The 144,179-nt window shown below is 40.8% G+C and overlaps 2 protein-coding genes across 2 annotated transcripts; both read left to right on the top strand.

Moving 5' to 3' along the window:
- Positions 1–64,092: 64,092 nt before the first annotated feature.
- On the top strand, positions 64,093–107,726 carry TOPAZ1 (testis and ovary specific TOPAZ 1). The gene is made up of 21 exons (XM_059819046.1): positions 64,093–65,266; positions 66,773–69,236; positions 74,387–74,454; positions 76,899–77,029; positions 79,028–79,089; positions 81,413–81,525; positions 83,838–83,920; positions 84,639–84,776; positions 89,185–89,248; positions 90,386–90,537; positions 90,749–90,841; positions 91,112–91,227; positions 92,709–92,775; positions 93,805–93,979; positions 95,519–95,619; positions 99,624–99,789; positions 100,661–100,825; positions 101,966–102,169; positions 103,283–103,466; positions 104,758–104,953; positions 107,664–107,726. The coding sequence occupies exons 1-21, from the start codon at positions 64,093–64,095 to the stop codon at positions 107,724–107,726; spliced, it is 5,979 nt and encodes a 1,992-aa protein (XP_059675029.1).
- Positions 107,727–110,596: 2,870 nt separating this feature from the next.
- Positions 110,597–133,323, top strand: TCAIM (T cell activation inhibitor, mitochondrial). Its single transcript, XM_059818462.1, has 11 exons — positions 110,597–110,635; positions 112,966–113,041; positions 116,345–116,480; positions 117,052–117,205; positions 118,406–118,652; positions 120,278–120,400; positions 123,063–123,160; positions 124,780–124,871; positions 127,155–127,387; positions 127,925–128,056; positions 131,509–133,323. The coding sequence occupies exons 2-11, from the start codon at positions 113,013–113,015 to the stop codon at positions 131,732–131,734; spliced, it is 1,470 nt and encodes a 489-aa protein (XP_059674445.1). The 5' UTR covers positions 110,597–110,635; positions 112,966–113,012; the 3' UTR covers positions 131,735–133,323.
- The last annotated feature ends 10,856 nt before the right edge of the window (positions 133,324–144,179 follow it).

Raw genomic sequence — 144,179 nt, 5'->3', positions numbered from 1 at the left:
AGTCTTAGTCTGCACTATTTCTCCTAAATTATTTAAAGGTATTAAAAATGCATAGCACATACACTGTACCAAGTTTAATGAAAGAAAAGATTGGTCCTGACTTTACATGGAATTACACATTAGCCATTATTTATTGTTGCACTTTATTTCATTTGGGAAACAGAATTAACTCAGATGAATATTTTCTGATGGACATTACTCAGTAATAACCCCTATGTTATTTAACATATTTTGTAGATCTGTGCATTATGTTTCCAAAGAAAGCTCATTTCCATTCAAATTGAAATGGGCAAAGTCACCTCTTTTAAATTGCAAGAATTTACCATTTTACAATCTAGTGGGTTTTTTAAGTCGTGTGTCTATGTCTGTCTCCAGTCAGGCTGGAGGGAGTCATAAAAATTTAAGATGAATCCCTTCTTCTTTCTCACCTCTCTCTGCCAGTTTCCTCTGCAATGTATTTATGTTTTAAAGATCCGGGGGTTTTGCCTTGAAACTAAAAGAATGTCATCGGCAACCTTGTTAAAATACTGTGAAGTTAAATATGAGTCTCATGTAAATGGTTGTCTAGATTTCTCTGATACTCGGCATCTTCCTTTGACTGGACGGTCTAATAGGTTGGTAAATAGTAAAGCAATTCCACTGGTAATTGGACATGTATTAGCCTGGCTTGGTACTGGAATATGTTCTTGGAAGAGCACATATATCAGTTACAGAAAGATGGAATACTTCTCTCCTGATGTCACCCATGCAGGTGTAGGCAAAAGCTGGCAATGCTGGGGACTGTGGCTGAAGACCTCGGAGTCATGGCTGAGCTCTGGGGTTGTGCATCATGTTTACGGGAGGAGTATTTGCATGGGCAGATGAACCCCATTTGATTCGGCTCATATTCCCTCTGTCACGTACCAGCAAGGCTCATGAGCTGGTTGCAATCTTCTAAATCCAGCACTTCCTCAAGAAAAAAATAGGTCATTTAAACAACTGTTCACAGCAAGGCTGTAGTTTTGTTGCTTAGGAGAAAGGCACTGTATGAGGTTGTAGTTGTCCAGATCTGTCTTTCCGGCTTGCAAGATGCGATTTGTCAAGGGGTGTCTTACAGGAAGTTTTTCTTAAAACCTGTGACCAGGAGCGGGACGGTCCCTTTGCCAGCCCAGTCAGTCCCCGCATCTCTCATTCAGCATTCTCTGGTGGTTGCTTGACTTGGGGGCTGATCTCCCCGTTCACTGGGGGATTCGTCTCCTGCCTCCCTGCCGAGGTATCGCCCTCTCAGGCAGCTGAATCCCTGGCATAAGAAGTGGTATGTCTTGTGGCAAGACATCCCCAGCCAACACTGACGGTCTCCGCCAAGAAAATCTTGGCCAAAACAAGGAGTGACCTTGTCAGTTATGCCGGGTGCAGTAATTATGCATGTTTGCATAAATGTTGCTAACATGTGCTATTGCTTCTGGGTGAGCTGGTCCTCACTTAACAGCAGCACAGTACTAAGCCATTAATTATAGGAGTCAGAGGAGAGGTACAGCTGCAGATCTGCCCCGTCAGGATTTATCAGGCTCCATTTTGTAATCAATGGTTTATTTATTAAACCATCACAAATGGTGCATGCGCTCTAGCGACGGCCGGCCGCAGCTCTGCTCGGATATTTCATCTGAATCAATGGAAGCAATGATCTGCTTTGCATCAGGTATTGAACCTGTGCAGGTCCTCAAGTGATAAATGACTTTATTGTCTGGGTGGAATTGACCAGAGCTGATGCCTGGAGCTGGGGGTGTGGCAGTGAAAACACTGAATTCCTCTGTAACTGGTGCTTTTGTGCCTTTTTTCTTTTTTATTTCCTTCCCCCCCCCGCCCCATCTTGGTCTAGCCTCTGCAAAGCAAATCAGAGTCTTTATCTCTGTGCAGCTGAATGTGATGCGATGAGGGGAGAGGCTCGTGAGCCGGGTGAGAGGGAACATGCTGGAACGTTAAAGGGAAGGGGGTTTGTCATGCGTTGGATGTGGTAGAAGTCAAGGTGGCCACTGCACTGGTCTCTGCTTCAGCCTCCCTGGAGCAGACATCATGCACAAACGGTCTCACTGGGCTTTGGGGATGCCATGGGGCCCTTTGGCTTTTGGGAGCTGCTGCCAAAAAAAAAGCAAAGCGAACAAAAATGCAGCTGAAGCAAAGCAGTCCCCGAACCCCTGGAAATACCTCCTCAGCCCTTCTCACTAATGTTGACGAGGCAGGGAGTTGATGCTAAGGTCAACAGTTCATAAGATTTCAAAGCACGATAGCAGTATCCTTTTTATTTGTCAATTAAAAAAATCTGCATAGTGTTTCTCTGCATGTTTGTGGCAGTTGATTCATTTTGGGAGATGGCAGGGCATTGTCTTAGGTTCCCTTCTGTGCACGGGGCTCAGTTTTTAACGGGGACAGCATGTCCCCTTATATCCCTCTGAAACATGGGGCTTTGGAGCTCACAAGTTTTGTGTTCTCGTAGCCTTTATTTTTCTCTTACCTCTGGCTAGAGGTCTGACGAAGAAGTCAGAGTTGCTACAACTCTCATTGCTTGCTGGGTGTAGACCCTATGCCATAGAAGGACACTACTCGCCTGAGGACGTTTTGGTTGGAAACTCACTCCAAGGTCGTAATTCTTGCACCATGTAATCATTTCTGTTATTACAGCAGCAGAGGCTCTTCCTTGCTGGTTAATAGGATACGGTGAATAACTTTGGCTGCGTGGCCTGAGACTGGAAAGAAGCCCCATTTAGGGTGCTTCTCATGGGGCCTGTTGAGGTCCATAGAGGGTGTCCTGTTGTCTGCAGTGAGCTGCTCGTGGATGTTGTAAGAGAGAAATCTGACTCTCTGTGAATCCCTCGTCTTTGCACTGGGGATAATTTCAGCCCAGACCTGCCTGCGTTCTTGACAGCCAATTCCTCCTCACGTGGGCTGCTTTACAGGACTGTACGATTTGCATCTTGCGTGAGGTCTGTTATTGACATAATGAGGCTTTATTGGATTAAAGGGCTTGCCACCAGAACTAATTGTCCAAAAGAATATATAGGTTTTTATAAGCCTGCAAAAGTAGCCTTTATAAGATCTGCATTAATATATTTCACACCCATGCTAACAGTAATTCTGGCATACTGTTCCTCCCTTATGACCGGTACATACAGGAAGGTAGAGGATTGACAGGGAGACATGTCTCCCTGTAAGACCTTGGTATCCAATAGTGTTATTAAAAAAAAAATGCTTGGGCCAGTGTATTATGAAAATACGGCGTTAAATAAATATTTACAACCTGCATTTGCTAAACCATATCCATGATGCTCTTTACTCAGCCCGCTGTCCTGGACACAGAAAGGGGTGGAGAGGTAATGTTGTTTTCTCCTGGGAATAACGTGATCTTTTGTCTTTCCAAAATAGTTAAGTCTGAGTAGACTTCCGTATCGGCTGCTGTTGGTGGTGTTAGACAGCAAAAAACCAAGGCATTGAATACTCAGGTGATTCCTCACCACGCACTCACTTTCAGAAGCATATGCAAAACTTTAAACTAGCAAATGTAGCTGCTAAAGAGCAAATCTGACATGGCTCCACCTCTGCCAGGAGTGCCTTACTGTTCTGTGGCGTTACTGACCTCAGCATGGGCAGTGCAAACCCGCTCCCCGACTTCCAACGCCTGCGGGTGCTGCTGCCGCTCGCAGCCCGCTCCATGCGGGACCCGGGGTCGTATTCCTGGCTCTGCTGCCGGCTGCGTTTGACGTTGAGCAAGTCACTTAACATCAGCGTGGCTGTCGTCCCCCTTCTCGGGGCTTATGTGGCGATGCATAGCTGTAAACTTACAACGCGGAGTGGAAACTTCCCTGAGTAGAAGCAAGAGAATTAATTTCCCACCGGAGCTCACAGTTGATGCTGCGTGATGGGGTAGCACCAGGGAACGGGATGTAGATAGACAGATAGATAGATAGATGCATCGCCATCTGGCAGCCACAGCCCGCTCCCTGCGTTTCTCTAACAGCTTCCTCGGAAGAGCTGCCTGGACCGTATGAACTCGACCTGCAGGGTGGGAGACGAGGACAGTTACACACCTAAACCACACAGATCTATAAATATTCACCTGTCATCTTGGGTAGCTTTTACAAAAACCTGCTCCCAAAGGGCAGCTCTGAGTAGGTACCAAAGTAGCATTTTCAAGGATTTGCACAGATAAAGGAAAAAAAACCACCTGAGCATTTGATTCAAGACATCCACGCAGTAAGTGTCAGCATAGAAATGGAAAAAGCACAAATATACCTAGTCTTAAAGACCTGCTCCTGCCCGTTACTGAGTGGTCTGTTCTGGGGGGGAGCACCAGTGCAGCGTGTGGGGGAAGAGGTCGGTTCCCAGGATTTTGGGGTGTATCCCTGAGAGCTGCAGCCTGACCAGACGCTGGCTCCTGCCTGGGCTGTCCCCTGGGAGCAGGTGGGGACCACATCAGTGATTCGAATGATGCCAGTGGTGCCCCAGCAGTTGACGTACACCGAGGAAGCTTTTTCACAGTGACCCCAGTCATCGTGATGCTTACCGCCGTTGCACTTGCAAAAATGTTCGTAGCTGAAATTCAGCTTGGAGTAGGTGAAGCTGTCTGATTTACAGAAGGTAGAGCTGCTATTTTCCACTCTAAACATACATCCTAGTCATTTTTGGTGCGATATTAATAGTAGGAATTTACGTACAAGATGGAGTTCCTGACTGGTGATCAACACAGTGATACCTTTCACCTCTGTGTTTACTCTTAATGTTTTCCCTTCCAGCACTGCTAGTAATAAAAACTTATTGAATATAAGAAATGTGTAAATCTGCAGATGTTGTATCTTCTTTCCATTGACCCATTTTCTGTATAAAAGAGGCCAAATCACATCAGGTTTTTACTATTGAGATCCCATGGCTTTAAACAGAGCCGTGTGAATCTGTTCAGTGGAAAATTAAACTAATGGGTGCTTATATTAACTCATTAAAACCTGCACTGATTTTTTTTTCTTTTTTGGCATTAGAGAAGTTAATTATCTGACCTTAAAAGTGTATGGTAAAAAATCATGAATGGAAAATGATTACTCTTTTAAACATTTTGTTGGACAGTAAGTTACACAAAAAAGCAGAGGTTGTTGCTTCAGAGTTACTGTCTTGCTCCTCACTTGGGTATGAAATGCGTTCAGATTTATACTAGCCAGTTCTTTGGTGTGCAATTTGTGTGCATGTTGATAGGGTTTCAAAAAGTGTTGTTTTGTTTTAACCCTCTGGGGATTTTTTTATGTGCAAGCCAAGTGCTTCTGCACGCATGATAGAGCAATGTCTTCATTGTGGAAAGTGGTGCTAGATAGAAATACGATAGCAGAGCAAACATTGACTTCCTCAGAATTGTTACTTGTTCAAATAAGAATACCATAACAAAATCTTATGCGGGGTCAAAAGCACTCGCCTCTGTACTGATGAGATCTCTCAATAATTTTTGGTAGGTTTCCAAACAAAGGGCATAGTTTAGAGAATAAGCTTATATACACTCCTGATCTGGAAAATCACTTAATTTAAACCTTAAATCTATTGCTAAGTATTTGTCTAATGATTTAGGGCTTGTTCCATAGCTAGAATAGATTGGCAGGTTTTTATTCTGGTCAAAGGACTCATACTGATTTACCCTCTTGGAAAATCTGAAGCTTGATGGAGATGTTTTTGGGGTTTTTTGAAAGTTTAGCGCTTCATCTCATTGGAATTGTTTAATGCAGTGCCAATGGAGCCTGGAGTGTAAAGGCATATATATAATCTTTATAAATTATTTTAGTTTTTTAGTTCCCTTTGTAAGAGGAAGAGTGGATTACTCATACTGTATACTATTATACAAAAATAATACATATCCAAGATACATAGCAGCAATGTGGGTTTGGAAATGGAGGAAACTTTAGTGGAAGGTGGAGGCTCTGTCCACACTGAAAATGGACTCATTGGGGCAGATCTTCTAATGGTGCAAACCAGCACAAGGTCTTTCGGCTTTGGAAAAGGGATATAAATAGCATATAAGTAACAATTTCATACTTGCATTTTAAACTATTACTCCCTTCTTAAACTGTATGCTAATTTTCTTAAAGAGAAGCCTAATTGCTCTCTTCATATGCAGCTCCAAGTCAAAAGCTTAATTTATCCCTCCAGTTGGATAATTGAATCATACAATGTTCATCTCTTGTGACTCTTCCTGTCCCAGAAATCTTAAATTCTTCTTCTCTAGCTGTCTTCCGCAGAGTGCAGCTCCTGACAAAGCCTTCACCTTTAATTTGCTTGTGCCAGTAAGACAGCAGTTTGTCTCAGCTCAGAAGCGAGGCTTCATTTTCCTTTCCTTGAGTTTCACTGCGTATTTCTTTTCCTAGAAAAGAAACCCTGTCTCTCCCACATGTACCTTCTTCAGGCATTACAAAACAGGATTTGTTTTTTTTTTCTTCTTCCCTGTGACCTGATTTTGCAAACCTGCAAATACTCCTGTTTAAATCAGCAGCCTGGCTTGCATGGGTATGACTTGGGGAATGGATCAACTTGAAAATCAAAAAATGCAATTTGAGTTCCTGCGTAGTGCAGTATGAGTGTTACAGCTTTGGGCAGTTAGAGCTGCAAGGGTGAAGTTGCTGCACGGCAGCAGATGACGATGCCCTGCTGCAGGGAACTCCTGGGAGTCACTGATGCGTAGCACCCCGCAGCAGCAGGCTGCAGAAGTATAGACTTGTATTGGAAAATAAATTGAAGGTCTAGAAGAGTTCACGCTTGGTGAGGCATTTCTATTAGAATTCCGTCCTTCGTAAGGTTCAACCTCCTTGCTTCGTTTCTTTTCTTCAAAATAAGTTGTTTTTGAAAGCTCAGCTGTGGATCAAGTAGACCTGGGCATGAGCGGTCCTGCTAAAGTCAGGAGGACTGTGCACATGCCAAAAATGAAGACCACCTAGTCAACCTTGCTCAGAGATTTTGCAGGATTGCATCCAATAAGAGGGATCTCTGAAGGACCTTCCTGTGGTATGCTTGTGGGGTTATAAGAGATGCTACAACAGTTAGTTTGCAAAGTGGCAATTCTGTTGTTGAAACGTTGATTCTGATATTATTTCTTGTGTCTAACGGTGCCTATACCCGCAATCGCGTTAGCTTTGCTTGGCCACGATGCTCTCAGTGGAACTGCTGTGTTGGTGCACGTTAAGGCAAGGGTTTGGTGAAGCAGGAGAAGCTGACCCTAAAAAAGCCAGCTAAGGACTGGCTTTGTGCTTTGCTTTGTGTTAGGGTACTGGCTGGCTTCTGAGGTTTCACAGCGTAGCGTGTCTACTAGCAATGCTGACTTCTCTTTACTGGAATTGCAGATCAGCATCTCGTACTTTCCCCATTGATTTTTAAATGCTTCATGTTTTCCAGTACATTTCATTCATGTCACTATTCAACATCGGTATTTAAACATGGTTTAAAATGCCTACGCTGGCTTAGCAGGTGCTGAACCGCTGCTCGCCCATCTTCCCCAGCATCAACCCTGTAGGATCTGCTGTCTCTGCTGTCCCCCTCCCGGCTGACTCAGGGTGACCCCACAGGAATTCCTGTTGGAAAAGCCAGGACATTCCTAGTATTTAAGTTAAATGTGCATTGCCTTGCCGTGTGTCTGGTTTGGGTCACACAGCAGTCTATCTTGCGGTGCAGTACCTTGTTGAAAAAAGACATCAGTGCTCCTGATGGCGTTTGTAGTGTTGGCTTTGCTGATAAAGCCCTGGCTGCTTTGGGCTTAAATGGAACCACAGAAGTCCTCGAAATTTCACTCTCCCTGCAAGTGGCCGGACTGCAGAGGTGGGAGGCATCACAACTACGGATTTTTTCCCTTCTCTTTGATTTTGAAATAGCTCATTTGTCAGATTTCAGGTAACAGTCTTTGCTTTTGCAGAGGCTGTGAGCGGGTTTGAGTGCAAATGTGCTGCTGCTTAGTTTGCAGGAAGGTAGACTCTTGCTTGTTTTGCGGTCGGGTGGCCTGATAACCTGTGTGGGCTTTCTTTAAGTGCTGTTTTATTTAAAACTTGTAGAAGAGTGATGCTTAAAGAATAGAGTGTAGTTGAAAGAAGGGGCTGAATTGCCTGAACTAGTTTCCAGACTAGTGCGCTACATGCTGTGGGTCAGCTTTAGCATCTTCAAGTAGCTATTTTTTGTGTGTGTGCACGTTAGCCTTGAGACAGCAAGCAGCCACGCGGGAGGAAGCACTGTGGTATCAGGGCACCGATTTTGTCAGAGGTCTTGCGTGCATCTTGAAAGGTCTGCTCCTGAGATTACCCAGACTGCTGAAGTTGCGCAGAGATGCGGACAAGGAATCCCTTTGAACACCGACCTTTCGCTTTTCCCTTTTTAGTGATAAAATATTCAAGGGAGCAGAAAGTGACCCATTTTGAGAGCTGCCTGTCAAAGCGAGCAGGGGAAGGAGAGTGCAGTGAGGGCCCAGGTGGAACCCAGTGAATGCAAATGATTTATGCAGTAGCTGCTTTAAGCATTTCCAATTACTTCTATCATCATCCAGTAGCGCCTATTTATGGGTATGAGCTTAAATACATTGCCTAGAAGAAATGGATGGCACAGGCAGCTGCGGGACTGATGTGCGCTCCAGCATCTCTCTTTGTTCCTCTGCTAACCGGGTATTTCCTAATGATTTTCACAGGGAAGAGAAGCCCTGCCAGGCAACCCCTTCGCTTCAGCTTGGCTTTTCCTCGCTGCATCACAGCTAAGTAAGCAAAGTTGGGTACTTGGTGCATCCTGAGCTCAGAAACGCCTTGCCAGCCTTAATGGGGTTTTTTTCCTGTAGGCTGGAAAGAAAGGCGGTAACCTGACTGAGCTGCACATGAGCAGGGAAGATGCTTGATGTGGCGGCTGGTTACACAAGCGTGTGCTCTTCGCGTCCACCCCAGAAGCACCCCTGGGCTCTGCCTAGCTGAGGAGTGTCTGAGCACCTTTGCGAACCACAGCCACACCACCCCGTCGGTGCGGAGAAGTGGCAATCGGCGGGCTCAGCGGAGGAGAGGAGGATAACTGTCCTAGGCACGGCCTTTTATTTCAGAAAAGGTGCCAGGGTATGTCTGGTGGTACACATTCTCCCAGGGACTGTTTTAGAGTAACCTTAGGTAAAAATGAATGTTTCATTCCTCCTAGGTGTCAGAGGTTTCATCTGTGGTTAAAACAAACAACAACAAAAAACCCCACAAAACAAACCAAAAGGGGGGGGGGGTGGAAATAACATCATCTTGAAACAGAAGTGAGTGTGCAAAAGGAGGAGGTTAGGTCGAGCTGACAGAGTCTGAAGTTACCAAAAAACACCCAAGCCAAAGGAATCGGCCATCAAACCGCCCATCAGCCCCACATTTTATGCTATTTAAGGGGGGCTTGGGCAGATAGTTTGTGAAGTTGAACAGCTTGGCGCGTGGTGGAGCTTTTATAGGGCTTCAGCATCGGTAAGCAGCACGCTTCACAGTCCCGAGAGGCTTGAAATGCTTTTTTGCTTCCACAGTAACAAAAGTATGGCCATACGAAGAACATATGTAATTACAAGTGGTAGCAATAGATTAGCTAAAGATAGGACCTTTAGATCTGACTTAAAGGATGTTAGAGGTATTCTGCCTTTATGCCAGAATTCCTGTCCTTTTTCAGGAGTGAGAGCTATTTCAGGGCATCTTCATCTTCCCTGCTGCTTTTTACCTTTTTTTCTTTTTCTTACCAAACTGCTGTTTAATGCACCAAAGAGTAAGCATTACACTGATGTCATAGCTCTGATTCATTAGCGGCATCTTTAGAAAAGGCAAAGTGATCAAATTCCCTTGTCAAGGAGGGCGCTGATTTAGAGATCCCTCTTTTCTTAAAAATATAACCTAGAGGTAAAATTTTAAAACCCCAGATAGTAATGATATGCCTTTACAATTTACGTTGGGACAGTTGGTTATGCAAAACTGTTCACAAGCAAATAGCCTCTGAAAGACCACTGTACTATCTTTTCTTCATGGGCACTTAGGTCCTATATAGTAACCGATTTTATGAAATACAGTATGGCTGTTAACCAACAGAACTGAACTCGTCAGTTGCTTAGTAACTAATCCAATCCAAGGAGGAAATAAAAATAGCATACATAATTTTAGAACCTTTAGGACCTTTGCCAAGCAAAATATTCTCACTAGCAGCAGTCAGGTTTGTGATTTGAATGGGTTAGCTTAATAGAATAGATTCTATTTGTTTTATGTAGATAAATGGTCCTTGCTTTTTGAATCTGATTAATTACATATCCAGGACATTAGGTCTTGTAGCTTCTGTACTCTTCCACAAGTTTATTTAACTAAAAATATAACATAACTAAATATAACATAAATAAAAATGGAAAAATGTTTTAGTTGCCGGCTTCTTTTCAGCCATAATCTGGTTAAAAAGCTGAAGACTGCAATATAACTCAATAAATCACATTATATTGCCAGGAGGAATGTCATAAGTATCTGCTTAATTCAAGTGTGGTTTTTTCCTATACTCATCTGTAAAGCTTGTTGAGAGGAAAAAGGATATTATTTAAAAAAGGATTATATCGCCACCATTGCTGGGAATTGCCATATGGTACCATAGCACCGCTTACTCAAGCAAAGTTGGAACCTGATACGTTTAGTTTCTCTAAAAATAATTCTCTAGCTGACAAAATATGCCTCCTGTTTTAAAATAAGTCTTCAAAAATTTAGAGTTCGTCTGCATTTTTAGAGGCTTGCTCTGTTTATGCACATTGCCCGTGTGTTTGACCAGTTTCATACAAAAGACTCTTACAAATGACGGCAAGGATCTGCATTTTTTCCCCACAATTTTACCAGCATTGCCACCGGATGAAGGATTTGCAGGACTAAATCCTAACGTGTGTGAATAGCATCACCAAAATCAGCTCTCTTGCCCTTATTCCTGAATAAGGTAGGCGGTACGGGATCCGATATTCGTGTAATGCATGTATTCTGAAGCGGTCACGGTGCATTGGGTTATCAAAACAGATAGAGCGCTCCTTTCGCCAAACAATTTGAATACCAACTTCCGAGTACATGAGTTCTGATTTAATTCCCCGCTCCTCTGAACCATGCATTCGGGAAGGTCTCAGGTATTCCTTAATCTCTTTTCAGTTGAATAAGTATTTTAATGTAGGGCGAAAAGCACTTAGATTCAGTTTTACGTGGCTGGTACATTTTGCTTGAAGAAGAATATAATTTTTTAGATGTAGTGATTCAGCACATTTTTCGTTCCACTTTAGGATTATCATCCTGTAGGGTGAAAAGCTAAATATAGCAAATACATGCCTTGCGTGGTAGTTTTAATACTTTTTGCTTAATGCTTTTTTTGCTGGTGGAGTTTCAGGTGCTGCTATTCTTATTTTCAGCCTTGTAATTTATTAATACAGCCAACAGGTTCGTCTGAAGCAAATTAAGATTTTTCATCATCTTGTGCTGAAAGAATAGCATGCCAAATCGAAGAGGAGGTTTCCACTGGAACGTCATCGTAATTAGTTTACATGCCTGAAACCAGGAGAGATGTAGTAGGTATGTCCGTGACTGAGAAATAGCTCCGCAGGAGTTACCCTGCAAGCCCATCGCGTGGCCCGTGGAGATGCCCGGGGTGAAATTTCTGGGCGCGGCAGCAGAAGACATGGTGTGGTCCTCCGTGTTGGCGTTCGGGGTGATACCAGTGGGGAGGGAGCTCTTGCACAGAGCCAGTGCTCGTTTTCTGCCTGGAGCTCCTGGTCTTTGCCACCCTGGCAGCTTGCCTGACCTCAGGGGTCTGCCTGAACGTTTGTATTTTATTGAGGATAAAAAAAATGCAAGAGCCATGGCAAAATGCAACTTGATACGCTACTAATTTTTTTTCTCTAAAGAAGTTCAGAAAACACTCCGTTAATACAAGGATTTGTGGCCAAAATGTATTATGCAGTTAATGCAAGTAAATTGCAGTTACTCTGTAGCAAATAATTACCACCTGTTTCACATCTGCCTCGAATCCACTCAAAATACAGCAATCTAGTCATCATTCTTGTATTATTTATGTAGTTTTATTATTTGCAGTTAGATTTCTATTTACTTACCCGATGCACAACAATTTTTTCATGCCTTCTGTACACAGAATGGCGAATTTAATAACCTCCTCTGGATTTGTTTATAAAACCTTTCAAAATATGTTTGTAATGCATGACAGGGCTCCCGATACGCCGCAGACACTCAGTGGCCTTTTCCATCGTGAACCGTGGTTGGGAGGGTGCCACTGCTGCCCTCCGATCTCAACGCCTCCTTTTCACCATCAAAAGTGGTTCACATTAACCTGTCAGGCGCGCGGTCTCCCGAGCTTTGTCAGGGTCACATTTTGCTTGGTTAAGATGGGAGCTCCTGGGTGGCTTGTTCAAAGCATTGGGATGCTTTGATGTTGGGATGGACAGTGAGGTACATGCGGGATTTTAGCAAGAACGATCACCTCCTGCAAGGGTGGCCAGGTGTGATGGAAATGCAAAGGGAAGACAGGGAGAAAAGCCGAATGTACGCTGCTTTAAAATACTCAAAACGGGGCTTGGGCTTTTTGTGCTTTGTGCCGATCGTTCTCTCTCACAGCAAGATGTGTCATCGTAGGGGTTTCTCTCGATATTACACTTCACAACAAAACGGCGAGGGCGGAAAGGAGGGCGAGGGGTTAATTCCTTGCAGCACATCTGGGCCATCCCCTGAAATCACAGGAGCAAAACCAGCTGATCAGTGAATCAGGCCACCCTGTCTCTCCTCCAGGACAGGAATAGCAAGAATCAGAAACCTTGCCCTCAGCTGTGCTGGCATGCGGGGATGCAGAGGAAAGGCATGGGGAAATACGGACAGTTACTCGCCTCTGAGTTTCAGGTCTTCTCCATTACACCCAACTGGTATGTATGGTTTTGCAGCTCCGATATTGAGAGCAAAACATGGTTCTCCATACTTTCAGTCTGAGTTAGGGTGATTGGCCCCCTAAGATGTATTTCTGTGGCAACACCCCATGTCCCCTTAAATTTTCCACCTTAGGTAGAAATTGGTTTTCCATATGGGCAACTCCATTTAATTTCTATAGTGCCCTCTCTGCGTTAACCTGTTTCACAACAGGAACGACGTTCCCCTCCACTAGAAGCATCTCTGCTCGGTTGTGATGCAGCACTTGTGCCCAGTGCATGCAGACGAGGGAAATCTGGATGCACGTTCCTGTTCTGACATGCTTCTTTGGGAGGGGAGGGCAGCAATGGGCTGGGACCACAAAATATTTGTTGAAGGTGGAAAAAAAAAAAATTATAGCTAATAAAAGTTAAGCTTGGAGGATTCCAGTGGAATGAGTTGCAAACTCAGCAGCACTATTGCATGTCTTTGTGATACCTCTCAAAACTGCTTGTCAAAATCTGCCATTAAGGAGCATCAAAGATTAGTAATTATGCGCATCTATTAGCTAAGTATCCATTCTTTCTTTCTTTCTTTCAAATGCTTTGTGGCAATATCTCTCCAAAGAAGCGCGTATCTCATCTAGGTGTCTGCTAGATGGCCATAACACCTCCCCAAGGGAGATGCTTCTGATAACACTATATTAAAGACAGGGCTTGGTGTTGTCATTTAAACCACTATCACGCAAGCCAGTGCACAAGGAAAGACACCTATTATAATTTTGTAGACAAATGCTAACAAAAGCTGCCTGCACACGTGCACATGCAGAGAAAAATTCAACGTTAACATTGCAGGAGGCTGTGATGATGACAGGAGTACTTTTATTGTCAGCTCTGTTGGGGAAGGAAAAAAAAAAAGCCTTATTTGTGCAAATAATCCAAGCTTAGCTTCATTCCTGAGCGTCCTGTTTGCACATGTGAGTATGTTTTGTCAGCTATGTCTTTATGTACAGATTCTCATCTTCAGATACTTGCGCTTGTTTGTGTTAAACAGATTAGTCCCATAATAACACACACACACATAGAGACATGAATATTGTATAGTAAGAATCCCAAATACATGGTGGTTTTGGTGTGGGTTGTTTTTTTTTTTTTCAAAAAATGATTGAACTCTCTTATGCTTAGTTTTCCTGATTATATTCTGTTCATTAATGGAGAGCAAGTCTGAAAAAGAACTAAGAGCGAAACGGGAGGCAGAGGATAATAAAATCCATTGCTATTAATTAAGCTGAAATCCTCGAACGTGCCTCCTTCCAACTTGTTATCTTCCAGATCCTAAATTACTGAATTCTTTTGGTGACTACTGCTAGACAGACGCATCCTGTTGTGATAAAGGAGACCAGCTGGTTTTAGGACTGTGACTTCACGTTTGTGGTACAACTGACCATATGTGATTCTCTGTCAAGTTTGCAGCTTTAATGGGAAATCTCTGAAGCGTTTACACTTTGATTCATGTTTTTTCACTGGTTTGGTAACAAAAGAGGGGCTGGCTTTGTGCAGCTGGCTTGCACTAACATAGGTTGCAGCGTGGTCTCTGCAAACGAAAGGGAAGCTCTTGCATACTTAAGAGTTGCTTTGGGCTGGTTTTTTGTTTCGGTTTGTTCGGTGATGTTTTGATTTGGGGGGGGTTGTTTGGGGGTTTTTAGGAAAAAAATAGCTGGGACCAGAAACTACATTTCATTGGGGATATAATTGTGAATTCTTATGCTGATTGTGGGTTTTATCTGGCTTCAACAGAACTGAGTAATTCTGTTAATTGTTACTGTCTTCCTGCCTGCTTTGAGAAATGTGCGTCTCCAACCTCTGTAGGTCTGGGAACAGAAGGGTAGCTACTTGTGAAAGAAGCGTAACAAACAGCAGATAGAATTTGGAGGAGTTCGGGGTCTTTTATTCCTGAGAAGGAGCACTGTCAGACCCCTGGTCAACTTTTCTGATATTTCTGATCTCGGCGTAATTTGATTTGAAAGTGCGTATAGAATGTGCTTCTCATCCTTTTATCCATGTAAGACTCTACTGTGTCCACCAAGTCTAACCCCCTTCGCTAAAAAAATCGAAGCCTGTGTATTTGTATAAGGTCACAGACCCGAATTTCTCATTGAAGTCTTTTGATGCATATATGTTGTTCTCTTGCGCATACGGTAATGGCCAGCTGGTATCTCTGGCTGGAGGGAGAAATGGTACGTTGTGCAAACGTCAAACGTTGCCCACTAAACTCTGCTGGTGCATCTCCATCCTGACCTACGATATCCTTGCTGATCTCTGAGGTCCTGTGCCGAATGCTGAATATCCTTCCCATCCACTGAAGACTGTAGCAGTGTTCCCTTAGAAGAGACACCATGCCACAACACGGAAGAAAGTCTCAAATTCCTACAGCCTTATTAGACCTTCTGTTAACCTGGCCATCATGTTATGCTAGCTCTCCCTATCCCCGCACTATGACTTGGCTGTTAAAGGTATAAAGGTACCCGTGGCATTTGGCTGAGAGCAGGAGGCAAGAGCTAGCATTAATATTAGTCTTTAATTTTATTAAAGCAGAGAGACAAGGAGAAGGACTGTCTCTTCAGTCATCAAGATGGAGAAATTAATTGCAGCCTCCAGAAGGGTTTGCATTTATTGGTCTTCCAGACTTGAGAGCAGCACACATAGGAGCAAAGGGCGGTGATGGTCACACAAATATGGAGGAAACATGAGTGAGAAAATTCCCTTCCTTTTGCACTCTACGCAAATTTTACTCTGAACGTGCAGTGAGTGTGTTACCACTTTTAATGGGTTACTTTCACCTCCATTCTGTCTGCTCCTCTGAGCTCCCTGGGTTTCAGCCAGAAAAGTCAAATGCCACAGGAAAATCTCATCTTCTAAGATTTACAGCCTGAAGGCAATTGGAGAGGCATCAAAACTTCCAAGTCAGCCAAGTGGCTTGAAGTCCCCTGTTAAACAGGCACAGAGAGAAAGTGTAGGTTAACACTCAATACCCAGCCCTGGGCTTACCATTTGCCCTTTAGTTGAATACTTACCAGGTACGTATTTTATGTTGCCAGTGGCTTGTGTCTTCTCTGCACCTTATCAAACGCTGAACGTTTGAGCAGCGCCTTAATTTTAACCATCAGTGTTTGCAAACAGCATCTTTTAAGAGAGGGTGGCAGAAAGGGAGCAATTCAGGTTTTTTTCACCCTGGACTGTCAAAACCCAGGAACTGAGCAAAGCAGGACAAGCAGGGAGCAGCTCCCTCCTCCATCGGTGAGAATGATGCTCAGTAGCGCTGAGTTACGAAAGACAGGGGAGGTGAGATGCTTCTTACTGAATTGCTGCACCTTTACGTTGTTCATCCAGGAGTTTCACGGTAAAGGAGGAGCACAGAGGAGGCATCCCCAGAGCGATGCAGGCATGTGAGCCTCTGCCCACCTCACAGCTGCAAAAATCTCCGTGCCGGTGGTGAGAGGTGCACAAGTGCTTGATGGCCTTGCATCTTTTCGGGCGAATTCCTGTCCCTCCGCTGCACCCCAGTGTTGCGGGGAGGAGTGAGGAAGAGGCGAGGAGCTGGGCACCCGGATGCTGTTCGTGAAGCCTCCATCATTTCGGGTTAGGTGCCAGCACCATCGGGTCTGGGGGCTGTGCCTCTGTCGCACAGGGAGTGGGTGAATAGAGGTAGAAGGATTCAGACTAGTGATTTGTCACTTGGTTTTGCCGGTAATTCCTCTAAACAATGAACAGGCTATCTGGTAATGGGCCAGGATTTCCTAGATGAAAGCCAGCTCGTTATCACGTAGACGTGAGTATTTTCCAATAAAGGGTTTCTAAAATGGAGGTGTTGGCATTCAGTCCTTTATTAAAATCATATATATAGCTAAGTGAAGGTTGCATTATTTAAGTATACTGAAAGAAAATGGTACACAAGTATTTTGTGTTTATTTGAGATCCTTTTTCCTTTGAGGCAAAACTTAATTTTTCTAGAGCTAAAAGATGTTCAAATTAAAAAGGAACAGTATAAAATGAAAACGATCAGTCTCTGTCCCCAAAGAGGCCGTACCGCAGCAGAGCATTTAGCAAGGACCACATCATTACATGCTCCCACGGTGGGATGCTGGTGGCCAGAAGGACTTTTCCAGGTCTTCACAGGCCCGGCTGATACGGCTGTAGTGTTGGCAATCAGGTAGATAATACCACGCATGCATTTTATTTTAAAGTGCTGTTTTACTTGCGCTGTTCTCTATTGTTGTAAATCAGTTTCCTGAAATGTATGGGGTTTTTTTTCCTCCTCTCAGACATGTACCGTTCAATACTTCTGAATATTTGATCATATAAGCATTAGACCCTAATCTCCAAGCCTGTAAAGCAGGTTGTGTGAAGTACCACAGAGTGAGCTCTGTAATGAATTGTTGCAGCTCTGTCCTGCTGCTACTTGGATAATGGGGAAAAGGCTCTGACTTGTCTCAGTATTGCATTCGGCAAGCAAATCTTTGTATTATTCCTTTAAATCAAAATGGGCAGTGACACCCTAGACTAGTATGGTGCCTATCAGAAGTGTACATGTTATCTAAACATGTCTCGGAGACTATTTATTTTCTCATTATAAAGGATATGCTGGCCCAGTGTAAATGTCAGTGAGCTCAATGCCTTTTGTGCACTGAAACGGATAGATCTACAGCAGTAGCAAGAGGCAGGCCTGCGTCCTAGGAACTGCTGAAGAGCACTTGCTTTCCCTTTTTTTTAAGGACTCTGCGTTTGAGTCCCTCTGCCCACTAGTTTGAGTCTCGGTTGGCCTCAAAAGGGCAGTAACTCTGTGCATACCTCTTTCCCTGAGAGGGCAAGAAATTACTCTTCATTAAGTAGATGGTCTAGCAGGTTGTGGTGTGGGGGTTTTGGTTTGTTTTTTAACAAATACTTCCTTAGTCTGGATTTTAAACATTTCCATACATAGTAAGGAAAATGTGAACGAGACATCCTTCATGAACAGATGTGTTGGTGGGAAGGAGTCTCCTATGTGCAAACAGGTCAGTGTACAAACCGTGCGGTATTCAGTTTTTATTTGTCCGCAATTTGGTAACACTTAGCAAGAGACAGCAAAGCATCTGGAAGATTATTTTGAAGTACACATATATTGTTTTGGTGAAAACATTAGAAAAAAGCCAAAAAATCCTTCTGAATTTCACCGTGATGAAACAAAGTCCCTCTATCAGGACATCTAAAAGCAATCCTGATGTCCCCAGTGTTAATGATCAACATTGATTACACGGTGATTTTTCCAGCAGAGAATCAGCTCACTAAAAAAGCATCATGCTGTGCATATATATGGCACCTAGTAGCCTTTATTAAGGAATCAGCTGATTATTATTCTGCTACCGGCTTTTATTTTCTTCTTCTACTCCCTCTCTTGCAGGAAGGCTGCATACAAATACAGCAATCGATTGAGAGGAGATGTTCTTCCTTTACAGGATTAATTACGAACATAGGGATGCTGTATCTAGCCTGTGTGTATGATTGATCTTGTAGGAGGAAATGCAATAGGAAACGAATGCTTCCTTTTATCCAGTAAGCAAAGTTCAGAGACGTTTACATTCTGCTAGGTAAGCACAGCTGTCTAAAGACGTGAAGACGGATGGACTGTCCTGTCAGCACAAATTCACGCCGAGGTAACAGGCTACGCCGTCTCTGCGGACCTCCCTCCGGCCAGGAGGCTGTAGGGCCAGAATCGCTAATCTAGCAAACATCTTAATTGTTTCACACTTTAATTAGCGGGGACATTCAGGCAGAGCCGATGCGCTACAAGGGGCAGCAAGGGGAAGGAGTTGGTGGACCGCGCTGGCGGGGCCGTGGGGCGAGGAGGAAGGCTGCTGGTGATGCCGAGCGTGGGGCGGCCGTCTCAGGGCAGCTTTTCAGAAGTTACCAGGGTTTTTTGTTTAAAACCTGGCTGGCATGAGGAGCGATCTATCTGCGTATTCGCCCTCAGTGGCTTACAGCGTGTAGTTGTGGAAGCATCTGCAAAAAATGCAGCGCTTAGCTGCCCTTGTTTCTATTTGTATATAAATATAATCTTACAAACTCTGCATTTGGCTCAGGGTCCTTCTGAAAAGGTTCGTTTCATTCTTGGGCACAGGCTGGCACTTGTATTTAGGCTGAGAAACAGCGTCAAAGGTGACGGATCCAGCTTAGTGACTCAGCCGTCTTCCTCACGGTATTTTAAATAATAGATGTGCTGCTGCTGATGTGTAACTCCTGCCAGAGCTGCTGAAATATACGGTGTCTTTAAAATACTGATATAACGTTGAATCTCTGCTTGGGCAGAGGAGGAGATCTCCACCTGGGATCGGTTTTCTGAAAAGGAAAAAGAAATCGGAGGAGGAGGAGGGGGGAGGCCAAGCCATAATATCCTGTAACAGTGTAAAAATGCCCTTCACCTGAGGCAGTAAAGCAGTCAGCTCTAGCAGCGTGTTGACGGAGAATCCTGAAATCGATGCTGCAGTCTGTGTTACGTTTATACAAGCGTATGCACTGCGCTGATGACGAGGGAGAGAAAGGGCTGTTCCCTGAGTTAAAATAATTAGTGTAATAAATACAGCCTGGCGAGCGCCTGAGGAAGTGGGGATCCCTTTGTTCACATCTCGCCACTTAGAGCCACTTAGAGGGTAAGCAAGTCTTGTGGAGTTAAGCTCAGAATTTACTTACCCTCTCATTCTCTGTCTGGAGGTCTTCAGCAGGACGCTCTGCTGATGCCAGAATTAACAAGCGACGCTGTATCTCTGCTGCCTTAGAGCAACTTCCAGGATTTCGGGGGTCTTGTCTTTTTCTTCTTTCCGTCCATGCAAATCCTGCCTGATAAACATGGAGCCACTTGCTGTTTAGCAGTCAGTTTGCGAGGCTTGACAAAGGTTATTGCAATAATTGATGTTCCTCTTCTAATAATTAATGTTAATGAGTCCACTAAACAGTAAACAAGACAACAAAGAACTGTTAATGAGACAGTCTTTGCTCATTTGTTTAATCTTTTAGTAAGATAATGGGCGATAAATATATCGCTATTCAGCCATCTTCAAGTCCTTAATGCATGGAGAGTGTTTTAAAAAGAGATTTGAGCTGATTTTTTACACTTGCATTTAGTAAATTCAGCTGACTGGGTAGGTGGGGCGCCTGAAAGAATTGGGAGACCTATATAATTAAGTGCCTTGCCATTCTGCTTCTGAAGGACATTGGCGGATATCCAAATGCTATGTTCTGCTCTCAAACCATTTAATTGAAACCATACAGAAGGGGGGGGGGGGGGGGGGGGGGGGGCGGGGGGAGGCAAAAGAGAAGGAGATCTTGGCAAAACCTTATGTGCAGTTTTTCGCTATTGGATTGACCAGACAGGGCGACAAAGCTGATAAAACAGGATTAGCAAAATTGCATTGTTGGATATTATATGCTGTGTGACATGTACTACAGCAAAGGAATTTGGCAGGATTAACCTGCAGAGGATAAAGATATACCAGACAAGAGGGCTGAATTAATAGACTGCTGTGACCAAAGCAAGGAAATCTATTTGCATGGGATATTAAGGGTGGTAATAACCTTGCGGGGTGGGGTTGCAGTTGATGTCCCAAGTCCTGCGCTGACCCCACGCCCGAGTCCTGCTCACCACCCAGAAACTTGGCATACAAAAATCAGCTCGTTGGCACGGTTTCTCGTTACACTTTCCTGTTTCGAAATATAAAAAAAATGCTAATTCCTAGGCAGGATTATCTGCATTATTGGGGTTTTTTTGTGTTGGTGGTTTTCCCCCCAAACTGAGAAGTTTATTGTCCTATTTATAGGAGTTGAGATTTTGCTCCTAATGCACTAGTGTCATCCTAAAGTAAATACTTTGTTCTGGTGGTTTTCCTCAGGGTTTATAGACCTGGCCGGCTGGAAGGAAGGCATGGGGGAATGCAGTTCCCTAGCTGCTGGTTACTCAGCTGTTGAGGAGATTGTACGCTTACATACGCGTAACCTAGCCGAAATCGTAAGAAAGCTTTCAAACCACGTAGTGTTAAAGGATATGAAACCTATTGCCAGTAGATAACTGAATAAAATCATACTAAGTAAAAATGGGAAAATATTAAAATTCTAGCTCAGACGTGTACTCTAAGACTACGTCGGACTATTTGACTGAGGGGGTAAAGAAGCAGAAAACCAACCTCCATCTCTGGTACATTAAAGGGAGAGAAAGTAGATTAAGTGTTAATTTCTCACTTGTACAACATATAATATTGGTTTTTACTTGAAAAGACTTTTAAGTTGGAGCAAACAATGCATATACAGTAGCATGCCTTTTTTAAGTAGTCTGATACGCTTCAGCACAGCTTGCGTGAAAGGTTTCAGAAGGATTTAAACAACCTTGAAAAAGGCTCATATAATTCGTTTTTCTTTTCCCACCCACAGCACTAGTGGCAGACTTCAGTGTTCCCAGGGAACAGAGAACGTACAAAAAGTATTTGGCGTTACTTTGTGTGTGACACAATGTGCTTCGTCAAGTGTGCTCGGTGCCACCACACGTGGTGAAAGATCTGCTCAGGGGAGATGTTTCACCTTCATCTGGCATTATCGTGTCAGCATTGATCAGCACCAGCCACAACACAAGTTCAGCGTTCAGCCTCTTCCTGTCAGGGTTGAAGGCTGAATAATAGATATACATAAAATATAAATACACTGGGGTTTTTTTCAACATGTTAAAATTCCAGAAACTGCTCTTTAAATAAAAGCTCTGTAAGTACAACATGACTGAGACTTCACAAGTGTGCGCACATGCATGGGTGTCAAGAAATTTAGCTCCATTTCCTACAGCGACTAAATTGTGTAACCTGTCTCTTCAGGATATCTTCTGTTAGTGCGTATGTTAATTGCTCTTCTGCCCAGGGACTAAACACGACCACGTCTCCCTTCTCTGCAGGGGAAAGACAACGCGTGAAGTTTCCTTTGGATTAAATTGAGTGGTGGGCGTGGATGGGGGGGACACTTCCTTCGTCAGCAGGGTCGAAAGTTTTGTCTCCGCATCTAACCCATTTCAGGGGAACTATTACAAACCAGCGGTTCCTCCTTGGAGGTTTGCTAGGCTTCGCATTGCTTGCTTTCTGTTTGCTTTGCTTAAGGACTCCTGCAACAGGTCATCATCCCAGGGATAGTCCCAAGCTGATTGACAGAAACTCTGCTTTCTGTTGGGTTTCGGTTGCTGAGGAAAGTCTGTATTACACAGGATGAAGTTTATTACTTATTTTTCACATGTGCCTAGATGAATTAGCCCAATAAGGAGTTGTTGGCAACGCCTTAAAAACAACCCAACCATGTGAAGCGAGTCATTGTGCCACCCGTGCAGCATTTTGCTGGGAATCGGGGAGAAGCGTGTGTCTGTTTCTACATTTTTTTTCTGCTTGAAAAGCTGCAGGACCGTGTAGACCCGTGCTCTCCCCAAGGCCATTCCTGTAGTGCTGCAGCATTGCAGCGCTGAACTCCCTTGCTGCCCGAGATGCACGCTGCCTGCAGGCTACGATGGTCAGCCCGCTCACCAGCGTCAGCCCTGCGCAGGCAAGGCAGACTTTTTCCCCTTGAGCAATATGAAAGCCCCAGAATCTGTAACTCCCTGTGTGGTTTTAAGAGAAGATCAACTTCCCTGGTCAGCAGCGGGTTGTGTCCCTCAGCATCTGTGAGCTCCTGAGGGATGGGCGTTGGAGGGGCATGGAGGGCTGCCTACTGGGAAATTCACAGGTCCCAGCAGGACTTCTGTGGGGTGGGGGCACCTTCCTGAATGCCAAGATGCTGGGCGACTTCTGGGAACAGACTGTGCACGTGCTTTTGTCTCACCCACCTCGGAGGAGGGAACAGGGTGCAGGCGTGAGGGTTAATGGTGTCGTCATGCTCGGGAAGCCACGCGGTCCCCGGGGCACCGCTCTCATTCTGACAACGCCCTGGGATCTGTGAAAAAGCAGCCTGTTTCTCCTGGGTCTCTGAGGGCTTGGCTGACTTTCTAGGTTGCTTCCCCCACCTGCAAGCCTCCGTTCCTCCTGAGATGAGCGCAGGAAATGAATAGCAGGAGCGCAGCTCTACGTGTTAATGGCATCGTGCTGCAGTGTCCCCACCTCTGCGAAGCAGTAGATCTTGAGTGCAGAGCCGGTTTGCCGTTTTCTTTTTTTTTTTTTCTTGGAGACATACACCCTTCACACTTTTCATCTTTTAAACAGGCAGGGGTATATAACCCATGGCACTGATGGACCTAACCCTGTCACTTTGCTTTCCAGCACGCGGCGGGATGGAAGATGGACCCTGGAGGAGGGCAGAGCGTGGAGGAGCCCAGCAGCGGGGAGCCCCCTCGGGTGCCGTGCAGCAGCTGGTGTTGTGAATCAGGCCGTCACCAGTCGGAGAACGGCTACTTCACAACACCAGGGTCGCACCGCACCACGGTTCGACTGCCGGCCGGAGAGGAGCGGAGGTTCCCGCGGGCGGACAGGGGACGTGGAGCACCTCCTGGCTGCTGCTTCTGCCTGAGCCCAGACCTGCAAAGGTAATCAGGTGCTCAACTCCTATTTAGGCACCAGCCTCCCACTGAAGTCTGAAATAGAAGTTAGGCCCCTAAATATCTCTGTGGGTCTGGCCCCGAGACCCTGCCTTGCTGTGCAGTGCAGAGCAGTGCTTCAGCAGGCACAGGCCAGTGCTGTCAGCAGCGCGGTCACTGCCTGTTTGCATGCCGTGTGAACGTTAAGGAACGCATAACTTTTATTAAGCTGTGGCAAATAGCGGGGCGGGGCGGGGGGGAAAGCCTCTGCATACTCCATGTGTAGTTCTCCCTGACAGTCATGCCTGTGGTCCTTGCCTACGACTAGTCCTGATCCCTTCCCCATCTAGACACCTAATCGCACGTTCTCTGTAAGAAAAGATGCTGTGTATACCAGGAAGGAAGCCAGACTCCTTGGAAATTATACTAAAACAGCCCTAGGTGTGTTGTAGTGAATGAAACAGCACCAAAAATAGAGAGTGGGGTTGTCTAGAAGTGGTACCAATAGCTGCTGTCATTATAATAGAGAAAACATTTGATTTTGCATTTAAGAAACCCCTCCTAAATTATTAGGCATAGAGGGGCAGCGAAGCACACTCAAGCCCACCCTGCCCAGAGTGGCCCTGTAACGCGTGCCATGTGGTTTAGGTCTGAAATGCAGGCTCTTGCCTGCCTCCTCCCTTGTACCGCAGCGCCAGCATGATGTTAGTTTGAGGGGAGCGGGTTACAGCAGAGTGCTTTCTACCCGAAACCAGGCCATGTTCATGGAGGTCAGTACAAAGCTGATGGCCATATACAATCCCTTAAGTCAAACTGAAATGCTGTTCAGTTTTGATCTCTGAAAGCATCCATCTGTTCTCAGACTCACAGAATCATTAAGGTTGGAAAAGACCTGTAAGATCAAGTCCAACCATTAACCCAACACCACCATGCCCACTAAACCATGTCCCGAAGTGCCACGTCCACACGTTCCTTGAACACCTCCAGTGATGGTGACTCCACCACTTCCCTGGGCAGCTTATTCCAGTGCTTCACCACTCTCTCAGTAACGAAGTTTTTCCTAATACAGCCTGAACCTCCCCTGTCACAACTTGAGGCCATTCCCTCTTGTCCTGTCGCCAGTTGCTTGGGAGAAGAGACCAACACTCACCTCTCTGCAACCCCCTTTCAGGTAATTGTAGCGAGTGATAAGGTCTCCCCCGAGCCTTCTCCAGACTGAACAACCCCAGTTCCCTCAGCCACTCCTCATAAGACTTGTGCTCCAGACCCCTCACCAGCTTCATTGCCCTTCTCAGGATGGTGTTTTCTCTGGCAGGTTTTCCCAATTCTGGTGGGTTTTCCCTTGCTCCCACCCTGCAAGACAGACTGGTTGTATGTTCTTAGGTGTTGGCTGGCTGTTCTCTTGTATGACATGAAACACTGGATATATCTAAAGCAAAGAGCGGAGAAATGCAGAGAGCAAACAATCAATGTAACATAGAACTGATGAGGGTTTTTTTGAAAGTTTTCTTTGTTATCCTAACTCATCTGATTGAAGCTGGTAGTAAAAATGACTTAAATCCCACCCTGGATGTTTGATTGCTGGCAGGGAGATAGACATAGGGGAGAGTCAGTATATACACAAGATCAGAAATAGCATGGGACAGCTGGAATTGCACATGAAAAGAGAGAAAGGTGGTTACATTAGACCCATCCTAATCTTTCTGTTGAGGTGGGCTTCCTACAGAAGTAACCCTGAATTCCTTTCATAGCGAAACGCCCACAACCAACGCCATGAACAACATAAGAGATGTATGGGAGGCTCACTCGTATATTAGGAGAAGGCAACCTGTTGATGCAGGCTAGCGTTGGTTTTTTTTCACTGATAAGAGGAAAACCAAGATCGTGTTTCTAGTTCAGACGCTATGGCAAGGAGGAGTATGAATTCGTCAACCCAACATGCAAGAAGTCTGTTTTATTAAACTTGTTCTCTGCTAACACAAACCGTGTGCTCTGTGTGGTAGTCTCATTGTTCATTATAATGTCGTTTTAAAGTTTGATACCTTTTACTCCAGGGTTTGTATCATGGGGTAAAATACACAGGTGTTTAGAAACAGGAGGCAACAATGAAATAGCCCCAATAAACCTTGCAGACACACACTGACTTAGATGAGCAGTTATTCATACATAGAACAAAACACCATTTCATCTTTTATTGTGAACCAGAAACCCATTTGACCTATTCAGTTTCTGTCAGTAAATATGCATAACATTTGAAATAGGTTAATGCTTGATATCTGCTGGCAGGTGATCCAATAGACTATCTCCGTACTTCTCTGAGTGTGGTATGCGGAGACAGGCCATTTTCAGTTCCCTTTGTTAAAGAATTTCTCGGGAACCTCACACTTCAGAGGTATCTTTGGGGTATTGTACTCCCTGTTTCTGACTTGAATCCATCGCACTTTATGCTCTCCTGAAGTGATTTCCTAGCAAATTAATGCATGCCATAATGTAGCACTGCTGCTGAAAATCAAGCACTCTTGCTTGTCGTTAAGGAGCCTGATCGTGTCATCTCGTGGGACGGATCGCAAGCTGAACAGCCAACCGCCAGCTTCAGGCGATGGAAGCAATTTCTGTTTGCTCCCTTCAGCAGTTGGAAGTACTTGATGTTAGCGTGTGCTACAGTGAAAGGTGAATGCACAAAATAAATAGTTCAATATGGGTTTTAAATTTGCATGAGTGATATTCTTAAATAAGCACCTACAGTCCGTGTTCATGTCAACCCCAGTTCTGGCTGCTGAGCTGGAAAAACAGGGGCTTGCCGGGTTTCTCCCCAAAACGGGAGGCCCTTGCAGTCGGTGGGTAGGCCTGGAGAGCTTTCTGGTGCTTTCTAGATCCTTTCCCTGCTTGTGTACTATTATAAAAAATGGTCGTTTACCCCCCCAAGAATACCCCGTTAGAATTGTTGAAAGGCCTAATTTTATCATCTTAATAAAACACTTGTGTTCAGTGGTGGGGAAAAAAAAGAGCAAAGTCTATCAAAGCTGAAATGCTGGGCTGTAATCTCTTGTGAGATTCTTTTATTTTTAAGGAGTTGTTATTCTGAAAGTGCTTTTTGTATTTAAGCAAATAATATTTCATTTCACCCTTGAACCCTTTAAAATCTAAATCTGATGGGTTTATTTTCTCAGCACATCCACTTAATACTACAGCTGTTCTTCAATTATTTTGAATGGCTGTCTTTGTTTCCTTCTCGGGCTCACCAGCAGTGCACGTAGCACTTCAGAGAGTAGCATCCTAGTAAATTTTGTTCTCTTTCCCCTGCATGCAAAAGCCAAGCTGACAGGCACAGTAGGGCTCAGCATCTCTCACTTTCTGTGTTCGCACGCACGCTGCTTTGTTATCATGGGGTTCCTCATGAAAAGTGCCATTAATAGATTTCCTTTTTGTCTCTTTAATTGGGCTTCCTCTTTGGCAAACAACTAATATGAAATTAGAATGATATTTCAGGCAGCATTGCAAAGCAAACAGTAGGTGGGACTGAATTTTGGTACCCACAAACCTGAACCAGGTTTTATTTCAGTGCTATAACAGCATCTCAATAGGAGGGAGAAAATACAGAAACGGTCTTCAAGCATAACACAGTGAGCAAGAGGTGATGCTAAGGAGGAAGAAAAGGGGCTTGTTTTTAAAGAAACAAAGTAGAATTTTGATAGGAAGGCTGATCAGATTAAATAACCTATGAAACGCCCATCTGTTTATTCTGTGCTTGGTACTTTGAAATCATTTCTGTGGGAGTTGTGCTTTATCCAGCACACGGCAAAAAGACAGCCGGTGGCAAAGAAAGCGGGAAAACAGAAAAAAAGGCAAAATGAACAAACAAAAAGGAGCTGGGAGGGAAGGGGACAGCGTCCCTGCAGCAGACATTGAGGCCGTGAGGCCGGTCTGCCTCACCACAGCTGCCCACACCACCAGCAGCAGCAGCAGCAGGCGGCAAGGCAATGCCAAAGCCGTGAGCCGGAGAGCAAGTGCCGCTCGGCTGACGGCACTGAGCGGACGACTGTCTCGCTGCGGTTGAGGCAGATGTGAAAGGCAGGTCTTGGGCAGCAGACAGGATGTGCTACTTCAGCACTTGATTTCCATAGCCCTGGGTGCATTGCTGTAGGGTGATGGCTCTGCAGTGCAGTGTGTTTGGTGATGCCCAGCTTTGTCGCCCTGTAGTAAATGATTGACATCAATTTTTACAGTTCAAAAATGCAAGTATATATATTAGATACGTATTTTTAAAAGAAACAGAATCCTCCCAGTATATAGTCAGGCCTCAAGCATGCATGTAAAGTGGGGCTGAAACATCTCCATTGTGCAATGAAGTGGCGCCACAAAGAGCATAAAAATCACGCAGTAAGACTAAATAACCATTTCACTCAAAGGTTGATGTAAATAACAGAAAAGGGTAAACAGTGTCCGAAGATCACATAAACTACTCAGAGAGGTTTTATAACCCATCCTCTGAGGAGACTCTCCCTGCTTAAAAGCCAAAGAGATAGAGACTTTGCTGTGTCATACTCCTTGTCTTTATTTATATGGGAAATTCCAAAAAGTATGATGCTTCTTTGACAAACAGTTGCTTCTGTTCTTTAACAAGACTAACTACATGTACCTCAATAAATGAGTTTTTACGTTGCATTTGATTAGACCGAGTCCTCCAACCATGCATTAGCAGGAAGGAGCTGCCTACACGTGCAAGCTCAGTGCAGCGCTCACCACCACAGAGACCATTTTGAAAAAGATGTGCAAAACAGCCCCGTCAGCGGTTCTCCGATGCCCGCTTCACGCCAGGAAAACTCCTCTGCTCCCAGGGAGCACAGGCACTGTGCCAGGTGCCGGGAGGGAGGCTGAGACCAGGCTCCCACCCCTGTGCCGCTGCAGCTTTGTCCCCCACGCTGACTGCTCTGTCCGCAGAGCCCAGGGCAGAGGGCATGGGGATGGGCTGGTTTGCTTCTGGGCTGGGAGAGCACAGAAAAGCAGAACGGGGAAGAGACCTGAGGTGCGTATTAGTATTTTGAGTAAGTGGCGTCTCAATGATTCAGCTAAAAATTTCAGCGGTTTGGGAAGAAAAGCCCAAGTCTGGAGGAAAATTCTTCGGCATATATCAAAACTCAACATCCGAATACATTGTTCCCTGTATGCCTTTAGTGAAGTGGTTATTAAGAGGATTAAACCTGTATTTTAATTCCTTTCTCGGCACAGCGGTCTCATGCCCTCAACTCTTTCCACCCTGGTCTCCTTGTCATTTGGGATGTGTAGCAGCAGTAGCACACCGTGTCCCTGGGCTCTCTGGAAGAGCCGGCAGCTCCTCCGTGTGAATAGCAGCCGTGTACTGAAGCGGCTGATAACACTGCAAATTACATTTCGCTTCCAAAGCTCCAGCTGAATTTCGTAGCCACAGAGACACCAGATTAGGTAGAGTTTTGAGGAGGCAGCACTTTGTGCTGTTTTTACCCCTCCCTGTTGAAGCACATTTCTGCAGGAGAAGCTGAGAAATTCCTGTAGCTCACACCCATTAGGATAGTGAGGAGCGCTTGGATCGTGTCAGAAAATAAGCTGGTGTAAAAAGTCCTGGGGCGGGCCAGGAAGGGCAGCGGGGCGGCAGCCGGGGCCCTGCCGGGAGGAGGGCAGTGATGGGCACCCACCCTGCGTCTCCCCTCTCCAAAGCCGCCCCTGATGGCTGAAACACGCGTAGGTGCCCACCACCCTCAGCCGATGAAGAGCGGGATGGTCTTCTGGAAAAGATCACTCTCTCCGCACGCCTGATAGCTGGCCGTATTCCTTGCCAAATGGCAAAAGGCTTTAGCGCTGACAACCTACAGGGGTTTTACGTGACTATTTTTTATGATGTAAAAACACTGGTTTCCATAGGAACAGCCACATGGGCCAGCACGTACCCCAACTCTGGAGATACGCTGCAGAAGACTCTTGGAGAATAAAAATCCCCGTGTGCCCCGGGAACGGCTGCATATCCACAGGGTGTTTCCAGGGAAAATACTCCTGCACTCTATAACCTCTCCCTTCGCTAGATTTCAACATATCTAGCTTATTATTTTATTGTTCCAAATAAACTTCTGTTGTTGTTCTACCGTAGAGACCTCCAGAGAGACCTGTCACACAATGGCAGCATCTCCCACGTCAGCTGCAGTGTGTGATAACTCTCTGGTGAGAAGCAGCAGCTCTTTTCCTCCAGGAATGGTTTTTGATCTCTTCCCACTTTCAGCTAGTCTAAACCCAAAAGTATTGAATCGCATTCCGGTGGCTGCATTGCTGAAAAAGCCCTTCTAGTTTTATTACTTGAATTAAAAGCATACTGTCTTCAAGCCTTGAATTCAAAATGGCAATGTCTTTGCTGCTTAACGACAAGGTAAGGGAAGCGGAGCTGGTGACTGCTCCCAACAGCACGTGCCAAGGGAACAGCATCGCTCATCCTGTCATGAGGGAGAAGTGTCCGCTGTCAGGGAAAAGTAGCCTAGAATTGCCCCCCGCTCCCGGCAATGCGGCGGTGAGCGTGCAGGCGGCTGCCTGCAGTGGGAGGTGGTGCGTGCCCTGCTGCCAAGGCAAGAATAACCCGAGCGCCGGGGCAGCCAAAATGAGCTTTCCATGTTCCGGACTGCAACACGCAGCTCAGTTGCGGGCAGCTTTGGGTGGAGTTGGCTTGTTTTAGCCCATGTGAGAGAAAGCCCACCTTGGGGGGCAGGGTTTGCCTTTGTAAACAAAGTAGTTGTATCTGGGGAGAAGGGAGACATTCACCAAAAAGCATCCCTGTCCCTGCCAGGATGAGCAAGCAGCTTTCCAACCTTAAGAGAGATGCCTCTGGCACAGTGCAGCCGAGCTCCCCGCTCGGCCCCTGCCCTTGGCTGCCCGTGTCCCAGGCACATCACAAATTCAGGCACCTTCACCGGGTCTGCAGCTTCAGTCACAGGAGCTGAAGACTTACTCCCTCAAAGCCAAGACCCAGAAAAATACCAGATTGCAAAATACAGATGTTTCGTAGTGACTGAAGCACTCGGTGACCAAGAAAACCCTCACATGAGCTTTCGTTTTTAATAAAGCCTTGTCATGTGAATTAATATCCCCGCAGCATGGCTTTGTGTATTTATTCCTTGCTGATGTTACTTTTGATCACTACTAGATGAAAATGAAATCTTGGATGCTTCAGGGCTGCTGTTAGGACAGATTCAGTGAGATGAAAATGCATTTCAGGAAATACCACTGAAGCCAGATTTTGTTTCAATTTCCAGGAATATGGAGGGCTCCAATTCCCCAGAGACAGAAGGAATTGCAGGCAAAGAAAGGCACTCTGAAAACACACATCAAAAGTCTGTCCTTCCAACCTGCACAAACAAATGTCATTCAGAGGCATTGCTGTTATCCCCCTCAATGACAAGACTCCTCCTTTTGAGGGCTGTATTTGGGGAATCCAAGTCCCTTTCTTCACAGGCTTTTTGAAGATGACGTGGTGCCCGAGCACAGACTGCAGCCAGGGCTGTAGCACCCTGGCACGCTCGCTACGTGCTGGTCCCACAGCCTCTGTCCATCAGTCTGGCCCATCAATCCTGTCTCCAGGTTACTGAAAACCTCACTTTGGTGACTGACTTTCTGCCTGGCTTGTGGCCTCGCAGGCAGGTCCCCAGTTGAAGGCATCACCCCTTTCTTGGGGAACATGGGGAGCTTATCCCCAGCTAAGGCCCTCTTCTCACTCTAACATGGGATAACCTCCTTTCTCTTCTTGAGTTTATATCCCCATGTCCCCGTTTGGGAGTGCACCTCGTTGAGGAGATGGTATGAACATCAGATAAGGCAGAGGTGCTCCTGTCACTCAACACTTGTAATTACACAACCCGCCTAAGGCAAATAGTGCCAGACCAGATGATTTATGCTGTGTAAATCGCCGCTTTTCGTGATCTGCTTGGTTCAAACCCAATATCAATCAGTTTAACCTACATCTGAAGAATTGTGTCTCTCCTTCTAATTTAAGCATATAAATGGAATCCACCAAGCCTCATAGTTAGATCTGGTCAGGAAAAAAAATTGACTTTTCCCCGTATGTTCATAGAAGGAAAAATCCGTATTTTGAAACAGTTTAATTTAAAAAGTCGGACACTCTGTTATTGAACATAACCCAGATTAACAAACTCCAGGATTTTCTCAAAGAGGGGGAAAAAAAAAAAATCCAAGCCACTACAAAATGAAATTTTTCCTATAAAAATTAGCATTAAGTGGGGGAGAGCAAAACTTCTGCCCACACCAGCCTCCCCCCACAGTGCAGTGGCAAGGGTCTGGGTGCCCTGTGTGTCTCCTGAAAGTGGGTGGGCAGGCACAGCTCTCTCCTGCCATTCCTGCTGTGCCAAGGAGGCTTTCTCTGTATATGCATCACACATAATGCAGTGGGGTTATGACACATAGGATCATAGAATCATTTAGGTTGGAAAAGACCTTTAAGATCATCAAGTCCAACCAGTAACCTAACACTGCCAAGTCCACCACTAAACCATGTCCCTCAGCACCTCATCCACACATCTTTAAATACCTCCAGGGACGGTGACTCAACCACCTCCCTGGGCAGCCGGTTCCAATGTCTGACAACCCATTAGGTGAAGACGTTTTTTCTAATATCCAATCCAACCCCCCCCCGGCGCAACCGGAGTCCATTTCCTCTTGTCTTGTCACTTGGGAGAAGAGACCAACACCCACCTCTCTACAACCCCCTTTCAGGTAGTTGTAGAGAGCGATAAGGTCTCCCCTGAGCCTCCTCTTCTCCAGGCTAAACAACCCCAGTTCCCTCAGCCACTCCTCATAAGACTTGTGCTCCAGACCCCTCACCAGCTTCGTCGCCCTTCTCTGGACACGCTCCAGCACCTCAAAGTCCTTCTTGTAGTGAGGGGCCCAAAACTGAACACAGTATTCGAGGTGCGGCCTCACCAGTGCCGAGTACAGGGCCACGATCACCTCCCTGCTCCTGCTGACCACCCTATTTCTGATACAGGCCAGGATGCCGTTGGCCTTCTTGGCCACCTGGGCACACTGCTGGCTCATATTCAGCCGGCTGTCAATCAACACCCCCAGGTCCTTTTCCACCAGGCAGCTTTCCAGCCACTCGTCCCCAAGTCTGTAGTGTTGCATGGGGTTGTTGTGGCCAAAGTGCAGGACCCGGCACTTGGCCTTGTTGAATCTCATACAATTGGCCTCGGCCCATCGATCCAGCCTGTCCAGATCCCTCTAAAGAGCCTTCCAACCCTCAAGCAGATCAACACTCCCACCCAACTTGGTGTTCCTTGCAAACTTACTGAGGGTGCATTCGATCCCCTTGTCCAGATCATTGCTAAAGTTATTAAACAAGACCAGCCCCAGTACCGAGCTTTGGGGAACACCACTTGTGACCGGCTGCCAACTGGATTTAACTTCATTCACCACAACCCTTTGGGCTCGGCCATCCAGCCAGTTTTTTACCCAGTGAAGAGTGCGCCCGTCCAAGCCATGAGCAGCCAGTTTCTCCAGGAGAATGCTGTGGGAAATGGTGTCAAAGGCTTTACTAAAGTCTAGGTAGTCTATATCCACAGCCTTTCCCTCATCCACTAAGCAGGGTTTTCTAAACACTCGTAATAATAAAAAGTAATAATAAAAAGGCCCAACCATCTCCATCTGTGTGTCTCACACAAACAAATGTAAAGAATTCAGGGTATACAGACAGCAACAGAACTTACAAAGATGCTGACAAAATCCCACCACCCTGTTGCAAGGTGGGGTGGAGACCTCTGATGCTCTACAGCCCCTAAGTGGGTCTCAGCCACCCGCATTGCCATTTTGGCCCAGTTTCAATCTCTATATCCACACCTCTCCAAAGACTTCCAGATTAGAGAAGTGAACAAATTATGTTTGCTGCCACATCGGCCCAAAAACCTCATAGCAAGGAAACAGACCTTGGACCTGACAATCTTAGCAAGACCGAATGAACCCCCCTGCCATGTGTGAGGCTCACTGGGGCCGTGTTTATATGCACAGACCAGCATCAGTCATCTGCAGTATGAATAAAATAATACAAATACACTGGTGAAGTGATTCAAGAATTAAGGAATAAAAAAACTTTGTACCTTCCTCCCGTTCAAAACTAGGTTGGCAGGGGAGGAGATAGCTGAAAAGAGCCCCAGTGCCTTTGGGAAGCAAAAAAAGTTATATCATGTTCATTTTAATTACCCTGTGAGGGAGCACAGCAGCCTGGGTGAGTCTCCTGCTATCCCATGGACGGGTGTTGTTTCAGCGTAGTAAAATACAGCAGAACAAATACCAACCCAGATGGGAGTTTATGAAACTCTCCATCCAGTCTTTCCTCTTTCCCCAGATAACCCGAGCTCTCTCATATGGCCATGACACAGTAATTTCACCTTCGTTTAGAGCAGAAGATACTGAAATGGAAACTTGGGGGGGTGGGGGGGTGGAAAAACCCTTCCACATTGAAATCAAAATGAATCACATTTTGCATATTAATAAGGCTCCTGATTGAAAGTGTTCTAGCTGTTCACAGAGGAATATCAACAGTAGATGCTGCTAATTTAATCCTGGCTAATTAAAAGCAAAAAGAAAAAAATCACTCCCCTAGAAACAGCTGCACACAAGACACACTCACCCAGCACATTTCATCAAGCTCTGCTTATTATATCTGGGTTTAGGGAAACAACCCCATGGCTTTTTTTTCTCTCTTACTGGTGGGGTTTTCCCACTGTGCGTTGCCTCCGGCACCCTGCCCCTCTGCAGAGCAGGCAGCAGTGACTGGTGGGACCTGCAGGGACACCCGTGGCTGTGACCAGCTTGGGGCTTCGGCGAGGCATCACCAACAGCGCAGGGTATCAGAGGTGGCTGAGCTGGGACCGTCCCTGTGGCACAGCCTGTAAAGATTGACAGCTGCCAGAGTGCCATCGGGAACGTCTCGCTGGTGGTCTCTGTCCCCTTGCCCAGCTCACTGGGAAAAACATTAAACTGCGCCAGGCCGAGAACTGACCCCCTAAGAACCAAAGCACATCTCACCAGTTTGCCTACAAGGATACTATGGGATACTGTGGCAAAAACCCTGCTAAAGTAGGGACAAACAGCATCCACAGCCATTTGACCAGCCACCAAGGAGGTCATCTTACTGCAGCAAGCAATCTGGTCAGGCACGATCCTGCTTCCCCCTGCCCTTACTGATTACAGATCAGTAATTTCATTTGACAAGGGCACACACAAATGATGCAAAACCTCAGGGAAACAATTAATGCAGGCACAGTGTAGGAGGAAGGAGGGCCGTATCCTTGACTGCAGAGCCCTGGCGGTGTCCAGCGGGAGTCGGGAGAGTGGGTGGCAGCGAGATGCCACTTTCCCCAAGCAGCAGTTTTGAAGCAGAGCTATTGTAGAAAAAGCTGCTGATGGGCTCTCAAAAAGCCACCGAGAGCTTTGTGTTAATGGCTCGGAGGCGTATGGCTCAGGCAACCCGGACGCTTTTATGTTCACTGGTTCAAAAGGGATGGGGAGAAAAGAGCCAGATCTGTAACCATCGGTTCTGCACAGACTGAGGGTACCTGCTGTCGGGCAGTGCCCGTCCATGGCTGCTCTGTCAGGGGGCGACTGGCCAGACCCATTTTCTTGCTACCCCTCCAGCAAGCATCCCTCTTCTCCCTGCTCTGGGTCTGGGCTCTGCAGCCCAAGTGGGGAGGAGAAATGTCTCCGCAAGTCCACTGTCAATCAGCACATTCACGCTGGAAATGGGAAGAGGGATTTTGTTCTCCTTCTTTTTCTCTTTTTTTTTTTATTTTATGGTTATTTATTATGCCTCTTTGAATTTGCATCCCAAGGGCTTCAGTATGACAGAATGTAATAGTATTAGTCACCGTTTTACACATTAGGGAACATAATATTTAGCACTCATAACAATTTCTAGCTTCAAAGTGCCACACAAACATTAAAAATACACTGTTATTTTTCCCTGGTTTTTTTCAGGGATAGCTTGTTCTTGCCTGAAGCTGTACAAGTTCTCTTTGTATTATCCCTCATGAGAAATGGGGCTTTTCTGTCACCACCTCTGACATGCCAGAGAATGCCAGTTTTCTGGCCTCTCACTCAGAGCAGCTCTGAACAAGAGGGACTTCCCTGGCTCCCCCTTTTCCCCGTTCATCCACAGCTCTCACACACCTACCATATTCCTGGCTACTGAAGTCCAAGTCCAGCATTAGACAGCATCAGCAGTGGTCAATCAATCCTTCCTTCGGCAGCCTCTCCCATTGCCTGTAGGATAAAAGCTACAAGCTGTTAAATTTCTTTCTTCTTTTCCACTGATGCTTCACTCATGCTGCCAATAAGCTCGTTCTCTGTCCTTGATTAGAGACGTGCCTTGTAACCCACCTCATGGTCCTGTGGTTTGAGTGGTGACAGTGACCCAGGTGACTTGCAACAGGCACGTTTGAACAGTGGAGGTCTGCAGAGCTCATTGAGGTAATGGTAAGGCTGCCCTGCGTCATTCTGGGAATCAAAAAGACCTTGTCTAGTAAATCTGTGCCCTGAGAAGAATGCTGAATGCATCTCACAGAGAAGTAATATCTATCATGTTTATGTGGGAATACCCAACTTGTGATATATTCTCATAACTTTCACTTGTATATTTGTTAGACCGGAAGAAATGCAATTTATATAATCAGTGAGATAACGTTTTACATGCTATGACATATTATGACTTCTTGGTCCCATACAGCAGCACATGAAAAGTGGTTAAGAGTTTAAAATCTGTTCTCTTAACACCAGTGATTTTTACACCTACAAGAGTCTGAAGCTTTTGCAACATCGTCTTGGGTTGATGGTTGGACTTGATGATCTTATAGGTCTTTTCCGACCTTAATGATTCTGTGATTCTGTGTGTGATCTATGAAGTTCCTCCAAGTGTCCTGCAAAAGAGGACTAAGATAAATGAGCTTGTCTGTTATTTAGTACATGTCTGCATATATTACATTTCCAAAAGGCTCTGCACCTCTTCTGGAAAACATTTGGGATCCCCAAATCAAAAGACACCTCTTCACGTTATGTCTCGAGAAACATTTTTTGATCCTTTGCAAAACAGGTCTTAATCTTGCCTTCAGTTTTACTGCGTTTAGATAACTGAGAAAGGAGGATTAAAAATACTGTCTCAGTTGGAGACATCACACAGGATTTGTATTCATTCCCCAACTGTGATTTGTAGTGCAATGAATTCTCAAGAAATATCTTGCTTGGCAAGTGTATTCCTGGAAAAGAATGGTTCAGGCTGGATGGGCTCTCTCTTGGGTCATCTAGCCTACCGCCCAGTAGTCATTTCTTTAAAAACCAGTGCTACAACATTGGCTGCATTGAAAGGTCTTCAGTGAAAGAAAAGCGAAGTCTGTCGTGGTATGTATGTCACACACGCTAGATTTGACAAACAGAAAATCCCAAATCTAAGAACAATGAAGCATATAAATATGCCAATTCAGGAGTCATAACAATCCACAGTTTCCACAAATCGTGTGCATTTTTCTTCCACCAGCCCCAGTGTTACATGCCTTATGCATTTTAATGCACACTTGCAATGCAAATGAGTTTCAAGTAACTCCTGTTTGTCAGCTGAACAAAACCCAAAAGTCTCAACCACAAAAAGTTTCTGCAGACTCAACAGATGATCGTCTGCGTTTCCACCCTCAGCCTCTGCGGACGGGTCGGTGCCTGAGCTTTGGGTAGAGAGGGCTGGGACACTGGCCCTCAAGCATGCTGCTTTGGGAGGGGGGAAAATAACTCATGACCGGGAGTTTGTTCTCTCAGATTAAATTCCCTGCCTATGCACAATTGCCAGGTAAGAGTGAATTCCGTAGCCCATTTTCAGAGAGGAATAAAACATGCTGCCTAGCGAACCACCACAGAAGTATCCGTAGTTTCTACAGTACTCAACTGCAAGCCTTTAGACATCTCAGCTGAGCAGGACCCAGGGACCAGTGCTTCTATAAGCCCATGCCGCCCCGGCCCCTTGTCTTGTTCCTTAGTGCAGGCAGCCAGTGGCCATGTCTTTTCTATGGTATTTCAGCTGGGGTCTTCTGCCACTTCCTTAATTTTATTACATGATGAGTGGGGAAAAAAAGTCAGGGCCTATATTTCACCCAGTGCTTCGTACAGTCACTCATTTGCAACAGATGTAAGCATGGATGGATTCAGTACAACTTCTTAGCCACAGATCCCTGTGAAAAACTCCCCAGCCTGATTATGGAGGCACCGAGTTTCATGTGTCCATGTGCACATCCCTTCTCTTTTCCTGGTTGTCTGCAGGGATGGAGCCCTACAGTGTGTCATCATAACCCTCCTGCAGTCTCCAGGGCTCAGCCACAGACCAGAAGCTGCCTGTAACTTGCCCCAGTAACGCTGGTATCCGCTCTCAAACTCTCTTCTCTCCTGTCAGATTTAAGCAGTGTCTTGTCAAATGAATACGTGTATTTGATCACCTAAGGGGAGCATAAGGGTACAGGAAGAAAAAGACACCTCTAGGTTACTTTTCATAGACAACCATGAAGTGCATGTCAGTGTGCACTGGTGTAACACATGGCGGGACCAAGGTGCAAACCAGCTGTATTCTGGGTCTTCATGGGGCTCTGCTTCTGAACCTGCAAAGTTGGAAGCTGTTTTGCAGGATGATTGAGCCTACTATCATAGGAAATTAAAATTTTTTGGTGCAAATTATGCCCTGTGTTCTCCCTGTTTAAATTGGTTTTTTTAGCACAACTCCTACCACAGAGCTGCCTCCAGCCTAACTAGCCAGTGGTCTTTGTTCCCAGGCTGGAGGAGATGTGGCAAAGTCAAGTGTCTGTGTGAGCATCATTTCTAAACTCCTCCCAAGCCTTGCTTTTTGCTTCAGTCACCCAGGAAGCTCCCAGGAGGCAACGCAATCACCTCAGCTCTGATTCACAACTTCTTCAGCAAAAGGCAAAAGAATTATATGGAGTATAGCCACATCCTGTCGGTGTAAGAGTACAGAGGCTTTCTGTGGAGAGGACCATGGGAGCTTTGATGTATGGGATCAGGTCCATTCATACGTGGGCCATGAAAAGATCAGCTATATGAACAGTCCTCATCTTCAGTTACATCTACCAAGCCTGTGTGGTACGGACTTGACCCAGGGAACCGGAGGCCCATCACAAGGTCACAGTTTTGAACACTCTTACCAGCTGGGCTTGCACAGTCCTTCCCCAAACCAGTCATGGAGTCCCTACGAGTTTGCAGGGCTAGGCGTAACTTGCTGATATTTAGCTGGAGATCTTTAATGTATTTATTTATTTGCAACAGGTCAGAAATTAAATAGGGCAGATAGACACTAAAACACAAATCTGAGACTTCTCCACTTTTGGGACAGGCATTTTCTAAAGACTTATCTGGATGCCTGCACCTGCTCGGCACCCAGCATTCTCAATATTAACATTTGCAAATGATGCTTGGAAGTGTTCCAGTTCCTTTAGGGCAGAGAGATTTCTCTGAAAGTAAAACCAAGTCAGCTATGATACATTGCTCTGCCTCTTCCCTTAGCAGCTCCCTGCCGAATCTGGATGTCGCACTGACAGGCAGCTGGTGAACTGCAGGCAGAAGTAACAGCCAGTTTTTAAGTAGCATAGGTTGCTGATTCTCATAGGCAAAAAGTGGGTGCATGGAGGCACCCAGGATCTAATATGAAGTTAAATTGGGGTCCTAACCTTGCCCAGGCTCACAGCAGAAGCAGGTAATTCAAGGGTTACTGTCAAGAGGCTTTGCTCCAAGCACACACACCCTTACAGAGTAGCTGGGAGGGGGTTAATCTTACCCGCTGCTGGCTCCTCTGCATAACACAGCATCAGGGTTGTCCAGGTTTACACTGCACTTCTTAAAGACATGGTAGAAACCGCTCAATTTCTGTTTCTCCGCCCAACCCACAAACCTGAAATAGACTCTGGATAAAGCCATGGCCTCATGACCCCCTCTTGTGCAGACTGAATTAAAGCTATCGCTGAAGGCGCCCTACTGGCAAAGCTAAATGCCTATATGTACTGCGTTTGGACGATGCAAAGAACTGATAAAAGGCACTGAACAGCTTTAGAACTATTAGAAGATGTCACCTTCTTCTCCACCTGAAGAAGGAGGCATTCAAACAGAGCGTGTTCCTTCTCTGTGACCCAAAAACCAGATGCAGGGCCGCTAACTGAGCAAACCAAGCAGGAGAAGTAGGCAGCACAAAGAATTTGGAGCGACTGAAGATCAGAATGGGTAAAGAGGTCATAAAATAAATAACGAGATAAGGAGCCAGATGTGAAGCAGAGACATCATGCAGAGCATCAAAATGAGCAATTGCCAGTGGGCAGTGCATCCATCACAAAGACATAGTACGTTGGAGGAATCTCACAGGTGACCAGGGGAAGTGGAAAAAAGCCCTGTGCTGCTACAGGACCCGGTCCAAGCAGGGGGCTGTCACTCCTCCAGCAGAAAACAGGAGTACAGGTGAGCACAGGCAGTCTCAGCTTTTTTTCTTGGAGTCAGTTAATTTAATGCTGCTCACAGCATAACTGCAGCAAGAATGCAGAATTTCAAGTGTCAAGTAAGTAAATTTGTATTAAAGTAACTGCAATTATACACAGCCTGCACTCACTCCCACAGGAAGCTGTGGCAGGTTTGTGACGGGCTTCACTGGAAGCAGAATTAGGATGATAATCGATACAAGCACAGCCATCATTTTGCATTTTCTTGTAGCTGCCAAAGCATACGATAGTAAAAAGCAAAGGGCTTTTTAGATTACAGAGCAAAGGCCTGCAGAGATTTCAGCTACTCTCTGAATAATGGCATGTGATCAAGTCCTTTTGTGAACAACAAAAAAAAAAAGATAATTTCCCGCTACGTGCATGTAATTCCAATGCTGTGATAAGTTATTTGTTTCACCACTAGTTAGATCGCTGCATAGTGTTCAGTGGCACAGAAGGTTTTGGTCAATCAATGCATTTTTCATCTCTCATATAAATACTGGTTTGTGCCTTAACTGTGTTAGCGGCAAATAGATCTCTGGTCTAACAAAAGCAAAACTAATTTTAGCGCTGTGAATAACCCACTGTGCTCAAAAATTAACCACTTCCTTCAATTACACACACAACCAGGTAGCTGAAAAAGTCATTCAATATATTGTGAGTTTGATTGCTTTTTTAAAAAAAGAAAAAAGGTAATAATGGAAAGAACAGTGGTTTGCCCGTCCAAATGGCGGGGGGCCAGAGGGGACTAATGGGAGGCAACCAGTGCTGCAGGTGGGTGCCAGAGGTTGCTCCCTCAGTGCATCTGAAGTTGGTTGGGAAGAGAAAGGCTTGCTGAGCACCACTACCACAAAAAAGCTGAGGGCTGAGAGACTGAAGGTGTCATTACACTGATGAGCGGCCAGTGATTGGCCCTTCCCAGATAACTGTGGCTTATTCCACACTTCTGCTCTGAAGATTACGGCAGGAAAATCCTCATTTGGCTGCCGTGCCTGGCTAACCTAAAGAAATAGCAAGTTCCCTAAACATAATTTGTTTTCCAAGCAGGTAACTCAACCTGCTTCAAGGTGAGCCTGGACAATTCCCATGCACCACAGTCAAGCTGGACTCACTCACCATCTCCTCCAAGAGCCCACCTGCCTCAGAGCAACCTGATATCCCCAGAAGAAGCAGATGGGAGAAAGGGAAGTGCAAAGCACCCGCTGCTCTTCCTGGGACATTAACTTTCTATTGATGAGACCTCTAGATTTCAGAGGGTACCTACAGAAGTGTAGTGAGAATGACTTGCAAGGAGCCAGAAGATCCTTTTTGCATCCCAAAGCAGAAACTCATAGTTCGCTTTGCTCTTGTTTGGGGCTGGTGATGTGACTCGTCAGAAAACTTTAGTGGTTATCACAGAAAGACTCAGACAAAAGAAAGACAAGAAAAAGAGGCAGCGGTCCCGCAAAACAGCCAGACCAAAATGATGAAACTGTCATGTGAACCACTGCTCGGGCAGCTGGGGCCAAGCTTCCCCGCACTGGTTCTCAGGGTATGCACTGCCAGCACACCGCTACCTCCTTGTATTCCCTTCAGAGCAGGCTCCGGTAGTGACGGTGTTTTGGGGGCAGCAACACACAGGGCACACTTCGGCTTTCATCTGCTCTGAGAGGAGTTCAAAAATCTGAAGGAGCTTGAAATGGAGAACAGGCTTTATCCAGTGGCAGGGCATGCGGAGAGCCAGCCCCAGCCAGGGTTAAAATCCATTTTGCACGGTGCTGGAATTAGAAAAATACAGACGCACATGCACAAAGTATCTCTTGGAGCGATTGACCAAGAGCAAGTGGAAATGGGGAGAGGACAGGGGAAAGATGGTAGGACAGTGGTGGAAAAAATCCTCACCTTAAGCTGCCATGCGGAAACTGTTCAAAAAGAAGAGAAAGAACATAATGATGATGACATGAGACCTCAGACCGAGGAATTAGTAGATTTTTTACCTCTGCTGTATGTTGAAGCTCATGGGAGCTGCCAACCTGCTCCTTGCTGCCTGTTAGGCTTATGCGCACACACGGGTGAGGAATTGGGGAGTGGACCTTCATGGTGGCAGTTCATGATGACAGGGAGTGGGAGACAAAGAAGGGGGATCCAGCTCCCTGGTTTCTTACCAGTCCCAAGGCGATCACCCTGCCCTCTAATAAGCAAAATCCTTTCACCAAAGGCTGGCAAGATTCCTGCAGTTTTTACAGCCTTTGGGTTCCCTATGTAGTCTTGGGGAGAACTAGTCTCCTCTTCCTAAACTAACCTCCTCTCTGCAAAGTCTCCTCCTCCACTGGCTGTAGAGCAAACCATGCCTCTTTCCTCTGCAGCCTGAGTTAGAGGGGGTCACCACCCTCTCGGTGCCAGAGGGCAGAACAGGACATGTCCTCCCTTGCTCCTGCACCTTCTTGGATTTCTCCCGGGAAGATGGAGATGAGCAGCAGGAGTTGTTCATGCTCACCTTTTCTCTGACCCTGTGAGAGTGCAACCCTGACACACAGGGCTGAGATACTTGCCACTTTTCCTGAACTTTGCTCCTCTACCAAGAAAATGCCAGAGCCTGGGAAGGTGCACTTCCCTCCCTTCCCCGTCTGTTTTCACCTGCATGCAGTCAGGAGGAAGGATACATCTGAAAAACGGTTGTACAGTTCTCTTAGCAGCAAGTCCTGCTACTATTCAGCATGATCACTGGGATTAAAAGTGTTTAAATTTTCAGCACTTTCCTCTGTGTACACTCTCTTTTGACAACACGATGTCCTAATGCAGCTATTTTGCACATCTTTTAGCAATCTGGGAGAGAGGTGTGATGGACAGATTCAGCTATTGCCTTGTGCCCTCAGACAGGGCACAAGGATAAGGGGGGGGTCATAGCTGGCCTCTGCCTTCCCCCGGTTGCCCTGGGGTCAGCCAGATTTAATGCTTGCAGTTTGTTTTATTCATTCACCACACTATCAGCGTAACCCAAGACAACATGGGTGACATTTGTTGTGAGCTGGCCCCTTTTTCATTAAGAATTGGCCTAAATCCACACACATTTAACGGTAATTGCTAAGCAGGCAGCACAGAGCAAATACCTTTTATTTCAAATCCAAGACAAGTCAGTGCTGGCTGATAGTTTGTTGGCACTTTCCTACATTAATTAAGTACCTCTCATCTAATATTACACGCGGTCTTTCTGGAAACCTCTAGTGAAAAGTCTATTTGTTAAAAGTGCCAGTTGAAGTCAAAACAACGTCCAATATTGCAAATTAGGATTCCAGATTCCAGGATGAGATCTATTAGTCTTTCCCTGTTTAACTAATTAAAAACACGGAGGGACAGAATTTGTTTTGTCATTCTTCTGTCCGTAGGACTCCTTACAGTAGCTAAGAAAAGAAAACAAAATTCCCTTCATTTATCTTAAGATAGCGGCTGGCTTACCCATCTGTGAGCAAAGAATGTTTTTGCTTAGCTTGCTTAACTAAATGAATCTTGGTTCACTTGCTTGCAGCTGAAGACAAATTAGGCTGATTATATACGAAAGGGCATACAGTACATCTAGGAATTAAACTGTGACTGGGTATTTAGGATGAATGAAATGAATAGGCAGCAACAGCTTTGCGTTGCTCTGAACAATCAGCAGTCCCCTTCTCTTGCAATCTTTTTAAAGCACTTTCAAAATAATCCTCGGTGTTATTCTTGTGTGTAAGTTGCTGGTTTGCAAGTATGAATTTTTAAAGAAACAAAAAAAATCCCCGTGCAAACTTTTTCCCCTTTGGTATGGGAAGCATTACTGAGCTCAGCAGCTCGCTGTGATGCTGCCTTTCGTACCTCAGCTGAGGAATTCCTGCCACACCACGCTGCCAGGCTGCTCTGTGTACAAATCGTAGAGGCAAGCAATAACAACATTGCAACCTCCAGCACTTTTATTTCCCACATCTCTCTTACTCCATAGGATGCCACAGAACTTATACCCTATCTGCTGCAAGTGCTTGACAGGTGGTATTTCACATTCACTGCTCTTGGTGGTATGGGGAGTAGGCTGAAATACTGAGTTCTTCACGTGTCGATGGTTTTCAGTAATTAGCATATTTCAGCCCAAATCACAAACATCCTCCCTTGAAAAGAATGATAATTGGTGACAAAATCCGTGGCATGCAGTTTCATCAAATGCAAATTTGGGCTAATAAGACAGACACTAGGCTGCACTAGGAGAATAAAATGCACCATAATTTTGGTAAAAAAGTAATTTTTGCTAATGTTTTGGGCATAATGATTTTTGAGAGGACATTTGTAATTTTAGTGTTTCCATGATAAAAGTGGGGATTTGAAATACACAGACAAAAAAGTCTTATAGGACTGGTCTTGTAGCATACCACTGACATGAGCCCACCCCCTGTATAACTGCTTCTCAGTATGACCATGAAGATCCATACATCTCAAACAGACTGGAGCTTTATGTGTCCAGATGCCCTCTGAAACACACGTCCTCATTTGTGCTATTCTAGGTACTTGTTGAGATGCAGTAATTCCAGTTTTGTACTCTCTCCCCTCAGTATGGATTCAAACCAGAGGTGGAAGACTGCCTCTCTGGTTGTTTGAGTCAACACAGGCTTAGGTTGGTGCTAGCTCTTTTGCAGCGCTGGTCTTGCAGCTTCATAACCCAAGCACAGGGGCAGGAAGATGTTTGCTCCTGTGATTGATGTCAACAGGGGAAAGAAAAGCAATTCCTCTAGCAACCAAAACCATACATTTCTTGAATAGTGGGTGTTGCCCATATACTGAAATCAGATAAAAACTGAAAGGCAAATACTTGTGTAAGGGCAGGACAAACCTCTCTTTTGAAAGCAACAGACAGCATCTGGGAAAGGTGGTAGAAGCTTGAACTGGCCAGAATCCTGCCAGGGAAATTCCCAGGGAAATACCTCTCAATAAAGAACTACACTAGGGTGTTTGGAGCGCGTAGGCCAAAAGCCTTTCTATATTATGATCATCGTAAGCAGAGATGTTCTTCAGGGGCACCTTGATTGTATTTGCAACAACACATAACTCCTCATGCATTTGGTATTGCATGCAGATACACTTCTACCTCTCAGGTGCCCATGGGCGACTGAAAGACAGAAATACTGAAGTTGTTTTACCCCCAATGACACAGGGAGCCCAAGCCAAAGCGAATACTGAACCCAGATCCTCGGGGTCTCAGCTCACAATTTCAGCTAAAGCCATCTTTTCTTCCCATCACTCGTTTCCAAAATCTGATTGTTCTTTCCATCTGCACCTGCTTTGCTGCAGCTTGGTTATCCTCTCTCCCTGCCGACCCCTGCCTGTACTCCCGTGACCATTCTCCCTCCCTAGCAAGCGGTGACTCAATCGCTACAGGTGCGATGCCTAATGCCTCCAATGCCTGCTGTGTTTTCTGCATGTCGTTTTAGCAGCATGGGTAGTCATGGTAGGCTGACTCTTCTGCCTTCTCGTTTCAGCTGCTCTAACAAATACTCAGGCTGTGGAGAAGCAGTAGAGCACTTTCTAGACCACAGGCACAAGCTTATTTCTCTTGCTAAAAATACCCAAACTACTGCAGCAACTGCAGACCCAGCCACTCTCTGTCGACTGAAACGTGACTCTAATCTCAGTAAGAAATCAGAACAAAAGTTTTCTTTCAAAGACTTTCTGACTGCAAAAACATGGGAAACAAATATAACAAGTCAAATCTCCAGCCTGAGATAACATAGTCGATACAAGGCAGGATATGGCTTTTGGTCTGAATTGGATGCTGTCTTATTAAATGCTGATAGGTGCTCATGAATAGAAGTTAGCAGTTTCCTTTTATCGAATGTTTTTGTTTTTCTCTGATATGACAGGCTCCTGTTTTAGTATATAAACTTGCTTTTGATGTATTGATGCACCAAGAATTTATCAATCATGGGGAAAACAAGACAAACGATCATAATATTGGGGTTTTTTTGTTACACAATTGTTGAGCTTTCATGATATAAGCATCATAGCAAAATGATTAACTACATACAGGAGTGCACATCCAGCTTGCTTTTGAAAAATCGCATTCCAAAGACACACACATACATTTCTATAACAGCCATATAAATACATACTCAGTCATATCCTAACCTACAAAACGTACACTACTGGCAATCGGCGAGATAAACTCTTGTCTAACACTGAACAGCTTTGTCTCTTCCCTCGCTAAAATTCTCTACCATGCTGAAAACAATTTTGCATCTACTGCTGAATCCAGGCTCTGAAACGTGAAGACTGTTATATCACCATGCTGTACAATCACCGAATGCCAGATTAAAATATACACAGGCACCATAGTATTCCATTATCAGGAGAGCACAAATACATCTCCTTTCAGATGTTATTTATATGGGTTTAAGAAGCTGCATTTCCTTCCAGAAAAGACTGTTTGAGAATTTCCATCTTTATAATATAGTAATGTTACAGGTATCTAAAGGAAAAAAACAAATGCAGCAATTTGTTTTATACATATTTTGTATAGAATGATTAGCTTCTTAAAAATGAGGACAAAGATACACCCGTCAGAGATGTGAACATTTTGTAAAATAACAGTGCTTTTCTTGGTGTCACAAAGGATGAAATTTAATTAAAATTTTACATTACTGCTGAAATACATTTAATGTAACAAAAAAAAAAATACCCTTAGTAACGTTAATAGCTAGCTTGCTTTAACAGCCATCAATAACTGATCCTCACAATGACTTCATGTGGCCCAGAAAGCCGCAGCATCCCCAGAAGTCTACATGCAGGGAAATGTTAAAAAGCAGTCACACAGCAAGAGATAAACCAGGATCAGAACAAAAGTAACCCCAGAAGCTCCATTTTTTTAGCACTAGAGGCGTGCCAGTCCTTCTCTCATCTGCAGCATCAACGTTTCCTCACGGAGCCATGCCAGCAAGAGCTCGGCAGCTCGGGGAGCAGGCACTCCCAGGGCTTGGTGTGTGTCAGGAAATTCTTCCTCTTTTCTGCTAGCGGGGCTGCAGTGACTGCGCTGGTGGTGCATCTCAGGGAGCAGAAGAGGGAGATGCTCTGCGGGGGCCCGGGGAGGTGGGGAGCACCTGGGAATAACCCAAGCCATACTGGTCTTCTGCCTCACAGGCGTTTGCAGGAGTTTCTGTGGGAAAAATCCGACTTACAGACGAGCCAGAGAGCATCCGTTTTCTATAATGTGTGAGAATTAGGCTGCATGGATACATGTGAAATTAAACCTGCCTACACAGAATGGAATTGCAGTCTCAGTTCAGCTGCATCATTTTACATTGCTGCTGTATAAAGAATAGCATTTAAAACCTGACAACCTTTTAGACACACAGGGCTTCCCCAGGCAGATGACTACACAAATGCCCAGCCAAGCAGTGTATTGAGTATTTTCGAGACTATCTTTGTCTAGAAAAGATCCCTGTGCAGAGATATGAGGTGTGGCCAGAATTTTTCAGCGATTCACAAAAGGCTAGTTGTTAAGAAACTAAGGTTTCTCATATAGGGTCTTCCTCTCTGCTGGAAAAACAGAGGGATTTACAAATTAAATACATTTTTTTTAAAAAGGTTGAAAACTGTGGAATTGGCATCACTGAGATGTGCAGACAAACAGCAGGGAAGGACAGTGTCACCAACCAGAAAGACTGGCTGCACCAGTTGCCTTCACCATCCTGACCAGCGTGTAACTAGGAGGCTTCCCTGGGGGACTAGCTCATGGAAACACCAGCAGGTTCCTCGTGCGATGCACGGAAGAAGAACAAAGCCAGAACTAGAGCTTATTTTGACTAAAATTCATCTGCATGATGTGCGTTCAGACAGGGGACACCAAACCTCTCCTGGGCCCAGGTCTGTGTGTCCCTAACACCGAGCAGACACGTCGATGCGTGAGCCACAGCTGGCAGTTCCTTCAAGCCTACTGCAGAAAGAGCAAGCCATCCTGGAACGAGTCAGTGCAAAACTTTTCCCAGGATAGAACTGGGTTTCCCCCATTTTGGTTTCCTACTTTTCCTCATTACCTTTTGGTTTTACGTACACTGACATTTCCCAGTTCTGAGTGAAACTGGACAGAAATGCCAGCTCTCTTCCACAGAAGCAGGAAAGCACAGAGCGCTCACAACACTCCTGACCAAATTTGCAGACTCACTCCTTTCTGAAAGCATCTAAAATATTTGGTTGCTAATTCCAATCTATCCAGCAAGCCCTCCGTCCAGGATTTCCTGGAAATGACCAAGCTATTTAGGATACCCAGCAACTCTCTTCTCTGGAAGGTTCAAAAGCTAGGAAAATAAATGTGTCAAATGAGGATTTTAAAGGAATAATTAAGGTAGCAGGAAACATGAGCCAAAAATGGAGCCTGTACTTACTATCCTCTAATATTTTCCCTTTCATATTATCAAAAGATCAAGTTCTTAAGCCTGCTGAACTCCAATGGCTATGAAAACCTGAGCTCAAACAGAAGCTGCTAATGAGAGGCATTTCCTAAAGCTGCTTTAGCAGGTGTTTCCTGCTGAAATGGGGAGGGTCACAAATGTAAATCTCATTTGGAAAGTTTCTAACCCCGGGGATAATATTCAGCGGTGCTGCCACTCTCACTGCCATCTGCACTAGAAAGTGGTTCCGACTGAACTAGATAGCACTTGATCCCACTGAGTGAGCCCAATTGTTTGCATTCTTGCACAAATGTGTGAACGGCAGCCTTCCGGCGAAGCAAATGCTGGGTCTGCTCCCTTCAAAGGCTTTGCCAGTGATCCTTGCCCTGCTGGCTTCATCCTTAATTGGCCTACACGGTGGGGAGCAATTAAAAATAAATGGTAGCTTGCTGCGCTGCTGTAAGGGGAAGTTTTGTGACTCCAGGCATGAGCGCAGCTACCTTAGTCCACTGCGTATGCCATGCACGGGGAACGGCAAGAGGGAAAGGAGAGAGACCTGGCTATTCCAAGTAAGCGCCAGGGAAAAAAAATCACATTGTAGGCTTCAATAAATCATCATTAGCCTTACGATTAAAAGTTTGATTGTCTGGGGCAGGAGCACGCTTTCCCTGGTGTTTCTGTGGAGTGTGGGAATGGCATTTCCTATTATGCCTATAGTCCAGAAATGGGATTTTTCATACTGTCTTCGCAAGATGGTATACCCCCCCCCCCCGCCCGCTTCCTTCTCTCTCAACAGAGAGAGCAGAATGGCTCTTATCCACATGGAAAAATGAGGCTTCTGCAAACGAAACATCCAATACCAGAAGTTGTAAAACTAGTCTCTCATTAAAGACAACTGATCTCGAAGAAAAGCAGTGTCCCATAACTGTGCCATCAGGGTCTCTGAAAATTTAATAACGGGGGGAATTTTGGACCAGCGATTAACTCACCATAATCATCTGTATCAAGCAATGGAGTTTCTCAGATAATTTCCTATTACTTATTAATGAAAGTTCACTGTAAGGGTGAACCGAAAATCCCGATCAGTTATGGAATTAAAACCTGAATTAAAAATACTGACTTTCACTGCACACCAACCCATATTTCCAAGACATTCAGAAGTGGATTAAAGCACAAAAAAGGGGGAGCTGAGAGGCACTTGATTTTCTTTCGTTCCCTGAAGACACGTGACATGGAAGGTGGTCAGCTTCACCCAGGAACTAACCAGGTAACTCATGTCAGCAGCAGCCATTATATCAACACTGTGTGTACATCATCAGGAAATGGCAGGGTTGCACATCTCTTTTGCATCTTGCTGCTTTACTATAAAGCATCTCAATGCTTCCTGTATCAGAAATGTGTGGTACCTTCAGGGTTGTCTCTTCATTTCACAGTGGAATAAAAAGGGACAAAGTCTGCGCTGGAAAATTTCCAAGACATCCTTTTCTCTTGTCTTTCTTTTTTGATACTAAATTGAGGCTAACAAAAGGCTTTGCTCAGATGATATCCTAAACAACATGTGATGCAGTTTTTAAGAGCTTACCATCTCTGGAAAAAGCTACCACTTTTTTTAAGCAAATTCAGTGAGCATGGGATAGAGCTAGTGTACAGACACACACTTCTTGTTGCACTCATTTTTATGCCCAGTGTTTAGAATGAAAATCTAGATGTACTTCTAAAAATTATTTCTCCTGTGGCTGACGTGTGATGTTCCAATGTCCGCAACACAAGTTGGGAGGGGGCAGAAAGGTATATTTGTTACGTACCAGCCCAGTTCAACCTCTGTGATTACAGAGAGTTCCTCTCTCCCTGGAAATTATCTACAAGAAGCAGCAGAGGAAGATTTTTTGCAGTATATTTCATCTTCAGAGGGGAAACAGATTATATAAATCGGATCTTTGCATAGAAATATCTTTTGCCTTGTGCTGCAATGTAGCAAACCATCTGAATTGCATTGACAGCATATGATTTACTCAACTGCTGAACTAGGACATTTATGTGCAAACATATACATTTGATACATTGTGTGTAGGCACCTCCAAAATTCACCTTCTCCAAACCTGCAAGATTTCAACAGCACTAGGATGCTGTGGGGGCTGTGGAGATGCTTTTCATGTTCTCTCCATAGAGGGCTGGAGAAGATAATGTAAACCATAATTCTTCAACAAAGAAATGTCACTCATCTAAGGCACTTTCCTTCTAGTCCATTTATTTGTGATACAGTTTCTAAAAAAGAAAAAGTTCGAAATGATGCAAATCTCTCTAAACCAGTTCTGAGCAGTGAGGGGCCAGTTGCTTAGTGATAATCACAGAGAAAATACTGCAAGCCCTGCTAGATCTGCGCAGTCAACGTGATGAAAAGGCCATGGCCTTGCAAGGGAAACAACATTGAGCTGCTTTGTTGTGTTGCTTGTGAAGATTTCTTATATGCTCATTCTACTTGATTACACTCAACGTTGATAACCAGGTCTTTTGACTCCAGGGTTAAAAATTTCCTACTAAATAATGTTAAGGGTTCTAATATATTGTTACTATGACCTTTGTGATAAGGTCTTTAAAAATCAGGTGGCATTTCAAAGCATAGGGTAATCCACAGCATTTTGCATATACTTTTTGTTCCTCCCACATACTTACAATACAGCATTTAAGCACTATGAAACGTGTTTAGATGACGAACAAAATACATCAATGACATGAAGGCTGCCCTAAAAAGTTTGTCTGCTCAGAGATAATTAGCCAAATTCTGTGGAAAGAATTTAATATTAAAAAATTACTATGGCTAGGGCTGGTCTTATCAGCCATGAGGTCACCTTATGGGGTCCCTTCCCCATTTCTCAGGAACCTTGATCCCCTATTAGTCACTCCATGGGCCACAGGCAACTGGTCCTCCATAAGGCAGGAGGACGTCAGCAAAATTGTTTCTGACTGCTGTCAGTGTCTTCCTGTTGGAGAAACGCAAGCCAGAGCTTAGAGAACACTCACATTTTTTAGTGTCAATTCCTCAGTACAGTGCTTGCGATTACAATAGCAAAAATGTGATTTTAGAAAACAAATATAAAAATTGCAGTTTTGCTTACCTAACTGCTAAGTGCTTTTCACATTTACAAGTCACTCCAACATAGCAGAGTATGAGGTGATCCACAGATATTTTTTTTTCTTTTTTTTACCAAAAGGCTCAATAATTCTTTAATTGAGAATGGAAACGGAGCACTGCCCTGGCCCATCTAAAAGCACTAACAAAATGAGAGTGCACATTATTTCTAGCCCCAGAAGTACGCTATATATTTATACAAATTATGCAAACCTTGAGGCAATACAATACAAAGCCAATAGTGCAAATGAACTAAAGATTAACACAAACATAATGGAACGTCACAAGGGAAAATTCAGATTGTGTGGCACCTATGCATATGTGTAAACAGACCACTTCCACATCACACGTGAGCAATTTCCAGTGTCCTCGGGATGCCCTTCCCTCAATAAATGTGGCATCTCAAGTTGCACATCACCAAGTGCCGGACAAGAGCTGGTACCGGGAGGACAGCAGTCCTAGGCACAGCCCTGGCTCAGGGCCACCAGCGCAGCACCATCTGCTGGGAACATACACGCTTTGGACAAATCCTTCCAGCACCAGCGGCTGTCACCACCCGTCTTCCTAAACACAAGATGCCCTGAAAATTTCCACCTCTCTGGTTCTTCACCCTTCTTTTCAGCAAAGATGAAGTGATTAATCACTGCAAGTTAATCAGGTTGTTACTTGAGCAACTGGCAGCTCGGAGGACTTGGCAAAAAGCACAATATGGCCTGCAGAAAGTTTGCATTTTAAGGTCCTATCCAAGAAGTCATTTCAATACAGTGGCCTCCAATCTCTGCAGGCTAACTTCACAGGCAGACATTTTCAAGAGACTGGTACAGACTAGTGATGCGAAAATGAAGCTGGGAACCTGAGGCAGGGCCCCTTGGACTGAGCAATGGTTTTGGGTGTTCAACCCTTCCAAGGAGACTGGTTTCAGACATTCAAAAGTGAGACAGAAAGGCCAAGGGTTAATTCAGCAGAAGGTGCTGCTAGGTGAGAGATCTAAGCTAGTAAGCATAGCACTGACTGTGTTATTTTGCCAGCGTTAAATCTGTGGACGAATCAGTCACATTTCCACAGTCAAAACTAAGCTTCATTGTAAAGTAGGACATCAACATCTTTATTAGCTATGAAAAACACCATGCATCTTCCCCACATTAACAGCAAGAGCCAGCTGGAAAATTTTGGCAGGCTTTTTTTTTTTCTCAGAATTTTTTTTCTGCTCAGAAAAATGTCCATTGGAGGAGTCTGAACCTTTGTTGGTAATCAGAAAGCTTTCACCCTGAAAGGGTACTCCAGGACAGAATTTCTGCAACCTCAGAAGGGCTGGTTAGGGGTATGGGCAACACGCTGAGACAACCATACTGCTGCTGCTGCATGAAATACCTCAATGTCCTTCCTCAGGGATCTCCTCACCCCATCCTGTTGTGTGGCACAGGCGAGGCCAGAAAGACATTACTGAAAAATGTGCAAACTTTTTGCTTGCAGAAGGAAATACTCCATTCAGTGATACTCCTGAGGGTTTTGCGGTTTTGGGGTGGAGGTTTTTGACAAAACCTTAACTCTTGGATCTCCTTTAAAAGCAAAACAAAACCTCGAAGAGCTAAGGATCCCTTAGTAAGATGTAGGTAAGACTGAGTTGAACTAAATTATATTATCCTAAGGTATAAACCATACATTGAGTAAAAGATATAGGAAAGATGCCCAGGAGCCCCTGACAGAGTTGTAGGCATTATTTTGTATCAGCTAACCAGTTGTGCATGCCATAAAGTGGTTCAAGATGACAAAATATGTCAGAGATTTAGAGATCAGATGCACTTAGGAGGGCCAATTAATCTAGCTTGTTAAAGAAACTCTTTTCCACTCTTATTGGTAATCCCAGTGGATTGAGTTAGCACAGGCAAATCTGCTTGTGTGTTCAGACTCTCAGCGAGAACTAACTTTTTGTTCACTGAGAATATCATTATAGATTAACAATCAAGAAAGGGCCATCCGTTATGCTTTTCAAATAAATGCTTCCTGTTTACAGTTATTAACATATCAAAATATTACTAGGTTTTCATCACTATCTGTCTACAGCTTTGTAAATTCACTATGCCGCTGTGTCATTTGCCCCATGATGGTATTTGCAAGCAGAGCAGCCATTCACTCCTGAAAAATCCAATCTACTACCCACAACCTATATTTCTCCTAAAACATTTTATGATTCTGGAAAACAATTTATATCATGAGAAATTCATAAAATAGCAGGGAAAATTGAGCATATAAATCTATATAAATACCTAACTGTAACAACCTCTGGCACTTTAATTCAACATAGTTGAGTTTCCTCCTCATGAAAATGGTTTCATTTCATAAAAGGTACATTTTAACATGAAGATTAGTATAGTTTGAATAACCTGAATGACATTCCAGATTCTTTTTTCCAACTACTTTTAGTAACAAAAAATGAACAGGAGGGAAGGTCACTGTGACCAACAGCGTTCTCCAAATCCAGCTGGAGACTGCTAGCAGTAGCTATTTACAGTTTTAGCAGACAAACCCACAAGCCCCAAATATTTTTCAAGTGCTAAATCAATCAGTCAATATTTAAAGGCCATATATAATAAAATTCTTCATTCAGTTGCCCCTGCAAACGTTATTGCTGTTATCTCACATGTAAAGGGCACAGTGCAACTTGCAGAGTCCACCAGCTGGTGCCTCACTCTGTGAGTCAAAGACACCCAAACCTTTGGGTCCCTGACCCAAAAGCCTGCAGTTTAAATGGCAAGTGTCCCCAAAGGGATGACATAAATAAGGGGTTACATGAGAGGGGATAATAAAAATGTGTTATGTTGTGGATTCTAGTGACTAGTATTGCAGTGCATGTAATTCCTTTTAAGAACAGTATCTCTGAATCTCCACCCAACTAATGAGGCATGCTGGTTTAGTTTGCTTTTATTTCACATAGGCTATGTACTAATTCATACTATATACCTTGAAGCCTTCATGCATGGTGGAGCAGCAAGCAGAGGAGGAAAAAGAAATGGCAGTCTACTCACAGAGCATGCCAGTATTTCTCTCTCCAAAGTCTCCTGCTTCTTGTTTTTTTTCTTCTCCCAAAATGCAGAGGTTCATACGTACATGAAGTTTGGCTGTGGCAGCAGAGCAGAAACTCCAGCTCACAGGGCCAGCAGGCACTGTTTGAGCAGGTTACCTGTCACTCTGAAAGAGAACAAGATACAAAACCCGAGGTGAAGGTTCAAGCGTACTGGTTCTGGCATGGAGGGATTTGTAGTATGAATACTAGTCTTCATGCACACTGGGGTATGCCCTTAGCATCTACTTGCACGTAAAAGGGGAAGACATAGGTGTCAGGGAAATTGTTGGCCGGCCATTGATTTCAAAGAGCTTTCAGGCCATCTTTAAATCCTTACATCACTTTACTGAGAAAAAAACATGGTCAAATGCCAGGAATGTGGGCAGTCATTCAAAATGAAGGGTCAGCTAAAACATTGGCTAAGGCTTCAAAGCCCGAGGCCAGTGCTCTGCGAAAGCAAGAGCAGAGCTTCCTAGCAGCCCCCAGGCTAGCACCAGAGGGCTGTGCCTGCCAAAAACGGGTGCTGGAGGGTCCTGCCTCATTTTTACATTTTAGCAACACTTGTGTTGGTTTTTGTCCTGCTAATAATATTCAGTTGTATCCAACTGAAATTACAGTCTCTGCCTAGCATTCACTGCTCAGAACTCCTGGGGACAAATGGGCATACTGGAGTGCAAGGGTGTTTTACTAAGAGATCAGGCAGCTACTTGCATGGGACCATTTCACTGCTCTTTCTCTGGAGTTAAGCAGTACCAAAAAACCCCATTACAGAGCTCTACATGACCCCATACATAGCGTCTCGGCAGTGCGGTACATGCAGCTGCACCTACAAATTCCAAAGCCAACATAAGGACTCGGCGCACCCCCTGAATTATTTACAATAACCTCCTTCCCATCTCACTCCATGGAAAACATTTATTTAGGCAAAGAAAAGAGGAGGATGAGGGTATCAGAAAACAGGTCTCTGAAAAAGCAGCATCAAAAATAAATGCTGTACATAGTGCCTGACTTTTTTAATGAGGCAGCAATTTGTTAATTCATCTTTCTGTTTTAATAGATACAGCCTATAAAGTAAGGGAACATACTGCATTCACAGAAGTCTGTAACTACACCACAGGAAAGATGGTAGCTAAAAATATCCAAGCCGATCCCTGATTAGAAATAATTGTCTTTGGTTACATCTTTTAATTTCCTCAGTGATCAGGAACAACAAAATAACACCCCCGCTGGAAGACCACAATGTAGATTTATGTGACAAACCACTACCTGAAGACGAAATGTAAATACCATGTGATGGTGGGGAAAAGACAAGGTACCAAGCGTATCCTGCGCCACAGGTAGAGGTTTCCGTTCAGCTCTTGCCTAGCCCTGATCACCTGAATCCCTGAAGGAATCATTCTTAGCCCACATAAGGCAATTGACTGATTTCACTTGTCTCTTTTCAGACTGTTGAGCATGCAAAATGAATACAAATTATTACCTGTCTCTTTTCAAGGTTCAAAACAGAATAGGAAACTCAAACATAGGCTGCAAAGATAAATAACTATTTGCATATTTACAAGAGCAACTTAAACACTTTAATGTAAACAAAGATATCATTTATTTACATTTATTTATAGTTCTATTACACAAGATAAACTATATATAAAAATGATTTTGCTGTAAATTCACATGGAGCAAGGAAGACGTTCATCTATTGGAACAGTCCTGAAAAATCATTCAGATACAACATGTATGGAAACATGTTAATCCACATATGGATTAATACTTCTTTGCAGATACTAGCCTGTGTGCCCCAACTTTAGGAAACCCTCAGGAATGACTGTTAGGGCTTTCTGGTCATGAAGCTCTGCTAGCAAGTGTAACTCCCATGGAAGCTCTCTCCCCTCCAGCTGGTCTTCTCATAAGCGAGATGTCCCCTGACAGCAAGTCCTGCCTGAAACCCTGTTCAAGAGCTTATAACCAGTAGCTCTGTAAGCAGTAGAACAACAAGAGCTGGTATCTGACATCTCTCTTTTCTGTGGATTCTCTGATGTTTAATAAAGGTTGAGCCTTTCTTTCCATGGACGATTTCTCATCCATGTGGATGTCCATCTTCATGAAATATTCAGGAACTTAATAGGTCTGTGGTCTCTATCTCATCACAGTCACATTTAGACAAAATTGCCCAATGTTTGATACTTACTCAGCGGCCAGAAGGAATGACTGACATAAGCAGGCACACAATCAGTGAGTGCAACACCATCATTGCAGCCAAGAAGGAAACAGTCTGCCTTGCTTGTCTGTTGAACGGTGACAACATTGCTATTAATTGAGAATTATCACTTATTGCCAGCCTTATTACAGGTGAGTAAGCTTTTGAAAAAGAGGCTCCTGAGGTACAAGGAAGGTACTTCTGCATAGATACAGTAACATCAGAGAAGACCTACTCTTTCTGATTTCTGTACCCTACACCGTATTAATGTGTAGCCTCACTTCTCACCTGATCATCACAATATGATTAATGCAAAGCACTGCAATTGTCATGTTGAGCAACATGCCAAATAAGCAATGAAACTACATTTTTAATTATCATAATGAATAAAAGTCTTTAAACCATCCATGTACAGTCTCAGTTCAGAAAGCCTTCATGAAACTAGCACTTGAGATAGCTCATTCAACCATCTTCAGCTGACTGGCCTGGGCACCAGCAATATAGTTACTCACTTAAGGATTCTACCAATGTAATAGTAATAGTCATATTATACAGAAAGCCTACAGTGGAGTCATGACTCATAATGGGGTTTCAGAGCTGTTGTGAGTATTATATCATCAAAGAAGTTTTTCTTTATTTAGAGTCAAAGGAATTGCTCTAGAGAGTGGCAAGGCTGAAAGGCAGCCCAGCAAATAATTCCTATTTTAACAGTAAAACATCTAATTTCTTCAGTAATTACACATTTGTCTACACCTGACAGGTACAGAGACATTCTGATCAACTCTGCAGTCACTGAGTTGCTGTTTGTGGGACATTGACTCCAGAAATAGCACTTTCCATAATTACTTATGTGCTCAGTCTGACCCACTGGATGACAGCCAAGCAGAATAGTGGACACTCTTGCAGTTAACACAGTATGGAACCTGGGCCATCACAAACACATCAACAATCCTCTTGCTGATTAGAAAAATATTTATCTAGGTAAAGAGATGAAAAAGAAATTATCCATCCTCAAATGCTGGTTAAGCAGCAGAGCATACAGGCAAGGAGTATTTAGATTTTAAATGAACCTGTCTTCTCATATGCAGAACACAAATAGCTGAGATACCACTTAGAGGTTATGACCCAGCCACTCAGCTCATCAAAGTATGATGATACGCAAGTGATGTTGATATTAACTGAAGAATTTATGCTGGATGCAACTCCCTGCTGAATGGGTGCCTTGCTTTGAATTAGCATTCATGAATTTTACCTCAAACCCTCACTACAGCACCTAGTATGTGCCTGGTTTATCTGAAGATCATTTTCTGTTGTTTTCAACAGTAGCAGATGAATGCAAAAGTAGGTAAATCTCTGGTCTCCTCTCCCCTTTTCTACACAGCAATTTGTTGCACACATGTACCAATAATGTCAACCTTCTTGCAACTCTGGATATGCCAGCGGGAAAATGTTCAGTGATAAAGTCAGCATATGTTTTAAAATGGTTGTATGCTGCTTTGATTAGGGGAAGCTTTATAGTTAGTCCGTTGCTCAATAGAGTCAGCATGGCTGAAACAATTTTGTTTCATCAACTGTAAAAGGTACTTTCATTGCTAGAGAGTAATACTGTCTCCAAAAAAAAAAAGAGGTAAGTAGCAAAAAACTGCTAAAAAACTCACATTCAAGTTCTGAAAACATACAGTAACTGCAAATATACTCCTCAGGTTCAAAGCTATATATAAAACCTATATAATATATTGGGGGATGTGGAGTGATCTGATGCTTACGGATGAATCACCCAAGGAAGAAAAGACACAGCAAGTTATTCTGAGGCTCCACACTTTGCGTGTCAGCCACCTTGACACTATTAAGCAGACAGAGATGTAAGGCCTTAATGGATGACCATAGCACAAGAAATTGAACCTAGGAGCCAGTCACTGTTCAATGCCCAACAGCAAGATTAATTAGGATTCAGATTTGGATTCTAGCTCGCGATTGATCACTGTCACCATTCAAAGTTCAAGGCTCTCTCTACTTTTCCTAGGAACACTGCTGAATATGATCCTCCACTGTTTCTTCAGTCAGTCTGAACCACAGAGAAGTTTCCCATTACTGTGTTTTGTCTTCACCTCTCCTTCATTTTTTAAGGGCGATTTTCTGAAGCAATTTGCCATTTTTTTGTCTGATTTCTGTCTAGCACTGTTTTCTCTGTTTATCTACTGTTCTGTTACATTCTGTCTATACCTTACCTCACCCCTACTGTTTCTAATCCTATGCCTTTTCTAGCTCTGATTTACTCAACTTCCATTTCCTCTTTTCTTTTTTAATTTTCTCATTTAGAAATCACATTTCATAATCCTTTTTGGCAACAAGATGGAAGTGTCATGTACTTGCTGGTGTGCAGATGCTTTCCGCACAAGTCCAACATCTTTTTCATCCAGCTACTAAAACAAGTTGATTCTAAAGGCAGATTTAATAGTAGGTACATGGTTATGTACTATCTAGTTAAAGCAAAGATACGCTTTATTTAGAGAATTTTAAAATAAATTGAGACTGAATGTGTAGTCTCCTATTTGACTAGTTAATGCTCTACTACATCTGTATTTTTTGAATCTCAAATTCCAGCTAGCTAGTTAGTTTATTTCTTAAACTCCTAGCAGTGGAAGTTTAAAAAAGAGCCATAAATGAAAGAGAATAAAACAGAATACAAACCTAACACAGGAGTTCCCTTGTGGAACCTTAAAACTGATTAGTGCCACTTTCTGTAAGGTTCAGATCAAATGTGATCATCAGGAAAGTCAGTCTTCCAGGATAAATGTCAAGCAGCATGATTACAAAAAAAAAGGCAAATGGTAAGATGACTTTCAAGCTTTGAAAAGCTCAGTGTGAGAAGTCCTTATCCTTCCTATGACTATCCTTTGACAGAAACTGAAGGAGCACAAAATGTGCCAGAGGGAAACACTGATTCCACACAATCAATAATTTTGATTTTCATGCTGTCACAATTCAGTAGTAGATTAGGAATCAGAGGATCTACCAAGAAATGCCAGATGGTTCATTATGAAATACACCAGCTGTCCTTTTTCCTCCAATGTCTCATTTTAAACTGGTGGAAAATTAAGTTACTTTAATCTACCCTGTACAGCTCTATAATAAAAACAGACACCAAAATAAAGGTTGAAATATCCAGCTACTCACTGTATTCACCTAGCCTACCGTCCTGATGCCATGTAGCCTAATCACTCAGCCACTTCACAATACAGATCACGTAGTTCCACTGAGGTACCTCTGCTCTCAACACCATACTGGCCCTTGTCTAATGGAGTTCATAGTGTCAGGGCAGACAAGCAGACAAACAGCTGTTAGTAGAAACTGGATCAACATCTATACAGTTGAGCTACCAAGGACATGAGTCAAATGCGTGCATTGTACCTCAAGCCTAACAAGGGCAGTTAGCATGATTCTCGTTAGATGTCATGTCAAAGGTGGCTCCTGCATTAAGTGCCTGGGAATGGAAAGCAAAGGCAGTTTTAGAGGATTATACATGAATGGCTTGAGACAAAACTCCTTAGTTCAACAGATTATCAATACACCTATTTCCAAAATACCCCTGTATGTGAACGGAAGGCAGGGGGTAAAAAAGTTACCTAAAAATTGTATCTATGTTTACTACCTTTGGGTGCTACCTTTGCAAAACCAATAGCTCAGAACTGTTAATAAATAAATCCCTGGGGTTATAAAAGGATACTTTCTTAGACATAGTGGACTAAAACTCTTCCCTATTTCATTTTAGTTGTATTACTTAATGGATTAATTTAGCATGTTTTAAGAATGTAACAGACTACACGTCTTCTTCAGAGCTCAGTCTCAGTTATTACAGCACAGCCCAACTCTTTCCACTAAGGTTTGCTAGAGATAACAAATCTATCCCTCAGCCAAGCATGAAGATGTAAGCAGTACAAAAAGAAGTGGTCCAGGGGGACATTTTTCACATTGCCTCACAAAAAACCCAATTCATTTTCAAGTTAATTCTTTCCAGTTCCCTAGCTAAAAAAGAAGACTTAATTCCTGTTGCTAGGTGAGTGTATTAGCAAAGTCTAAATTATAGCCCAGTAAAAAATTTATATGATTTGCTCACCTATGTAGCTGGTTTATGTGTTTATAAATTTCAATCATCCAAAAACTTTTGGAAGGTTACTCAAATGTATCATTGTTAGAGCTGCAGCCTCAATTTCTCCACAATAGTAATGTAAACTACATTAGTTGGGGGGCTAAGTGCACACACTTAATGCTCTGAGCAAAGAAAGAAATAATAATTTCATGGACTTTACATAAATGTTGTCACTCAAGTTCCTTTTTCCCTCTTGGAAATTGCCAGGCATCTCTGAGTGTACTGGTTATTCTGGAAAAAAATGTTTTTAGGCACCAGGATTCCCTTTTTACTTTCAGACACTCGGTACCTCATATTTCTATTACTGTGTTTAAGTGTCTAGGACGAGCAAGAAACCAGTGAAACAAAGCAACAGATCAGCAAAAGTTGAATTAGTTCTAAAATTTAGATGTGGCATTGAGATACTGGACTTACAAAACTCAAGAGAAACAAGCATTTATTGTTATTTCCAAACAAGATATAATTTTAAAATAAAGTTTAAACATTTCTCTGTAGTATTACTAATTCAAATGTTGTTGGAATGTGAAAATAACTCATTTTCCCCCTTAAGCTGTGTATATGATTTTTTAAAGTTATTTCTACTTTAACAACCTACAGTTTTAATAAACACTTAACACAGAATTTCTTTAAATAATAGCTTTATGTATTATAATTCTCTCTTCTTTCAAGTATTTTTAAAAGATGGTTAAATTGATCCACTTTGCAAGGCTGTTTATACTACCTCTTTTTAGCAGTATTGTAAACTGAATGCAATCTGTTTTTTAACATAATCCATAGCTGCTTCAAAATGTCCTTTCTGAGTCTCTAGCCCTTTTTTCAAAGGACTTTCATGAAGAATGTCTTTAATTAGTATTCACTTCAAGTACATTTTTTATTAATTTAATAAAAATCTGGTCTGAGTAGAGTTCTAATCATTGTAAATAACTGACTAATTACTCAAATCTTAAAAAATATACTGGAGAGCATTAAGATAATTCATACACAATTCTGCCAGATTTCTTTCACTGCTGCTTTTTGGCGTATCTTTTTCTTTCTTGCCTTGCTATCAAACTTAAAAGACTATGTTACACACCGGAGAAGGTTATATTTGAACTGCAGAAGGTTAAATTTTGCCAGAGCTTAATGTTTTATGTAATACTAGCCTTGCAGAACACTGACGATGATAAATATTGTGCAGTTAACTCCCTTTTATTGAGTCCTTTCTGTCCCAAGGACCTGAAACACAATACCAAGCCGGGGGAGAAACTGCCTGAGAAATCTGTATTTTCTGTTTTGATTAGCTTTAGTTAGCCACTCGCTGACTTTTTTGCTGTACTTAGGCACATACATGCAACCTAGAAAGATGATAAGCAAAAGAAAGTTAACAGCTTCCCAGCCTGCCTGTTCTTTCCTCATCTGTGGAGAGCTTTTGCTGAAAATCCAGTGTTTTCTGTCTTTATTTGGACAGCAATGTATTATCTCTACCTATAGATGGAGAAACAGCTATAAACATGAGCTGAAGTCACATAGTGAGCCAACGTCAGTTGGTAAAATATGCCTTTACTCTTCAGCTACTCTTACATCTACAGTACCGCACTGCTAGAAAGTAGTGACACAAAAAGCTTTGTTTCTGTGCATGGGTCTCAAACTAGGACGCATGAAACGTGAACACCGCCAAGCACTAAGTCAGGGTGAAATGAATCTGAATATGGCACTTTATCCCTCAGAGACCACCTGTGAACAGAAAGGGACCATGTGTAGGACACAGTAATTTATAAACCACGTGCAATTTTGCTGATCGCGCTGTTGGCATTAAAGTATCACCTTATTAAGTTTAATCATTTATCATTTTCATAGCACTCGCCATTTAGATTCAATCTTTTTTACAACAACATTGTTTTTGTAAGCCAACTTTTATGTGTTCACGTTATCACGCAGTGAATGGTCCTGCAGCTTTGGTGTCCTCCATTTGTGTTGAAACTATCACCGCATTTGAAGCCCAAACACTAACTTCAGCTGTTTTCTGACTATATAGTTTAACTATTTGAGATTTTTTTTTACCAACTCCAGTCCTGAGAACCTGTGTTATTTGGAATATGAAGTTTATGTAAGCTACTGTTATGGAAACAAGCGTTATCACCCCTCAGTTTTGGAGAGCTCCTGAAGTGCTGTGGACGAAGGAGGCAATGCTGCTTCACTGAGGTGGACGAAACACCTGAGGGAACTGGCGAGCTGGGCAGCCTGGGTTTTTTTCTACCGACTTTCAGCTCTGGGTGAGTTGAACGTTTGCCGCCATTTGACGCCTTGCAGGGTTTGGTAGTTCCACACAGGGCCCCCGTACCTTGGGCTGTCCCCGAGCCCATGGCTTCAGCTGTGGCCGGGCCTGGCGGCCTCCCGCCCCGTGGCCGCTGTGGCACGGGGCTTCGGGCAACAAAGGAGCAGCACGAAGGGCCCCCCGCCGAAACCAAGAAACCACCGCCCGGCCGAGCTCTGCCGCCCGGAGGAGCAGCGTTTGCCACCCCCGTGCTCGGCCCCGCCTCAGGAGGGGGGTTTCCGCCATGAAGGCGGCACCGTCGACCCGGTAAGAGGACGAGCGCAGCGAGGCGGCGCCTCCTCCCCTCCTGCCCGGGAGTGTCGGCACGCCCGGCCGCGCAGGGCCCCCTCTTCGCCCCGGCTGGGAGCCGCCCTCACGCCGCCGCCCTCGGCCGCCTCCCGCCCTGCGCCTGCGCCGGCCGCGCCGCCATTACGCCCTGCGGCGGGCGCCTGCCTCTTTCTGTGAGCGGCGCGTTGCGGGCAGGCGGCGCTGGCGGGGCTTAGACGAAGCGTCGAGGGACGGATCGGTGGACGACAGACGGGGCGAGGGTAGAGGGAGGCTGGCGCGGGAGCGGCTTGGGGGTCTGCTGTGGTCGCGGGGGTGGTGGCTGCGTGTTATGGGCGGTCGCGGCGCGGTCCTTGAGGCGGGGGAGGTGTGGGGCTGCTACCTCCTCCCCGCTCCGTGGTGAGGGGCTGCGCCGGGGGCGGTGGTGGGGGCTCGCTGGCCGCCGTAGGTTTTCCCCAGGCGGCCTGGGCTTGCTTTCTTCAGGCTGGGCTCCCCCGGGGTGACCCCTGCGGCGGTAGCCTGAGAGAGGTTGTGCTCCCCTCCTGGTCGGGCTAGCTGGGATGCTGGTAAAGGTGCACTGGTGAGTGGATTTTGTGGATTTTGTCGCTGTCTCTAGGCTCCTGTGATGCCACAGTTAAGGTCAGGGAAAGTGGTAACTGTCAGGGAGGTGAAGTTAGCTGACAGGATGGTCACCAGGCCAAGCTCTCTGGGTGCGGGCGTGGGACGCGAGCCAGGGAAGGTGGTGGTCAGGCAGAGTCCTCACTTGGCACCAAAGAGAAAACCTGAGCAGCCCTTATCTTCCTGTCTGCAACCTGCCATGCTCTCCAGCATTTCCTGTGAGCAATTTGCTCCTCTTGCGCCCATGCAGAAGGAGCAAGGCAAGAGTAGCCAGAGACTCCGAGGTAAAAAAACCAAGGGGATACAGTGCAGGAGGGCTGCCAGAAGCAAGAAGGGTGTAGGTCTGCCAATTTCAGACACTGCTGTATGTGAAGATTGGCAGGCAGCAACCATGGCTGCAGCAACGTGCTGGGAAGAGACTGTAAGGAGAGGGACAGGACAAGGTCAACAGCTATTTTTCTCAGGACATACTTTGCAAAAGAAATTCTCGGCAGGAATTGAAAGGAGAGAACATAGCTCAGAAAGACTGAACCTCTCAGGTTTCCAGGAGAGTTCAGGGAGCTCAGGAAAAAAAGACAAATATTCCTATATGGAAATAAAATTACAAATCCCATCCTCAGAGGAAGAAATTGAGAGTACAGAGAGACATGGCATTTCCTGTGTGCCAGAACCAGAGGTGCTGCAGCCCAGAAAGGGCACATGTAGTACTGAAATGAAAAGCACTGACTCCATAATGATACTGAAAATGCAAATCCCAGATCTTAAGAACAATTTGGGGACTCGGGAATCCTTGTCTGAACCAAAACCTCGGGAAGAGGTAGATATGCCAGAGAAGTTGGATGGGTGTTCTTTAATTGGATCAAGAAAGCCAGGGACACAGGAGAAAGGAAAGAGATGCTTGAGCAAGAAAGGTGGGTCATCTTTGATGCAGCTAAAACTACAAGGTCCCAGAGAGAGGGGTAGGTCTGCCTTGCTAGGACTGCATACACAGTGTCCAGAGTCCAAGAAGGGAGCTGTGAGTCTGAGGAAGCGGGGCAGAAATGCACTGGTGTCACAGCGGCTACAGGCTCTAAGTAGCCAAGAACAACCAACAACCAGAGGAAAGGTGCACAAGTGTTGCATGAAAGACGAGCAGCAGAGCTCAAACCCTCAGAAAGGAGCAGACAACCTGGAGGAAAGTGGTAAGCACGTGTGCCCCATTGTAGAAATCAGGTGCAGAATTTGGGCTCCCAGGGCAAGGGACTGGTGCTGTAGTAAGACCCCATTAGAAAGTGAAAAAACAGGAGATAATTTTTCTTTTGCAGATGTGTCTGTGTGGGACAAAGTCATGGGGGCAGGACAGAGTGGCCTGTACGCTATCTCACAAGTGACTCTTAGTGCGTGGCTGCTAACTTAGCTCAAGAAGTGTAAAGATAAGAGTTAGGGTCTGCTTTACAAGACTGTGAAACCAGTCTTAGAAGAAAACAGATTTTTAGGAAGAGGAAAGGCTTTTCTTGAAGGAGAAAAGCAGTTCTTTCACACAAAGGAGAGGAAACCGGATAACCTTTTGGTGGGTGGGGGGAGGAAGGGGGACTGGCAGCAACAGGCCCTGTGTAAGAAATATTTTTTTTTCCTCAAAACCAGTCTGTTCATTTGTGTGTAGAAGGTCAGGCACAAGCAGGAAAGGAGGCAGTAGTTTCAGCAAAGCCAAAATAAAAGATAGTAAATTCTTCATTAATCTGTGTATTATTTGATTATTTTTGAATATGTATCATGCTGTCTTCTTTTAGTGCTTGCCTTTATAGGATGCTGGTTTTTGTTTTCAGAACTTTCTGCTTTTTAGTTGTTATTCTCTGCAAAATCCTACAAGCTATAGAAACAAAGATTGTATTTTGGTATTTTAAGAGAGCGTTGTATCAAACTGGAACAATTTTGAAAGTCTCATTTTTTTCAGGACAATTGTCTAAAATACATTCTTTTTATTTTCAAAGTAGATACATTCAAATGACAAATATTTGCTGTAGGTTATTATTAAGAAATATTTTATCTAGAAACCATATTCTGAAAAACTGAGGTATTAAAATTGTATCTTACTGACTTTGAAAACTAAGATCTAAAAAAACAACATTCTGCTAGTACATTCTTAAGTCCATTCTCCAGATGAATTTTTCAGATGTACAGTTTTTTTACATAATCTGTATTTGCTTTTAAATAAAAAGTAGTAGTTTATAAAAATGCAAGTCCTGCCGTTTTTCTGGATCTTCTTGAACAGTCTGATGCATTTGGTTGGACTATATATCTGAAATAAATTACTATATTCTTATGAACAAGCTTTCCTGTTACAGAGACTCTACTGTGTAAACAAAAGATTTTTAAGGCATCTGCATTTTGTTGCCAGACGTGCTCTAATTTGGTTTCCACCTGTGTTTTAAATATACAACTTCCAGTGTCGTTATGACACCTTAAGGTTCTGTTCATCTTCGCGTTTGTTTCTGAAGACAAAACATCATTTGTTACTGTAAGTCTGCTAATAGTGCTAATTTAAAAAAAAAAAATTGGTAAAACTTTACAGAAATGTTTTAGCCTTATATAGTGTCGTGTTCTTTCGTAGCCTTGAATGTTTTTTGTTCTCTTTATAAATACTGCAATGGGGTAGTCTTTTTCCCTTAGTATATTCTTTAATGACACTTCTTTTGGTTTTTAATCAGCAAAGGAAAAATGGAAGGCAGTTGAGCAAGACGCCGGTAGACAGGCTGTGAAGAAGCTTAAGACAAATCGAAACAGATCAGAAGATTCTGAGGAAAAGGAGCCTCGCTACTCTAAATCTCCTGTGGTTGGTACTTTAGGTGGGACTCAAAGCAAGAGCTTTCTGTGCTATCCTGTAACAAAAAAGTCTGGTGTGCAGTATAAAAAAAGGAAATCCAGGACTGATCAAATCAAGTGTTTGCAAAGTTTTAGTGTGACTACAGCTGAAAAAGTGAGAAATGTATCCGCAAAATGGGATGCTGAACATTGCAGAAATGCCCTAAACCATTGCAACAGCTTGCTCTGTGCAGTGGAAAAGAATCCATTTGTGAGACTGGAGGCCTGTAGTTACATCAATACATTTGTGAAGTCTTCAGCTAGTGGAACTACCAGCAGTTATAAATTAAGTGGATTCTTCCATGTAGCCCAGGATAAAAGAAAGCGTGTTTTTCCTGATGGTACTGTAGAACAGAGTGATATGAATTGCAGCACTAGTAGAATGCAAAATGAGAGATCACCCATAAAAGGTGGTTTAATGTTTAATAAAGAAAAAACTCAAAACAGAAAAGGGTGTTTTTCATGCTGTCAAAGTGAAAACAGTAACTGTTTAAGGGGAGAAAAGTGGAGTATTGGTAGAAAGCCTAGAAAAAAGATTAAAATCACTGAGAAATCAGCAGTGCAGAATATTTTCACAGACATGGCTAATGAATGCAGTGAGTGTGAGTTACAGACAGAAGCAGCAGTTGCCGTGTCAAGCTCCTTTGCAGTCTTAGGACTAAATCATAAAGAAATTACTCTGTCAGGTTCATGTGATCATACATCAGATCTTCATACAGGAAAATATACTTATGAAGCACAAAATATGTCAGTCTGGAGAAAGAACACTACTAAATTACTTGCATATGAAGATGGTTTTAATAAGACATCTGAGCTCTCTGTAATAGCAAAAGGAGAAAATTCAAACAGTGGGGCACATCATTCTGCTGCCTCAGGTAGCCTGAGAGTGCTAGCTCAGGTCCGTGATGTTTCTAATTGTCACAAAAGCAAGACAGATGAAAAATTGAGCGAAGTTAATAAGAAATTGCAGCAGTTTACCTGTCAAAGAACAGTACCTATGACTGGTAAAAATGTTTGGCCTTTTGAATCTTGTGCCAGGACTTCTGAATGGGTTCGTAAAAATCATGGGTCCATCTCGGAAGGAGAAAGACTTTTAAGGGCTGCCTTCAAGGAATCCTCTCATAAAAGCAGTGTTAAAGATGTAGGAAACAGTGCTGTGACTGGGAATTTGAGATGGTTGGATTTGCATACGTCATCGGCAGAAAGTAACAAAGAATCTACACATAAACTAATGGATCCAAATACTGAATGTCTGACTTCACTTGAAACACCAGAATCCTCTTCCATGGGTATTTATGAGACTTTGAAAATGAGCAATGAAAAAGTGGAATCACCAGTTAATATGGATAGAAGTGCCGTGGCTTTTAACCATGATGATGTGCAAGAAGTTAAAGCAGCCTTGAATTTTACAAGAAAACAAAAAAATAAAGGAGCTATAACAAAAAGAAAACTCTCTGTGACAGTCCAGAATGATACATCTACAGGTAACACAAACAGAATAAACTTCAGCCATAAAGCATCAGTAGGGAACCAGACATTTTCTGATTTAAAGCTAATGAAAGTATTAAACACTGGAAACCTGTCAAAATTCAAAATTCCTTTATGCAGAAACAAACCTGAATCCAGGAAACTGGAACCTGTCCATTCATTTGAAAGAAAAACCTGTAGTCCACTGGAGGTTCTTGACAGCACTAGTGTTTCAAGAAGGCAGAAAACAGGTGAAGAGACTTCTTTGGTAAATTCCGAGCAGCAGCCTCTTTCTGTCATGAGTGATGCTACATCTACAGCTTCCGTGAAGAAAAAAGCAGTTGAGATCAGCAGTAATGACTTTAAGCATGATAGCTCTGAAAACCTTTCAAATGAGATGTCTGTGCTTCCTGAACATTCTTCTTTATATCCACATCCTTTTCTTGACAGACAACTAGAGTCATCTGTGCCTGATTTCAGTGGTACTGAATGTGTGCTAAAATCTAATTTTCCTGATCATTCTTGGAATGCAGTTCACCACCCTGTTGTATTAGAAATAAATGATGATAGCAAATCAAAAGGGAGTAATTCGCAACACAAAAGTCAAGATTTTCTAGATACTGTTGAAGCTTATGAAGAAGATGTTCTTGTCATTGATGTGATTCAGGATGACCCGGACCTTTTTGGCACCAATAATGAAGAGGAGCTTGCAATTGCAGACTGTGAAAATTGTCCTGTGAAGGTATCCTATACTAGCATCTGCATTAAAGACGAAAAGGAGGATCTTAAGCCTGAGTATCCTGTTATCTCAGAAAATAGAGATTCAGTAGATGATAATTTTAGGTATGCATATCATTCTTTTTATTACAATAATCCTAAGTACTTTGTTCTCATAGCGGTATACTTTGGTTGTAGTGGTCAGGCTTCCTTACAGAATTTCACTAATTTCTGGGTTGATTTTAAGTGTCAAAATTTGATTGAGGTATGACAGTATTCTGAATGCAAATAGATTGATCTGTTCTTCATAAGAACTAGGATAAACTCTGAATTGAAGGAAAATGTAGTCCTAAAGAATTGGTTTAGACCAAATGAAGTGAAATACAAAAGTATAAACAAAGCTAATTATTAAGAGTAATCTTAATAAATAATATTTTTAAATATCTGACTTGGTTTGAGATAGCAGATATCCCTTTGAGAGTAGTTTTTTAGTTGCAAAATGGTATAATACTTAGAAATATTTTTTACTTTCTAGGTGTTGCTTATTCTTTTGCTGGATCTATATGAGTAAATGGTTGTCTGTACAGTAGTATTCCATTCTGCCATTTCCTTTCCAGCTTTCCTCCTATGCCCAGACATGTGAATAGTTTCTAAATCTGTAATTTGGCTAATACATTACAGATGTTTATGATCCTGCATCTTCAGTAAGTTTGTGGTGTAAATTATTAGGCATTAATGTTTTTCTGGATTTTGAGATAATAATAAAAGCCGCTGAAGGGGGAAGAGAAGTTTAAAATAGAAACAAACTTTTGTATAAGAGGTGGTAGACCTTTGTGGGATAGATTAACTCGTCAACTGTCTAGTCTGTTTTCTCGCTAAGCTTTGATACTTGTGTTTGATAAATGAGTTTTAAGATTAAATTTTTCATCTTACAAAGAAAAACATAAAGCTTAGATACAAAGAGTACAAGATTTTCCTATGAAGATTAGGTGTTTTATTTGGAGAGGTGTTTTAATTTTCTTCCCCTGCTCTTTCTGGGGGGCTTTATGTTATCCTTATTTTAAATAATGTTTTAATTATTTTCAGCATTCTACTATCTTATAACTACATTCATTTTTTTTTTACTCTTTGCTCTCCTTATGCTTTCCCCCTCATTAAACCCATGTGCAAAAGAGAAAAGGAATCTTCTTTGAGGTGCTGAACAGTTGTTTAGACATGAGAATGTAAAGCTTTCAGATGTTAATACAATAAAACTTCTGCCAAAACAAGCCTCTGAACGACAGGGAAAGTCTTTAGTAGGAGCATCCAACTTCTTAAGAAGCAGCTAGGCTGTATAATAGTAAATGTATTAGAATGAGTATTAATTTCGTGTACAGTGTACGTTGTATCTTATATACACTGTATAACAGAATGAGTATTCGCTATCTATTACCCCAGGGTAATAATGGCTGTTCAGAAATGGTTGCCAATTGAGTGTGTCCAGACAGCTGTTGCACAGAATGGAAGACCAGAACTTCTGAGCCCTTTACTACCCTAACCAATACATGAGTGTAAAGTTTGCTATTTATATAAATACGAACTGAAAATTTTATTGGATCTTCTAAGTACTTTGTAGGGAGGACAAATATTCCCTTTCATTACTAATGACATTGAGTTAGAGTACCATTATCACAACCATTAGACAGATGAAAACTGAACTTGTTTGAAGTCATATGTCATCTTTCTTCCTGGTATCTGCTGAATTTGCTTACCATCAGCCAAGGAAAATAAAAATGGACAGTTCTTATTTCTTAGAACTTCCTGTTAATTTACTAAAGAAGAAGGCAAAATTGTCTGTGTTTGCTTTTTACCTTCCATAATTTGCTGCAAAGATCATTAGAAGGTGACTAATCGTAGTTGGTACCAGCCAGGGACATATTAATGAACTGAATATGAGAATATTAAGGTAAGCCAATAGACCTTACCACAGTTTTATCAGGTAGCTTATGATATCACCAGATAATATAAGAATGGCCAGTTCATACTGTTGTTTTTTATTTTGTTAGTATTTACCAGATACAACTGGGACTTCAACTTTGTTTGGCCAACCAAAAAAAGTGATTATACTGGTAGAGTTACACTCACATCATACTACGTATTTTAAAATAAAACGTTGCTACTGTTAATGTCCTTTTCTTTTTCTTTAGAGACATTCTAGAGTATTGTATATGTTTTTCTTGTTTGGCTTCTTATGTTACGCATACTCAGTTCTGCTTTGTTGCAATATTAGTTTGTAATGGTGCTTCAATCTGTCCACGTAGAACAGTGAGTCAGAACTGCAATATTGTAAACCATCTCTAAGTTGTATAAATATTAGTTTCTATGCATGTTTTGTTTAACATTAACCAAACGTTAGCCATTACACTCTAGATTAATGTAATCCAGGTGATTTTAGGTAGAAGAGCAATGCAAGCACTTAATGGCTGCACATGGTGGTTGTTGCTGGTGGTTTTCTTTAACTGTATCAATACATAGCTTTTGTTATGATTTCCCTTCAGATTAATAAGCAGGCAGATTATGATAGAAAGAATCTGGATCTTTGCTAAAACTGTTTTAGTGCATGTATGCATGGGGATGGACTTCAGTTCATCTTGTGTACTGATATTTTAGTCTGGCATTGGTACAGAGCAGTAAGAACTGTATTTCTGATAGCAGCAAGTTATTCTGAAAGTATAGGTGGGTTGTTGAAAAGCTTTTTAAAATGTGTTGAATGTTACTTACGAGTTTAATAGCATTTAAATTGTAATTGTAAATGAAATGATTGGTGTGTTAATTTGTGGTGTTCTTCCAGCCAGAAAAATCTGAGATCTAGCATCTTGTCAAAATGACAGTTGCTATACTGAAGTAATACTTTTATTCAAGTTTCATTATGAAACCAAAGCACTGAAACTGTGTGAAGGATGTACCCAGCTGATTCAGTAACTGACACAAGTGTTCAATGGCAACTATTAGCCACTGTGGATGTGTGACTGTTAGTGTGAATCCATTTTGTTTGAGCTTTGAATTTAAACACTAAGACATATTTAGCCAATGACACTTTTCGTCTTTGACTGTTTGTGACCTTAAAAGCTGGAGGGGTTTTTTCTAGTTATGAAAATTCAAGGATAATAACTTTTGGCTTCCAAATTTCAGATAATGAGAGCACGTGTCTTGTGAAAGTAGAACATACTGGTCGCAACAGTGATTGAGGTCCAAAATTTAAATGAGGCTTGGTTTGTTTTTTGTTGTGGGTTTTTTTTTTTTTAAACAAACTAACAAAGCACCCAGCAGACAGAGAGGCACCTAGCATTGCTACATATTTCTGACTTAAGTTTCCTAACTACTGTAATTGTGTTTGTGCACGTGGCCAGAACTGAACAAGTCTCTGAACAAGTAGGTTAAGTAGGACAAGTGGGTCCTGTCTCTTAATCCAGGAACAATTCAGAAAAGGCTCTGTGTGTATGTCCTGAATGGATTGATTCAGTTAGCATGCTCTGACCTTTAGGATAAGTAGGACTGGTTATTCCTCCAGTGGTTGCATTTTGAGAAGAGAAGAGTGAGTGCTGGTCACTTCCAGGCTTTAGTGGCCAGTCATCAGGAAAGGATTCTGGACCTGCAGCCTGAATGGGGCAATGAAACTCAGTTTTCACATGTACTTCTGTTTGCCATTTTCTATTGCCTACCTGTAAGTGACTCCCAACAGTGCAGGTTTTTGAATCAATCATCTGAGTTATTTCTTCCCTCTTACGTAGGGAATCTAGACACTTAACTCTTAGTGGCATCCGGTATGTCTTTTCATCCCAACAGAACTAGTAGGTTCATCGGATACCTTTGAGAACACATCAGCAGCCATTCTTGCTTTTAGGAGACTTCTGCATTTTACTGTGGTCCTTTTGAATAAAAAGCCTAAACTTGAATCCATTTTTCATATGCAAAGTAGCGAACTGAACACTGTGGTTTGTGTAAATTGTGCCATAAAGAGAGATTTGTTTTAACTTAATCAGCATCCCACATTCTGACACGGTCTAGTCTGTGTCCATTACTAGATCTCTAAAATGTGTTGACAACTTCTGGTTCTGTCAGCACTCCTAGATTTGTTGGGCTGGTGAGCAAATGCCAAGTACTGTAATAAATGTAGTTTTCTGTATGTGTTTTAGGCACCTTCTTTACAAGAACTTATAAAGTGCTTCTGTAACTATTTCACACTACACAATTAGCAGAATCTGGTAAAGATTTGGAAGTGGCTTTTGACCTGAACATGAAGATTTCAGTCTCTTGATGCTGTTAAATATTTTCAGTTTTAAGCAATGTTTATGAAGAAGACAGCTTTCTGGAGCTGTCTGCAACTGCAGTTTTACAAAAAAGAAAGTAAATTGTTGTTGTAGGCAAAATCACTCAAACTTTGCATTTCACATAAAATGTGGGGGAGAGAGGAAATAAGCCTACAGAGAGCCTGCATCTGATAAAAATCCCTGTCGTCTCTGCAAACTTACTGTAACTTACTAAACTCTGCTTCTTAATGTGTCTCATGTATATACATGGATATCTGTGCCTGAATGTTTGTATAGTTTGAAGTTACACATACTGGGGAACTTTTTCATTTCCAGTAGGTTGTTGCAAATTTTCATTGTTCCATTTTACTAGGCAGCTTGCTGTCATTGTGCTTGGTGTCATTCACCAGGTACGGGCTTCCAAAATCTGTGATGATGTTTTATATATTCTATATATAATATTTTGATATATATTTTTACCTTCTGAGCTTTTCTAAGGAGAAATACTTTTTTTTTCCCCAACTTCTCTTTAAAATAGGTGAAGTCAGTATCTTACTATGAACAAACGTTTTTATTACTCTCAAAGAGATTCATTATTACGCAAATTGTCTTGACTATAAAATTACTATAAATCTCATTTTGTAGAAACTGATGAATTAGCTCGATTAGCACAGTATTTCCATAATTTGCTATACAGAGGAGATTTCCCTTCTCAGTATTTTAGGCAAAGATGAAATGAGATAATGAGCTTTTACTGACAAATTTTGGGATTTGAAATGTCTTGGTTTTACTTAATGTGTTTAGGTATATACCTGTAGGGACGGACAAAAGAGAGAGTTAAGAACAGTCTTACAACAGTGTGTTGTATGTAAGGATTCTGTCCATAGCTAAAAGTATTACTGAGAACTTTAATTTTACGTAACTGGTTAGATTAATTCTGCTTTTGTGCAAGATTAAAATCTTAAATACACTTTTTGTTCAAAACAGACACATTACCCTACAAGAATCTGGAATGTCAAATGATACTGAAAATTCCTGTGATTGGGTGCTAAAAGGTAAGAGTCTTTGGAGATTTTTGAATGCATAATCAAGAGAAGAAAGTAACCACAAAAATGTTCAGTGGCAAATCTAGGCTTTCTACTTTCCACATAAAATGAGAACTTGTCACTTCAGTAATATCTTTTTATTGTAGCAGTGATTTGTTTCCTAATGCATATAAAATGGATGTCTTTTGAAATGGTACAAACCTGAGCCTTACAAGGAATACCTATTTCTCTGTAGTAGAGAAAAGTACTACCAACTTGTCTGTTGGTAGTACTGTGGGGGTTTTTTGTGTTTTGGTTGTGGTTTTGACATCTATCTGATACTTTAGTCAAGGAATTCTGTTAGTTGATGAAATCACAGTAAGACACTAAGTACTGTGATACTGCTTCAGAGTCTGACTCATAATCTCACTTGGTTGTTCTCTTGTGTTCATCATCAGACAGAAATTTATAATAGTTTTTTTTTCCAGGTTGTACTTTTGTTTTTTTGCAGATGCTATGGCCATTCCTCTGACAAACTGTTTTATTTTTTAAGGATGCTTTTTTTTAAGAGAAGGATACTTCTGACTTAATGGTTTTTCTTCCTATTTTAAGCAGCACGGTCCAATTTGGCAGCATCTGAATGTGCTTTGTTTTGTTTTCTACAGCTTGCATACAGACCTACTATACAAGGTATGTCTGATGCAGAAGTTTCTGTTAGATAGGTTGGAGGAACCGGATTTTGACTTTGAACAGAACATTTCTGTCCACTACTCACACACTGGAGAAGGCATAGGGTGCTGAGACTGGTTTTGAAAGTTCTCAGTGTTTCCCTTTCTGGTGTCAGTTCGTTAGCTTGCTGTTAATCTGGCACTCTGCCATTATATATTGATTTTGCTGCAGGCTTGAAAAGTGTCTGTGACAGTACCTCTTGTGTGTTTTTTTCATATTAATGTGTTATGTTCGTGTAGAAAGAGTGAGTGGTTTGGGCAGATATAGCCTCCTGGAGAAGAAGGAGTGAATAGTGACTATTTGGGGGAGAGAAAGTTTCAGGCTTCAGTGATTAAAAGGCAAAATAAAAGGTAATGAGGGTTTAAGAGCTCAGACACCAAGAAATAGACACAAGTTCCCTGAGGAGGAACACAGAGGAAGTACACATTTAGGCCTCTGGTGATGTAAAGAGCCAGAGGGACCTATGCATCTGCACTACTGAAGTGATCAAAACCAAACCTGGGAGCAAGTCCTGTACTCTTTAGTAACTTCTGCATTTTCTTAGACTGTTTCTTGGTTTACTTCATGTTCTAACAAAGTTTGAAGCTAAAAGTCTTTGGGTCTTTTTGTGGTGGTTAAAATAAAGAAAAAGGTTTAAGTAGGTCCTTCTTCCAGGGTCTGAGAAACTTTGGATCACGTCACACTCTTAGATTAATATGCACATAGTAACTTATGTTTGATGTATGTCTTTTTAAAAAGACCTGTACAGAACAAAAGAAAGGAGCCTAGTTTTGGTAGTTATCGACAATCTATGTATTAGTTTAGAAATATGTATTACTGCTTTGGTGTCTTGTGTTATGTAGTGAGGTCACAGCTGCTTGTCTCAGTGGCTTCACAGTTTAAGAAGGGCAACAAATACTACAGTTAAGGTATACTGGATGACATCAATCCTTTTCCTCTTTCAAGTGGAAATCTTATGTACATTGTCTTCAAGCAGATGTGTCTTGTACTGATGATCATACAGAGACCAGTACTAATGATCATACAGAGACCAGTGACTGTAAGATAAAAGCCTTTCCAATAATAATCTGATTCTTTCTTCCTGTATCTGGACAAAGCAGTGCAGTTGAAATTCATTCATGTGATCCAATGAAATAGTAAATTCATTTTCTGTGCAGAGCTCTTCTATTGTACATAAACAGCTGCTTCAGAAAGCTGCAGTCAGGTGTTCTGTTCATTTCCTGCAGCATCTGCAAAAGGTGCTGAAATTTCCTGACACTGAATTCTCATTGAGTTTACTGTATTACAGGAATTTGGAGTTTCTCAGAGCTATCTATATTTAGTTCAGGGTTGCAGCATGTAATTACAATTAACTTATCCTGTTCTCCAGCAAGAACTAAGTCTTTACTTCCTTAGCAAATTACCATACATATCTTTAGCTATGTTTTAATAACAAAGCTTAACTGAATTTATTTCTAAAATACTGAATTTAATATTATATAAATAATCCTGTTGTACTGTTCTACAGCAACTATTACAGAACATACAGCTTGGATAGAATTTTATTGGCAGATTAAGTTTAATATTTATTTGAAATGGTTTGTGCTTTAAAGGTGAAATAATTTTACATATAAATTTCACATTTAGGAAGTCCTAAAAGTTCTTAAATGTCGTTAGTATTAAGGCTTTGTAATATTTAGGAAATAAAAGCTTTGTTGTCTTGTAGCATGGGGAACACATAAAGTAATGTGTTTATACATCTTCAGCTAAAGATATTAAAACCCACAACTCCTCCAGAGGAAGCAGTCCTTTAGGAGGTGTTATCAAGGACTTTCTTGAAGATGGGCAACTGAGAGAACTAGATGAACTTTTAAAGAGTTTTGACATGGATGAAAAGGTACTGAGAAATCATGCTTTCTGTCACTAAATAGTTTAAGAATTTATAGTCCCTGTAATTGGATAATTTTAACTACTAATGCTGTTTTATCAATAAAATTTTTTATTTCCTGCAATAAAAAGAATATTAGCATTTCATAGATTACTGTGCTGTTAACAGTGTAAGTTTTGCTTGACAGAACTTGGGTTTTTTACCTTGTCACTAATAATTCATCTTCAAATTTGAAATTAAACAAGGTATTGTTACAGCAGTTGTTATAGTAATTCTGTATTACCAATTGTATGAAAATTACTGTTCCAGTGAACAGCTAAGAGTACTACTGTGCATGTGTGACGTTTTTACATAACATACCTAGTTTTAAAAGTTGGTGTTAAATGCTTCTCACCGCACAGTCACCACAGATGGGGTGGCGTTGGGAAGCTGCACAGCCATCATGCATCTGAGGAGGCTCATTCTGTGGCTCATTACTTGGGCTGAAGGGCTATTACATTAACATACTGACGTCCTGGCAGTTCAGAGGGAATGTTAAGCCATTTTTATGCTCACTGACTTTATCTGACCTTTCTACTCTCTCTGTCCTCCTTCTTCTAGATAATAAGTCAAGGTCTTTTAAGACTTGCTGAAGTTTTATACTAGTTACTTCTTTGATAATGGATTGGAATTCACATCTCACTGCCACTCAGACATAGCTGCTGATAGCATTTACTGTTTTCCACTACTTCAAGAGTGAATAATGGTTTTAACTGGAGAAGTTAAATTGTAAAATTTACATGGCTAAAACCTGATAAGTAATTGATAAGGTAATCAAACAGTAGGAAATCAGTTTCCCTTCAAAATCATTATTTAACAGCAGAACAGAACATTTCCTTCAGCAAATGGAATTGGGGCTGCTAACATTTGATTCACAAAGTGAACAGTGCCATTTTGTTCCGTGACCTCTTAGAGAGGGTAAAAGGGTCTGTCAAATAGTATAGGTTACTGGAGGTGTAGTATTTGTTGCACTGTTGCCAGGTCAATCCCAGCTGGGCTACTTCGTAGTGTTGTGGCTTTATAAAACCAGCGTCCTAATGTTGCTTTTCTGTGCTCTGTTGGACAACAGTAAATACGTACAACTAATCTCACCCAAACCTCAAACTTAAGCCACAAAATACATGCTACAGCCCTAAACCTATTCCTGCATGTGGATGGAAAACTAGCTCTGCAGACCTGGGGAGGGAGTGGAATGGCAGCACACTTGTTGCAAGTATTCTACCATTTGGGGTGATTTTTGGGTTTTGGTTTTTTGATGGCTTTTCCGATTAATAAAGCTGTGAGAAAGACAAAAACTAACCATGAAGAAAACCCTAAAAATATTTGGGGAACTGGTAAAATGAAGTTTGGAAATCTGATGAGAGCATATCAATCTCTAATTCATAAATTTGTGATATAATGTGAAGTTCAAGTTACTTCATGAATAATGGACAAAACAAAGCCAGGATTCCGTGACTTTGTTCTGTATCAATCCTTTCAGATGCTCACCCACAAATATGTTAGGTGCTGTATTTTTTCTCTATATCTTTGGGGATTTTTTTATCTATACACCATGGTGCACAGCTGAGTGGAAGCCTTAGATTTCTCCTTAATACAGTTTTATATTTTCATTAAACTTCATGGAGTATCTTTTGTGGGTTTCTACACATCTCTTAGGCGCAGTTAAAATTGGTCACTGGGCCTAAAAATTGCTGGGGTTATCAGTGGGAGCAAAGAGAAGTGAAGACAATCATGTCACCTTTTTTGCGATTAAAAATCACTGTTTTAAAGATCACAGAGTATAATGGCAGTGTGACCATTTAAAAAGATGGTGTAAGAGTAACCGTGCAGTCCAAATTACAGTTTTTACAGTCAAGACTATATTATCACACCTTCCAACGGTCTCTAACAGATTTAAGTCTATAGTGTAAAGTGTAACAGGCTTAGTGCTTTGCTGTATCTGAAAGTGCATTTTAAATATCTTCGCAGTTCAGTTTTGCAGACGGAGTGCCTGATGTTAAACAAGAAAAAAAGGGTGAAGCTGAAAAAAGGTATATATACTCTGTCCTGCATGTAACCTGTGATGTTCCCCAGTTACTGTACAAATAAAATGTGATGGTTTTACCAAAACAACATCAGCATTTTAATTCAAATTTTCTATGTTATTGTGACTATGTGATGAAGAAAATAAATATGTGAAATAATGATTTCACTGTGCAAAGTACAAGACAACTATAGTCATAGTCTGACAGGACAGTAGAGGTTATTTTGTCCTCTGGCTGGTGACGAAATATATCCACTTTATGCCAGTGTCTCACTTTGGTATCTCAATGTGAGTATAGCATAGGATACTTTTACAGCCACAATAGCACTTACCAGAACTTTAAAAAAAAAAAAAATCAATGAAACTTTAAGCTTTCTTTTCTGCCTCTTGGGACTTTCTAAACTGATGAAAGAATTGAAAGATCTCATTCAAATTCAGGCTGACAAATATTGGAACAGCAGTGGAAAAAGGTGCTTAAAAACAAAGCACATGCTTTACTGTTCTACTGGCTTCAGGCTGTGCTTACAGTTTTTTTTTTATATGACTTAAATTGTCAAACTAAGAAACTTCCATTCAACATTAACCCAAAAATGAAGCAGAATAAGACTTTGTAGAAAAAGTATACTTAACTGCTGGAATACTTAAGTAATTAGAAGAGAAATAACAGATATTTCAGAGTAATTTTCACAATAATCAAGAAACCTTAGCTGGCATAGTAGAGGGTCTTGCTTTTTTCCAGCACCGGTCACATTTCTGTCACAGACTTGAAGTGTTATCAGAATTCCGTTAAATGGAGAATATTGCACCTTTTCATTAATCCACTAGAGTGCTCCAAGCTCCTCCTTCTGGTAAAATACCCATTTAAATTTACTTTAGTAGCATAAATAGTTCTTTATGCTATCAAATAAGTAGATTATGCTGTATAAAATATGTTTGTGCAAGTGATACTGCATTACTTCACTTCCTTAGTTGAAATGCAGCACTCTCTGCGATTAGAGAAGAGGCATTTATTCCTTCATTTTGAGTCAAACTATCTTCTCTAGTTTTACTCAAAAACGTTATCATTGCAAAGTTTCATCTAGAAGGAAGTTCTAGTTACTGTTCCTATTTAGCAAACTCCACTTCTAGTGATTACTTAAAAAAAAAAAATCGATTGTAGGGCTATATAATTTACAGTTCCTGGCAAAATTGTTTGTAGTTTAATGTCTAGATTAAAAAGAGAGCTGAGATTGTTCTCCCGAAGGTAAGCTGCGATGAAAATCCTTTTCTGTCAGATCTGAGGCTGACAAGGAAGCATAAAAAAAAATTTTACATGGTAACTTGAAAATTCTGAGTAACTAGGTATGCAGATTTTCTTCCTCTGTAGACCAATACAATACGTTGACTAGAATAAAAATAAAGATTGATATTGAAGAATTTGGGTATATTAGATAGATTTTATTCTTCTCTGCCATAGCATTTTTATTTCAAACTGTATTAAAAACAGCCTGCAATTTAGGAAAGATTTGGATTATCCTGGTTATAAGAAGTATTACATAGCTAGAATGTGCCCCTCATAGGGGATAGCAAGTCTGTTTCTGTCTCCAAACAGCAAGCAGGCTGAAATGTCCTTTGTACTGAGATTCTTAATTGAAGGAAGGAGGGGAGGAAGATCTCATGAAAGGGGATTATTTTTTTCTGTGGCTTTATTTACAAATAAGAAAGAGATAACTAAGTATTTTGCTAGCAATATTTGTAGCTTATTTTGGAAAACATCACATTTTAGCAGTGTAATTATCTGGAATGTACATATTTGGGAATAGTTAGAGGCAGAATAGTCTTTAATTGAAGTTCCCTTTGAAATCACCTAAATCTTCTGCCAAGTAGAGTCAGTTATTAGGAAAGAAAACACTTGGCTCTTCAAGTGTAATTTCAAAAGCTTTGTGGATTACCTCTTTGGCAGATATTACGTAACACACGACTGAAAAGTAGATGCTTCTTCAGAGGTGACAGAAATCATCTCAGTCTTCTTGTCAGCATAGTGAAAAAGGAAAGAAGTGGTTCACGGGTGCCTTTTCTACTTATTTATTGAACTTCATGTAGTTATACTTTAGGACAGAATAATCTCAGCTAAGATCATAATCAGATTGGACGAGGCAATGAGAGTAATGAAAGTAAAGTTGTTGGGACTGCTAGCTATTTAAATTTACAGCAAGTTTCTAAGTGTTGTGTATATTGTTGCAGAAATTCTCACTTTTATACACTTAATCCCCCTTTTTAGGCATTTAGTATATGGGAGAAGCACCTGTGTAATTTGGTTAAACAAATTTTCATTTTTTAATACTCAACAGTGACTGTAAATACAAAGATCTTGTGAACTGTGAATTGCTATCAGGATTGCCATTGCATGCCCCGAAAGTAAATGTCCGCAGTGAAGCTACAGTGATGAAACCCCAGGCAAATGGTATTGTATGCTATATTGGTGAACCCTCTAGAGTTTATTTTTACATGTGTTTTATTTACCTATAAAATCTTAAGGAATTTCTTCAATTCCTGAAGGCATTGGCTGGAATTTGTTTCAGTTTGCATATACAGAAGCAAAAATGCAAGCTCTCATATGGTAGGTTAGTGGCGGCTTTTGAGTTGGGTTGGGTTTTTTAGGATAATCCTATTTGATAGGGTCAAATAGCAATCATTCTATCTTGGTATTTATGGTTCTTAGATACTCTAATGGTACAGCAATGCCTGCGTTCTTAGTATTTTGACACATTGTGTTTGAGCCACGTTATTGACAAGTAACTTATTTTTCTTTATTTGTGGTCAGAGAATGTGACTGCAGGTTTTCTTGGTTGTTTGTTATCTGTTGGCACAACTGGGCTAAGGGGTTGGCACAACTGGGCTAAGGGATTTGCCCACCTTGCGAAAGGTCAGAACTTTCTTGTTTATGCCAATTCAAACGTTTGTGAGACAGTTGCTAGACTGGATCAAGGAAATGATCTAGATTTAAAAAGCAGCGCTTCATTTTGACCTGGTATATTTCACAACAGGGACAGGTACCTCTTAAGTGTCTCTGCCACCAGAGAAATCATAATGTAATAGAACTGTAGTCAAAGTTTCCTTATCTTTTTCTCTGCACAAAACAACTCTGACATTCAGCCTTACATAAATGCATAGTTTTATTTGGCATACAAGATAGAGGAAAAACAGGAATTGATTACTTTTGGATAGATACTGCATTCTGTTTCTTTGCAACAGCTGTTTTGGGAGTTAATGTTTTTAGAATTATTGGTTAATATGGATGTTTATAAACATGGATTTCCTGAATTGAGACCAGTGGCAGAGGTTCTTGCTTAGTTTCAAATTATGCTGCCAGTCTGAGCTTGTAGAACGATTTTATCATCATGTCATTTAACAATATTTTCAGGAAGTGCAAGAAACATAGATGCTCTGAAAACCAACTGTGAAATATGTCTCTAGACTACAGTAGTTTGAAATTGCTCATGTCTTTGACCTTAAAAGTGTATACAACTTCTGAAGAGTTTTTCTAAATCTTCCTTCTTAAAATCATTTGAAACAGTTGCAAAGCAAGAGTTTCTGTGCTAGGAGAGGGCAAAACAGCCTTTTTTTCCGCAGAACTGTGCAGGCAGGATTGGCAATTTCACTTTTGTGCCTGCTCCCCTATAAGTTTGACATACAGTTGGCAGGGAAAGTACAAACTGTTGACAGGACCTGGTCAGAACCTCTATGCTGTGGGGACGGTGAGAATCTGGAGGAAAGACTTCTGAGCTCAAGAGTCCGGTGACATTTTTCTGCAGCTAGTTGTTGACCATTTTCTCAGCCTTTTTCCTGTCACTAAATCTGTCTAGTCCTTAATTTACCAAATTGCCCACCATCACTGCACAAAATTATGCAGCTGTGACAGTATGTAACATTGAGATATTTACTTGTTCTACATTATATTTCTCCTTCCTATCCTGTCATCCTATCTGTTTGGAAAAACACGCAGACTGAGAACCGTGTACCTAGTGGAAGTCTCTAGTAGAACATGCATCATTATTGGATGCTCTTTAGTAACTGTAGTTTGTCAGAAATGGCTAAGCACCCTGCCTTTTGAATACCCATTTTTTTCAAGGGACCAGATGGGAACCCTAGAAAGCAAGGCATTCAAAAGCTCGTATTTTTCTTTAGATTTGGAGTTGAAAATTTGAACTTTTATCTTCCATTAACATTATTCATTTTTTCAGGGAAAGAAATCTGTTATCAATAATAATTAAAGTTCTAAAACCAAGTTGCATGGTTAAGAAACCAGTAACTTAACATTGGGCTTAAGCTTCGTATTGCACTGCTTAAAAGAAAGGGTATGAAAGGTTTTATTTCAATTCTGGAAAAAGAGTTTAAATTTATGGCTAGTGATGTGGGAATGCAAAGATTACTGATAAAGTGTGGGGGGGTTCCCTTTTGAAATTAAAACTTTAGATAATTTTATTCCATTTCTTTTCTTATCTCTGTAAGTTAGATTAGAAACCTTGGCTAAAGTATTGAAGTTTTTAATTCAAATGTGCTTATTCTTGAAGTTTGTGTAAAGTCTCAGTTTTAGGGTAATTAAGAAAACTGTAACTTAAATTACTGGCTTTAGATTGTATTAATCAGATTTTCATTAATAATTGCTGTGACTTGAAGGAACTATAAATATAAAGGAAAATAAGATAAATGAGTGGTTTCAGTATGATTCGTTTTATTACATGATCTGTTTATTGCCCTCATCCTAATTTTTAGATTACAGATTTTCAGGAAAAAGTCCTTTGCCATTGCAAAATTATGGAGATTCTGAGCCATGGAAGATGGAAAAAAATGGAATTGTGAGTTGTTAAATCCTTAATGATTTCTGATCCTTTGGCACTAATTTTGTTACGGATATTCAGACAATTCTTCGTATCTCTAGTCAGAAATTAGGATCTATGTATGTGTATGTTTCTGTTCCTCTAAAGATGTTAAAACTGAGTAAATACAATTTCTGAGAACAAACTCAGTGATGAGGGGACAGCTACTCACAGTGGAGCTTTGTTGATTTCTATTTCCAGCTTAAGCAAAATCAAATAATGCTTTTTGCTTTATTGTTTTTGTAGAACTGAAAAGCAGACAAGGTTTCACATGTTTAAGATAGACTGCGTTATCTGTTAGGCTGGGCGCTGAAAAGAGGGTAAAGGAAGTTGATGCCCCAGAATTCTCAGACTGTTATCCAGAGCCATGCAGGAGTTTGTCACCCTTCTTCCTCCTCTCTACTCATTGTCCATCTCATTTAGCAGTTCTTGCATTCTCTCTGTCTGTGGTCTTTAAGACAGACTTTTGTTGTGTTAGACACTAACACGACATGACAAGGGATTCATCTTGGTTTGCTTTGAAATGGTGCAAATACAGTACAGAAATGAGGGTTGTTTCAAAGGTTTAATTGTAGCTCACATATTTTTTGCTTTTATAATTTGTAGGTATTTTGAAATTCTCAAAAAGGCATGTTTGCTTTCAAAAAATATTATCTGGCGGGTTTTTTCTGCTTGTTTTTATTTTGTTTTATTTTAGGCTTCTCATTCAGTCCAGCGGATCCTTGAGATGATTGAATTGCCCCGTAAATATTGCAGATTTTATTTCATGACTTTACGTGGGTGTGAAAGAGCAAAATGTTGGTTTTGGCATGTTCCTGAACACAGGGATGAAAAGGTAAAGAGGCTTATTGAAGAAAGGAACAGAATGTCAAGTGTGAACACTTTTTAAATGCAAAATGACATCTCCTTCGTTCATTTATATATGGATAGCGAGTAAATTTCAGAGATCAGTGGATCAAAAAAGTGTTCAGAAATTCTTCCACTCAAGGTTTTTTAAAGTTCTTTTTTTTGAAAATGGTAGAATTTTGAACTAATAGACTTCTTAAGAGAACAGACACCAGCAAAAGAGCAAGAATTAGGCTGTACAAATGTAGAGTAGTAGAATGGGGAGATTCTGAGACATTTCTGTCCCAGGCATCGAAGACCTGTAGGCAAACCCAGACTTTGTATGTATTCTTGAAGTCAAAAGCCATCTATGGTATATTACTTTCTGCAAGTTTTGTGCAACAGAGGCATGTTTGTTTAAAGATGCTGTAATATCCTTAAATGAAGCAACACTTCTCATAACATTTGCAAGCAAAAATACTTTTCCAGTGGTGGGCAATGTAGATGTGTTTTCAAACCATTTAACAAAGAAATTATGAGTCTGTAATACTTGCAAGAACTGTGCAAGGCAAGCTAATTGTGTTGTTTTGTAATAAGACTTTGGAATTGGCTGTATAAAACCAAGACTTAGGTGGTTCTGTAAGTCACTTGGAAGCAAACAAAAGCATTAAAACAACTAAACAAAGACAAATGCCTGAACTTGTCCTCATCAGGTCTTAGAAGATTTATTTCTTCTCTACCATCTTAATGGTGTGACTACAATTTTATCATTGGTGTCAGTAAGAAATTACAGAATCAAAATGTAAAAAATAACTTGTGGTGAACCTGTTAGACATAAATACTAAAAAAAAAAAAAAAGGTAGCATCTAAAGGAGCTTATCCGTCTCCTTGATATCTTAAATATACTGTGTCAGAATTTTTTAAATATTTCAGTGTAATTTGGTTTTATTTTTCTTAATGTTTTCTCTTTTCCTTTTTATGTCTCAAAAAAGAGCTAGGTGTTGGGGTTTTTTCTAATGCTTTGTAACCCCTTTGAAAATTTATATGACAGCTTAAAAATACTAAGATCATTTGAGAGTAATTTTGTATGGGACGTTTTCCCTTTTCCTCAATTGTGAAGTATCTCTAGCAGGCTGTAGTGAATATCAGTAATTTTCAGCTAGTTTGTATGAATTATCATGGTTTGTAGTGTTTCATTATATACAGATGCATTTAGGCAAATAATTTAATTCTTTAAACTATTAAAAATCCATTCAATTTTACTTGTGGTGCAGCATTCGAGCACACTTACTGTTCTGCCCACCAAACCTAGCCTAACTTTCTTGGTAGTCTGGAAGTATACTTTAGGGTTTTTTGGTTTGTGTATTTATTTTTTTTTTTTTAGAACTGTCCATTTAAAAATGATAATAGGCCAAGGACCTCATGGTGGCACCAAAGTACGTAAAAGGAAGACAGGTAAAGCAGCAACAAAGTCATCTAGTCAAACATGGGGGAAATAATCTCTTTAGGAACTGCTGTGCAGACGAATAGTCCACTTGCTTAGTACTATGTTTTCAGTGATGACCGTTACCAGAATTTTTGAAGCTAAATACCTTTCCCCATAATGGATATTCCTTCTTTTTCATTAAGTATCTGGTTGATGCTTTAAGGCATAACTTACTAGGATTTAACGCTCTTCACAGTTGTGGTTGATCACGCAACACAGCAGTGATTGAATTCGCAAAAACATCATGTGTTTTCAAAATCAGCGTACTCTTGAGCTCAGCAAGTTCTACAAGTTACCAGGTTTTATTTTTTTTAAAAGATGCCTTTAATTTCAGACAGTGAAGTCTCTTTTGTAATGGGCAAAGTAGATACTCCCCAAAGTATTTAAAGGGGGGGATCTTAACAATGTGTATCAGTATCTGATGGGGGGGCGCAGGTAAAGATGAAGCTGGACTCTTCTCAGTGGTGCCGAGTGAAAAGACAAGAGACAGTGGGTATAAATTGAAATTACAGGAAATTCAGTTTGGCTTGAATGAATGCAGCATAGATAATAACTGCACAGTTAAATAAGTGGTTTGAAAACATATCTTTATGCAAACTGTATTTCTCTGATTTTATTTTAGCTTTGTGCACCTTACTCATGAACTTTTTTGGACTCATACCTGCTAAAGAAATGTTTACTTTTTGTGACTTCTCCCTCTCTTTTTCCTTGATCCTATGAACCTCTAACTGGAAACAAACAGGATATAAAATAGGAAGATTTCTGTCTTCATTAACGTCATCTTGCAACTTCAGGGCCCTGGATGTGCTTCTGTTGTGTTTTTTTGGTTTTGTTTTTAATCTGGCTTCCTAAAGGAATGAGACTTAAAGTTGCACTGCCATTTTATTACTGTTTCTAACTGCCTTTAAACAATTTTTGAACCTGTTGGTCAGTTTCAGCCACATTTAATATGGAGGGCGTGTCTCAAAGATGCCACAGGATTCATAAACAGAATCTCTTGTAAAAAGGATCCTAGTTTTGATCTCACTGAGCAAAGGGCTGCAGCGTGGGGTTTTCCCCCTTACTAAACATCAGAGTGCACACTGACTGGGAGATGCTGAAGGATTTAATAAACTCTGCTGCTTGTTCTTCTGATTTAAGCACCTCTGTGTTACTGTAGTACTGTGTTTTACTGGACAGTCGGTTGCTTGTATAAGATACACAGCCCTTTGTTATGGTTTTTATTAAATTGTCATGTTCAGTGAGTTGTGAAATCAACTGACAGGTGACAGAATAGTGTGATCTATACTGCCTTTTGAAAATGGGAATTGTCTCTTTCATGTACCTTAATTCGAAATCTATTATGGTTAACTCAAAATTTAGAGATTCTCACATTTTTACATGGTCTGTAAGTTCAGTTACACCTTTTGAAATTGAAACAACTAAATCAACTGAAGCCTCCTAGAAGTTGTAAATAAATAACACATTTAGTTTCTTTTAGGAATGTAGTGTAACATGTCTCATGATTAAATACTGCTACAACTGGATTTTCCAAGCAATTTCACTAATACTTGGAACAGTCAGAGCTCCAGATGCAATCTTGGCTTTTTTTGGGAGTCGGTCCAAAGAAGGAGGGAAACAGATTCTAAAAGAAAGCAAATGTAATTTACATACTGTAAGCATGTGCTAAAGTTTGTTTTGGAAATGCCCTCAGCCACCTGGGATTGTAGATTTGGGTTAAATGAGTTAACCCATTGCCAAGTGGCACTGCGTATATATTAATGATTAAAGATTCTACATAATTTTCTGAAAGGTATATCTTGGACTATAGTTCAATAACATTATGACAGTGTTGCAAAATAATAAATTAATATAAATAAGCTTTATTTATATTCAAAATACATGTACAATTTTTGTGTTCTTTGACTTGATGATCTGAACAGGTTAATGGTTTTAAAAAAAGAAAGTTGTCTTGGCCACAAGCCAGTATCTTCTGCTTTGATGATAATTCATTTGCTCTGTAGCAAACTCCACGAGCAGATCCTGTCTAATTTTGAAGTTGCGTGTAAAAATAAACCCGACTCAATTCTGTAATAACATGACTACTAATTTAGGGCATCTTCTGTTTCACAAAATAGTATTAAATATGACCCATTTAAATTGTTGCACAGAAAGACTGTAAATGTTCCAGAAGTAACAAAGGCTGTCTGAAAGGGTGGGTGGTTTCTTTCCTAACCTGGAATTCTAAGATTTAATCTCAGTAGCCTTTATTTCATCATCTGCAGAGATGGAGCAAAATGTGTAAGTATCACAAAGCTGACAGCTTAAGATGTTAAGACAAGAATATTCCAATACCAAATGATGTATTAAAATATCTGGGTGTGGATTATTTATTTTTTTTAATCAAGTGGGTCTGGGGTGAAATGGTTCATTAAATAGAGTTAGTTCTCAGTTTTTTCTTCTGTGTCCTTACGAGTGATTCTTTGTGACGATCAGTGTTACCAACTTCATTTCTAGATGATTTTTTGACTTCTTAGTTGGTACAGTCATGTGGTTTTTGTTTATCATGTTTTCACTTTTACTTTTTTGCTTCCCTTTCTCTGTATGTTTACAGTCTGTCACGTTTATACTAATTCCAAAGTAACTGTATTTTCAAATTCTTTTTTGTGTTTGCTATGAGTATATACACACATATGCATACAGTTGTGGTCCCAGCAGCTCCTTTCCCAAACATTTCATCTACGTTATTTTCCTATTTGATTTGCTGTGCTTTTGACAGTGCCTTTGCCTACAGACCAATTACTTTCTTACACCATTTGTCAGTATGTATGGGTTAAATAGAAGTAATGTAAAGCTCGTTTCCTTATAGAACTGATGTTTGTGGGTAGTTCTTTTGCTCGACATAAACTGAGGTAACGTTTTACTGTGGATTTTCTTTTTCCTCTTTTTCTAGATTTGCATGGCAATACTTAGGACATACATTAGTATCAAAGAATCAGGCCTTCTAAAACGTGCAGGTATGATACAGTAGTAGTTGCTTTTGATGTATTTTTGATACTTAGCTTATTTAAAACAAATTAAATAGGCTGTCAGGAGAGAAATGGGTGCCACTTCAACAATGCATAAGAAGTTCTGATTTTGAAGGAATGCATCCAACCCATGTGTTTTTATGTCCCAATTTCCCATTGAGACTAGGTATTTAGATATGCAGTTATCTCAGGAGGTTGTTATAAATCTTAGTTCCACAAGAAGTTAACTCAGCCTGAATGGAACTAGACTTGAGAGTAGAAATTAGTAACTGGGGCAGGGGGGAGTTTTAACAGAACCAAAACTTTGTTAAGGCACTTTTGAACACCCTGGACAAACATCACAAATCCAAAAACTTTATAATTAAGCTTGTGAAATGAAGTGCTGTTACAGCACCCAAACAGCTTTAGTTTAGTCCTTTCACATTACCGTATATGCAAACAATTATGATTAACACATTTTAGGGACTGTAGTTGATTCAGATCCATCTGAGCTTTTGAGTTCAGTCAGAAAGGGCTAAAATTTACTCTGCACAGTCATTTCTTTTGTACCTGTCCTGAACGGTCTTAAGTTTTAGAAAGCTTATTAAAGTGTAGCACAATGTGAATGTGGGATCCAGTTGCAGCTGGTATAGTAATGTTCCCATGCTGAAATACTGAGCATTTTAATGCAGATAGCACTGGGTACAAGCAGGCTACAATATATATCTGATAAGGCTAGCACTGGAACAGGTTGTAAGATCATCCACCATGATAACACTGGACTTTGCTTTCTAGAGCTTCGTGTCTGGAAGGGCCTTACTACCTTGATGCGCTTACCAAATCTAACCTGGTTTTGTGCATTTTTCTTGTGCTGCACCAAATCAGCTAAGCTTTCTTGAAACCTACAGGGCTTACAGTGTTCAGCTCAATGACATGCGATACTTCAGAATAGTCAGTCTGGGTCTAGTAAGGTTAACACTGTATTCAGACTGGATCCTTTCACCCGTTTCTCTCCATATCCATGCCCCGTAATATCCTGGGTAATTAATGCAGTTGTTACACTGCATTTAAAATCTAAGGAAATAACTTGTTGAAATAGTTAGCATCAGTTACCCCAAAGTGAAATTAATTTAATTGCTTTTTCAGTCCAAATATTTGTGAAATATTACAGAGAAGTTACTCCTGGTGTGGATTTTGCTTCTCAAGTGCTGAATGATCTTCTCATTTCTTTGCTCAAGAACTGTTTGTTGCAGGAAGTATTTCAGATATTGAATGTAACTGTACAAATCAACACACTGGTAGGTGACCTTGTAATATTTTTAAAATCTTTGTTCCATAGTTTCTTTTTTTTTTTGTACTATGCCCTTTGTAGTAGTAAGTTTGGTTTTACTCTGGTACTCAGATCTTGGGGGGAAAAAAAGAGCAATTCCAAAGTTCCTATTATAAAAACTCTAAGCTTTCTAACTGAACAGAGTTGCAAAACTGATTGTGCTTTTTTGTCTAAATTAGCCAGCTGTAGATGTTCTTCTGAAAGTTTTTGAGCATGTGGCTTCTTTGAATATAAGAGACGCTGTGCCTACGTTAATCGGTACCTTTTGTAAGGTATGAGTTTGATTGTACCACTGGTACTTCTTGGAATTTCTGAAATACCTTGCCTGTTTTAAAACTCAAACATACCACTTGAATATTATTTTAGTACTATTTTTTAAAAGTTATATTGTGACCAGCTGAATTTGTGGTATCCGTTATTTTTTGAATGAGATTCACTGTGACATGTTTTTCCCACTGTTGTTTGCCACTTGCCTCTGGAAATACGTAAGTAATCACAATTTTTTGTATGCTTACTTTTCTTCACCCTGTTTGATATTGCAGCTCATTGATGCTGGTATGTTCCTTGAGTTTGAACATTTTGACTATATTATTAAGTTCCTTCACCAACTGCAAGTTTCCAGCCAGGAAATAAATATTGTTTTGAGTATAAAATCCAGGTATGTCTTTAAGGAGCTATTTTATAGTTATATCTGTCTAGCTCCTTCTTCAGGTTCTATTTTTATGAATTTATGTAAAAACTTTAAATGGCAATTAGAAAATGCAAATTTAGTGTTTTGGATGAAAATACTATGATATCATGCCTAATTGTATTTTAAAGTGCTGTCAATCTACTGTGCTTCAAATATCAAGGATTGTTAAGTCAAAACTTAAATTCTGACCACAGTTATGATTAGTTTTTTCCATATTGATCATCATTGTACAAACTGTTCCCAGCTGTGCTACGAGTTTATATACCTGTAGTCAAATCAGAAACATCATAGTTTGATATATCATTTAGGCCTGCATAAGCAAACAGTACTTCTGCAATAAACAATCCTAGGAAATAAGAGGATTAGTTATAATCTGAAGTAGTTTTCTAGTTTCATTTACTGTGCGACTGCATAAACACTTGTGCCAACACAACAAGGGAGGCGGGTCATTTTTTAATACCGCTGGATTATGTTGGGCAAAATGTGAAATCACAGCACAAATCTGTTCCAAAACTGTTGATGTCTCCCCCATCGTTTGCACAAGATTGTGATCCTTTTTTTTTTTTATCATCAGCCTCATACACACACACAGAAGTTGAGAAACTAAATTAGTGATTCATAAAGCAACCTTTGATTCTTAGAGGAAACCAAATATGCAGCATCTACTGTGTGAAAACAAGCCATCACTGTTTCAAGTGAAACTGTAGAAATTGTTTGCTGCTTTTCGTACTTTTCCCATAGAGTACCTTTCAGCCACGGATCTCTGTGTTTTACCAGTGCAACTTACCACACACGTTGGAGGTAATTTTTATCACTTTTCAGATCAGGAATCTGATTCACAAAGGAATGACCCCTTCCAGGTTGCCTCAGTATGTATGTGTTTCCAGCACAAACTGAAAAACAGTCTGTATCTATGAAGACTGAGCAGCTGTGCTGCTTCAACTACATGTGTTGGCTCATTCATGTGTAGATTATGTATCTCTACATGATAGCATCACATTGGATAGATGTATCCATTGTTTCAGTGGCAGCATCAGAATAAAGTATTATGCTCCTAGGTATTTGAAGCTGAATAGCACTTTCTTTCATGTAATTAACTTTTTTTTTTACCTTTATGTTAGATATATGTACAATACAGTTCTGCATTTACTTAATGGATTGCAAGTCTTATTCATACCTTTTCAGTTACAGTTCTACTGAGACAAGGGGATATTTTTGTGAAAATAGCTCTGGTCAATGATTTGCTTAATACCTGTACTGGCTTCCCTTGGCATGATTGTAAATGCCTGTTTTCAGTGTCCAGTTTGCATAGTGTGTAGTAAATAGGATCAAAAATCAGATCAATTTTTAGTTCATATATGCTAATTTGTTGATCACCTTCTGCTAGTGCATAGTTTAGTTCCATAGGATGTGTTAAAATTAAGCATTAAATTTTTTTCTTATGGAAGATTTCAGGAAAGACATTTTGAAAAGAACTGGCTTTTTGACTTCAACTTGGCAGTGGCTGAAATTCAGGTACAGTATGTACATTCTTCAAGCCTGTTGGAATACTTAAACCATGACGTCTTTTAAACCTACAAGAAATAGCAATTTCTACATCACTTAAAATTGGTGGGCCTTATTATTAAGTATATCGAGATTATGATAAAATATTTTTATGTAAAGCATGTTTGGGAAAGATCAACATGCAGGGGAAAACTGGTTTTGGCTTTTCTGTGATTTCAGTATTTTAATTTACATACTTGTAGTTTTTATCTTGGTTTTGCATCTAATTCAAAGATTTTGTATTTTTAAGCAATTATTTCCTATGCCTTACATTTGTTGTGCTTGTAACTGGTAGTGGGACATCATTCTTCACCAAAAAATTATTTAATATATTATTTAGCAGATATAATTAATATCTAGTATAAAAAGGCACAATTGTAAAAGGCTGTAATTGGCAACACTAAGCAGGTATTTTAAAGAATAAGAAAATATTATAAAAAATTCTTTAATTGGACACTTGCATCTTTCATATTGAAGGGCAGGTTACTTATTATGCACAATTATAATATAATTTACATATTATCACAATTACTGCACAGATCCTGAGACCACAATTTAAGAAGGGAAGAACCAGGACTGATTTTTTTACTCCTTTAACACCAAAGTCATCAAGTGATCTGGCAAGCAAAAGACTAATTCATACAGAAAATAACCATCAATTTGGCATGCATTGTGCAAAAAAAGAGATAGTAAAATACTGGATGAATGCCAGTTCTTAAATAGGATGAATAAGTTATGAGTTTCCCCAGCTAGGGTTATGACATAAATGGAAAAAGGATTTTAATTTCTTGAGGGACAAAAGTGATTAGTAGTCCATGCAAGTTAGGCAACATGTAACTGTGCCATACTGAACATGGAGGATCTTGGCAGTAGTGTTTCATCTGCATCTTTTTTCTGCTTTAAGTCTATCCCAGGTATATCTCTCGGAATTTCAATATATTTTCTGTTTGGTGTTCTGCAAACAGGTTTACTTATATTTATCCCTTGCCTTCTTTGCAGCATTGCAAGGAAAAAAGTGATTGGACCAAACTCGGAGCTTTATATGTTACTGCAAGAACTGGATGTGAACATTTTGATGATCTTCAGAAATTGTCTTTATGTATTGCTGAAATACTAACCTGCAATTCTGAGACAGACAGATCAGGAGTTCCTTTTTGCGATTTTGCTGATGCAGGTAAAATTAAGATGCAAGAAATACTTTTTGTTCAGCCATATTCTTTGTAGAGTTTTAAAAAGAGGCAAAAAAACAAATTCGTATACTGTTTTCTGAGTATTAGTTGATTTTATACATTACAATATTCAGAGTTTCTTGAAGTGCAAAAACCATCAGCTAAAATGCTCAATAGAAGCCATTTTCTAGTAGAAGTAAAATCCACTTAAAGTCGAAGTTCTGAAAGAAAAGCATTTGAGCTTTGTGAAATCAAAAAGAGAAACCAAAATTGGTGGTTTTTTAGTAAGAATGTCCTATTCTCAGGACAAAGGCAAATGTACTTAAGTATTGTCATGCGAAGTGTCACGCTCTTAATAGCATAAATAAACTTTAGAGCTGTAAATACAGCTCTACATACATTTGTATATTTCAAAACACATTGAACAGTGTTACATCATGTATGTAATTTGTACTTTATTTTCAGAATTATTTCATTCTCTAAAGAACCAAGAATTTCTGCAAGGGCTGGGTCCACAAAACACCTTCTTATTTTTCAGTAGTCCTGGCAGGTTTTCTTACCCCTTTCCTCCCTATGCCCCTTCATTTAAATATCTGCATCATTCTTACTAATAAGTTTGCAGAAAACTGAGGCTCAGTGAAGTGTCAGTAGGATATTAAAGCGCTTTATAATGGATGACTCAGATCTTTTTTCAACCTGTATTAACTACTAAAACATGATGAATATTTATTCCAGATATGTGTCATGACCTTCCTGACCACAGACTTTCATATTATAAAACAGCTATCACTGCTTCCAGTTGTGACACAGACAGAAGATTTTGGTGGGGCTTGGAACTTAGTCTGTCTTCCCTAGAGCAATGGTCTCCAAACTGATAGGCACCTCTGTCAGTAAAAAATTTTTGAGCACTCATCCCCAATTTATTTATTTTATTTATTTATAAATTATATACATGTAGGACTGCACTAATTAAGGACATTATAAAACATCAAAACATACACAAAAATAGAAATTAAAAATATGAGATAAAGATGAAATAAACACTACTTTTTAAAATGTTTTATTTATATTTCAGTATTTTATATATATTTATATTTAAAAATATTTTCTTCCCACACCTGAATGGATTGTTGTGCTCAAACCCCACTTTGGAGACCACTGCTCTAGAATACCAACAGTGCTTCCAAAGCAGTTATATAATATGGTTGGAAAAACTTGTAATTACTCCTTTCTGTAATTGCCAGCATTTCTTCATGGTGCCAGAAAATGCAAAGCTTACTTTACAAATAATGATGTTACTAAATTATGCCATTACATGTCCAAGCATCTTATGGATGAATTAGACTACTATGAAATAGTGTCTGAAGAAACTCTAGTTATTTACCCTACTTCTGGTGTTAAGACTTAGGAAGTTACTACTTTTAATGACAAATATTTCAGAAAGTATATTTAGTATTTTCACAATGACCGTGGTTTTCAAGTGTGTAATTTCTTTAAAACTGCATTTACATGTCAAATAAAAAAAATATTTTTTTTCTTTCCAGTAATAAAAAATTCACAACATAATGAAGCAGACAGAATTTTCATTGGAAGGATTGGGATAAGTGTAATGTATTCTTATCACAAAGTACTGCAGTGGATAAAGGTATACTGGACTATAGGAACCTGACTGGAAGGAAAAGAATGAGTAATTTCTTCTCTAGATGTTAAACTGTGTTTCTCTAGTTGAATGGCTGGATGTGCCACCTGCCTCCCCACCATCTTAGTACTTCTTAATTGTCATTCTGGATCAAAGCATTTTATTGTGCCTTTCTGAGCAGTAGTCTTCTATGGAGCCCATCATAACTTTGTCTTGCCACCTAGAAACTTGATTGTTAAGGTTCAGCCTTTGACTTTTCTGAGCTAAGGATGAATCTGGATTAGGAGACAGGTCTTCTTGAGATGCTGGGGCGAGGTGCTGATGGGATTGTTTCCCAGAAATGTCCCTTTCTTCTGTCTGGCAATACTGCTGTATTCTGAGACCTCCCAACTCAAGCAATATTTACAGAAGTTTGAGTGGGCCCTTTCCTGCACTGATGCTTCTGAACCTGACCCCAAATGGAATGGATAAGGCCAGGAAGACAGAAGTATAGCGAGGCTGCTACTGCACTTGGTGAACTGCTCATTCCCCAGAATGTCATTAGAAGTGCTTTTCTTCCATGGAATCTAGGGTTCTGAGTTCTGTGAATCTTGCAAAGATTTGGACTTCACAAAGAAATACCCTTTACAATCCTTTATTTCCTGTCAAGTACTATAAAGGGCCAGGGTTAAAAGACTAGACCTTTCACTGGATGTTTTACACTCTTTAGGCCTCATATGGTATTGATCATAAGTTCACTGCAGCAAGATCCATTTCAATGTTAAATTCATCTTTTTCTTCCTGGAAGAAAGCAGTGTATACCAAGCTGGATCTCCTATGCAATGCAACATGACCAGTGACAACATAAGAAATAATAAAACCCACAAATGATTTTGGAGTGTATTTTGGTCAGTGATCACATTCTGAACTTACCTTTGTGTCAATGGGTCTGATCCTTACAACTAATAATTTTGCTGTACTGGGGTGTTCCTCATCTGGTACAAGATGATTTCCAGCATGTATTTTTGTGAACAAAAGCAAACACTCTCCTTGTACCCTTTTGTCTCTTGGGGTTTTGTGAACTACCGTTGAGGAACCCTTTCTAGTTTGCATCAAAGGATTAAATATCTTTTGTACTATTGTCTCTAGGGGATGACCTTCAGGAATTCTGTTATGTAAAATGTGTGCGCTGCTTAGTCTGTTTCCAGGGTCAACCCAAGAACCAGGAGATATTTGATAGAGGTGCTTAGTCTAGAGGCAATACACCCGTTTTGATGAATCATTAATTTTGCAGCATCAGCTTGTTGAGTTGAATGGTCTTTAGCAGGTCCCTATCAAGCTGCAGCAGAGTGTGGTACTGTTTGGGAGTAAAGGGAAGGAGAGAGGGTCTTTGCATTAGCAGTTCTGTAGTACTGCACTAGAACTTTTATAAGCATTTTTGTTCCACAAAACTCAGCAGTTAGAACAGTTAAGATATTCCTGGCCATAGAAGAGGTAGTCTAAATTTTTGTTATTTAGGAGCTTTGCTTGGCTTGGGTTTTGGCTGTCTTCTTCAGCAGAGACAGCATATAATCAGTGTTTGTAGGGAAATGCCTTCATACATTTTAGCTGTTTTCCACATCCATCTTAAGGGAGATCCTGTTATTTGGGTTGCAGGACCTCTGGTATTCCAAGGAGGTTCATCTTCATGTCCTGATTTCAAAGGTGCAAGGTGTCAAAAGCATGTGTAGTGTTTCTGTTATATAACAGGAGTTACTAAAGTAGACAGTTCTTATGATACTATGATTTCTTCTTTGAGAGCGTTGTGTTGGGTATCAAACCCACCTCTCAACAGACTGCTCACCAAGATCCTCAAATAGTCTTGTAGACAGCCTGCATTGACCATACGGGACTGTGAATGACGTTGTGCTTTGAATTATTTTTGTCAGAACTGGCAGATCCCAAATTGATCTCTGCTTCAGGGATGAACTAGAACTGTCATTCCTACCTCTCTCCATCCAGTTTCACTCCATTATATGTATCAGATAAGTCCCTAATCCTGTGGTTATGGGCTAGTATCTGGTTGATCCCATGTCTTGTTTCTTCCAAAAAGTGGTCCGGAAAATAAGAGTGATGGATTTGTTCTTCCTGCTGTGCCCAAAGTAATTTTGGTTTTAGGATGTGCCATATGCCATTTTATGAATATGTTGGACTGCCTAAAGCTCTAGACGTGCTCTTCAGATCAGTTTCCCTTCACGAACATCAAACCTCTTTATCACATAGTTTTGATGCTTGGTGGCTCTCAGGGGTAAACTATCTATTCTCCTTGGTCTTGAAGAGAATATCCTTTGTAAGAACTAAGGAAAGTTTATAAAACCGATGTACTTTGAAAAAACACACAGATTTGAAACATGTGAATAGGTCTTCCATGGAGACAGCTCTTCAAGAAACACTAGACTACTTTCTGGATATTTACTTGTAGTGAATCCTGCAACATTAACGCTCCTTAGGAAGTGGATGAAATAGTTGCCAATGTCAACTCTTTCCTATCTTGAAGGACTTTGCTATGGTTTATTTTGACCCAACTTTTATTACTTCAGAGGGTTGGTCAGAGGTTCTTGTCCAATTAAGGATCTCATTCCACAACTGCATTTTACTTAGGTGCCTGTCCTTTATAGATCATTTGTGCTTATAGCTGCATGCTTTCCATCTTTCTGTAAAGACCCACTTCTTAGTGGCCCTTCCTTTTGCTAGAGGGATGGAATAGATTCAGATCCTCCTTAATTTTGTATTTTGTCTCTGGTTTGCACTTAGATTTCAAGTTTATATTTTGCTGTTAAAGTTGCACCTGAGTCTTTCTGGTGTGTATTTTTTCCCTTCAACCACATACATCTACAGTTGAATGGGTTCTTTGCACCTTAAATGTTAACTGCAATGATGTAGTTAGTATTCTTTTATGGGTTATGCTGAGATAAACCATTGCAGATACCTGTAGACCTTCAGAAGTCTCCAGTTTTGAGCATATGCCAGTCCATAGTACGTATGTGCATATGTATAAAGCATTTTCAAAAAACGAGCTACTTAGTAAGTTTCATCTTCTGTCAACTTCTCTGTTCTCCTAAACATCCCTTTCCCTCTACCTCCACGTCCCTCATTCTGCCACCACAATGCGTGCAGACATATGACCATGATTTTTAATAAACCACCTCCTCATCGATGCACCCACTAAGCAGGAGCTGAAACATGTCTAGTTTAGAGTTCCGTTTGTGTTGTGTTGCTTGACCAGCAAGCTGCAGCCAGACAGGACAAGCGCTGAATCCTGCCTGTCCTTGCCTTGCTGGGGACACTAATTTGATATCCCACCTTGACTTGATCATCGTCTTTTTTAGATTGATGAGATCTTAATTATCTTTGAGACTGCTACCTTTCTTCCATCTTTGAAAAGGTCAGCCAAAAAGTTTTTAAGGGGAAGCTTCTGTAGGAAACCAGTCTAAATATCAACCTGGAATACGATGATAAAGTTGTTGGTTGTTATACTGTTGGCCAGATAGGCCCAACTTTTTCCAGCTTATTGTCCTGCTGGGTACAACTATGTTTTCTTTGGCTTATGCTGGAGTAATTATTTCAGTTTTAACAATGACGCCTCTGCTGCAAAATGAAAAGTCCCTGTATGAACTTTTTAGAATGTTATATGTTGTATAGTGCTGAATGGAATCAAAAGAGTAAAAATATTAATATACTAAAGTAAGCAAATACAAATTAATTACAAAGTATATTAAAAATACTGTATAGGAACGTTATATAGTAGCTGTTCAGCAATGGGTTGGTGGGGTTTTTTTGCCTACACAGTCAAAAAAACCTTACTACTCATTAGAAATTTTACTATACTTCCCCCCTCCCCCCGCCCCCCAACTCTGTTTGGATAACTAAACTGATGCCTATAAACCTGTATCACCAAATTAAATCAGCTGTATTTTGTGTAAATATACTCTGTTCACTGGTATCATTGCTTTCTCTGATCTTCCCCCTTTTCCTTCTCTCTCTTATGCTAGGGAAGGAAGGTTTTGGATAAATTGCATGAGCTACAGATACATTTTACAGTCTTGAAAGGACTTATAGGTTCAGAGAGGTTAGCATCAAGATGTCAAATTGTTAATAAAGCTGCAGAAATTTTTCTTAAAACTGGAAGCTTGGATGGAGCGACATGGGTATTGAGAGGTAAGCTTGTCTTACAAAAAACCTGAGTTTTGACTTAAATTTGAACAGTCCCCTTCTATGACAGATTTCAGATAAAAGTTACAACCTGGTCTATGTTATTAAGTAAAGTTAATAATACTGGGACAACGAAAATAAAACGTGACCCATCTTCCTGGTTAGTAGTATTCTTGATACGCATAAGAAATATTATGACTAATACCAAATCTTTTTCAGAAAAGTTTTCACAGTAGTCTGCCATCAACACCATTCTGCTCAAAAGTCTACCATAATAAGGGAGGGGTGCAGCTTGGAAAGTGGCCCTGGCCCATGTATATTTCCTTTGAGCCAGGTGACCTTCAGTGTCAAAAAATTTTCAGGCTTGGGTCAATGCATTGTTTCTTTACCTCTCACAGTATCCACATTTTGTAAAATAGCTTTAGAATAGTACCATATTTCTGCAATTAAATAATGCATAATTACTGGGTTTTTGGAATTCTGATCTGCTGAAAAGAAAAGAAACTCAAGTATAAACAAGAATAGAAGGTGTTCTATAAAGTAATATTGAGGATGTAAAATTTGCTATTCAATTTTATAGATGTACATAGATATATACGTATTTATAGACACACATATATTTATATATGCCACTGACAGTCCATTTTACTACTGTGATATTTAATAAAAGGGGTTATTTACAATAAAAAGGTTCAGAGAATCTATCTGAGAAGCATTAGTGATAAGGAATGAATTATTAATAACTAGAACTGCATTTTCTGTGAAATTCTGAAATTTGTTTTCTGCTACAGTTTACAGTATATTCTTAATGGCCAAAAGTCTCAGCATCCAGCAGTTTCAGTTCATAGAAATAACACTGCACTGTTGTTTGCCACAGAGTCAGAGTGGACCACAAATGCACCATTGTGGCCCTGTGATAAAATGGACATTCTCAATCGACATAATCTGTTATGTACACTAGTGCACAAATACTTGAGGAAGAGTTTATACAGGCAAGCTTTTGAAGTTCTGCAGAACTTACCAGGTTTTCAAAATCATTCTGGTAAGTAAAGAAAAAGGTACTGCGTTAAGAGCTAAAAATTTAACAGATGATTCCATACTGTTCTTTTTGTTTGTTTTCCGGCTAAAATTGGTTGAAGAAGTAAGATGGTTTTAGACAAGCCCTTTTTTTTTTTTTTTTTTTTTTTTTTTTTACAAAGAGTGTAGGGTCAGCTAAAATATGTGTTGTACTCTGCAGCTCTTGCTGCACAGGCACACACACACACGCACGTGCACACATACGCACGTGTACATGCACACGCATGTACACACACACACAGAGTTTATACACCTGTCCTCTTTTTCCAGTTGGTTCAGTTATACAGGGCAAGAGGAAAGACCCACTAAATTTTTAAGGATCATACACAGTCTATACAAGAAGATAAAATAGGGATATTGTTGGGGTGATTCATTTTTATCTTCACTTCAGATGAATGCATTGCTTTTTCTATAACTGAGCTAGTTAGCCTAGGCTTCTTTTACACACTATGTTAAGAACTGAGTGCTCTTTTGGGCTCAATTTATCTGACAAACTTTGGATGTGTACTTCAGGATGAGATGCGTAGTTACTTAGGCTCTACTGAGGAAACCGCAGCTGATTCCTGTGTCTAGGTCTCAGTCCTATTGCCAGTGTATGCTTTTGGGTACATTAGGAGAGCTTAGTTGGAAGACCATCTACTTCGAGAATCCCAAAAGGATCTAGTCCTTTGAGGCATGAGGTGGATACAAGGCTGCTCGGTCCTGCCAAGAAGGGGACAGTTGAGAGAAGTGGACAGTTCAGAGTAAGAGTGGAAGCAGAACTTGAAGCACCAAGGTGATTTTTATTGGTGCAAATTTTAAGTCTGAGCAATCAGGTGAAGACTGTATTTATAGGCTTGGGCAAGTGAATATATTTTTATCTGATCCTATTGTTTTTGGCAGCAAATTATTACTTGCACCTTAACAGTTCTCTTTCACAACATGAATGAATTAACTGTATGAAAAGACTTTTGATGAGTAAAGCGTTATTGTAAGTTATCTCAACCTTGTTCCATTTTGCTGATAGAAGCAAGAGTCCTGATTTAGGTACTGATTGAAAAGCAATTCTTCAATTAGATTTGCATTTGACTTAATTCAGTAGTTAATATCCTTCATTTCATTTCAGATACTGTAGATGTTTCTCAGTACAGCTGCCTTTTTAACAAGCTGATAAATGCCTGTTTTGAGAGCAAGAACCTTGGGGTCTCATCTTCTGCAGTAGACTTCATGCTTTCAAAAAACATAGCTATTGATTTTTCTTTACTTAGAAGATTAATCACAGCTTTGGGAAGAAGTTCTTTGTGGTCTAAAGCTAGGACCTATTACAAAAGTAAGTTGCTGCTTAAACAATATCCTTCCCTTATGTTCTTTGGGTAACATATGCTCATAACAGCTCAGTAGGTTGGGGAGAAATGGGTAAGAGTGTACTTCGTAAGAAGAAACAGTACTTTCTGTGTCACTATCAGGAATCTATTTGTAACCAAAATGTTTATTGGGAAATGGTGACGGTTGAAAATATGAATCAGTGCATACTACCTGGCATGAAATAAATGTAATTCTGATAAAATTAATTATTACATTCAGTTTTAGAATTTCAAAAATGTGAACCCTGAAATGGTTAAAAAGTGCATCATCTTCATTTTTTCATCTAAGCAAATTAGATTTCCTTATAATTCTGTTTAGAGCTGTGGTGGTAAAATTATTAATACTTAAGATTTGAGAGGTCTGGCTAAGAAGTTTATCCTAACTAAAAGAAAATTCTTTTCAACTAAAAGCTAACAGTCTGTGATTGTTTTTAACTACCCTCTTCTGAGCTAAGATAATACTGGATGTGCCACTCTGAAAAGGTCCGCCAAGAGCCATCTCTCCATATTGTCACATTATTTACTGTTTGATGCCATCTTAGAATTGTGGTGGTTAGCAAGCTACTTAAGGAGTCCATACCTCCCGGGATGGATACTTGGCTTTCTTAACATCGAAATGATTATTTTTCCTCACCTCTTTTTTTTTTTTTTTTTTTCTTCTCTGAAATGTTATATAGGCTGGGTTTCTGGGATCACTTGGCAGAGGACAGGAGAGCAAAAGGGGAGATGCTGTTCAAATGTCCTCTCACTGTGATCATAGTTAATAAAGCTGCTGTCTGACCTGTCCTAAACTATACTTGTGTTACTATGCACTTGGAATCCCCAGATGTCTGACAGAGCTTTTTAATCATTGCTGATAATATTAATTGATAAAAATAACATTTTACAACAGTGAATATTATGAGTTAATACTATTTGCTGTGTTCTCAAATCAGGCCATTTCATAGGTGAAATAGTAAAATCCATTAAGAGTTCGGGGTTGGGGTTTTTTCCTACATTCTTAGCCACATACCAAAGAAAACAGATCTATGTTCAGTATTGGTAATCCTAATTCATTACGTTTCTGCATTTACTCTCAGGTGCTTTATCATTGGGTTGCTACCCACCACTGCAGGGAAATTTATATCACAAACTTTTGACGATTCCGTCTTACCTGTCTGAGGTTGAGATGCTGTTGGCCATTGAAATATTTCTTGTTTCAAATGCCAGTGATATTCAAAGTCCGATGGCTACTAGTCAGACTCTTCAAATAGTACTGAAAAGGTTTGTTGTCAGATATGTACCATTTTGATTGCATTTATCTGTGTGGTCATGTAGTTAATGAGAGATCTTGCTTTCCATCGGCTGGGAAAGAGAATGCTTGGTTTTAACCTTGTTTTTAATCCTTGTTTCTAAACTGGTTAGAGAACAGTAAATTTGGGGGTTTTTTTAATCATTATTATTTTTACATGTGTGTAGCAGAAAAGTAACTGTTCCAGAGTGATATTGGCCTCTGTTCCCTAACTGAATGTGTCTACTGCACTAAGAGTGTATTGTATTTTCAAAAACAGGATAGCTTGATATCTTGGTGTATAGATTCTTGTGTTGTGGTTAAGCAGTGGAGTAGAAGGGCACAGTCAAAATGTTAGTCCTTTCAAAAAGCAGATCTAACATTTCTTGGCTGTTTTTTGGAAAGTGCATGAAGCCATTTTACTTGATTCTCTTTACAGGGGATATCTCAGTATTAAATTTGTTAGATTTTTTTCTCCTTTCTGTAAATCTTAATACCTTCAGATAAAAATGTGTTTTGTTGCTTTTTCCTTTTGTCCATAAACCACCAACCACTGTCACTAGATTATACCTATAATTTATTTTTCAAGACCTCATTTTTTCTGAGACTGACTGGCTCAGCATCAAAATGTGAAACTGCATAGAAAAGCTACATTTGTTAAGAAGGATGAACAGGGGCATGTCAAACTTGAGTACTCTGTCTTCTTTCCCCTCTACCCTTAATACATCTCTTAATATTGTTCTTTTGATAAATGGGAAGATTTCTGTCTGTTGTTTTCATGTGTATGCTATTGCACCTCTGCTTGTTTGCTTAAAGAGTAAGTTCTGCTCTTGCAAAAACATAGGCATGTCACTTAGGCACATCCTTATTCCAAAAGTGATTACATGCCAAAAATGAGTAATCCTTTTGGATTCAAGCATGTACATGTATTCTTGCTGTATCCAGTTCATTAAATGGTTTGCACTCCTTTACTGAATTTTCCAGCCCAGAGTCAAACATTTCTTCATGAAATGTGCTGTGAATATTGCAGACCTACTTTGCACTGGCATGAAATCCTATTACATTACCATAAAATATGTTAAAAATACACTTTTTCTAACCTTTTAATTCTTCAGAATAATCAGCTAAAATTTGTCTAGAAAATAACATAATCTATTATAAGTGAAGTGAACACAAGGCATTATTTTAATGTTTTTGTAATCTTGTTGCCAGTATAAAGCATCAGGCAAGTGACATAGGGCCTGTATGGTATCTAATTTTGTATTTATGAAAATTCACTTACAGATCTGAAGATCAGACAGTTCAGAATAACAGTGACTATCAAGCAGCAGTGGAGAGACTGATCCTGGCTGCTCGTGTATCTGATCCAAAGCTTTTTCTTAAGCATATGACAATGAATGTTAATATGGAAGAAGTTTACAGGTTGGAGCTTACATCTGCTCTAAAATGGCTTCAGGAGAATATGAAATGGGCTGGGAAGGTCTGGCTGTTTCAGTAGTCATTAAATAGTAAAGACTTTTGGGTTTTAATGGTTAAAGCAATCATTGTTGAAAATAATACAAATTAATAAAGGCAGTTCCCACTATGTTCAGATTGTGCCTTACTGATTTACAGCAAGGCTTCTAACTCAATTTGTGTTTTTAAATACTTGTATTGATGATAATGCAGATAGTAGCACAGAAAGAGTAATTTTTTTCCCTAACTATATAGATTGTCACACTGATTTACATAGATGTTTTGTAATGGCATCATTAGCTAATGAGGAAGCTGCAGCCTCAGAACCTACATTCTCCTTTTTTTACGGAGTATCTAGCACTAACTGTTACTCTTCTCCCAGCAGGTTATAGTATATAAGTGCATTGATTGAGTGTATCTGCTGTTCTTGAGTGAGACATTTTCCACATTGCCTCATAGTCTGTAGAAGTAATACGTTTCCTTTTGTCTTCCTCACAGTATCTTGTGAGGATATTGTCCCATCTGTGTGCCCCTTAGATCTTAATTTCCTTACTCCAAAAACACAATAAAAAGCACTGAGAATAAAATAACTTCAAAATCACTTGAGACATGCCTAACTTAGGATACCTTCCTTCACAGAACTGAGCCTACTCAAGTTGCTCACAGCTGAAGGTTTAGTTGTGTCTTGATAATAACTTGTATATGGCTTGACATTTGTATATATGTATACTTCCACTGAAAAGGAAAACTTGCTTTCTCCCTTGATTGTGCTCTTAGAGGGAAGTGGTTTTGCCCATTTTTCAGTTTCTGCCAACTGCATGATGAGATGGAGGCTTCTAGCAAGCTGGTTCTAGCATTCCTGGTTCTTCAGGGATTCTTCTTTTTTCCACCTGCAAATCCTGAATCAGATTCAGAGCATGAATTGCTTAAGTCACACTTTATCTACTGATCTGCAGCCTGAGTAAGAAGAACCAAACGTTTTGTATAAGAAAACTCTCGTGGCAAATCAATGGGACCTCAAAGTATCAACCTCAAAGTTGATACTTGCCTCAGCTCCCCACTTCTGTAGTGTTAGTTTAGATCGCCAGTACCAACCTTCACAAACATGCCAATAATACAGCTTTTTTGGTCATGCTCTCGATCCCCTTTAGAGCTTTCTGTGCTGAAAATTTCTGCTCTCTTGGGTATAGAAGTTCATGGGGTTTTTTAAGGCTGTTGCATCATAAGTGAGATTAAGATGGTGGCATAAGCCCTCAATGTTTGAAAAATCTTTCCCTCCTTTGGGGCAGCATGAGTCTCTTCCCAGTTCCAGCAGCATTATTGCAGGTGTCCTTTGCACCTCTTGAATTATGAAAGCCATCATGATCTTAGCGCTGGATGGTTGTGGGGGGTTTTGGACAGGTGTCAGTATTTTTTTTGCTTGGGGGGGTTGCCACTCTAGCCCTGAGGTTCATGCCATTAATCTGATGTCATTAATCTGATCGACATTTGTTAGATTCCTGACCCTCTTCAGGGTCAGGTCCTGACCCTTTTTGATACCATTGCTCATCCAGTCTGTCTGGGAGTTGCTACTGGAAGAGAGAGGATTGAATCTGATGACCTCCACGATCCCTGCCTTCCTCCTATGCCACCTGTACAGAAAAATGCAAGGATAGAGGCTGTTGTGTTTTCACAGGCTATCATTCTTCTGTAGGGATCTCATCTGCTTTCCTTCTAAAAAAATGGTAGATTCAGTACTAACAATCTGATGGCATTTCTTTAAAAGCCCCTTACCTCAAAATTTCTCTTGAAGAACAGTTGACACTAGTTCAAACAAACTTTGGGTTCCACTGCTTGGTATTCACCAAGGTGGCTCTGCCCATTTGTAAGGCTATCCACCTGATCAAATCCAGTAGCATTCTGCTCCTTTTGTTTCCCAGTAGCTGGAGGACTGGGTAAGAAGTGGTCAGGTTTCAGATGAGGGATCTAAACTGATGTTCTTCCAGCCACTCCAGCATTAGTGGCAAGAGCAATTTTGGAAGTTTTCAACAAACTAAAACTGGCAGGGAGAAACTAAGTCATTTTTGCTAATTACTTTTTGTAAGATCCTTTGTAGCTTAATCTCCCTTGGAATTAGACAGAAGCTATCTGAACCTCTGCTAAATCCCGTATTTCTGTAAGCGATACCAGATGTGGCTAATACTGTGTGTGAGAGACGCAGAAGGACAAAATTCTCTCAGTAATCTGTATGGCTTCAAAGCTTAGGATGTCCTAGAGACAGCATTATTTTTTCTATTATAAGCAACCTTGAATTTTCACTTAGATCATCCCCAGAAAAAAATTCCAAATGTTGCTTTATTTTTCAGACAGAGGTTAATCATTGACCTTCTAGCTTAACTTGGAACTGTGTAAAATTTGTGCCGTGTTTTGGCTGCATCTCTTGAGTATCATCTTCAGCTGATAGGATGCAATCTCAGTCGTCTTCTATATTAACAAGCAAAGCAAGCTTCCCACATTATTGCTCAGAAGTTTTGTTACAACTGGTGCATCTGGTGTTTCTGTCAATATAGTGTTTCTCCCTATCATCGTGATAAGCCGGTAGGCAATTTAAACAACTTAACAGTAAAGTCCTGTATTTCACATTTTTGTACTGTCTGGGTCCATTTGAAATACTATACAAATCTGGTCAGTTTGATGTATATCAAAATGCCAGAAAAGTTTATTGAGCAACATTTTCAGTACCATTTTGGTGACAGAAATTCCATGTGCTATACAGGACAAAACTCCAATGTGGAATGGAAACAAGCCTGGAAAGATGAAAAAAAAGTTCCAAAGAATAAAGTTAAGTACAACAGAGACAATGCAGTTTTGCAGAGCCAGCCACTCAGTAGACAATATCCATGTTTTTGCATTTCTCCAGGTATAAGTTACTGTTTCTTAGTAGCTGAAAGAACTTCTGTGTTTGAGATTAAGCAACTCATTTGATATATTTAATTTTTCATATAGGAAATAAAATGTATGTTTACCTGTTTGCAGAGACAGAAAAATGTGCAAAAAAACTTTCCTGTGTTGCGCTCAGTACCTAGGTCTAGACAACGCTGTGCTCCTTCAGTATGTTGTTAGATGCATGAGAAATTCTCTTTGTGAAAATCTTTCTTCAATTTTCGCTGATTACAAGGTATGCTTCTGGAAAGATTACTTTTGTTAGGTATGGTCAGGTTCTTGTAACTAAACCAGAATAATGTTGTTTGGAAGACTTACCACAATTTTATTTCTAAGCATTGATAGTTTTGGGAGTTTCTTAACCCACATCGGGGACAGAGTTGAGACGCTGGAAATAGAAGCTTGAGAGTTTTATGATGTTTCATGAAGAGCAATTGGGGGGATCATTTTGGAGGAGTTGTTAAGATGTTAATAAACATTTTTTATTCTTTATATGAAGTATACAAAATATCTGTGAGTCAGTATTGTCATTAAATTATTTAATTCTGTTCAGATCCCTGTAATTAATATTCTTAGGTATCCCGGAGGATAGGCAAATGGCAATGTAGATGTGGAGAGTTTTAATATCTCATAACTACTACAAGAATCTAGAGTATGATACGCTACATGAGGAGGTTAAGAGTGTATGAAATCAGTCAGACGATGCAGTTTTTTGCCACGCCATAGCACATAATGTAGCAAATGCTCATGAATAAATTGAGCTGAAACTCCCAGCTGTGGACATGGCCAGCTTCCAGTTTTAACTACAGACTCGAGTGGAGGCTACAGCTAGGCCTATGGGCTGTGCTCAGTTCGCTGCAGAATTCTAATGGGTGTTAGTGAGAGTTTCACATGAGGAGAAATAGTAAAAATAAATGTCTCTGGTGTAGTAATCGAACTTTTCATTACCAAATTCTTCATGCCGTACTCCTCAGCTTAGTAAAATATGGCCACATTAAGAGCAATTACTAGTTCATGGTTTTGTCCTGTCATATTCTCCAGATACATCTTCCATCTTTGCGGGGTTTTTTTTTTCTTGCAAATCCCAGGTCTATGTTTTTCAGTCTTAACCCCTTCTGCATAACTGTTTTCTAAAATGACTAGTATGATGACTACTATAAGAAAGGAATGATGACATTATTGACCTTGGAGCTTCTATGCCATTGCATGTGATGGGACTGGAGAAACTCATGCTGCTTTTTGACTATCTGCAGACTGAGGACCTGAAGAGAAACATTCAGAAGTGTCTCTGCTGCTTTCGCTGAGCCAGTGGGATGAATCCTGGCAACTGATAGGGAATAATGAGACCAGAAAAAGCCACAATACTACTGCAGTGGAATGTTGTGGTAATATTTGTAAGCAGTAAGTGTTGAGACCTACCTTGAGTAGGAATTCATTCCTGTGCTGGGGGTGCAGGTTGCTCTGGCTCCGTTTGGGTACCCTACGCAATGGAGCTGGTATCTGGCAGTGTCACCTGCTGATTACCTCTCCCAATTTATTTATTCCTCGCTAAGTTAAAAGAAATCCTGGGTGAAATGAACAGCACACTTTTCTGTTCAACCAATTAAATTTATTTTCCCATCTGCATAATTATGCAAACAATTTGCTTACATAACTGACGGCTTCTATCAGGAGGCAAAAAACATGCTGCACGTTACGGAAATTATGCAAATCCCCCAAGGGCTGTGAGAGCGTTAGCTTGATTTAAAGCTTCAGTGAATTACAGACAGTTCCTAAACCTTGTCAGTCCTCTTTTTAACCTTTTCTGCCTGGAAATGCAATAGATTCTGTGCAAATAACTCCAATCCCTAACCGTTAATCTCTCTTTGTTCTGAAACTCGTCAGCAATAGACAGTTTTGCTCTGAGGTTGTGTGTCTCTGCAGCAGCTGCTTCTTGACACCAACCACCCTGGAACAACACATGTATGGATGTACATATACAGCGAGCGTTAGTAATTGCAGGAAAATAGCCTTTGCTTTTCCCCTTGGGACAGCGGAGCCCACGGTTGGTTCTGTGCCCATTTCTTTCTGCAGAACAAAGGAGAGGTGAAGCACGTGCAAGTTTTTGGAGAAACCCTTTCCCTCCTCCTTGCAAAAGAGCAGTGATTTCTTGTGTCAGGGATTTCCCGTCTACGTCCCCAAGTAACAACTGTGGACATGCTCTACTCTTACAAGCAGCAGTCACTGAAATGAGAAGGAACCGCTTCTCCGCATCTTGCGGTACAGCTCCCTGAGAAACGGCTGCCATGCCATCGTGCAGATTTACAAGACGGGGTGCAGCTCGCCAGCAAGGGCAGCAGCAACGCTTAAAGCGTGAAATCAACGGCTATTACGTGTTTGCTTCACCTAATCCTCCGCTCCCCGGCGCGTAGCATCTATGACAGCGCTCGCACGGCCGCGGGCCCCCACCGCGGCCCCAGGCGCCATTTTCACCCAGAGCGCCCCCGGGCGGGGGAAGCCCCCGGCGGCCCTGAGGGACGGCCTGCGCGCGGCTGACGGCGGCCGACGGCGCCTGCGCAGGGCAGGGCGCGCGGACCTCACGTGAGCGCCGGGGGCGGGGCGGCCGCTCACGCAGGAGCCGCTGGGGCCGGGAGCGCAGGCGCGCGCGCTACCCCCGCCGTCCCGCGCCCCGCCCCCGGCGGGAATTCCCTCGCCCGCCCCCGCCCGCCGCCTCCGGGGCTGTCGGCGGGGTGGCTGCGCCGGGCGATGGGGGCCAAGCCTCGGCAGGCGCTGCCCGGCCGTGGCGGTAAGGGGGGACAGGGGTCTCGGGATCCTCCGCGAGGGGCGACACCGGGGAGAGGGGAGGGGAGGGGAGGGAAGAGGGGGGAAGGCAGCGCGACCCCGCGGGGGGCCGGCGCGGCCGTCGCCAGCGTCGGAGGACGGTGCGAGGCCGAGCCCGGGGGGGCGCGGGTGCGTTGGCTGTGCCGTGCTGCTCTGCGCTGCGCTGAAACCGGGCCGGGCTCTGCCGCTGTCCCCCCGCCGGCGGGGTGGGTGCCGGGCGAGGGGCAGCTCCGCGCCGCCCCCCCGGCGGAGCCTGCCCGCGACGGAGCGCGCGCGCTGCGGCGGCCGTTGGCGGCGGCGGCGCGGGCCCGGCAGGTGGCCGGTGGGGCCGCCTCGCCCGGCTCCTCCGGTGTCGGGGTCTCCGTAGGCTGCCTTGGGAAAGCGGTGCGGCCGGCAGCAGCTCATGCGACCGCGCCTCGGCGCCGCCGTTCTGCGGTGGCTGAGCCCCGGGGCACCGGCCCGGGCGCACCGTACGGCCCGGGGGGGTCAGCACCGGCGTGCCCGGGAGCTGCTGCCGTCAGGCAGGCCGGCGAGATTGCTCGTTATTCCCTGCCTTCTGAACGGGGGGGGAAGGCCCGTGGCACACACCGCTGACAGTCGTGCCGTTCAGTAGCTGTCGGAAAGACCGACGTTAGTGAGTTTTAAAGTGAATTCTACCAGGGCTCGGCTTTAAATAGTTAAAAGTACTGGTGGTTGGATCACTAGAGCTTGTTTTCGTTCAAGCAGTGCATCAATCAATTTCACCAAAGCTTATATTCGCTGTCATCTTGTTTATTTTCATAGTTTTCTTCATGCTGCCTTAAGGGTCAAGCACAGGTAAACAGCTGAAATACATCATCTGGGTTTGAGTGGTGAGGTAGTAGCGTGCAATGTCCTGTTTCCAAAGGCTTGTGCAAAACGACTGCAACGTAACTATTATTTTGTTTTGTGTTAGCAAGCATATCTTCGAAGTGGGGGGCAGGTGAAACTTAACTCAAAACCAGGAGATTTTATTTTTTCACTGAGCAATGTAACAACTTATACGCACTTAACAGAGCATTTAAAACAAGAAACAATGATGCTTTTGTCTGGTTATATAAAGTGTCACCACAGATTAGTGAGATTCTTGGGGGTTTTCCATCCTCGGTTCAAATCCCTGAAGCTAAAATTACAGAGAGAAGAAACTGTTGTATTACCAGAGAGCTTGTTAATGTATTTAAGTTAGTTTATGAGTAGGACTGTCGTTAGGGTCACTAAAAAAGGAATTATTATTGTCTTGCCCACCTCTAGTTGAACATCAGAAGACAAAAATTATAAAGTATTTTGGGGATATTTTAGCTCAGCATGGTTTTTTTTTCACCCTGTTCACCTCTAGTAAAATATTTGTTAAACAATTTAGATTCTTAGTTAAGTATATTTGTATTAGTAAGATGCACTTGTAAAATTTCAGGTGTTTTGCAAAACAGTCATAGGAACTATCATGCTGTATTGGAACAGGAATGGTATTTCTCATAACTGCTCATCCCAGGTGCTTTAAAATGGCATACTTAGTGGGAACATGTTATTTTGAAAAGTGCAAAGAAAAGTATATTTTTAAAAAAAAGTGCATCAAAACATATGACAGAACATTGCCAATAGGGAGCTTCTCTCATAATCCCTAATAATTAGGTATATGTTTGTACTCTGACATACTAAGTGGTTTATCTCGTGTTGGAAAACGCTCAGTTACAGTTGAACAGTGCAGAAGCTACTGGTAAAAATTGCTGATTAATTTTTATGAATGCCAGCAAACTTTTGATAAAGACTTCAGGCATTGTTGTATGACAGTCTCTTTCCCTTTAGTTTTATATTGTGCCCCCATAAAATAGTTGGCATATAAATTTTCAAGTATTATGATTTGTTTGAAAGTTTTGGACTTAGCAGAGTAAAAATTTACATGGAATTCCATGAGCTGGTATGTATTAGCGCTTAAAGAAAGCTTCTGGGTTTTTGTTTCTGTACTTAACACAAAAGCTGAACATCAGGAAGAGTAGGAAACATTTTAAGTAAGTATTTTTTTAGGGTTTTTTCCTAACTGGAACATCTTTAAATACTCAGCTTCAAATCAGAATATGGTAACAACTTTTAATATTTGTAAGACTTGCTGTTTGTAGAGAAAACTGAAAACATTCTTATGCAAAACTTTAGGGTTTGTGTGCGATTTCTCAATTTTGTATTACTATTGAAAGTTATCACCTGGGATTTGGAGAATGCACTGATAAGTAACAGGGAAATACTCATGTCCATTACTAAACAGCATTTTTTCTTTTTTTTAAGTGAGTTAGTGGATGGCTGAAAGTTAGCTTGACCATTGAGTTGCTGAAATGTTTTGCTGCTTGAGAGCCGTGAGAAGGTATGGCATGTTGCTGACCTAATTTACCTTTAGCATATGTTTAAGTGTTTGCTTATGACTGGCATATATGTAAAACTGGTTTGGTATTTTTGTTTAATGCCTATTTCTTTGGCTTTCTCATCTTTACCACTTGAAGCTTTCAACAGAGCATCCACAGTTGAAAATCCCCAAAAGCCATATGCTTGTCCTTGAGTGAGATATTAAAAAGGGACTCAACAAAACAAGGGGTTTAAAATAGCTTAATTATGAGAAAGTAGTAGTTTAAATCTGAATATGATATCCAATATTTTACTGTGTTATTGAGCTATTAAAGCTCAGTGTTTCAAAATGAGTGAATATATCTGTAATAATGAGCTTAATTTAACAAAGCTTTTCAGTGCCAAAGCTATAAGCCAAAAAGTTAAACTTCAGAGAGATGTGAAGAAAAAGTAAAAAGAAAGTTGGAGGGGATTATTTAATCAATAAATTAAATCTGTCCTAGAGTACGATTGCATAATGTGTTCTAGCGGAGATTGTGTTTCATATCTTTCATGAAGTGGTAACGGCGCCCCTCAAAGTGGTTATGACCTTGATTTTAACACGAAGCCTTTCTCTGCTCTTCAAATCTGAATGAAGTTCTTGGAACAATCCTTGTTCCTTATGAGAGAAGCTATAAGCATCTTTCTTGCATTTTCTCTCTCTGAGTTCATTTTAATTCATTTATTTTGTCACTTCACTTGAAAGATGCCTCAGCGTTCTGTCTTTCACCTTCAGTGAATGAATTCTTCCTTCTGTCACGCAGACTAATTTTGGCCTTTGAGCGTTTCTCTTTTAAGCAAGTTCAAAATAGACTTTTGGCTGGAATCCTGAGCCTTCCTACTAGCATGACAGTGTTACTTATATACAAAACAAGGGAACTGAAGTTAACCATACTTGGCCATTTTTCTTGTAGAATATCAGATGGAAGTTTATGATTAATAAACTTGGAAGTATGATTAATAGTTTCCAGGTATGTTGGAACTTTTTCTCCTAACTGCTGGAAATGGCATGCAATGTAGCTTGAGAGTGGATGTGGGAAACGGTGTACGAATAAGGTGAAGCGAGAACTGAGCTCCTTACTTCCTCCTAGCAGCTGGGTGTAGGAGGATGTGGGTTTCTTGCATGGCTGTTAATCAAAACTGCTATCAGATAGGTAGCTGGTTAATTTACTTCTTTTTTCCTTTGCTGGAAAGAATTTTTTTCTGTTTTACCTCTTTGTGTCCACTTGCTAAAAAAAAAAAAAAGACGATGACAACAATTTCTGCTATTTTTTTTCCTCAGCAAGATGACTATTTTGGTGTTTTGGGATACAAAATGGTAAAGCATATGACCAAGTGGACTTTCATCCAGTGTGCTTTGCTTCCTTTCTTGCCAGGTCAGGTAGAGGTTTTTTTCCTGCATCACTGAGCAACTCTGGCATGCTCTTGTCATTGAGAGCTTTTGCTCTCCATAAAAACATGATATTGCTGTGGTACTTCACCATCTCCTGCTATTTTGAGTATGATCATGGGCTATAGCAACAACTAATCTTAGAGTCTTTCTCAGATGCAGCCAGTAAGGAGGTAGAAGCGTTTGCCAGGAATACATTTTGTCTTTTTTTAATCTTCCATTTAATCCACATGCATGAAAATTGGTTTTAGTCATAACAGCTTGAAATTTCACTGGTCATCTTACATTACAGATTTTCTATTCCACTTTTCTACAAAAATGTCTCCTGTTTTCAGCAAGCTGACTTTTAAGACCTACTCATTAAATATTTGCCTGCCTCTTAGGCAGGAAACATTAGCTTTAGCTGCTTTCATGTTTCTAATTGAAGAGCTGGAAAGGTTTACAGAAAAAAGATAAGGTAAGGGTCATTGCATCTGCTTGACAGCTCAGCTGTTGTTGTTTACCATTTGCCAAAATGAAAAATACTGCTTATTGTCTGAACAAAAATCTGGGGATTTTTTTGATTATATTTTTTTAATGAATGAAAGCAGTCAGGAAACAGTCTCACATGTTTCTGTGTCCAGGACAATTATTTTGTCTAGGATGCTGAAAAATAGCTCTTTGTAAAACAGTCTTTCTTACTATTGTTAATAAAGTTGTTAGTTTTTTGTGAATTGGAAGCAACTTTGCTTCCAACCTGCCGTATATTTTCCTATTTGGGGCTTCCAGTTTGGATGAATGATACTGTGAGAAGTGGAACAGCATTGTATTGCTTAACAGAGCAGAACCCCTACTCTTCTGAGTTGCAAACTAAAATGAACGTTAATCACAGAGTAAATGGTTGGCCCATTGAGTTTGTTAGCCTGTGAAATCGGCTAAAGGAAAAATCTGTTATTAAATAGTTACCAATTCACGTTTTCTTGTCATTTTTATATAGACTGTCTCTTGGTAATCAGTTTGCGAACCTGAGTATCAACTTTGAGCTACGGCAGGAAATTTTGGTGGTCTTTAATTCAGAACTTGCTTTTCCTTCCAATTCAGTCTTCTATTACACAAGTGTACTCTTTGCAGAACTGTTGTTTAATTTTTGCATAATTGGAGGTGTTCAGTCTTCTGTACTTTCTGAACTTCCTAGAACTTCTTCAAACTTAACTTTTCCTTCTGATCTGAGGTGAAACAATCTTCTTTTCCTACCACTGAAATTTCTTTTAGTCCTTGTTTTCCTCTCTTTCAGTGAAGATCAACAGGCAAAAAGTACTGTCTTTTTACTTGATGTCTTCTATAAAAGACTATGTTTGGGAAAGTAGATTAATTTTTTTTTTTTAAATGGGCACAAGTATGTGGACCTCAGAAACTACTGCAGAACTTCTTTTGATTGAGTTGTGATTATTACTCCTGGGTAAAATTTAATATTCTTTTGGCGCTGCTCGAAAAATTTTGGGTTTGGCTTTTTAACTTGGATGTTCAAAAGTATGTAAGGGTAGGCTTTTAAGAGCAGCTTCAGCAATAGCTACAAAAAATACCACTAAAGCCAGTCTTTATCATGCAAACTACTTGACTGGGGAATTTTTATTTCAGCCTGCTTTGAGAAAGTAGAGGAAAAAGTTATTGTACTTATTTACATGGCATTAAACAGCCATTAGCATCCACCATCTCTTAAACCTGTTGGATTTGCTCCGTATAAATACAGCTTTGCGAGTCCCAAGGGGAAAAATCCAGCATTCAGACTTCTGAGTTTTAAATTACTGTATTTGCAACTGTGAATGTTTACTCCGTTCTGTCACATTCTAATGTAATTGATACCAGTTTGTCACTTGATTGGTTGCATCATACATAAGCATTTTATTACTTTATTAGGTTATGTCTGGAGAAGATACTGCTACAATGCATTCTTCAGTCAAGAACTTTGTCAGGAGCTGATGCCATCAATGCTCTCAGACCTTTCTATTTTGCTGTGCATCCAGATTTCTTTGGCCAGCATCCCAAAGAGAGGGTAAAAATCTTTTAGTGTGCTTTCTTCGTAAACGCGTCACATATAAAGGATGGAAATTTTCTGGTTTTTCTGCTGTCAGAGAAACAAAAGTAGTGTTAGAATTGAATACAGTTGTTACCAGAGAACGAAAAGATGCACTTTCTTTATTTTTAACAAAGCTAGATCCCTTAAACATCCATTATTTATTAGTCATATTTTCTGTTTAATTGTTATAAAGAAAATATGGAATCTTTGCAGTTTAATTTATAATACATATGACTTGCTTTATCACTTTGAAATGCTGTGCATTATATTTGAATCAATGGATTTGTTTAAGCTTGAAAGCCTTAAAAGTGGTGTTTTGGAATGTACAAGAATGTAGAAGTATGTACATCATACAATTTATTCATGCAAGATGATTAGTCATTTATGCTGAGAATATGAACTATATCACTACTTGTTAAGAGCAGCTGGCAGTTTGTAAAAACTGATTCTGCATGTGAGATTAAAAAGGTTTAGATGAAAAATGACCAAATCCATCATCTGTAATGTGTGTGGGTGGTTTGTTGTTTTTTTTTTTTTTTTTTAACAGGAAGTAAATGAAAACTCTTTGAAGAGGTTAAATGGCTACTTGGAGAATCTACAGAAACCAGGATTTCGCTCCTTTAAGCCAACTCAGCTTACTTTTTATGTAAGAGAAAGAGAACCAAACTCTTCTAATGTTCAAGAGTCCTTCAGTGCTTCAGGTGCTTTTATATCGAGCAGAATGTATCTTCCTGCATTTAAATTTTTTCAGACCATTACTTAGCCTTGTGCAGTCATAATGACTTTTCAACTGAATAAAATCCTGTCAAACAATGAAAATATGTATTAGATCAGACGGCTAGGACCATCCCAAGTAATTAAACGTCTTAAGCTTTAAAAAGCATTGAAAGAATGAGAAATTACATAGTTGAGGGCAAGTTACAGTGTGAGGAAATAAAAAACGTAGGTTGATGTCGATGATAATTTTTCTGCTTTTAATGCTGTTGTCACATTTAATTGGAACAACAGTTGGGTCCTTGTTTTCATTGCAGATAATGTGTAGTACACAATGTCAGGGTGCTTGTCGCCCAGTAGGAACTTACTCTGTAAGCAGAAGTTGTATAATACCTAAAGCTTCAATTTACTACATTGTCTCTTAACTTTGAGACTACAGAAAATATTGCTAAGTTTGGAATATTGGTTTAGATTGATTTTAGTCTACGTATTTGTCTCTGATGTACCAATATGCCTTCTCTAACAGATGAGTTTTATATTCTGTATCCTGCCAGTCAAAACACTTGAGCAAATTGTGAGGGACCCTAGTGCTAGAAAATAAAATCGTACTGTTTTTCAAGAGAATAGTAGTGTTATGTCCAGTCTACTTAAAATAACAGTTGAAATGATAGCTGTGTTCTGCTCTTGAGTCTAACACTTGCTTTCTAATGGGGCAGTTAGGCCCAATAGCTAAGTGATGGGACTTTGTTTTAGCCAGTGTGCAAGTGTAATGTTTTGTTCTGAATCTTCTGTTCATAGCCTGTGAAGATCTGTTGTAGTACTGCGTTTCTACAGTAAATTATGTCCAAAGTGATGATCAGTATTAACATGAGTTGTGTAGAGCTGTTGGACAAAACTGCCACTGCTGAAGTGAAAGCATCCTTTTTTGGGTTATGCTGCATCTGTAGCTAGGTTTCCAATGTGTCCAATGATTCAGATAGTTAAAACAGCTCTATATTTTTGGCTGCATAACATTTTTAAAGGTTAAACTACACATGAATTTTGCAGTGAGTATTAAAATAACAGTATCATAATAATTTCCAACTATGTACGCCTTGTTTGGGTTCTTGTAAGATGAGAGAAATGTGAATGCATTTTAAATAATTTTACTTAAATAATACTAATTTTGTGGGACTTATATTTTATAGGGTTTCGAGCAGTCAGTTTTACATTACATACTAGGGATCTCCTGAGCACAGTATTAGATATTCTCAACTCCTGCAGTTTATCTACGGATCATATTCAAAGTTTGAATGAGAACTCTCAGGCCCACAAGGAAGCGAAAAGCACAGTGAACAGACCTATCAGATGGGATAAGACTTATTATTCATTTACTGGATTCAAGGATCCTGAGGAGGAACTAGAACAAGCCCAGAGAGTGGAAACAACTTTAATGTATGTAAGGCTTTTATTTAACTGATATTTTGTAACCTAAATTGGTCTTATTCTAATGCTGAGGTTTTTAAAGGCAATCGATAAACATTCTGAACAATACGAAACTTTATTGTCCAACGTGTAATTCTGTCACGCTTTTTAGAATTAAAGAGAGTTCAAATGAGCTCCTGGGATAACTATAGTGCCAGCTAAGCTGAGGCATTCTTGTCTCTTTGCCCAGCATTCATGTTTGGTCAATGTAGTTTTGGTTGATCTAGTTTTTCAGTTTTGTGGACTATAGGTGGCAATTCAGAAGGAGGCAGAGGTTCCACTTGCTCCAGATAGCCCCTTACCTCTTACAGGACTTCCATACCACAAAACTATATGCCTATGAACTTTATTGTTAGTATTTCATTATCCCATTCTGTTGGGGGTGGGGTAGGAGATAATGCATGAAAACTGAGTTTAGAGTGTTTTAATTTGCCAGATATCTTAGTGTTGTGCTTCTGATTCGTTGTTCAGCGTACCAACCTTAATATTTAAATTGAGGCAATTCTAAATACTGAACTTGCACTAAATGCCGTGTGTTATGTATTAGAAGTTGGTTGTTTATAAAATCTGTATGTGCTCATTTTGGGGAACTGTGAAAAATACTGCCTTGAAAAACTTTTTGTAAGAATGAGACTTAGGTGCCATTTGAAATAAATGCAGAACTGTGGTCGTAGTATCGTCAGAGCAAAGAATACCCCTCATCCTACCTAGCACCTCACAAATAAAACTACTGTAATATATGCTACTGTAAAACACTTCACTGAGATGTAACACACTAGAGAATATTTTTAATTACTTTTACACGTTTACAAGAAATGCCACAAACAGTTACATATTAACAGTCTGGTTTTAATACCTAGCTATTTGGCATTGGGCCTCTCTTTTTGCTTTTGAGTTTGAATTTTTTCACTTAGAATACAGTATGAGAATGGAAGTATTTGTTTGTAAAAATAAGAGTATGAAAATAAGTTTATGCTATGAACAAAGGCTGATTCTCTTAGAGTAGCTTTTTTCTAGAAATAGAATGATCTATTTATTGAAAGTTTTAGATGTATTCCATAAGTCATGTTTGCCTGGTTGTGATTATTGACAAAAGAACTGTAAAACTTTTACCTGCTTAATCTGTGTTCATCCCAGCTCTGTAAGAGTTACCTAACTTATCCCTTTAGTACCACCTCCCTTCTGATAGTCTGCTATGATCACTTTGGTGTTTTTTTTTTTAAAGGCAGATATGTGGGAACTTTTTTCATTAAAGCACTAAGTTCTGAGGCTGCCCCCCTAAATCACACTAATCTGCTGCTCTACACCTTTCAGACCTCTAACTCATATGGTTGTAACACTGTCAGTGTCTTTTGGTTCAACTTGATTCCCTAGTCCCCCCAAAGACTTTACGCGCCAGGTTTTCCTTTGTAGATATCTTAAGGTGATGCATTTAGCAATTTCAGTTTCTGTCCTCTACTTTTAAAAAAATCCCTTTACCTGGTAACTTGAAATAAAACAATGTTAACAGTAAGAATTCAGTTAGTTGTACTGTTTGCATGAAAGATGATACAGCATGCGTCTACTGTTGGGTTTTTTTCCTCCTCTTCTTTCAGATCCTGGCTAGATGATAATGAAGCAAGTGCAGTAAAAAAGCTGAAAAAGAGTTTGCCACTTAGAAAAGAACTAGAACGTTTAAAATTTGAACTTTGTCATCAACTCCAGCTCTCAGATATCAGGTAATAAATTAGATCAGTTGGACTTGCATTAAAACAGTTAAAGCAAGGAAGTGTTGTGTAATACTACACCATGAGCTTTAAAGGCTTATTCCAGCAAAACAGCTGTATTTCATATAGGTAAAAGTGTTATTGCACTGAATAATATTTCTCTAGAAGAATTCTATTGGGACAAAAGTTTTGTGTTACAATCTGCTCAAAAAGACGTAGTATTTGTAACTAATAACGTAGACTCCGGTTGAGGCAAACACATAAGCACTTGAAATAGGGCCTGTGCATATGCATTATTTTGGGTGTTTTGCTGGGTAAAATTACTGTTCTTGTATTCGAGTGAATATCTACAAAGTTAACTAGATTGGCAGTGAAATGCAACTTTGCACATGGTACATATTGACATCCTGGGACAGCTTAATAAAAATGTTCTTTCTAGTGTCTTGTTTCCCACACTCCAGAGGAGGAAGATATTTCTTTGCTTGAAAGGGCTGAGTGCAGTTGGTGATCTTGATTCTTCAGAATATTTTCCAGAAAATAATTTATGATCCTCTCTTAAATTTTGTGCCTTCGAATGAGGATGTTCTTAAGTGGGATATTCAGGATGGAAAAATGGCAGTGAGGCTATTCAGCAATGGAAAAATAAACTTTGGAGGATTATTTCAAGGGCTAGTCTGTTACGTTCTTCTTTTAACCAGGCAAGAGAGAGTTGGAGCTTCTGAAATCATGCTTTTGTGCCTTTCACCCTGTAAAAGACCCTGGCTTCCTTTAAGCTGAAGCCAGTATTTTTAACACTATTTCTAATCCTCTGCAACTGTGCTGCGGTGGGGATTTTTAAGTTTCTGAAAGTCTTCAGTATTAAATGCGTAGGTTTGGTTTTATTCATGGCTTGTATTTAATTTTCTTATAGTTTGTGCTTTTAAAATACGCTAAAACTATTGTGTTCCATGAAGAGTTACTAACCTTCTAAGAGTTACTTTGTCATAATTCAGAAATAAATGTGAGTGTCAGAAATCTGACAAGCAAGTATCTTAATAGGAAACTACTACTTGTGATCCTGCAGCCTAATGCTAATGTTCAGAGGTTTGAAAAAATAACGGGGTCATTGACTTTATTGCATGCATAAGTTTAGAACAGCTGAAGAGAAGGTAGGATCTATAAGCCACCTTTTTACATTCCTGTCTGGTGCTGCTGAAAGCAAAATTATATTGCTAGGTAACAGTAAATAGTTATTAGAATTACTTGCATTATAAAAGATTGAATTGCCTCATAAGTGCTGTGGCATAGTGCCATATTCTGCATCCCAAAGAGTGTTTTTTTGCCAGTTAGGTTTCCCTAAATGACATGATATGGGTTGACTCCAGCCACCAGCTAAGTACCCACGCAGCCGCTCGCTCATACAACCCCAGAGGGATGGGAGGAAGAGAATAGGAAGAGCAAAAGCAAGAAAACTCGTGGATTAAGGTAGAATAGGTGAAGTGAAGCAAAGCTGTGTGTTCAAGCAAAGCAAAAGGAGGAATTAATTCACTACTCCCCATCAGCAGGCAGGTTTTTAGCCCCTTTGGGAAAGCAGGGCCTCAGTATGTGTAATGCTTACTTGGGAAGACAGACGCTGTAACCATGAGGGTCCCTGCTTCCTCCTCCTTTCCCTGAGTATTTATTGCTGAGCACGACATCATATGGTCAGGGATATCCCTTTGGTCAGCTGGACTCGCCTGTTCTGGCTGTGTCCCCTCCCAGTTTCTTGCCCACCCCAGCCTACTTGCTGATGGAGGGGGACAGAGTGGGAAGAAAAAGTGAAAACCTGGACACTGTGCCAGCACTGCACAATAGCCAAAACAGTGGTGTGTTATCAACACTGTTTTAGTAAAAAATACAAAACACAGGGGTGCTATGAAGAAAATTAACTCCATCCCAGACAGACCCAATATAATAAGGGTATGGTAATTTCCCATTTTGAGACAGTTTTATATCAGCTAGAAGTTTGTAAAAGGATGTAATTTTTCAATACACCGGGAGAACTTCACAGTTTAAATGCTTTTTGAAATTTAGTTAGAGTTTGTCTGACCTGTCTGTGATAGAAGAGATGTCAAAACTATCTATAATAAAGGCACCAATGTAACACCTGGCTCCTGTGTGGTATTACAAAAATTATTCCACTGTAAAATATAAATATATATAGCAACTTAACCACTGGAAACAGTGTCATGTTTTGGCCTAGGAACTCAAAGGAAAAAAAAAAAAAAAAGAGTCAATGTCTTTATATACAGTATTTGCTCTTCTAGATGAACATTACACCGTGTACAAACAGAAATTGCATGCCACATGACTGAACCAAATACTGGGTTGTCTGTTGCTATTTACTTACTTAACCCTCTTACTGGAGGAAGGATTTGCAAGTTCTGTTCTGTCTACCAGGTTTTATATTTATTTTTCCTATATCTGGTTTTATTCCTTTTTTTGGTAGTCACTTTAAGAAAGACTGTGAAATTTAACTTAGGCTTTTTATCTATTCAAATAGCATGACATGGACTTTTATTGCTTTTATTACTGTTGGAGTGCTATTTTGTTTGAGTTGTTTGTGTTATAAGGCTCTCAGTTGCATCTCAACTTCTGTGTTTTGGGGGGTTTTTTTAATAATGTTGAGAATGAAATGCTTTCAATTATATTTTAGGTGGCAGAGAAGCTGGGGTATTGCTCACCGCTGTAGCCAACTACACAGTCTGGGTCGCTTAGTCCAACAGAGACCTGAAGTATTAGAGAATGTTAAAGGTATTTCCATTGCTTGTTTCATATAATATAGTATTGATTCAAAGGTGAGCATGAGTCTTCTGTGACAAGGGAGCTCTAGTTCTTTTCACGAATGCTTTTGATAACTGCAAAAATAAACCTGCTAGGCTTACTGAAAAGCTGATGAGAACTTACATTTTAAGCTACTGGGTATTTTTTAAAGTCACCTTTCCTTACAGTGTATTTGCTACACTCAGCTTCTATTTTACTTCTTAATAAATGCACACTGAGTGATTTGAAGGCACTAGACTTAGTACTAACAATGAAAGTAAAAAATCCAGACTGAACCTCTGAAAGGGTGGAGGTAGCAATAGATTGTTATCCATGGTAGATTAGAGACAAAAATGTGAGTAGCTCTCTAAAGAGTTAATATAAGGAGGACATATTAGAATACCTTCAAAATCGTATTTTCTTTTCCTATCATGCATGTTCCGTAAAATACCTATATTAAAGTCTGTTTTTTCAGGAAAAACTAAAGTATTCTGTAAACCTCACCTACGATTCTTCTCATACAGCTGTTTGACCTGTGACAGTAGCTGTTTCCTCTAATTGTAACTCCACATTTTATGCCTGTCTGCAGATGCTCAGTTTTGAGTGGCTTTCATTTGAGGGTTCACCTAATCCTTTGTAAAAAGACAGAGTGGATGGGACAATAAGTAGTAGTTTTAAATTGTATCAGGTTTCAAGTTAGTTTCTTTACCTAAGTATGCTAAGGATTTAAAGTGCTAGAGAAGTCTGTCTTGTGAATCTGTTGTGGTCTCTATCTTTGAAGATCTTTAATAATATACTGGACAAATACCTGTCAGTAATTATACAGGTACAGTTGATCTTGCCTTGGGGTACAAGGGTGGACTAGATGCCTTAAAGTCCTTTCTTAAGGATTTTGGAAAACTGATTTCTGAGAGCAAGAGCTTCTATTTAAGCCTTGTCTTGTAGATTAATAATACATCACACTGAAGACTTTTGTGGAAGCTTATTTTGATAAATAGTTGCCTCTGCTTTTACCCTAAAGAATTCTTGAGGATCTTTGTACTTCACTTAAAAAACCACACTCAGACTCAAAACTGATTTGTCCCCCCAAAAGTAAACCTAGTAGTATCCTTTTATGTTTTCTCTATGCTTTCTTTTAAAAAAGAGCAAAAACCTAATGTGAAAGCGTTTCTTACAGCTTGCATGTCACAGAGAGTTCTGTGGAAGTAGTATTGAATGGCTGTGCTAATAGTTCTTTGACCAATCTTTACCTTACTTACATATACTTTAAGCATATAGCATAGCATATATTTCCTACTGTATACATGATTTGTACAGATTCTTTGAATATGCCCCCTGTTGAGATTTTCTCTTATTTTAAAAGTAGTCTTTCTATCAGGTTTAAGCAGGGAGAAGGCAAATGCTAGGTAATGTTTGTATGAAAAAAATTCTTGAACTGAAGTTTTAAGAATCACTCTTTTAAATTTTGAGAACAACGAAAGCACCTACTCGTGTGTTTGTGCTGCAGAAATATGTTGCTTGTGACATGTTAGTAGCATAGTTAAGCCTTAAATAATTGTGGGAATAATTGCAGTCACCCAAATTAGTAAAGAGCTTTGTTCAATCTTCAGGACACACGGTGGTATTTACAGACCGTTCAGGTATGAGTGCAGCAGGCCACATAATGCTCGGGACCATGGATGTTCACCATCACTGGACCAAAGTAAGAAGATTTCAAAGTAAATGATAATGCCTCTTGTTATGACGTTCTTTTTTAAACTATAACCAAAATATTAGTTGGTGTGGATAACTGATGAGTAATTTAAAGCAAACACATAGCTACTATGTCTAGCATAACTGTGTACATTGCATTCTAAATTTAATCCTGTGATACACTGTTACTGACAACAATCTTCGTCAGAGCTTTACTGCTGCTTTCACTAACAAATCAGTCCTACTCCTGATTACATACAAAGAAAACTAATTTGTTACGCAGTGTTCCAGTCTATGCAATGAGCACTGGCAGAATGTTTCATGATCCATAAAGAGCTCATTCCCATGAAGAATTTAGGAATTTTATTTAAATTTTTTGTAAAAATGGGACTTAAAGGGAGTTGTGAAGTGATTATTTCAGTCAATGGCTGCTGACCAACCCTGTCACTCCACTTTGTTCTTTTAGGCAGATAATGTGGATGTTGCAGAGATTTATCTTTAGTGACTATGTGAATTCTGCTGCTGGTTGTGTAAAGTTCAGAGTTGACAAGCTTTCTGGCATCCTAAATGATAAAGTATTACATGCAAAGGACTGCCAATAAAGTATGTAGTGATATCAGCATGTCTTCTAAGGAAGTTTTCTTGAATCTTGGTTGCTGAAATATTATTGATAGTTCTATCAAAAAATATTTCTTTGTAAAGGAGGTAATTGGTGGAATTTCATAGTTGGGAATTTCAGCCAGCTAGAATATCAGGATATTCTATTTCTGTGTTCCAGTCAATGAATAATATGAAAAATTAGCACTCAATCCAAAGCTTTCTCTGGTGATTGTTTGAATTTTTGCCTATATATGTTTCACTGAGGGAGAAAACAAACCATGGTTTGTTAATGTGAATGATTTACAAAGAACGTAAACTGAGAAACTAGAATTTAATGCAAAACTTTCTACTCTGAGATTTGAGAGTGTTGATAGTCATTGGAATAAAAGTGTTCTTTTGCTTAATGCTAAAATAAACAGTGTCTTCCTTGAAAAGAGAAATGCTTCCTCTTTCTAACCTTTGCCAAGGGGTTTTCTGAAGGGGTCATATATCCGCACAAAGTATTGTGCAGATGGGACAATGTGTGTAGTTAGTTGTGGTGATGGTATTTGCTTTGGAAGACAAAGGAGAGGTATGTATTTGAACCTGAAATCAAAGGCTCTTTATTTTAAAACGCACTGAAGATCATGTTAGATGATGATACACAGAAAAAGGCAGTGAAAATCTTCGTGAGGTTGGTTAGCCGCTTGGTTTTTAGAGAGCAGAATTTTTTGTCCAATTCTAACCCATTTTAGAAAGCAGTCCTAGGTGCTATTACTTTTGTTACTAATTATTAGAAAAAGGAAGCAGTAGAATAGTGTCCAAGTCAGTTTGTAGAATGCTTGGTCAGAGGTACAATATTTAGAGGATTTTTGCAGTTTTTCTCTATAACAAATGCAAATGCTGAACCAATGGATTTTATTGTGCCAAAAGCTGTTCTGATTCTACTGCTCTTGGGTTTCTAAAGAGATCATTCTGAAATCACTCAACTTTTTCCAGCAGCAGTATTTTTTTGTGCAGAAAACTATGTTGTAGTAATAACTGGTTAGATGGTAAGTAGTGACTACTACTACAGACTTTCCCTTTTCACATGTTGCCCTGTTCCAGCCTTCTCCCTATCACACCTTCTATGTCTCGACTCACAAGTCTGATCACTTAACCTTTTCTAGTATAGCTTTTGTAGATTAGAGATCTGGTACTCTGATCTCTTCCTCCTTTCTCCTCTCCCTTCAGACTCAAGACAAGCTAGGTTATCATCTAAACAGTTGGAAAGAACTAGTTCCAGCAGCAGAGGCTTCTCTTTTTTGAGAATTAGTATAAATTAAGATGGCAAAACCACTTTTGACTGTATGTGGAATAGCTCTACCACTATAACTGTAGTGATAAACATTTTATGTAGGCCTCAGATTATAATTTTTTTTTATCTGGGACTATTAATTGCTGTATATATAGAGAAAGAGGACATCCATCAACCTCGTTATGGCCTTTTGGTGCCTTTATTCTATAAATACTGAAAACATTTACGAGCTTATTCCATTATATCTTGCCCCAAAATGTATATACTTGATATTTCTGATTATTTTTTCCCCCTGGGGTTCAATGTTTACATTGTTAAGTGTCTCTTCTTTTATAGTTTCTGGTTATTTTTTTCATTTCTTAAAATTAAGTTTTATGCTTTGTAACATAGGAAGTGTTTGCTTGTGTGTGTGCACAGATTTTTGAGAGATTGCCAAATTATTATAAACTTCAAAAAAGGCTGCTGTTCTTGGAAGATCGAATAAGCCAACTTCTGGGAGGCATACAAGTAATATATATTGAAGAACTGCAACCCCTGTTGACTCTAGAAGAGTACTATGAGACTCTGGACTCTTTCTATAATAAATTACGTGACAGTAGACTACCTTTTCATCCTCGCAGTCTGCGAGGCTTGCAAATGATTCTGGAAAGGTAGGTATTTGCAGGAAAGGTTTCTTCCTTTTAGAGCTTTTAATCTTTCTTTTTTTTGTTACACTGTCTATTGCTCTCACTAAGAAGAAAACCAATATAATCTCGGATTTTCATTATGTCAAAGTCTTTTTTTCTGAAGGTTTTAAGTGCCTTTTTATTGGTTAAGAAGTAATCAGATTGAAGAAAATCCTGCTTAATTTCATTCAAGTTACAGTCAAAGTTCTGTCTTTATCTTACAGTGTTGTGCTGGGTTAAATCAAAGGTTTTGTGCTGTCAACACTCAGCTGTGTATGATGGTGCTGCTGTTTATATTTTTTTAGTTTTGTTGACAGTCACTTTTGAAATGTAATTTTAAAAAAGCTTTAAGTATGATGCTTCTGTATTCTCATGAACCAAACTTGATTAATTTTTTACCAATTATTCTGATTGTGATTAATTGATACTCTTTTATCTAGAATTAATTCTGAAAGTAATTAATGTAAATAATTGCATTAAAAAAAAGATACCTTGTCTTTTACTTCCATCATGTTTTATTAGTGACAGATATGCACCAAGCTTACATGAATTTGGACACTTCATGATCCCAACGGTTTGTGATCCAGCAACCCTTCAATGGTTTATTTTTGCCAAAGCACAGGAAGCAAGAGAGAATCTGAAAAGAAAGGAGGAGTAAGTGTTCATGTGACTCAATACATTTAGCTCATGAAAATCTTTGCATGTCTTATGTTTTATTTGTTGGAGGAGGAGAACTCTGAAGAAAGTATTCATGCTATTTCAGTGGAAAAAAACTTCTGTTTATAAAATAAACTTTACCCATCAGCTTTACTAAGTCAAAAATTTCGGTGTTCAGTGAACACAAACAGTTGTTAGAAAATACTCATCCTTCACCTTGTAGAAACAGTTGTACATTATTCAGAAAGAAAAGATCTTTGCTTACAAGACAAAATTACATAATTTTTTGCAATTACTTCCCCAAAGGAGGGGTGGATTTTTTAAGGAAGAGACCTTTTTATTGAATAAGAAAAGCAGCAAACTTCTATTAATGTTACTTACATTGTGACAAAAAAAGCAGTAAAATCTGAACTAAAAATAACTGAGATGACTAAAGAATTATTATTTCTAGTTGTTTGTGTGTTAGCTGAGGAAAAGATTAGTTAGCACCTAACAAGGGGAAGAAGAAAAATTGGGATAGAATGATGAAAGAAATACCTCCTTGGTACTCTTTCACAGATGAGTCAGATGAGAGAGATGACAATAGGGAGTCATAGTACCATACTTTAATATTAAGTCCACGACTTGTAATATCCATCAGAACTGTAAATTTTGTTCTTGACCTTGTATGTTGTATGTGTCTTTGAGGATTAAAAGCATGAAGTAGAGATACTGGTTCTATTTTGAATAAAATACTGTGTTTAGGTAACTGGGTGTTACTGTCTTTTTAGAGGTTGTTACTGCAAGTTTATTTTTCTGCTTTGGATAGCTTTTAATGAATTGTTGAAATATCACACTGTCTTGTGTGTATACATGATGTATAGATCCAGACTTTTTTTTTTTGCAAAGGTTATTTTAGGCATGAGTCTTACTGAAGGCTTTATGGTTTTAGCTCTGTTAAGACCTGATTACTTGAGAGGATATATTTTGGAGATGGACTTTGGTAAAACATGGAGGTTTGTTGGAATTTTTCCGTAAGCCTAGTCCAGCTTTGAAGTTAGATTATTTTTGCCATATAAGTTATAACTGCTGAATAGCTCTCTATGTAGCTGTCCATATGTGACAGCTGGGAAAGTATTGTCTGTAGAGGTTGGGAGTGATGTTGTAGCAAATAAATTCATTTGTATCTGGGTAACTCACTCTCCAAAAAACCTCCCACTACCCCACATTGTAAAGACACTAACCCAGGAAAAATGTGGGACTCCCTTCAGAGTATAACCAGCTGTGTTGTAAGAATGTAAGAGCCAAGCTACCTATCTCAGCTCTTCTGTTGTGTGTTGGATGATTGCTGGTTTGTATGAAATAGTAAAGAACAACTATACCAGGTCCTGTTGAAGGTCTGTCCCCATCATCCATTAGCTTATGGAAAGGCTGTATGAATGGGGCAAAAAATGTGGTGAGTTTTTTTACTGGGTACTGCTTCCCAGTTTCCGACTGATTGCACTTGAGAAAATACTTGAAGCTGGAAACATTATCTCATGTTAAGAGATCAATAGATCTTTTTTCCCCCCTCTCAATTGTCTAATTATTTTTTTGAGCTGATTTATACTTTGTGGCTCCAGAATATCCCGTGGCAGCAAATTGCACAGTTGAATTACATATCGCATGTGTATATGAAGGAGGGAAGAGGTGTGCTTTGTTTTATAGACCCATGGCCTGATGATTTCATTTGTCATTCTCTTGTTTTTGTGCTGTAGGAAATACAAAACAGTCATTCTGTATTTATCACATCTATTCTTTTTTTTGTGGATATGTCATATTTCCCCTTAGTTGTCTTTTTATTGAAGCTGAAAATTCCTTTTCCATTTAATGCTTCCTTGAACAAAACCCATTCTGTATTTCTGATTTTCCTTAGCTTCCTTGTGGTTAAAGGGGCCCTGAGATAAAGGAAAATATTTTGATATGTACTGGATTTACTTTACATGTGCAGATGAATGTTTTACATGCAGTAAATAGCATAACATAGCTGGAATTCTGTATGACCTGATGCACAGGGGAGTTCAAACGCTGCTACTCTAGAAAATGTTCTTATCTGTGTGGATAATGTCATTCTTCTAATAATGCAGGATTTAGTATGAACCTACTCTTTCCCTTGCTTTTGTAAAGTATCAGGTCTGTATTGTGATAGAGGCGTAAGCCTCCTTGTGGAAGTAACTAAAAATAAACCTACAGTTCTCACTATGTGCAGCTAACTTCATATCCTTCAAGGGAGCCTGAGGTTTCACAGAACATGAAAGCTTAGTGCTCAGGTATTAGAGAATGTGCTCAGGAGGGTGGCACGGATATGGTCAGTAGAGAGGGCAGGCTTGCTCCAGGTTAAGTCACTGGCTCAGTTCATCCCTGACTGCCAGAGCTGGACTGGTCTCTTGTACAGCGATCTGAGTGCCTCAGCAGAGCGTAGTGCCATGCGAGTACACAGAGATCCCATACTGAGCTCTGGAAAAAGTGGTGTTAAGCCCCTACAGTAATATTTTCACGTGAGTCAAATAGTCTCAGTAGCCGTGTCCGTGCTCAGCTTGGGCTGATTCACATCCCAGTGGCTCTGCAAATGTGCTCCTGCTTTGTAGCTCCTCCCCTGTTTAGCACAGGGTATGTGTTGTAGGGCTGTAATGGTGCTGTTTCTATAACCAAGCTGGCTCTGGAAGTGTAGCTATGTTAATGGGGCACAGTGCCTGAGCTAGTAAGGCTTGCTGAATCTGAACTGTCTCTGCATTAGATGATCCGTCACAGTTCCAGTGACTCTTAATTCTGTACATAACGTAATTTCTGAGTAGCTTGAGTTTGCCATGTGGTGTCTTATCACTCTTTGTCTGGGGTGAATGGAAAAAATCATCTGCAAGCTATGAATTTGATATTCATGGAATCATTTAGGTTGGAAAAAACCTTTAACATCAAGTCCAACCAAATCCATATACTTCTGCAATTAGTAAGTTATTAACACATTTAATATGCATTGGGTGACTGTACCTGTCATCTGTTGGTTTTGATGATGTGCGGAGTACTGGTCTTAGTTAAGAAGACAGAGTAGCTACTAACGTGAATATATTCTTAAAGCTTACACTTTCAAGGTTATTTAAGTACTTTCATCCCTTACATTAAAAATGGAGCCTCATAGGACTTCTATTTTGGTATTTTTACCCATTACCTGGAGAGCAGAAAAATGTCACAGTGCAGGCTTTCAGATGTGACTCTGTAGGCATGCTGTTGCCCATAGTCATGGAAGCATGTTCAGTGTAGCCTCTGAGGTAGACATAGGTATCAACCTGCACAAAAATCTTAGCTGTACCATAGCTGTACATGAAGCAACACCTTTGTTTCCATGCATATAACCTACAAATATACTTACTTCAAGGGTTTTTTTAAGATATTATGTTCTAATTTTGTCACTGTATGTTGTCTTCATTTGCTAGGATGATGATTACAGAAAAAGAGCTAATCAATACTTCCACTGAAAAATTTTCTTTGGATCGGCTGTATAAGGAACCCAGTGTTTCCAGTGCACAGATGATAGATTGTTGTAAGCGACTGCTAGAAGAATCGTTGCCGTACCTACAAGGCATGCACCTTTGCATTTCGCATTTCTACTCTGTGCTGCAGGATGGAGACCTGTGTATACCTTGGAACTGGAAAAACTGAGGACATATCTGATAATCAGATTAATTGTTTATTTTCTGTAAGAGGCTATAAATGTTTTTAAGAGTAAATTATTTAAATCTGTATTTTGATATCCGTATTCAACCCACAAATTTTCTAACTGCTGCTCAAAAAGGATTGGAGTCCTGGACAATTTGCACAATGAGCAGTATTGCCAGTTCTGGGAAAGGCATCTGTACATTTCTCCATAGTACTGTAGGAGTCCCAGTATATGGTAGCAGTAGTGAAACCGCATTTTTTGTAGTGAATTACGAAAATACATTAAATTGCAAGTCTGCAAAAATGTGCATATGTATTTTTAATATACATTAATATTGCCAGATAGATCATCTTAAATAAAGAGTGTAGTACTCAAACCAGACATGACATGTTATCTTAAGGGATTCATTGAATGCAGAAGTTGAGTACGTAAGTTACCTGGTGGCAATATTGGCATTTCGTATTGCTACCTATTACTGAATTTAAAAAAAAAAAAAGGACAAGGGAAAAAACCATCAGAGTATTTCCACTTTGCAGAAGAAAGCAGTACATTAACTTGGTCTCTACAGTAGACTTTCATATGCTGGTCCAATATTGTTGCCTTAGAATTTCAAAATACATCAGTTGTACTGTCTGCGGTTACTTTAAAGAAGATGTGATTCTCTTTTTGTTTTCTGGCAATTGCTCCATAAATACAGACGATCCTCTTTACGTACACTATAACAGATTGCAAATCCCATTCACAACACTTAAAACCTGAGTAGTTTAATGTGACACCTAAGGAAAGGAAGCATTGATTTGTGTGGGATTGTCTGCAAGAATAAGCACTTCTCCGTGAGAGCAAGGAGTTTGCAGTAAGGCAAACGTGGATCTTCACTGGTACTTTATTCCTTGAAAAAAATGAAATAAAGTGTGAATGTATGTCAACACTTTCCATTGTAATGCATGCCAAGATGCATTTTGTATTTGGGTTACTACTTTGCAAAATGTCTTTTGAGAAGAACCAACTGCTTAAGGTTTCTGGACTTGAATTCACCTGTAACAACTGGCAAAAAAAAAAAAGGAATTGTCAAATGCTTACTTGCCTTGTATTTATATTTGTATTGAGCAGGGAAATTGTTGTGGTTCTCTGTTTTCTCCTGTTAAAAGGCTTAGTGTCAAGTTGTTTATTATGTTGCCAAACTTAAATCAAAAACACCCACTGTCATCTCAAACATGTCTGTTTTAAAACATTGAGACAGAGCTGTGACTTTCTCAGGCCTTTAATTCAGCTGAATTACTAGCAATTCCTGTATACATTCTGAAGATCAGTTGATAGTTTCTTCTAAGTAGTTAACTTCCATTGCACATTACTTTCCTTTGATCCATCTAGCATTCATGATACTGTCCATGTCCCAGTTGTGCTAAGCAAATGAGCCAGTCCTGTCAGTTGTAGCCTGGCAATATTCCCTGTAACAGCTCTCTGAAAGTAGGCTGTCTTCAGGAATAAAAGCTGAGTATAGTAATTTTTTTTTTTTCTTGCTTGAGTTGAGTGATCCCTTACAGGTCTTCAGGCAAGAAGTAGCTGTCCAGTTTGACTATAGAGAAGATAAAAAAAAAAAGTCTGAGGGAAGGTGAGTAGACTCGATCAAGAGCCTGATGCGACTCTGTGAGGGCTGATGCTAATGTCACAGAAAGTAGTGACTAGACTTAAGGACCTCTTTGCGGCTTAGAGAAGAAGATTAGAGTGGCTGGAGGAGGAAATATAAGCTGTAAAGAGCCTTTATGAAATAGAGCATGGGATGTTTCTGCAAGTAAAATGGGGCAGTGAAGATCCTGACCTGTAATGGGGATCGGGCTAGGCAAGGGCAGGCAAGAGGGAATGGGACTGAGTTTAAATGTGGAAGCGGTGAAAATAGCTGCTGTTGAACATTTCCAATCTGGGATGGATCTGAAGATTCTCACTGTTCCTTCTAAGGGGAAGTAGCCAAAATCCTCTGGGAAAATGTGTCAGCCCTCAAAGGGTGGCATGGCAGCCTGCTTTTCTGAAGGTTACCTAGAGGCTGGGGACTCCGGTCTGTGCACTAAGCCACAGGGTTCCAGTCCTGCTGCTATCCCACCAGAGGTGGTCAGCTCAGGTGCTGTGGGAATGGTCCTTCCCTTTTCTGTTAGGTTTTGGGTTTTGTTTTCCTGAGTTCTGAAGGAGATGCGTGTCAAAATCTGTAAAACTGCTCAAAAGTTGAGTGCTATAAATAAGGTTGCCTATAGGTCAGTAATTCAGCATGGTAAGGTCTGGGTCTTGACAGAGTTATTTTGTAGTGCACTTTCTGTAAATCGGTTTTACTACAGAATGGTCGAGTTGACTTTACAAACATATGCGCCTCACAATGTTTTTTTAACATATTTAGAAAAGCAGTGGAAAAACCAGAAGGATAAACTTAATGTGCATGTTGTAGGTACTTATTTTGACAAGTTTGACTTATTTTGAAGACTGTGCCAAAAGTAACAAGAGAATTGTCCATTTAGGTAGATGTGTATGGGTTAAATCTGTCGGAATTACATTTTGCTTTCTGACATTTTAATGAGGTGGGGGGAAAAAAAAAGGTTTAGAACTCTGAAAGCCTTTTGTCACAATGGCAGGGTGGAAACGGACAATGATTTGAAACTTTTTTCTGGTTTTAAACTGCGCATAACACCTCAAATTCTGTTCAACAGACTGTGCTATCAGCTCGTTGTGGAAATAGTTTTGAATGAATATTAACATCTACTGTAGTTTTATTCAGTACAGGATTCCTGCTTGCTCTGTGGCCAACAACCGAAAACACACTTGGTATGAAGTTTGAAAACTGTTCTCTTTAAAAACAAATCCTAATATTAAATTAGGTGGACTTGATGTCTTGCTGTTTTATTTATTACTGTTTGGCTTAGATTTGAGGTTTTCTCCTGTTTAGAAATTTGCAACAAACATTTGGAAGATAAGTAAGAATCTCTACCAGTGATCAAAGACTTGAAACGTGTGCTGGTCATCTGTCATGAGTCAATAAACCGTGGTGCCTAGATCGTGTCATTCAGCCTCTGAGAATGGTTTAGTATTTTAGTGCAGCTGCCAGAAGGAAATTCAATGCTAGACTCAATGCTAGAATAAAAGGGATGGGGACTTAAGACAAAATCTATCACCTTAACGACTTATTTTGATGCTGTTTAATACTGTGACCTTGAGATGCACGCATTGGCAAACAGCAATTTCCATTTTGTCAGGTGTCGGCATAACGTTTTACAGTATCAGTTCTGTATGAATTCTGGTGTTATGGACTCCTGCCTGTGTTTTACCAGCTTGCTACATGATTTTTATTTATAGACCTGTACATGAAGACTGAGTGAAATAATGCCCATTTTGTCATTGTTCTTTTGGCTATTAACTGTGATACAGTCTCAGGGACTAATAGGCTTGTATTCATGTTTTGTGAGACATTCAAAATGTTGGTAATGAATCTTGAGAAAGAGTTAAAAAGGCAGTATGTTCCAGAAGATCAGAGCTGATATATCAAAGCATATCCAAAATTCATGAGACCTTTTCATGGAGAACATAAATCTCATCTAGTTTGTGTACATTACAGCTAAAAACACTTCTGAGGAAACTGTGAAATTTTGAAGCTTATTAATTTAAAGTTGTCTTTCTGAGAATTTATAGTATTTGTCTGAACAGGGTTATATCTGTGATTCCTTGGACATATGCATGTACAGTATGTGTGTAGTACATGTATCCAAAGATGAGACTTGCCTAATATTTCTTTATAAGCTTAACAGTGTATAGATTGTAACAGAGCAGGGCAGTTTAAAAAAATAAAAAAAGCAGCCTAGATGAGAAAGAGAAAACATAGCTGTAAATACAGTAAAAATGTTAATTTAAAAAGTTCAGAGGTGGAGATCATGCTTTTCTGTTGCATATAAATACTAGAATAATTTGACTTAAAAATACAAGATTAAAAGCTGGTATCTTGATTCTGTGCATGGAAAAATGCTTAGATATCTCCCTGGAAGGCCTTGTTAAAAACTACAGTATATACTGAAGTAACAGAAAAATAATCTTGTTTTGCAGTTTGTCCTTTTCAGCTACGTATTCCTTACATGATTGCTTAAACGCTGAATAATTTAGTACTTCATTTTTGCTAAATCCTCCGATGGGGCGCTGTGTGTCTAAGTAGCTAGGCTGATTGATTATGATCTCAGTGATGTCTTTAAAACAAAAAAGCTTTTGAAGATATTTTATTTAGTAGAGATGAAATTTAATATTTTCTTGCCAGCTTTTATATTCTGAAAGTGTCTTTTCTGTCATCTTCTGTTTCTATAGCTTTTGGCTATTGTGTGGCTTCATATTTTAGCAAGTTTAAATATTTTTTAACCCTTTTGCTTTTCCTAACACGTTTACCAAAAGAACACAGGTTTAAATTGGCCCCATCTGTGCTGTGGACTGTGCTGACTACAGACCCCCCAAATATGCCTTAAATTGAGCTGCTTAACCTCCTTGTAAACTTCTCTTGGATTTTAATAGGGTATAAGATTTCGGAAAAATAAGATTTCGGCCAAAGTTTGTGCCAAATGTAACGGCTGCAACAACAACATGAAATGGTGTTTAACATCGGGGTTAGATAAAAAGAGCAGGGTTATAATTTTCTTCTTAATTTAGTTCCAACATCCCTACCTAGCTGCTCAGGAGAACAGAAGGCAATTTGATGTAGCTTAAGATACCAGTCAGGCTTAATTTCTTTTTGATTGTTTCTCTTTAATCATCTGCTTTGTCATTTGATTTTTATATGTTGCAGGGGCATAGTTGAGCAGTCAGCTAATGTCTGTGGTAGCTGTGTGCACCCTCTCTCTGTAATGGGATATTCTGGGACCAGTTAATAAAAGCAGCAATCGGATGAGAACCTGATGTCCTCCCTCAAGACGGCTCTGTGATCTGGCGGCCACAGTTCAAGATCAAGGCGTTTCCTTGATAGTGCTTTGTCCAACCCACACGTTATTTTACCCATGAGTTTGTCATGCTACTGGGAACCTCTCGTTCTGGGTTGGTTTTTTTAATGGGATGTTTCAAGTTCATTGGGTCAGTGAGTCATAGTTGTAGACTGAGTTTTTGAATCCTGCTTGTGTTGCAATCCAAAGGCACGGGTAACTCCTGTTTTCAGCTTGCGTTGATTTCAGACAATCCGTCGAGATAGAGCTGTAATTTCTGCACAATCACACAATGCTCAAATAAAAAAAAAGCAAATCCCTCAATTTCACACTTAATTAAAATTACTAGAAAGTACTTAACAAGGAGCACTACATCTAACTTTAATTTGATTTCTCTCACCAATCTGCAGGGTAGCGTTGCACAGAGTCCGCATGATTTGGGGCTCACCTCGCTAGCAGGGGTCTGCCAAGGTGATGTTGGCTTGGAGAAGCAGAGCCACCCAAGGGTGAGTCAATGCTGTCTTCGTCAGGGCTGCCTGCGCAGCCCCAGGGGAGGACATCCAATTGCAGCAACCTCTCTGGTGGGGTGACCTGAGGAGCCCTGCTCATTTTAAAAAAAAAAGAAAAAACACAACCCAAAACCAAACCAACCAAACAAAAAAACCTCCACAGAAACAAAAGTTAGGAATGGCCTTTCTGAAACTGCTACCTGGTTTTGTAGCAGTGTTGAAAGATAACAGCTCATGGTGTTATGTGCCAATTCTCTGGTGCAGTTTTGCATATTTCAGGTAAGGGAAGATTCCTGGAGGATGATGCTGCTGTCTTCAAAATGGACAATCCCTCTAGCCAGGTCATATTTAACCACAGGGCCATTGGTGTATTGCATGATCAGATGCACATTCCTCTCTATTTAATCTCTGAGCTCGTGAGACCTTTCTCCAAAGGTCATGAAGCGTTAATCTAAATGTGACTAACCAGTTCACAAAGGTTTTAGCAACAGGGATTCCTGTCTTGGTCAGTATTTGTATGATGCCTGGAATAACTGGGTCTCTTGCACTCTCTATTTCCACCAAAAAAATCAGATTAATGAATCAGAATTTAAAAGCCTATATGGTTGTGAATGTTTTTTCACTGCTCAGATCTTTGCTGTCCTGGTATGACAGGCTTTGGAGAGAAAACAAGCTGTGCTGTAAAGTGGGGTATATACATGCATTCTGGTTTTAGCCAGAAATCTGTGCTGAAGCCCAAGATCCCCTATCTCGATTTTGAGATGGTGAAAAGTGGGTGGGACAAAAGGCCCTGCAGGTCTGAACCCCTCCTGGCCAAGATCAGAATTTAAAAAGAAAAAAAAGAAAAAGAAAAAAAATCTTTCTTGCTACTGTCTGGTTCTATCTTTGCTGGGTATGGAAAATATAACTGTAATCTTCTGGCAAGAACCGCATTTCATCTACAATTTATGCTCTGGTCTAAAAATGAGGAAAACTAACAACAAGGTTTAGGATTGCTGCATCTTGGCACTTACAGTTTTTGCCCATCTCCTTCCTAATGCAGTTTGTCATGGCCAACACTGAATGGCAGATCTTAAAAGCCGGTTCCAGCTGAGATTTCTAGGTATGATTTAGTAGCATGTCGTACTTGGGTGGCAGCACTTTAAAAGCCACGGAGACCTTGGTGCCTTTGGAAGTTTCTTCAGGTGTCTTCAACAAGTCCTAACAGACCTCACCTCACAGGTCTCTCTTAGAAGCCTTGAAACTTAATTATGTCTTAATTTGAAAAATCAGTTGTGAAAAGATACTCTCTCATCCAAGTAAAGCTGTATAAGGCTGTATAGTGAGTGTAGTAGGTCTGCATGGCTGGTTGGCACTAGAAGTTTCTTTCTGAGAAAAGGACTGCAGTTCTGGCTAGCTATGTGTGTCCTGAATTTCTCCTTCATCAGGTTATTCTTGGTAAGTACAAATGATAGACCGGTTTATTCTAAACGTCTGTGTTCAAAAGTGGTTAAGAAGAGAGTGTGAAGGGATTGGGTGTTGAGCACGTCTTCTCCTTCCTTTGCTCCATTTGTCGTCTCAAGCACTAGTGCCGTTGGGCAAAGGCTTCTCCACCTTGAGTGAATGTGGACCGTTGGATGCGATGGTGATGAAGAGTTTGTCAAGAAATACAAACCAGGGTTTCCAAAACTGCTTTCTGTGTCTGATGAAATAAAAGCTTCACTGGGTAGAGACTGTCACTGTGTGTCTTAAACCCTCATGCTCCATCATAGCGTTAGAAAATGTACTCTATCTGCGTTCAAATACGTTTTAGCATGCTGCTCATCTCAGTGGTAGTCTGTAGAGATTCTGTACAAATACTGAGTCACCCATGGCGCGGGATATTTGGTAACTCCTCTGTTCTTTTTTGGTTTAAAGTTTGTGCTGGTCTTGTCATTCTGTCATTGTTACCTTCTCCTATTATGTTCATTTATTCCAAAGATAAACCAGCCTTTCTTAAGGACAGAGTTAATATTAGGTGAAATGCTATTATGCAGAGATTAATGGAAGCCTAGGTGCAGCTAGCAATTACTTAAAATGGGCTGGATTTCCTAATGATTACTTTGTTCTGTACATATTTATTTTGCAGACAACTTATTATACTGAATTCTTGGATAATGAATTTGTGCAACATTTTCAACATCACCCTGAGGCACTAGCAGAAATTGCCTCCTCGCTGACCACGTATGATAAATAACTAAAATGGGTAAGATCTTGCATGGACCGTGCACACTTGAAAGACCTGCATAATTCCTAGCTTCTGAGGGGAAAAAAAAGTGACCATGTGAGTGAGGAGAACTGCGCTGGAGAATTTGAGCGTTATCATCATGGTGCACTGTTGTAGTGATGAAATATGTCTTTAGGTAAGAGGCATAAACAAATTATATGTGAAAAACAAATGGGAGTAGCTGTAAGCTCTCCTAATGTTTTCCTTTCTGCTTTATTAGTCATTGTAAACCTCCTGCTACCCGGGTTATAACCTTGGGATTATTCTTTATACGATGAGCATATTTAGAGCGAAATTTTGTGTCCCATAACTTTAACCATAGCATACGTTATTAAAAATTAATGTAATGGTCCTCTAGGATCCGACTCTGGAGGTAGCAAACAAGCATCTCGGTTATATATTGTCTTCAATTATTCATTGAGAACTATGGGGATTTTCTAGAACATATCTCTAGCGAAGCTCAAAGCTGTTCTCCTAATGCTGGCAACAAAGCTCAGCTACTTAGTTTAACAGAAATGGACATGATTTCCCTGTTGGGTTTCTCTGTTTGAACTGTGTAATATTTTATCGCATTTAATAAAGTTTATTACAAACATGACTTGGTATGAGAAAAACCCTGGTGGTGAGGCTAAAGCATCATTTAATTTTGAATGGACATTTTGCCAACAAGAATTTTAATATATCACCGTGTGTGTGAGCACAATAAATAGTTTAACACACAAATTGCACAGCATCAGTATGGATAATTTTCTTGTACACTAGAGCCATTTTCTCAGCAGTTTGCACTCCCGATTACGTTTCTTCTAGCTTTGATGTTATTCTGGTTTGAACTTTGTAATTGTTGCCGGTTCTTTTTTTTAAAGCAAACCTGTTTTCCTCAAAGAAACTGCTTAATTAGGGAGCTGCCAGTGCTGCATCATCGCTCTGGGAAAGGGTCTCATTCCACCTCGGGCACCAGATGTACTGTTGAACGAATGTACAAGGGTCTATGGGAATGGTGTATCTGGGAAAATATCACCAGTTTGAGAGCTAGAGTTGAATTCAGGGTGGTTAAAATAGTGTAACCTCTTGTGTGGATACTTGTTCCAGTACTTAATTTTCTTTTTGGTTTTTGTATTTCCTTAAACATATACTCTTAGCTATAAGTAAACTTTAAAAAGTATATTAACTGTTCCAGAAGTAGGTTCCCAGTGGAGAATTACACCAGAGTTACCATAAGTTAAATGTACGTTTATAATGCTATCACTTTTGTGATGACAAGCCCTTGTGTGGCTTCAGTGAAGCTGTTTCTGATTTACACCGCAGCTGATGTGTTTTAAAATACTTCCCCATTCCTAAAGGATTGCATTGGAGTTCTGTGTTTCTGTAATCCCTGTTGGATGTTTTGCATCCAGAAATCGCTGTTGAAACAAGAGTGCACCAAGTGTCCTGGATTTCTTTTTGCACATTTTTAATTCCTGCTATGAACAGGTCAAATGCACAGATTTTGTGAAAAAAAATTTTTGTTTTCCTTAACAACTTATTTTGAAGGGTAGAGCTTGCTTTCTCCCGTAATTTTACTGCCCTAACAGGAGGGCAGAGCACAGGGAGAGGTATGTAGGGAGAAGATAGATTGGTACGATTTTCAACACGATTATAACTGAACTTTCAACAAAAGCAATGTGACCTTTCCCTCCCACTGTAAGAAGGTTCAGGAGAGAATACCGTACCACAAACTTCACGCTGGTGAACTCCCTCTGCGAAGGCAGGCACTGGTGTTGGAAACCTTGGCAGCTGCTTGACTCTGTGTTTTTGTCATGCGGAGATGTGGCTTTCCTGCAGGATTCCTCTTGGAGAAAGGTCCTGGCCACTCGCCTTCCTAGTGACGTGCCGCTTCCATGGCAGAAGAGCTCGCAATAGCCAAACACTGAACCCAAACACTGAACGCAGCCCTTTCCCTTTGTGTCCGCCCTGGGCGTTTGCTCGCTGACGCCTCCCAGACCAGCTCAGCTGCAGCACCCGCTCCCTTCCCACTGGCACATGTGTCACCTGGAGGGTGAGCGACTGGTGACGCTGTATTGCAGGCTTGAGGGGAGCGGATCAACCGCTGTCTTCATCAACGCAAAGTGGGGAAGGCTGGGGCAGGGGCAGGGTGCAGCCTCCCCCAGCAGCCGGGGGGGACCCTGAGCTGCGAGAGGTAATGCTGGTGTGGTTCCCGGTTAACTTGCGTAGCCCGATTTGCTGGGAGAAGCTCTGGATTTCTGGACCTGTATTTTGTTTGGTAACCCAGACTTATATTTGACATCATCGGTGTGATGCAAGACAACCCCCACCTCCACCTCCCATGTGCATCATTTTAAATTGGGAAGGAGTTTTTAATCTTCCTGGCCAGACTCTGTCCCTTCCAGCTTTAGAAATGCTCCTGCCCTTTGTACAGGGGCACTTACCACCTCCTGCGATGGTAAATGTCCTGCTAATTATAGTTCCTGTGCTTGCTTTACTTGTGACTAATTCATTAACCCATTTTGAAATAAAAACATCATTTTTAGACCAAATGGAGCATCCAAAGTACTGCTTTTCCACACACACATTTTCCAGATGTGCCTTTATATTCCAGGCATGCGTGAATATGTGTGTATCTGTTTGCTAATCATACCTTACAAAGCCATGCAGCTGGGGCAGCGCATGCATGCAGCACGCTCCTGTCGCTCAAGGTGAGGAAAACTGCTGCGCAGTCTCCGTGGGGACAACAGGGTCCTTGGGTTAAGTGAACACCTAGGCCAGCCCCCATGTACACCCTGCCTGTGATTCGTTTCCAGACCTTCTGGTTTTTAAATAGCTGGATCCTCTCCTACATTTCCAGCGAACGAAGGACGGGTGATGGTGTTATGTGATACGGCAGCTCAGGAGAGTTCAGCAGGCTCCAGCCCAGAGCCGGAGGGAAGGGCTGTGAGTACGCAGGCTGCCCTGGGACTGTGGGGATCCCCGGTCCTCCTTCCCTGGCACCACCTCCGCTCTTGCTGCAAGGGGAAGGTTTTGATGGTCCTTCAGTCTGGTCCTTGTGGGAGCAGATTCATGCATATTACTGGATTTGCATCATCTCTGCCACCTCCGGGAACGCCATGAACCAGGACCTGTTGATCTGCACAGAAAGGTCAAGAAAGCAAAGGTTTCTGACCATCATTCAGGTCATGAGCTCTGGGGAGAAATAGCGCTTGGTCCTGTGACGTAGATACGGTGAAGACCAGGTAAGGATCAGAGTCTGCCTGCAGGACTTGTGGAGACCTCAGCAAAAGGAGAGCATTTCAGTTGTCCCTGCAGCGGTTGTTTGCAGGTCCCCTTAGGACAGCCTGGCTGTGAGGGACAGTGCTGCTTGCTGGTCACGTTGGTCAGCTGCAATTAGGGTGCTATGTCTGTGTTACACCTGCTGCTGCTGAGGGTCACGGGCCAGCGATGCCTGGGGAGCACGGGAGCCCGGGGACCTGCAATGAGCATGTATGTCTTGAGTACGCAGGGTGGCCGGGCTCCGCCTGCTCTCCACCTATAAAAACCATGTGTCAGTCTGCTGGAAATGCTTCTTATAATGGAAATACTTAGGTTTGGTACGGGATAACTATGAGAATTGTAGTCATCCTTGTATGGAGGGGTCACGCCTGAAAAGACCACTCAGTCCCCACCAGCCTGAGCCTGCCCCAAGCTCTGGGGACGGGGCTGTTCATGGGGCAGAGAGGGGTGAGCAGGTTCCCCCCGTTCACTCACACTTTATCTCCATAGGTTTGCCTTATCTCCAGGCCTTACAGGTTGCTTTTCCTTCTTGAGTAGTAGCAGTCAGCAAGCAGCATCCGTAAGGTGCTGCCAGTGGAGGACAAAAGGGTTTCGGAGAAAGCATGCCGTACTAGCAAAGCTGGCCGTAGAGACCCCGCCACACTTCTCAGGAGGGTCTGAATACCCCATCTCTCCATCACCGCCACATGCTGCCCTCCTCAAATGCGAGGCAGCAGCTCCCCGTCGCTCCCTGGGGCGCAGCACCATGTTCCCAACGCCTTCGTGCACTGCCACCGTCGCATCCCCCCGGGAGCACAGCTGGGCCCCCTGGATCCAACCCTTCAAGCTGCAGTGCAGAACGTGCTGCTTAGGGCTCCGTTAGGCAGTAAAATGAATTATACTCTTGTCTTTTTTTATAGCACATTCAAAGACAGAAATATCCAGGTTATTTGTGTATCTTGAGGGCTGCATTCACTCTGCCTATCCAGGTGAACTCTTTGGGTCTTCTTTTTAATACAAAATAGAAAATGTGTATTTTTAACTTATCTATTTTAAAGATAAATCTACTGCGAGGTGTGGTCTAATGCAGAACGAATCTCCAAAATGTTTTAACAAAGGGGAGGAGGGTGTGTGAGACCTGGAGCTCTGTCCTGCCAGAGGAGCAGCCCCGCCAGCGCGATGAAAGATATTCCACCGGGGGATTTCTGACACACACTGCCCCTACATTTCTGGTATTTATTATAGAGGGAAGGGAAGACAAAAGCTCAAGGGAAAACAAAAATCTAGGTCTGCCTCAGGTTATTATAAACGGAGAATTGATAGGCAGTCTCAATTGCCTGTTGCTAAGCAGCCAAGAGAATTGGTTGACCATACCCTGGGCCTTTCAAACAAAAAAAAGAAAACCAAAGCAGAAAGCTCTGTGTGCGTGCGTGCGTGCGTGCGCAGCACTTTCTTGGGTTTTGAAGGGTGCCTTTAGGGTGTGATCTTGCATCCCCCTGAAAAGCTGCGTGCTGATGGT

The sequence above is a fragment of the Gavia stellata genome, chromosome 6, assembly GCF_030936135.1.
Source record: "Gavia stellata isolate bGavSte3 chromosome 6, bGavSte3.hap2, whole genome shotgun sequence".
Taxonomy (NCBI): domain Eukaryota; kingdom Metazoa; phylum Chordata; class Aves; order Gaviiformes; family Gaviidae; genus Gavia; species Gavia stellata.
Note: the sequence above shows the minus strand (reverse complement) of the source record. Positions and strands in the feature narration are given on the sequence as shown.

Bases quoted from the DNA above. Each gene is read 5' to 3' on its own strand.
- TOPAZ1 (XM_059819046.1), top strand. From the start codon at position 64,093: ATGCCACAGTTAAGGTCAGGGAAAGTGGTAACTGTCAGGGAGGTGAAG. The intron at 65,267-66,772 runs GTAAGCACGTGT...GTTTTTAATCAG, and splicing joins AGACAACCTGGAGGAAAGTG to CAAAGGAAAAATGGAAGGCA. The intron at 103,467-104,757 runs GTTTGTTGTCAG...ATTCACTTACAG, and splicing joins CTTCAAATAGTACTGAAAAG to ATCTGAAGATCAGACAGTTC.
- TCAIM (XM_059818462.1), top strand. From the start codon at position 113,013: ATGTTTTGCTGCTTGAGAGCCGTGAGAAG. The intron at 113,042-116,344 runs GTATGGCATGTT...TTACTTTATTAG, and splicing joins TGCTTGAGAGCCGTGAGAAG to GTTATGTCTGGAGAAGATAC. The intron at 118,653-120,277 runs GTATGTAAGGCT...CTCTTCTTTCAG, and splicing joins AGAGTGGAAACAACTTTAAT to ATCCTGGCTAGATGATAATG.